The following is a 141,888-nucleotide window of genomic DNA, read 5'->3' on the forward strand; positions in this document are numbered from 1 at the left end:
GCATCCTTCGGACATGTTGTAATAATGCTGCTGTGAGCGTCGGTGTACAAGGATGTGTTTGAGTGCCTGGCTTCAGCACGCTGAGGTACACACCCAGCCGTCAATTGGTTGGCTCCTATAGTAAGTCTCTGTTTAGCTTTTTGAGGAACTGCCAAACTGGTTTCCTCAGTGGCTGTCCCATTTGACATCCCCACTAGCCACACACTCGGGTTCCAGTGTCTCCACATCCTTGCCGACACTTTATGTTTCCTTTTTAAAAAACAACCACCATGCTATTTTACCATTGCAGTTTTGATTTACTTTTCCCTAATGACTAATGACATTGAGCATCTTTCCATGGGTTTATTGGCCATTTATACATTTTCTTTAGAGAAATGCCTATTCAAGTCCTTTGCTCTTATGTTTAAGTCAATGATCCTTTTTGAGTTAATTTTTGTATATGGTGTGAAGTAGGGATCCAATTTCATTCTTTTGCATATGGCTATCCAGCTAACCAAACACAATTTCTTTCCCCATTGGTGGACTTGGCACTCTTGTAGAAAATCAAATAAGTAGGTAAGTAAGTAAGTAAATAAATGAAAATCTATTAGCCATAGATGTATGAGCTTATTTCTGAACGCTCAATTCTATTCCATTGATCTATTTGTTTATTCTATGCCAGTACCACTCTGGCATTTTTTTCCTTATTCATGTCACATTTATTATTTTTGAAAAACCTTTTTATTGTATTAATAGTAAGATATATACAACACAAAATTTCCCATGTTAACCATTTTCGAGTGTACAATTCAGTGGTATTAGTTATTTATACTCACAATATTGTGATACCGTGACCAACATTCATTACCTAAACTTTTCACCACCTCAAACCGAAACTCTGTACCCATTTAAGTAATAATTCCCCATTCTTCTTACCCCCAATCCCTAATAACATGCAATCGACTATCTGTGTCTATGAAATTTGCTTATTCTAGGTATTTGCTTATTCTAGGTGAGATGATACAATATTTGTCTTTTTGTGTCTGGCTTATTTCACTCAGCACGATGTCTTCAAGTTTCAATCATGTTGTAGCGTGTGTCAGGACTTCATTCTTTCATTGCTGAGTAATATTCTGTTATATGTATATACCATGTTTTGTTTATCTATTCTATGGGTGGGCACTTAGGTTGCTTCTACCTTTTGGCTGGTGTGAATAATGCTGCTGTGAAGAATGGTGAATTTTCAAGCTTTCATTTGATTATTGATTGTTACCTTGATTCCATTGTGTTAAAAGAAAACACTTTGTATTATTTCAGTCTTTTAAAATTTATTGCAATGTTTTGTGGCCTAACATACGGTGTGTCCTGGAGAATGTTCCATGTACACTTGAGAAAATGTGTGTTCTGATATTGTTTGGCAGAGTGTCCTGCCTGTGTCCGTTAGGTCTATTTGGTTTATAGTGTTTTTCAAGTCCTCTCTTCTCTTACTGATCTTCTGTCTAGTTGTTCTATCCATTATTAAAAATGGGATATTGAATTCTCCAGCTGTTATTGTAGAGCTGGCTATTCCTCTTTTCAGTTTCGTCAGTTTTTGCTTCATATTTTGGAGGGTTCTGCTGTTAGGTACATATATGTTTAAAATTGTTATGTATTCTTGGGGTATTGACTCTTTTATCAGCATGTAATGTCCTGCCTGCCTGGCAGCCAGCGGGAAGTTGTGGTTCTCCGCTCCAACCACTAGGGGGAAGTAGGGGAGCAACTGATTCCTGCAGGAGGCAAGCTGGGGAATTCTGAGCCGGCAAGCCCTGGGGGAGAGCAGGGCTACGCCATCTGAAGCAGGACCTCCACCGCGGGGAGCTGGGGGCAGGTTCCCAGGGAGAGGAGGACCCATGCTAGCTCGCGGCTCCTTGGTCTTAGCACAATAGGGAAACTGAGGCAAAAGCCAAGTCAGAAAGAAGTGGAGTAGCAGGGTATGTGAGGAGGGGAGGGGAAGGCAAGGAGAGCCGACAGATCCCCATCTCTTCCCTGGGGGGCAAGGCGTGGGCTCCTTGTCTCCTGCAGGCCAGGTCGGGGCTGACAGGCAGAGGAAGCCGCAGACCAGGGTGGCTCGGGGTGCCCACTGTAGAGGCAGTGCAGGCCCAGGAGGCCCTATCACCTCCGTGCACAGCATCGTAGCAAGTGATTCTTGAGCCTGTCCTGTGTGCCAAGCATTTTACTCCTCGCAGAGACCCTCAGGGAGGGAGGTATCATCATTTGCATTTACGAGGGAGGAAACTGAGGCTCAGAGAGGCGAGTGACTGGCTTAGGCTGCCAGCCGGTCGGCAGTGGGGCTAAGGTTCAGTCCATCTGACCCCAAGTCCTTGCCCAGGGTCTGGGTGGGGAGGGAGAGATGGCAGGCATGGCAGGTGCAGGGGTCTGGGACCTCGAGGCGGGCTTGGACCCTGAGCTGCCCTGCAGCCCGCAGGAGCTGGGTGTGGAGGGGCCAGGGACAGACGGGGCTGCTGAGGAGGTGGTGGAGGGGAATGCACCTTTGCTCCCCGCTCTGAGTGCTTGGCACCAGGGAAAGACCCCTTTTCTTTCTGGGCAGTCTAAGGATATGGGAGGACAACTGGCCTCAGAACAGGGGTCAAGCGGGGAGGCGAGGCAAGAGAAGGAGCAGAAGCCTGCCCGGGCTCACTGCTGGCCCATCACTCCTGGGAACTTTTCAAGGACAGAGGTGGAGGGAGGGCTGGCGGCCCCTGCAGGTGCCTGGGCCTGGGCTCTGGCCCCCACACAGGTCCCCGAAAACCATGGAGCCTGAACTAGATGAGAGAGGCTCAAAGCTGGGAGGCTGAGAAGCTGGTCTGGGCAGGTGTGAGGGGCCCTGGGACAGAGAGGAGGGGGCTGGAGAAAGCCCACCCTGTTTGGGAGAGCAGCACCTATGCAGGAGGCAGCAGAAGGCAGGGCTCAGGGCCTGTGCCTCACATACCCCTGCGGGTGAGGCAGGTGGGAGAGTTGGGGGTAGGGGCTGGGATGGGGGAGTGGCTCTGGAAGGGGACACAGCACTTTGGGGTAGGCTCTGCCTCTGACTAGCGGTGTGATCTCAGATAAGTCACCCGACTTCTCTGAACCTCAGCTTCCCCATCTGTAAATGGGATTAACTGGAGTAGGCACCTCACAGGTTTGCTGCAAGCATTAAAAATGACGATGCGGGGAGTGGATGTAGCTCAAGTGGTTGAGTGCCTGCTTCCCGTGTATGAGGTCCTGGGTTCGAGCCCCAGTACCTCCTAAAAACAAAAGAAACAAATGGAAAAAGACAACTCTCAGTGGGAAGTGGATGTAGCTCAGTGGTTGAGCACCTGCTTCCCGTGTATGAAGTCCTGGGTTCTATCCTTTGTACCTCCTTAAAAAAAAATGGTGATGCATGGAAATCACTGGAAGGCCCAATGGGCAATGACTGCACCTCTCATTTATCTGATATTTAGCAGCCCTACCTTGTGCTCGGCTGCACCGGGCACTGGGGACGCGGATAGAGCCTGCACGGTCCCCGTCGAAGGACTCACCCTAGAGGAGGGGGGCGCCACCAGCTGGGGGGCTGTTATGCATGACCACGTGTCCAGGGAACCTTCACACACACTCGCTCTGCCTCTGTATGCCACCTCGGTACCTCACCTAGGCTCTGCGCATCCCCTGCCCAGGGGTGGTGGATCCCCTTGGATGTAGAATTTTTTTTTTAAGATTTATTTATTTATTTCTCCCCCACCCTCATTATTTGCAGTTGCTGTCTGCTCTGTGTTCATTAGTTGTGCACTCTCTGTGTCTGCTCATCTTCTCTTTAGGAGGCACCAGGAACCCAACCTGGGACCTCCCATGTGGGAGAGAGGCGCTCAATCTCTTGAGCCACCTCCGCTCCCTGCTTTGTTGTGTCTCTCATTGTGTTTTCCTCTTTGTGTCTCCTCCTTGCGTCATCTTGTTGCTTCAGTTCGTTCACCAGCCTGTCGGGTCAGCTCGCTGTCTTGCTTGTCTTGTCTTGGAGGCACCAGGAACCGAACCTGGGACCTCCCATGTGGTAGGCAGGTGCCCACATGCTTGAGCCACATCATTTTCCTGGACATAGAATCTTTTTAAAACTTTTCATTAAGGAAAATGTCAAATACACACAGAAGTAAAGAGCCTTGTATAACAGATCCCCACCTTGCCCTCTTCATGCTTGAGCGTCACCATTTGCTGTCTTATTTTAACAACTCCCTGGCATTTGAAAACAAAAACCCAGGTGCCGTCTCATTTCACCCAAAAATACTCCAGTATCTAATAGATACTTAACGAGATAAGCTTTTTTTCTTCTTGTGTTTCAAAAATGAGGACAAACTTTGTACTCTCTGTTGGGCTCATGGTTTGGGGCTTGACTTCTTTCCCCTGCCCAAGTGTTCCTGGGGTCCCCAGCACATGGTGAGGGTCTCCTGGCCTTGGGGGAAGGAGCTGGGCAGATTTACACGGAGGCCATTGGTTTCCTGGACCCTGCCTGCAGCACCACGGCCGTGCGCGGCCAGCGGCCCCCGGCCCCACTGCCACAGCACGGTGTGTGTGCGAGAATGTGCGTGTGAGTGCGTGAGTGTGAGTGTATGTGGATATGTTTGAACATTGAGTGTGTGTGAGCACATTCGGATGTTTGCACGTACGTGGGTGTGGGTGTGCCTGTGAGTGTGTGAATGTGAGCAAAACCTGTGTGTGAGTCATCTGTGAGCATGTGCGAGCCTTAGGGCAGCGGCGGGGTGCTTCGGGGACCTCTGGCAGCGCTGCCGGAGGCCCGGCTCAGGGCGAGTGCGGGTGGTGTTTGCAGGGGCCTCTGCGCCCGAGGACAGGCTGTTCCTGGCTCGGCCGGGGCTCCGGGGGCCCAGCCAGCAAGGCCGAGCCCAGGAAGGCGCGAGCCCGCCCTTGCCCCCTTCCTCTCGGCTCCTCCCAGGCCTCTCCCCGCCCAGACGCCCTGGGAGGAGCCGGCTCAGGCCGCCGGCTGGGGAGCAGCCCCGGGGTGCCTTTGGATGTCCTGACCTCGGGCCTGGCCGGCAGGAGCCCTGGCGGTGGCCCCGTGTAGGGCTGTAGCTGTTTGCTCCGGGGCTGCACGTGGTCTCCCATCAGGCTCAAAAAACAGCCTAGACGATGGATGTGGGAGGGTGCGAGGGGGCGGGTCGCCGCTGGTGGTGGGCGTCAGGGCCCTCCCCAGGCCTCAGTTTCTCCACCGGCCATCCCGGCATGTTGCTCCCTCTCCCAGCTCCTGGCAGGACAGACAGGAGGACACAGGAGGCCAGGGAGCCCGGAGCACCTGGGGAGACTTGGGCCCGTGGGAGCAGGACGGTGGCCTGGGCCCCGGCCAGGAAGGGGGCCGGGCGGGAGGAGAACCACCCCCCGCCACTCACCCCTGCAGGCGCCGCCCTGCTGAACCGCCTCGGCAGCCCTGGAGCTCGTCCTGATGGCCTCCGGGTTACAGATGCAGACACGGGCTGCTCGTCTCCCCTTCCGAGGAGGGGGTGGCCCTGCGAGCCTCGCCTGGGTCACAGGGAGGGACCGTGAGCTCCCGGGGCTTCCCCGCCTTCTCTCTCCCCAGGCCTGCGGCACTGGCCCGGGCCCCCTTCTCGGGGTCTGGGTGGGCACCGGGGAGCCCCTGACACCGACGCCTTCGCAGGTGGGAGTCCTGGCCCTCTTCCCTTCCACCGGCCTGGTCTTCGGCCCTTGGCGTCCAGAAATGGGGGCGGGGGCATCAGCACCCTCCACAGCTGGGGAGGACGGCAGGGGCTGGCCCTGGGCTGGGCCGTCCTCCCCGGGGCCCCCGGCGCCCCTTCTGAGCTGGGCTCTGCTCTCTCCCGGGCCCTCGGCATTCCAGACATGGACATCAGGGCCAACCGGAAATCCTTCCTGTCCAGGGGAATTACTGGTTTCCACGGCTCCGGGAGATGTCGAAATGCAGGCTCTGTTTGCTCTGGGTTTGTTTTCTTTCCACGGAAAACAAAACAAAACAGACACAGAGATGCACGCACACTGACACACACACACACCCCGAAAGGCACGGGCGGATAATGGGACGTGATCCTCGAAGCCCCAGCGCCAGGACACACAGACACTCGGGAGATGCCTGCGGGGTGAGCGAACGAGCCCGGGGTCCTGCCTCCAGGCCTGGCCCCCCTCTGCCTTCTCTGTGTGCGCCGGCAGGCGGTTCGTGCCGACCCAGGTGATGGGGAGAGAGCCCCATTCTTTGGGCACCTGCAGGGTGCCGAGCCCTGGGCTGGGCCTTGGTGTCCCAGGACCACTTCGTCCACATGATGGCCCCACGGAAGCTGGGCTTGGAGAAGCCAGATCAGACGGCCAGGTGGGGGCCCAGGGGGGCCCAGACCCGGCATTGTGGAGAACGGCGGTCTCTGAGACAGACCCGGGCTGGGTTCCTTCACCTCTGTGCTGGGGAGAGCAGCAACCCTTCCCCCGGCTGCTGGATCCGCTGAAAGAGGGGGGAAGGGTGCAGGTGCTTCCACTGCACCTGGTGCCCAGTGATGCCCACACGTGCGGTTCTCCCCCCCTTTGCATCTGTCGGGGGTGGGGTCCCCTTGCCACTCATCTGTTCACTGGGCAGACCCCCGACTGGCCCTGGCTGGGATTTCAACCACCCTCAGGGTGTCCGCTGATCCCCGTAACCAGGAAAAGCACCTGAGAGCTCCCGGCATTCACGGTGCACCCCAAATAAAACACGGGGTCTTGCCTCGTGATCCTTAGGGGTCCCTGCCACTGCTTCTGTTGCCCCTGCTCTTGGAAGCTGCAAACTGGAAGCAGGGCCTGCCCACAGAGGCGTGGTCTGATCTGGGTGCCAGCTGAAATTTTAGTAAAATAGTTGCCACAATTTAAAAACAGGAAAACTCCACATAAAAGCCTGGATTTCCAGCTTTCCTTCACACCACTCCAGGCAGCCTATTCTCAGGTAGCGTAGATAAGGGAGCTGAGGAGCAGGTGCCCCTCCATCTGAGGCTGGAGCCCCACCCCCGCTGGTGTCACCCAGGGGGTTAAGGTGACGGAAACTCAGGCGCCCATGAGACCGTCCTGAGGACCTATACGGGTCTGAGGGCACAGCCAGGACCCCCTGCTCGGCATCTCTGGGGTGGGGCCTGAGCCCTGCTGTTTTTTAACATCCCTAGGTAGTCCAGGGAGCCTCCCGGAGCCACGCGGCTTGGTGCGCAGGCGGCTTCTGAGGGTGCGGCTTGCCTACCCCGGGATGCTCGGAGGAGGGTCTCCCTGGCCCCTCTTCGGGTGGCCGTGTGATGCCCACTGTCTGGGACCCAAGCCCCAGCGCAGACAGCGCGGCGCGGGCTGCGCCTCCGAGGAAGCTTCGCTGCTATATATGGTGAACGGAGCCCCGGTGCCGGGCGCGGGCGTGACCTAATCTGCAGACAATCTCTCCCCGTCTGGGGCCCGATTTAGGGAGGGCCCACGCCCGCCCGGAGGAGTGTCCCCTCCGGGGCACGGGGCCTTGAAGAGGCGAACCCACGGACTCGGGGAAGGCCAAGGTGACCCAGACGCGGGGGTGGAGAGGCAGGCTGGGGCCCCCGTCCCCCGGCTCAAGCCCCCCCTGGAAACGCCCGGCCGCCTGGCTCCCCCCCCCCCCCCCCCCCCCCCCCCCGCACCCAGGCTCTGGGTCAACAATGAAACCCGAGTCTCTCTCGCTTTTAAAAATCCTTTTAATACAGCACGGAAAGGCTATAGTTCTCTAGGCAAGCCGTCTACAGATTCTCCAGGAATAAGGCACACAGCGGAATGCCATCCCGGGGGTGGCTCTCCGGAGAGGCCCGGAGTCTCCTCCACAGACCCTCCGAGCCGGGCCCACGGGTTCTGTTTGTCTTTTTAGCTGGACACACACGTATTAACAGATACAGACACGGGACAGGGTCAGCCCCCGGGAGGGGAGGAGGGGCCAGTGAGGCTGGCGCGAGAGAGAGGAGCGCTCTCCCCACCTCCGCTGCAGCCCAGGGCCCCCGCGTTGGGGGCGGGAGTGCCCCCCCAGCTTGAGGGTTAGTCGTGGCGCTGGGCTACAATGTAGTGATGTTGGGTTAAATATTCGTCTAGAGTAGATTCAAGTCTATTAGAGGTTGGGGGACAGGAGCAGGGGTTCTGGTTGGCAAGTCCAAGTTCAAAGAGAACGGGGCCCTGAAGCCCGGCTCAGAGCGCAAAGCTCCAAAGAGGGGCGCGGACACGTCTGCCCTCTGTTTCCTCTCCCCACCTCGAGCCCTGCTGACTGGGGGACCCTTGGACCAGGCCAGAGGGGCCTGAAATGGGCAGACCAGCGAGGGGCTGCTCAGGCAAAGGCCCACTCTTCCTCTGGCCCCCTCCCTGCCCCCCTCCCAAATCCATCACTGTAATAACAAGGTAATAAGAAGGTGCGAGAGAATGGATTACAATGCTGTGTTTGTTATCCTCCCCCAACGAGGCACAAAGGGCTCTCACCAGTCCCCCTCTCACTAACATATCTAAAAATAGGCTCCCTTAAAAAAGGCAATACTTTCCAAAATACACATATGTATAAATACATGGCAGGAACATATTAATAAGTCTAAGCACTTGAATAATACGCTGGCTACTTAATACTGATATTTTCATCCAAGGAAAACAACACGGAAGAACAATAATATGGCTTAAAAAATTGCAAGGATTTTTTTTTTTCCTCATCAGAATTATGTACCAACTTCATATAATATTCTATGTAGACAATATTTCCTTCTTAATGTAGTTCAGTTGCATACTTTTTACAGAACAAAGCATAGTACAAAACAAACCAAAAAAAGCCAACAACAGGGAAAAAAAAAAGTTCTCACCATAAATATTTTCTTGCGGCTAAACCCAGAGGTTTGCAAAAAATACTTCCCGAAATCTTTGTTTGATATTCCACTGCCCTCCGGCAGGCTCTGAAGTTTTGAAAATGCCTCTCTTTTTGTTTTTGTTTTTTATTCCAAAAATCGAGCAATTATATTTTTTTCTTTTTTAAAAAAAGGCCTTCAAATATATACAGACAAAAATCACTGTGAAGAATTGTCGGGACAAGCTAACAAATTCAGTGTTGTGAGAAAAAGAAAATGGATAACCATGCAGAAATTTTAACATCTATGAAATTTCTTTTCAAAATACACACATAGTATTGCTTTTGTTTTTTTTAAAAAAAAGGAATTCTGTGTCAAGTATAACTCAAAATAAATACAAATTCACAAGTAGAACTATTGAATACTTCATATGGGGTAAACACTTATCTCCCAGCTAGATCGCCAGATCTACTAACTGCAAGCGATTGTCCCTTTTCAATGCACTAAAACCACAAGCCTTCTTGTCCCCAGGGTTCCCAGGCCCTCTGAGCACTTAATTCTCACAGCACCTGGCCCGGACAGCAGTGGCTTTTGCTGACCACACAGAGCTCCCAAATTCAGGCCAAACAGTGCAAGGGGAAAGCGCAGAGGGGCTGCCTCGGGCCGCAGGGCCCAGCCCCACCGTGGCTGGCTCTGCACCGGTGGCAGGGGCAACGGCTGCCAGCTGGACGAGCCTGTGGAGCGGTCACTCTGGGGTGGAATCCCATCTCCCTCCGGCCCAGGACAGGCCCGGCCTCCGGCGGTCCCGAGCCTGGGCTCTGCAGGGCAGGCCCTCCCTGGCCTTGCAGCCCAGCTGGACGATTCCAGGCCAAGGGTCCGAGAGGGCTGGGGCAGAAAGCCTGGCCCTCGGGGTGGAGACAACGGCACTGGCCATCCCTGCAGACATTATCTGTACAGGTGCGGGCAGGTGACCAACTAACAGCCTCCCCCCGGGGACAGAGAGCCTGGGCCCCGTTCTGCTCCCCGAGGGGCTGGGGACACTGCAGGGGGCAGCTGGGGCGGGTTCCTAAGTGGCAGTGCCCGGATGGTGGTATGTTCACAGTATGTGGCTGAGTTTCCTGGCCCTGGTGGGTGGGAGGCAGGCAGCTGCAGGGCTCAGGCTGGAGCTAACACCCCTTTTTAAGTGCTCAGAGGGCACGGCCCCCAGAATTCTGTGCAGCACACACCTCCCTCAGGCTGCAAATACACTCGCTCCTTCTTTTCCGACTTGCTCCCTGGACCCCTGGTCTACACTTCACTGTCACTCCTCAGTTGTACAATACGTTTTCATTTGAACAAAGGCTCCCGGGCCCCGGGCGGGCATCCTTGAGCCGTGGTAAACACTGAATTTCAGGCCTGTTTCTTGGTCTGAGTTTTGTTTTCCATAGAGGCATAATGTGGGGGCAGAATCGAGTGACCCAGTCTTGCCAGCCAGTCCTCTCTCTCTCTCCCTGGAGAAGGGAAAGACGATATGGCACTAAAAACGGGGCTTCTCTTTTGGGGCGAGAGGAGCGGGCAATTCCGTAGGCAACCAGGACAGGCCCCTCCGCTCCCTTGGGAGGTAGGAAATCATCGTCCCCGTTTTACAGACGAGAGGCGCTGGGACCTGTGTCGAGACTGGCCCCGGCGTGAGGAAGGGGAGGCGCGGGTGCTGGGGCAGGGGGATGCTTCTTCATTGGTGCCGGGGTTGGGATTTGGGTCCCACCCTGGACAGGAGGCAGGGCTGGGGCCGCAGAGCGGGGAGGGGAGAGCTCGGCATCCCTCAGGCTGACTTCGTAAGTGGCCCGACACTGGTGGTGGCAGAGGACAGAATGCCAGCGAGGTTTCTCCCAAGGTCGCTGGTGAAACTCTCCAAATACAGCGCTGTGCTCCAGGGGACGGCACCAGCCAGCCCGGATCGCAGAGCACCAGAACTGAAACGGGCCTCTTTACTCCCTAGTAGTGTCCCTCACTTAACTAACGGGGAAACCGAGGCCCAGAGAGGGGAAGCTCCTGCCCAACGTGAACAGCACACCGGTGCCAGAGCCAGGACTTGAACCTAGGTCTCCCAGCTCCGAGGGCCGTATCCTTCCTGCCAGAGTGGCCTCGACACTGGGCCCTACAACCCCAATCAGGTGGAGACCCCAGCACGGGTGGGAGGGAACACGGAAGGGACGCGAATGGGTTCACAAAACCCAAGCAAGTGGGAAAAGTATTTGGTGGGGGGTAGTGGGAGGTGTCACCTGATGGGCCACGGGACACATCGAAACCCCCCTCAGACCACTGCCCGCGGTCGCTGACCTCAGCTTGCCTGCGTCCCCAGGGCCAGGGTGCAACGCCCGGGCCAGTGCCAGTGATGTCAGGAGGGGTCAGGGCCTGGGGAGAAAAGCGAGCAAGGGCAGAGATGCCCACTGCCCGGCAGCTGCTAGCACAGATGTTAGCACGCGATCGCCGAGTCGAACGGGACAGGAAGTCAGGGCTTTCCGCGAGTGGCTTTTCGCACAGGGCAAACCCGGCTCTGGGCGGGGGAGGCGGCCTGGCTGGTCTCGGGGAGACGGTCCCCGCAGGCTTTGGGATTCACAGTAAATTTAGTGCACTTGTGGCCAATACAAGGCTGCTCACCCCAAAGGGCGTCTCAGAACAGGAGAGCCTGCGGGGGCTTCTTGGGGGCCTGGGAGTCGACCTCTACTCACCTTTGTCCCCCTCCACAAAGACCCAGGCCCACCTTGTAAAGAGTCCCAGACACCCCGCTTCCGGGGCCTGGGGGGCAACTATGTCAGTAACACGATGAGACACAACCCCAGGGGCCCCTGCCCGGACCCCGAGGCCTGCGAGGACCCCGGCCCCGCCCTGGAGGACGCACAGCCACACGGCGGGGCCGGGGTGTGACGGGGGAGGCGGCGTCCTCTCTGGCCGGCGCGGGCGGCGGCGGGCGTGGCAGGCCTGGAGCGGTCACTGCACGCGGCGGCAGTAGTAGCCCAGGACCTTGCATTTCTCGCAGAGGTGCTGGGGGTGCTCCTTGCTCTGGTCGGACACGTCCAGGCCATCAGGCTTCTCCAGGGGTCTCTGCAGAGAGGGAGGAAGGAGGAGGGCCCAGAGGCGGGAGCGCAAGGGAGCGGCGGGAGTGAGACAGAGACAGAGGAAGACAGAGACGGGGAGTGAGCTGGAGACCCAAAAGACGCCCGAGAAGACGAGAGACGGAGAGGGACAGAGGCACAGGGAGGGCCCAGGACACAGAGGGCGGCCGCCCCGGGGGCTGTTGTGGCCAAGGCGCCTGGAGCCCTCCCAGCCCCTGCCCGGGTGCAGGTGTCGTCCCAAGTACAGACCCAACCCTGCCTTCCCCCAGGACTCGCACACAGAGCAGGCACCGCCCAAAGCTCACGAAAGCCTGGCAGAGAGGCAGGACGGGGTGCAAAGACGTTCTCCAGATAAGGAAACCGAGGCACACATCCAGGGAGACCAAGCCCATGTGTCCCGACTCTGGTGCTTCATGCTTCTTCCCGGGTCACTTGTCACCCCTCGGCCCTGCCCGAGCGGCCTCAGGATTCAAGGCCAGTTTAACCTGGACACAGGTCAGCACCCGGTGTCCTGACTTCTCCCAACCCCCAGGGCGTGGTGGCGTGCCTGCCCTGTTTGCTGAGTAGCTGGATGAAAGGAGCGTCACTGTTTTCTAATGGGGAAACCGAGGCACAGAGGAGCGAGGTCCTCTCCATGCCTTGGATCCTCAGTTTCTTCATTTGTAATCCAAACAGCACTACCCTTCCCTGGGAGGTCATGCAGTTAGTGGTAGGAGTCTAGCACCACGGGAGGGCCAAACCTCATGGAGCAAGGGTGGGTGTCAGAACGGCTGGCTCTGGTCTCTCAAGTCCTAGCACACCACCTGCTCACTGCACGACCTCAGGGGGCCTCGGTTTCCACATCTGGAAGGTGGGACTGTTCACAGCCTTTGCGGTACTGGCAGGGTTCAAGGAGGCCTCCAGATGCTTCGTACAGGGGCAGCATTGGCTCCTATGAGCACGCTGCTGTGAGACACAGCTTCCCTGCTCCCTCTCTCCCTCCCTTCCCAGCTCTCGAAAGCCAGCAAAGGATTGTTTCCTGGAAAATGTATTAGGCGCACCTCCTGAGGCAGGCGGTTTCTTGGCAGGCTCACAGAGACACTGCTTTCCCTCCAGCCCAGACCCCCTGCCTGCAGAGGGGGCCCTGCGGGGGACTTGGGGGGCCCCGAAGGAAGTTGGCCAGAGCCAGCTGGGAGCCACATGTCAAGGAGAGGGGGTGGGACCTGCAGGCTGGTATGGGGCAGGGGAGCCGCGGACGCCGGGATGGGCCTGAGGTCCGCCAGGGGAGGGCGAGGGGTGGGCGTGGCCCCCTGGCCCCCGCGACTGCTCAAGAACAGCACATGCGCTTTTCTGCCTAATTAGGCTGTGCCTGGCCCCGTGCTGACACTCAAGGGCAATTCGGAGAGTGGGAGAGTCAGAAAGTTCTGGAAGGCAACGGTGGGGGCGGAGGGCAGGCAGGGGCTCCGCTCATCTAGGGACCCCACTAAGGACCATAAAGACCATCCCTGTGCTTGATGGCCGAGAGCCACCCGGGGAGGACCTGGAAATGAGACGGGGGCCTCGGCTCAGCCCGCTCCGACAGAGCTGGGAAAGTCCCTGCACTCCATTCCGGCTGGGAGAGGGAAGAAAGATTCTGGGCTCTAGCCTCTACGAGCCGTGTGACCTCGGGCCAGCCCTGATCCCTCCGAGCCTCAGTTACCCCATCTGTGAAAGGGGGATGCTGATAGCACTTCCTTGTACGGCTGCTGCTCCGATTCAATGGAGACAGTGACTAGAGCACAGCACAGGGGAGGTGCCATTGATGACGACGACGACATTTAATGGGAGGCGGCCAGCTGTTAGAGGGACTTCCCAGTGGAGGACCTAAGCCTCCCCCTTCTACTGTCTGGACCTAAGACGGGCTTCCTCATCTCAAGCTGGAATCTGGGTCCCTGCAATCTGGCCCTGCCACACAGACCCTCTGCTCAGCTCCTTCTGCAGGACAGGGGGTCCTGACATCTCCCCGCCTCCAGGGCAAACCCAAACTGGTTGCCCCCCCCACTCCTCCCTCCAGTTGTCCAGGTGGGGCCAGAGAGACCAGAGCGAGCAGTTCCAAGGCCCACCCTTGCTCCTCTCGGCACGGGGATGGCCCACCGTGCGTTACACTCTGCAAAAGGCTTCCACTTGAGTCCCACCACCTGACCGCACTACCTCCCTGGGCGGGGCGTGTTATCATCTGCATTACAGATGGGGAAACCGAGGCGCCGAGCCACGGAGGGTCTTGCAGCAAGGAGGTGGCTGGCGTGTGGCTTCCTGCCGCCCTGGGGCCTGGGCCCACCCCAGGTCTCCCGGGCTCTGTCCCAGCTGCCCCAGCACCTCCTTTGTCACCACTTGCACCTCCTGTGCTGGGGATGGGGCCTCCCTCTGAACTACAGCTCTCTCCTCTGGGAATTCGCTGGCTCAGCAGCACCCCACCCTGCCTTCTGAGTCTTCACCCCAGGGGCTGACAGAGGTCCAGCAGGCCTTAGGGCCCCCCCTCGCTTATCCTGAGGACTACGATAGAACCCTCCTCTGCCGGCTGCCCTCTCCAATGTCTCCACGTGACATGGTGCCACCAGAGGCAGACAGAGCCTTGTGGGCAGTTAATAAATACCTACTGTCTTGCTCATAGGTTTCTTGTGTGTGTGTGTCATAGAAAGGGAGAGAGAGTTAAAGAAGCAAATGAGATGACTGTCTTCAAATATTTTATAACCATACAGAACTCTGCAAGACTTAGCACTTAGTGCTGAGTGACCTTTGGCAACTCACTTAACCTCTCTGTGTAAAATGGGGATCCTGAGAGTTCCTACTTGATACGGATGTTGTGAAGAGTAAATAAGTTAATATATGCAAAGCGATTAGAGCAGCTCCTGGCATACAGAGAGCACTCGAAGTGTTGGTCAGTATCAGTACTGTTATTATGAACATGATGATGATGATGATGTTGGGGTGCAAGGCATGCGGGGAGCAGGGAACCAGCTGAGCCCCGCAGAAACCCCTGCAGCGTCCTGGCCATGCTCCCCCTTCGGCTCATCGACGCCTTCTCCCGGGAGGTGGGCTGGGCCCCCTTCTCGGCTGTGACCCGTGAGTGCCCCCTCCCTCCGCGGGCCCCTGGCCGGCCGCTCAGTCCTGCCCCGCCGGGCCCAGCCGCTGGCAGGGGTGCCGGGGAGGCTGTCGAGACGACGCCCCTCGGTGGGGGAAGACGCTGAGCAGCTGGGACTGATCACCCGAGGTCCCTCCCCGCAGCGAGGCGAAGCCCAGGAGTGTTTTCCTCTCGCGGGGGCAGGGCTGGCGGGGAGGGGGGTGCGCAGCTGGAGTCTGGTGGGGAAACAGATGCGCCGGGGAGGGAGGAGCGGGAGGCGGAGGGTTCTCAGGAGATGGGTGCCAAGCAGGTCAGAGCTCAGGGTGCAGGGGAAACAAACCAGCCCCTCCCCAAGTGCCCCCCTCAGCTCTTCAAAGGCTCCTGACTGTGCGTGCTGGGGGGACGGGTGGGTCTCCCCTCCCAGCCTCCCAGCCCCTCCATCCCCGACTCTGTGAGCCCCGTGGGACTGGGTGGTGGGAGAGACCCAGCCCTGGTACCCCCTGCCAGCTGAGCGACCCTTTTCCTCTCTGTGCCTCAGTCTCCCCCTCTGTACACAGTAGGTGCTCAACAAACACTATGGACCACCTGGGACAGATAGGTGAGTGACAGAACCCTGTGCCTGGGAAGGTCCTCCCCGACTGGACCCCTGACCCTGAGCTTGGAGCTGGGGAAAGGGGTGGTCAGGGAGGCTGCGCCCGGCCGAGTGGGGCGGGACGGGGCCGCTGCGGCAGGTAAGGGCGTCCCCTGCAGGGGCTGCCGGTTCGAGCCGGGCACGCTTCTCGCCATGGTGGCAGGGGCCCTGCAGGAGATTAGGGCGGTGGAGGGAGGGGCGCGGACTAGAGCCTCGGGGCCCTCTTCTGCTGAGGGCACAGGAGAGCGAGTACCCTACCGGCTGCGCCCCACGCCAGCCCATGCTCAGGCAGCCCCATCCATCCACGCCCCCTTCCCCGACCTCCCTCCCCAGCCGCCGCGGCGACCCGCCCTCCCCACGCCCCTCTGCCCTCCCAACCCACTCCTTGGCCCCTCTGGGGCTCCCCGTCCCCCTCCGGCCCCCTCATTCTCTCTCTTCACAAAACTCAGCTTCTCTACTGACCCGGGGCAGAGCACGTACACCCCTGTGCCTCAGTTTCCACCTCTGTAAGAGGGGACTGGCTTTGTGGGTGACTGAGAGGAGGGAGAAGGGGCTTAGGACTCAGTCCCCATCCCTCCCCGCCTCTCCTCTCCGTGCTCCGGCACATGGCTGAGCACACAGCTCCAGCACGCCGCTCACAGCGGGCCCGCTGGGACCCAACCAAGGGCCTGACCTCAGCTCCCACCAGGCCAACATACTGCCCAGGCTCAACTCAGCAAGACACCACTTGCCCTGGCGGCCGGTTTCCCTTCCCATGAAATGGGAGTAACAGGGAGACACGCTTTGGGGAGAACGCACTGGCCAAGCGCACTCTGCGAACGGCACCAGAGGGTTAACCCAGCTCTGATGCCGGCCAGGATTTCTCACATCAGCTGCTTCCGCAGAGAATCCTGTGTCTTTAATTGAAGAGGAAGCTTCTGGAAGGACTGGCAGCCCCTGGAATTGTCTGTCTTCCGCAGTGGCTGCACAGACCTGGCTAGGGCATCTGGGAGATGAGAATTCAACCCAAAGGGTGAGGCTGCTGAGAGGGACTGCTGCCGTGGCGGGCAAGAGTTCTGGCCTGGGAGCCTTCCTGGGAACAGCCCTTCTCAGCCATGGCCAGGAGGGCTTCCGGGGCCGGGAGCCCGCATCTCCCTTAGGCTGCCCACCCCCCCGCCGTCTCCTGAAGCGCTGCGCAGGTCATGTGCCCCGTGCCCGCCCGCTGGGGGACACGGTCACCCAGCCTGTCTCGGCGCCCCTGGGCGTCCAGCTCTCCCTCAGAGGTGTGGCCAGGCCCCTCCACTAAGGAGGCCTGTGTCTGCTGGGCCACCAGGGCCACGCCTGTGGGTGACAGTGTGGGGGATCAGGGAAGCCCTTTGGGGAGCAGGGAAAGGGGGACCTTTTCCAGCAGGGAAGGGAGGGCAACACGAGGGTCACAAAATCACAAGGTTTGCAACTGCAAGAGCCAGTCCGTCAGGATGGTAAAGGCCAAATTCCGAGCACAGCCGGCACTCGATGGTTTGTTCAGAGTCTCAGTGCCCTCATTTTATAAATGGGGAGGTTGAGGCCCAGGTCACCCAGCCAGGGAGGTACAAAGCCAGACCCGCGGCCCATCTCCCTGTAGCGTACCAAGCCCCCTCATGCTGACGAGGCAGCCCCTGGCTCCTCAGAGGAGAGAGCCGCACCAGATGAAGTACCACCTGCATTTCCCACCACCTCTCACTGCCGCTTCTCTGACGTGCCTGTTTCTGGATGACTCAGTGTCCTCAGAGGAAGGGGTCTGTATGCCCAGAGCTCAGACACTGGGACCCAAGGGGCTTCCTCTAGTCACGAAAGGCGGTTGTTTGCTCACCTGACATTTTAAAAACAATGCCACTCGGTTGCTAACACTTGAAAATCAAGGTGTTTCACATTCAAATTGGGTTTTCTGGTGTCTCTCATAAAATCTCACCCCCACCACTCCCTATTGCCTCTCTCTCTTACATCTGGTTCCCTTTGCTCATTTGCTTTACTTGCCTGGCCCTGAGAGGCATTTGGCTGTGTGACCCGATCACCCCATGCAGGGACCCCTTCAAGTCTGCAGAGTGTTGCCAGGCTCAGCTTTCCAGCGTGAGGCCAGGGCCCTTACGTACAACCTCCTGGCACGGTTCCCATCTCAGGTCCCCGCTGTATGGGGGAAAGCTGTCTCTCTCTGGAATTCACACAACTAATCTGGCCCTGCTCTTCAGATGCTGTCTTTTAAATACTGTTTGTTGTTAGCAGCTTACTTCTAGAGGACGTCGAATCTGCTCCCTGCTTTAACACACAGAGGCCTAACAGCTACACGGAGCTTTACTTCCACAGACATTGGACTACAGTCCTCTTCATGGAAACACCACGGTGAGGTGGTGAATTGCAGCCCCTGGGATTCAGAGCCCGCCCTGAAGCCACACAGCTGGGAAGCGTGGCACGAGGGCTTGAAAGAGGCTTCCTGCTTGGTGCTGTCACCCCCCAATGTCCTGTAGATGGGGGCAGGTGGAGGAGATGCCCACCTTTCACGCCCTCCCCACTTGCAGTATCACCCACTCTCCATGGAGGCTTGTGCCCTCCCCCTCCCCTTCCCCTCCTCTCCCCCGCGTCCTTCCCCCCAGCTCCTGCCTTCTCTGCTGGTGACTCAGTGTGCATGCCCCCCACCTCCGTTCCCGCCTTGCCAGCAGCGACCTTTCTCTCCCGCCACCTCCCGTGGCCACACCCTGGACTTGGTCTTCAGAAACCCCCACCACACGCACCTCCTGCCCCCCACGCACGTCCCTCCCAGCCCGCGGGCTCACGCCTCCACCCGACCGCCTCCACCAGGGTCCCACTGGCTTCCCCGCCCTACCATCTAGCTGAGACCCTGGGATCCTGCATTATCATCACATTTTACAAGTATCCTCAACTCCCCCGCCCCGAAACACTCACGCTCGCTTTTGGCTGAGAGCCTTGTCTCTCATTTCACTGGAAGAACAGAAGACACTCCTCTTCCCTGCACCGTTAATCCCCTGAACCACCCCGACTCCTTCTCCCTTTTCCTTCCGTGCTGGTGGGCGGATAAGGCATCCCTCCTTTCTCTCTGTATCACCAGCCCTCTGCTTCCTTCTGGACCATTCTCATCAGCTGCAGTATGCTCTGGGCTCTCCCAGCTCTAACAAGCCCGACTCAATGCCACCTACCCATTCCAGCTCCTGCCCTGTTTCACCATTTCTCTACAGACCCTCCTGCGAAGTGGACAAGGAAGGCATTCCCTCTGCAGCCGGATCCAAACAAGCCTCTCTCCCCATTGCTTCACGGAAACTGCCCACAGCCAACAGGTGAGCCGTCAATCAGTGTCTCCCCTCCAGCCCCTACACCCGACCTGCCCGGGCCAGCTTTCGTGGTTCTCCAACTGTGACTCTACGTCAACAAGTTCTGCAGGCAAAAAAGATGCTCCCCTAAGGTGGGGGACCATCTCCTTACTGCCAGATCTCAAGGACACTACACTTGGCCTCTAGCACCATCCTCAACCCCCTTTTCAAACGCCTCCTCCCTGACTCCCAGGCCCCCAGGCTGTCCTTGTCCTCCAGCTGAGTGCCCAGGGCTGGCATTCTGCAACGCTTGGTCTGAGGCAGGCCTTCTCCGCTTCATCTATGTCCTTTCTCTAGGAAGTCCTATCCATTCCCCAAATACCGTATGGCTGATGACACCCAATTAAATAGCCATATTGACGTATCATACGAGCTTCAGCGTAACAGACCCAGCTGCCTTCTTGGCCTCTCTACTTGGGTTTTCATGAACATCTCAAATGCAACGTGTCCCTGAGAATTCTCGTTTTTACCTCCCACGCCCCTCCCGCCCCTCCCCAGCTCCACTGCCCACCTCAGCAACTACCACCTCCAGCCGCTCGTGCATAATTGTTCTCCGGGGTCCCTCACCTTCCACATCCAGCCCAGCAACACTGTCAGCTCCAGTTCAAGAGCCGCCTTCTTGGTTCAGGCCCCTGCTAGCTCGCCTGGGAGCCACGGCAATGGCTCTCCCACTGGTCTTCCACTTTAGATCTGCCCCTCCCCAGGCTAAACCCGACGTGCAGCTAGAGCAATTGTCTTCAAACGGAGCAGAAAGCCCCATTGCTCTGCGGCGCCTCCACTTGCCACCAAGACTATGCATGAAAGGCTAGTTTATATCAAGAGGGGGCTTAGATTCCACATAGATGCTGGATGCAATTCTGCTTTCAGTTGTAGGCACTCTTGGCTCCCTGGTGTGGTGGCTGACCTTCTTCACCTCCTTGTTGGCTGAGTGGGGTAAGTCCAGTAAACCAGAGCGTAGAAGTTGCAAGTCTTTTGAGGCTCAGGGCCTGACTATCACATGGTCAGTCCAGAGATTCAGGTCCCCTGGTATACACTAAACCCCAGCACCAACTACAGACCTGGTAAAAGTAACAGGGGAGGCTTGTGAACAGAGATCACATCTGAGTCCAGCTCCATCACACACGTGGAGTGGACACAACCGTTCTAAGGTCCACAGGATGAAGGGATAGAGTATGGATTAGAGTGGACTTACTGATATTTTATTCATGAACTATTGTGATTAATAATCGAAGAAAATGTGGCATTGGTGTGGAGAAAGTGGCCATGGTGGCTGCTGGGGGTAGGGAGTGGGAGGAAGAGATGTGATGTGGGGGCATTTTCGGGACTTGGAGGTGTCCTGGGTGGTGCTGCAGGGACAGTTACTGGACATTGTATGTCCTCCCATGGCCCACTGGGTGGACTAGGGAGAGTGTGGGCTATGGTGTGGACCATTGACCATGAGGTGCAGCGATGTTCAGAGATGTATTCACCAAATGCGATGAAGGTCTCATGATGATGGAGGAGGTTGTTGTTATGGGGGGAGGAGTGGGGTGGAGGATATATGGGGATCTCATATTTTTTTAATGTAATGTTAAAAAAATAAAGACAAAAAAAAAAAGGCTAGTTTAGCATTCTCCCTCCTCTCACCCCACCCTTGTGCTCCTTCACTGAGCTTCTTGAGCATCCCAAGTACTTGCACCTGTTGCAGCCTCTTCCTAGGATGGCTTTCACCCCACTCCCAACACCGCTAGCTTCCTCTCCTCCTTTGGGTCCCCATAAATGCCACCTCTTTCGAGCAGCTCTTTGTGCAGCCTGTCTTAAATAGGTCCTCTGAGCTGCCCCCTCCCATCGGGCCAGGCCCGTCTGCCTTGGCTAGGTTCCGGGCAGCAGCTGCTTGGTGCACATTCGTCAACTAGATGGAATCATGAATGAAATGTGGGATGTGACACCCATCCCCCAAAGCACCCCGCTGCCCCCAACACCTCTGCTGTCTCACAGGGGCACCCGCAGCTTGCAGGCCGTCGAAGTCCCCTGGGTGTCTGGTCTCAGGATCTTGCTGCGGTTGCCCCGTTTCCTCCTTCCCTAGGGGACAGGCCCTCCACCCCATTTCAGATGAGACGAGGGAAGAAAGGACCATTTTTGAGAGCTGGATCGTCTGGCCTCACCCTCGTGGGCATGAAGGAGCGAAAGGAGGCCCAGAGAGGAAGAAAGTCATTCCCCCGCCTCCCAGAGGCCCCCCAGAGAACACAGCTCCCCACCGCCTGCCCTGGCCCCGCCCCACGCCGCGGCCCCGCCCCAGCGCACCTGCTTGTGCGGGTACACGTTGATGTGGCACTTGATGCACTCCTGCCCCATGTTGGCCCACGAGTTGCCGCTCATCCATTTTCTCTTGCACTTGGGACACTTGTACTCACCGAAGCAGCGCTTTTTGCCCTGGTAAGGGGTAAGACCCTCGCCTTTGGGACGTGCCTGGAGGACAGGAAGCAAACACTGGGGATTAGGGTCCCCGAGGCCAAGATGATACCTCCACAGGGTTCCCACAGCCCCCTCCCTCAGTTTTCTGTGCCCTGTGACCCCTTGGGAAGCACCTTGTGTAATCAAGAGGATACCAGGGTCACCCAGGATGACACCAGAGGATACCAGCGCACAGGCGGGTACCCCAAGGCTGGGGAGGCGAGCACCAGGAAACAGGGCAGAGGAGGTGGTGGGTGGCGCCGCGTCTTTTATAGCTTCAACAGAGCAAAGTACTAAATGGCGATGGGCGCTCTTTCTTCCGCTCAGACTTCTTAGGTGGGCAGCGGGGTGGTCGCGGCCCCCGACCACTGTGCTGTGGTTGAAATGGTTACTGCAGAGGTCAAGGGGACAGAGGACAGAGGACAGAGGAAAGGGGCCCCCTCGCCCCTGGTCCCCTCCCTGATGCAACCTGGGTTTCCCCTGTACCACCTCCAAGGCAAACTGCCTTTACAAACACACGCATGCGCCTTCCTTCCCTCTTCTCCCTCACACAAATGCAACAGATTCTACATTATTCAGTGCCATAGCTTCCTTTTTTTTAACTTAATAACTTTACCTTTAGAGTTTTCCCCACATCAGTACAAACAGAGCTACTGAGGTCTGCTTAACAGTTACGTAATATTCAAGGCCATGCACGTCCCAGTCACTCTTAGGGGACATTTGGGTAGTTTTTGCTTTTCTGTCATTACAAACAATGCTAAAAAGAATAGCTTTGCACATAAACCATTTGGCTCATGCATACATGGGTTCATACATGGGATACATGGGTTCATACATGGGATAAATTCCTAGATGTAGAATTGCTGGGTAACTGGGTAGGTGCACTTTTAACTTTTAAGGATTATGCTAAATTGCCACCCCCCCATACCGTCTGTTGCAGGTGCACCAACTTAAAGTCCCAGAGCCTTGCCAAGAGAGCATATTATTAAACATGATCATCACTGCCAATCTAAGAGGCAGAAAATCCTACCTCAGAGCAGCTTTGATTAAACATCTCTTTTCGTGACTAAGACATCATTTTTTCACGTATTTAAGAACCGTTCATGTTTCCTTTGTGAACTGTTTGTTCATACTTCGCCATTTTTTTTTCTGTTGGGGCTTGCATATTTTCCTTCTTGATTTGTAACTGTACCTTATATATACCAGAGAAACTCTCTATTCTGCATAATGTTCTTTAAACAGCTTTACTGAGATATAATTCACATATCGTACATTTCGCCCATTTAAGTTGTGCAATCATCACCACAATCTAATCTTAGAACACTTTTGTCCTCCCTCCAAAAAGAAACTCCATACCATTAGCAGTCACTCCCCATTGCCACACGCCCCTCCTATTTTGTCTCTACAGATTTGCCTATTGTGGATAGTTCATTTAAAGGCAGTATGTGCCCTTTTGTGTCAGGCTTTTTAGGCTAGCGTAACATTTTCAAGGTTCATCGTGTTATAACGCATCTCATTCCTTTTTACTGCTGAATAATATTCCATGGTATGGATATACCACATTTTAATCATTTATTCACTCATCACACGATAGAGACTTCAGTTGTTTCCACTTTTTGGCGATTGAGAATAATGCTACAATGAACATTCATGTACAAGCTGTAGAGTGTTTTAAAAAGTTGAATTAGTTGTGTCAGTGTTTGAAACTGGGAGCTTTTATATAAAAATGTGACCCCACTGGTCCAGAGTCCACCACCGGCAGAGGCTGAGGGGCGGCCGCCCACCAGGCTGATGGTACCTGGGCCGTCCACGTCCCCTCTGTGCCCACCGCTGCTCCCTGCCCTGGAGTTCCCTACTTCAGGTCTCTGGGTCTGCAACTACACAGAGCAGGGTCCCCGGACCAGCAGCGGAACCCCCGCCCGGGAGCAAGTTAGAACTCTCAAAGGTCGGCCCTCACTGCTGTCCAACCGCGTCAGAACGTGCGTGTGTAACAGGAGCCCCAGGGACCTCCTATGTCATTAAGCTGGAGAAGCGCTGCCCTATAAGACCGTCTGTGCCTGCGGTCACGCTTCCCTGGATAACTGCTAACAGCACGGACTTTGCAGCCGAATGCCTCGGTCCAAATCCAAGGGAGCTCACTGGATAGTGATAACGATTAGCCCATAAGACTATTCTGAAGATCAAGTGAGACAACCCACGTAAAACACTTAGGGCAGCTCCTGGCACTTAGAATGTGAAACAAGGATCTTCGTTACTATTTATTAATGCAGAACAAATAGTGGCATAAGGAAAAAACTTCTTTCTTCTAAAATCATGTCTCTTTTCCCTAGGAGCCATTACCACCACTTGGTGACAGCCTACTAGAATTTCATGCAAAGCACTAAAAAGGGTATACATGCTGAGTGTGTCAATCTAAACTTGGAAAGTGACAGCAAGCAACACTGTCCTAGGTCTTTGGCCCTGCTGCCTTATGCCTCCCTTGTGGCCGTGATATTCTGAGAAGAAGGTTCTGTGTGAGCTCTGAGGCGGGGCTGGCTGTCAGCACTGGAGGCCAGATATGCCAACGGGAGCAGTCAGCGTGCAGCTGGGGTCCAGCAACCAGCGGTCAGCTTGTGCCCGAGGGTACCCTGAGCTCTGCCGGTCTCTCCCGGTGCTCCCTTCCCCTCCACCTCAGGCCCGCAGCTTCCAAGCAGCCCTGGCCTCAGGCCCCCCTTCCTCAGTCTCCTGAGGTGAAGTACTGGACGAGCCCCTTCTCCATATCCCGCTTCTGTACTTTAAGAGGAGACGAGGGAAGAGTTGTGGGATGTTCACCAGTGCGGGTTCTGAAATACCCCGACGGAGGCAGGGGTAGGGGTCTGGGGGGGCATCGCCAGTCAGGCCCACTCCTGGGACCTGGTTCTGGGGTTCCGGTTGCTGACAGGACTGGCGCTGCCCTCACACAGCTGGGGTAGAGGGCGGAGATCAAGGCATCCCAGGGACATGCAGCAGAGCGCAGGGTGAGGACTGGGGCAGGGTTGCACGCAGACTGAGAATTCACTCCCCAAAGCGTCTCTGCTCCAGAATGAAAGGGAAAGAAACCCACAAGGATGAGGAAGACACAGAGGACGGGCTAAGGGAGAAGGAGAGGGTGAGAGGAGCAAGGGGGCAAGCCGGGAAGCTCGGCCACACCGTGTAATCAGAGACCCCGGCTACTCTGCAGCCCGTGCGTCAGGCAGTGTGAGCTGCTGGGTGCAGGCGTCCTCGCACGACCTCCCCCCAGCCGCTGGCAGGCCAGGCCGCTCGAGGGCCCGGCTCTGACGCCCTGTCACCTGGCTTGAGGCCCCGAGGGTGGACTCGAGCCAGACGCCCGTGATCCCCTTCCGGCTCTGGGGGACTCTCTGCAAACTCCTCAACCTCTCTGTGCCTCGGTTTCTCACCTGGAAGCCAGAAAGGATGACAAAGGGCCGCCCCCAGGGCTCTTGGAAGGATTAATACGCGCATGCATAAAACGGTCCCAGCTCAGTGGATGACACACCCACCGATGAAGTAAGACAATCCACCTAGAACACCCAGGACAGTGCCTGGCACATAGAAAGCAAAGCAGGAATATCAGTTATTAGTTGTTAATACGGAACAGTAGTGTCTAAGAAAGGATCATTTCTTCCTTATACATTCATGTCTTTTTTTTCCCAGGAGCTGAATTGCCCCTACTTGATGACAACCTGCTAGAACCGGGCGAAACACTGAAAAGGGACCTCGTGCATTTCAGCAGTATCATCTCCTCAGGCCGGCCCAGGGGCGAGGGGGCAAATGGGTCCTAGGGCATGCAGTAGCGGGATGAAACCAGCAGGCCCGAGCCACAGGGGAAGGTTCTGTGGGTGAGAGGGCGGCCTGGAAGGGAGGAAAGTGGTGGCAAACCACAGAAGGAGCAGCACGAGGGTGTCCTCACCTTCTGGAATTCTCAGGGAGGAACCCAGAAAGACAGAGGAGGCCTGCGGAGGCACGGAGATGCTGCCGGCCACGGGCAAAGGGGAGAGGGAAGAAAACGGACATGCGGTGGGCACCACCTGCGTGCTGGGCCTTGTGCTCAGGGCGCCACAGTCTATCCGGCCCCCATTCACCTGTCACCCCATTGAACAGGTGGTAAAACGGAAGCACAGGGACGGGGCGGGACCGCCAAAGAGCTTCCAGGGTGCAAGGGGGCAGGAGGCTGGGCCTGGAGGCTGCAGGGGCAGGCTTTTCCTCACAGGGCCACGCTCAGCTCCCCTCTTCTGTCTCTCACCCTCCAGTGTGGCCCCAGCACGAGGCTGAGGGCTGTGCTCAGGAAGAGAGACGCCCCAGGACCCCAAACCAAGACCCCGCAGCCCCCGGGCCTCCCGTCAGCCCAGTCCGAGGTCAGGCCTTCGGGACACTCCTGCGGGACAGAAGGGAAGAGGCCGTGGGGCAGGGCAGCCAGGCCGGTGGGCAGCTCTCAGCAGTGGGGGACAGCTCCCTGGAAGGGCCTAGTGCTAGCTTTGTTTTGCTTATGAACGAGAGCATGGCTGAAGGGAGCAGGAATTTTTGAAGGAACAAAGGCTTCTCTCCCCCCCGCACGCTCCCCCTGCCTCCTCCCAGAAATGCAGGGCCTCTTCTCATAAACTTCAGCGTGAACCGGGCGGCGTCCGCTGAGAGCTCTACAGCGGCCTCCCGCCAACCCCAGCTGGGAAAGATGCCAGGTCTGACGGGACCCTCCTGACCCGGGCCCCTGCCACATACCCTGCTGGGGAATCCCATCTGCCAGGAACCCAGGCATGGCTCACTGGTGCTCAGAAGCCAGCCCTTCTGGCAGAGGAAGGCCCTCTGGGGACCAGAGAGGCAAGGGGACTTACTCAAGGACACACAGCAAATAGGAGACTGATGGGGAAGGGGGGAGGCGATAAGTGGGTCCCCTGACCTCCAGGCCAGGACTGGAAGCTCTGTGGCGGTCAGCCTGGGAAATAGGAAGCTGGTGAGAAGGAGAATAAGGGCCCAGGAAGGGAGAGGGCAAAGCTGGGCAGGGAGCTGGAGGAAGCATCCCCACAAGCTGGCTGCTTGGGAAGACTTCAGCTAATGCTGACACCACCTGCTCACTTCTGCAGAACGGCTCCACGGTCTCTTCCCATCAGCTCACAAGAGCTCTTGAGGTTGGCTGGAGAGTAGTGAGCTCCTCATCCCTGGAGGTGTGTAAGCACAGCCTGGGTGAACAGACTGCCAGGAAGGCTGCTGAGGAAACTCTTGCCCTGGCCAGGCAGTCAGACCCCGTGACTCAAGGGCCCTTCCGAGTCTGCAGCGCCCCCCAACCCTTGGAGCTGTTGGAGGGCTGACTGGCCAGGTGTGGAGCGGACACACTCAGACCTGCTGCGAGCGTGTGCTGGGCAGGCACGTTCTCCTGTTGTATTTCTACAGGGCAACTTTGGCAAAAAGCCTCTGAACTTTTTAAAACGTCCATTCCTTCCCTACCACACCCCGTCACCCAGCGAATCCATTTCTGGGGGACCATCCTAGGGAAATTATCAGAGACGTGAACCAAGGGGCATTGGAAGATGCTCATCACAGCGCTGTTCATGACAGTGAAAGAACGGAACAGACTAAATCCCAGCAACGACACCCACTGAAGGAATGACAACAAAGACAAGAAAATCTCACGATGCCTTCTTTAAGAACATGGGGAACTGTTTATAGCGAAAGGAGAATATGAGATGGAATATAGCATCTGCTGCCAAAAGTACAATGGGAAACGGTGCAAGGAAAGGGGGGGCAGGACGTGGGCCAGAAGGGCTCAACCCTGGCCTCCAGGGGACAGGACTGCTGATGATTCAGTTGCCGCTTCTGTATTGCTCTTAATTAATAAGCTACATTTAACGAGTAGGCACAAGTTTGATGAAGATGATGGTTCATCAGCCAAACCCCTGACCTGGAGGCCAGCCCCTCCTGCCCACTAGGGGGCTCCCTGCGCTTTTCCAAGGCCGTGGGAACCCAACGGAGATGGGGGTTCTGTTTATCCTGGTCCCCCGCTTCGCCCCCGCAGGGGTGCACCCTGAGGCTGGGTGCCGGGCTTCCGGCCGGCCTCTGGCTGCTGGTTCTCCTAGACGTGCCGCACACCCACAGAGCTGCCCTGCCCATGCACCGAAAGAACGGCCTAGGGTAGCGGGGTCACAACCCAGGACCAGGCTCCATGGCCCCTTTGAGCTCATGTGCCGCCTCAATTTCCAGGGGTGACGGCAGTATCCTCGGGTTGTCATGTGACCCAGGAGCCCAGCTCCCGGCTGCCCCTGCTGCCTGAAATCCCACCAGCGGCGGGTCGGCCTCTAGGGTGAGGCTTGCTTCCCTCTTGGTCCCTTTTCACCTGGGAATGTCCTTTGCACAGAGATGCCTTTTGCAGCCTGGGGACAAGCACCGAGGGACCGGGAGGGGGTGGCAGGATGGGGGCTGCGGGCTGGCCTCGGCACGAGGTGCAGCCTCCAACGTCTTGATACTGCCTTCCGGCCGTGGGTCAAGAAACCTCCCAACCTCACCCCCAGTGAGGCAGGGCCACCTCCATCTGCCCAGAAGAGCCACGTCGATGAGGTGTCCAAGCGGCAGCCCTGTGCTAAGCATCTCTTTAGATCCTCACAAAAATCTCATGAGCTAGGTATGATTATTCCCACATCTCAGATGAGAACTCTCAGGTCAAGGAACTGGCCCGCGGCTTGGCAACCAGGAAGGGGTGGAGCTGGGATTCGAACCCAGGCCGCCCACTTGGGCCTGCGCTCCTCACCGCCGTGCACTCTGCCTGGACAGCCCCAGAAGAGGGGACGCACCAGGCCAGGGTGGGTAAGAAACCAAAGGGATGCGGCTGTCACTGCTCTGGCTTGCCCTCAGTTTCCCCACTTCCAGGGTCACTTTTGTCCCCCAAGACCCATCGCTCGGCATGTGTCGGCAGCCCGATGGCACTCCTCCGTCCCCCATGGAGCGTGAGGCCAGCCCTGCGGTGGCGTCCAGCCGAGAGGCTCAGGCTGGAGCAGGGGGAGGAAATAAGGGACAGATGGGCTCCTCGCCAGCTCCTAGCCCCGCGCGGGCCGCGTGTTCTCCTGCGCCCTGGCCGCCGCGGTGGCCTTGGCCTCGAGCCCACCTCCCCGGAGAGGAAGGGCCCTGAGTCACAGCAGTCTGCGAAGACCTTCCCGTGGATGAGGAGATGGAGACCAAGTGGGCAGGGGCAACCGATCGGCCACGCGCGGAGCGTCAGAGGGCTCTCTGGGACTGACACACGGACTCGTGGCCCCAAGCTCAGGACTCTGTGTGGCCTTGCTGGCCCTTTGAGAGAGCCCGAGAGGGTCCTGGGACCCCTCCTGGGACGAACGGCCCTCCTGGAAGAGGCAGGGGCCCGCTCTTAGACGCCCCAGGCCTTGGGCCCTTTGCTCTCCCTGCTGTGCCTCTTTGAGTCTGGGCAGGAGCCGGATCAGAGGCCCGCCTCTGGGGCCCAGCTCCCCCGTGGGTCAGGCCCTGCGGCTCTCACCTTCTTCTTCTGCCAAGTGAGGGAGGCTCTTTGGAGAAGCCAGGGACTCTCAGTCAACGAGCATCTACTCTGTTCCTCACCTGTTACAGGAAAGGACACTGAGGCTCAGAGAGGCCAAGCGACTTGCACAGGGACCCATGGCCATGGAGCCAAGACTTGAACTTGATCTCCTGACTCCAGGGCCCCGGGGAACGCACAGCCAGCCACTCCAGGAAACGGCTGTCAGAAAATTAGAGAACAAGCCCGCTCCTAGCAGCACGACCCCTCCCCTGACCTCTGACCCTCTCAACTATTCATTCATTCAACTAACATTTATTGGGTACCCACTTGCACCAAATTCCAGGAAAGTGGAAATAAGCAAGACAAATGAAGAACGTCCTGCCTTCAAGGAGCTCAGTCTGGAGCCTTCCTCCAGGGTCAGCCTGGGACCCTTCGCCAACTGCTGCCCCAGTTATGGACCGCCCCAGTCGCACATTCTCAAACTCACACATCTGGGTACCCATCGCCGGACAGAGGCCAGTCTTTGCCCAGCCCCCCAGGTGGTAGGCACTGGGCCAATGCATGTCACCAAATTATCTGTAATCGTTGCAATGGCCCACAGCTGGGGCACGTTTAACCCAGTTTACAGATGAGAAAACTGAGGTTCAGGCCAGAGGAAGCGACTTGTCTGAAGTCGTCTAATCAGTAAGGAGTGGGATTTGAGCTCCAGTCTGTCCAGTGCCTAGACCACCCTTTTCCTTCCTCCTGTGTGCTCTATGGCACTGCTTCAGGGGCCCTCCAAGGGCACCCACGCCCATGGCCCCTGCAGACAGGCGGGGGGCTGCCGCCATCACCCCTGGTGCAGGCAGCTGCAGGCTCCACGCGGGCCCGGGGGAAGCAGGCGCTCCGAGGGACAGGTGGGCTGCGCCGCCCAGCCTGCAGGATGCCGGGAGGGGGCCCGGCCCTCGGCTTCCTCCAGCGCCTCAAGGGCCTCCTTGTCTGGCTGCGGACGCCCTCCCTGACTCCCCCAGGCCCCCTCCCCTTTTCTGGGTTCTTGCCACAGCCCAGCAGGGGCCCAGAAAGTCCGGCCTCCCCGTCACCCCTCCCACCCCTGTTCCCAGCCCAAAGCCACCACAAAAATGCCATCCTGATTCCACAACACTAGCGTTTGTCAGAGCGCAGGGAACAATGGAAGCTTTCACGGGGACAGGAAGAGGCCTCAGGAACGCCCTGGGGAGGGGGGCACGGAGTGGGGGTGTGGACAGCAGGGAGAGGGGCGAGGGACAGACAGCAGAGAGGAGACCCAAGAAGGGCCAGGGAGAGAGAGACCGTCACCAGGAATAACGGACAGAGGAGGGCAGGCTGGGCGGGCTTAGAGCAGAGAGCGGCCAGGCAGAGAAGTGAGGGCAAGGGGCAGGGCACAGGGGACCGGGAGACAGGCGGCCGCAGAGCAAACCAAAAGGGAAAGAGGAAACAGACGGGGAGCAGAGCAGGCTGGGGAGGCCAGGAAGCCCCTCCAGGACCCACAGGGGCACACAAGCGTCCCCCCCCCCAGGCCTCCCAGCTCGGGGCCGTGCTCACGAGGGGACAGGGAGCTCACTCTCCGGACCTGCGCCCGAGGTCAGGCCATCTGAAGCGATCTGAGGCAAAACGCATCGGAAAGCAGACTTTTAAATCGCAGGACCAAGCGCCCCGTAAGCCGTTTCCTGCTTCTAGCTTTCCACCATCAGCAAACCGCACAGATCAGAGCGAGAGGCAGGGAGGGGAAGAGTCCAAACGGGTGGAAAACATCCGAATCACAGGGATTGCAAAAGAAGCGGGGTTTCCTCCCCTCTGCGACTGCAGAGACGGCGCCTGCTGGCGGCGGTCAGGGCGGGACGTGGGATTTGCAGCTCGTGGCTGGCTGAGAGCTGGATGCACGGCTGAGGCTGAAGCCATTTGCCCTCCTAGGGGGTCCGTAGATCCCCGCAGCCCCCGGCTGCGTGCCTCTGGGTTCAGCTAGCCCTTTGTCCTCACTGCGCCCTCTCTCCTGCTACAGCCGTAACCCCAGTTCAGCCAGGGGGAGTCTCCCCTAGTACCCCCATTCAGGCCTGGACCCCCCTCACCTGCAGAATTGAGACAAAACCCACGAGGCACCGGGACCCCTCCCCGTATCTGGCCCCAGCTGACCTTTTAACCTTAGTTACTGCTGTTCCCTTCTACACGACTTACACTCCAGTCCCGAAATGATAACAACTTCCTGTAAGTGACGGACACGCCGGCACCCCCCGCCCCCCCGCCCCCGTGCCATTGGTCTTGCTCATCCCGTTGCCCCAGAGGCTTCTCCCCCTGGTAAATGCTTACTTGTGCTTCAAGGCCAAGCTCACAGGAGACCCCCTGCTCTCCACTGTCTCAGACAGGGTTAACTGCCCACCTCGGGGTCCTCGACTGCCTTGCCTGGAGGCCCAGGCCCCCTGCTCCCAGGGGACGTGCAGTCTGCCCCACTCCCATGGCTCCGGGTTGCGTCCTGCCCTGACCCCGCCCTGACCCTGCCTCCAGCACGCCCGCCGCCCTTAGAGAGTTCATCTCCAATCTGAAGCGATTTTGCAAACTGCCACCTTGTTTCCCTGGCCCAGCAGCCTGCGGGGGCCTTCCGCAGCTCCTCTCGCAGGAGCACAGGGCCAGGGCCGTGCTGGGGACACGTGGGCGCCTGTGGAGGGGAGAGGTGTGTGGGCGGGGCTGTGTGTGGGCGCCCGGGCCAGGGGTCACACGGGACCCCGGGCAGGCGGGGGCCACGCTGGGGCCCACCCGGCCCCTCCCCGGACACCCCTCCCAGGCCTGGGAGGGGCGCCTCCCGCCAGCAGCGCTGTGGCCACAGCCGGGCCAGCCCCCGGCCCTGCGTCCGAAGCCGTTCCTGGTGCAGCCTGGACAGACGTGGCCACGACAGGCCTGGCTCCTCCGGCCAGGGGAGGCTCCGCGCAAATCCCGCAGGGCGCAGTGGGGGTGGGAAGGCAGCGCGTGGAGAAGGCTTCTGCCTGGAGGGAGGCTTGGGTGTGAGGGCCACAGCCCTGGGAGGAGGGGAGGGGGAGCTCAGCTCAAAATAGCGAGGGGGGAAGGGTGTGGAGGGTGGCCGAATGCCAGAAAAGAAATCTGATCTGCCCTGGCCGGGGAAGTGCTGCAGTCAGCAGTTTGGGGCCACTCTGGAGGCGCGGGGCTGGGGCTCCCACCAGCTGCCTGGCAAGGAGGCTGCCGGCCTGACTTCCACAGCCCCTCTGTGCTCCAGTAAATCACCTCCTCTCTCTGGGCCTGCACTTCCTCATTTGGCCGGCGAGGGGCACAAGGAGAGGCAGGCTTTCCAGGTCTGAGAACATTCTAGAAGGTGCACAGGGGCCCACGAGAACCGCAGATGGCAGCTCGACCGGGCCCAGCCCATTGTGAGCTGGAGCTGGCAGCGCTCCTCGCCTGTAGGGAGTTCATCGTGACTCTTTCCACGTGGGGAAACAGAAGCCCAGAGATGTTAAGGCACCTGTCCAAGGTCACAGAGCCGGTAAGTGGTCGGCCTTGAACCCCAGCCTCTCAGGCTGTCGTCTAGTTTCCTTATCGCCCAGTGAGATATCCAAAGGCCCGAGGACAGGGTCTGTTGTCGAGGCCCCCTGTGGCACCCAGAACTGGGCAGAGCGGGGGTTGACGGCTTCTGCGGGCCCGACACCTGCCAGCTCACCCTGAGAACGGACCCTGGGGAGGAGGGCGTGTGTGCAAGTGTGAACACATGTGTGCGTGCCTCCCACAGCCCCCAGGGCACGGGGCGTGAGGAACGAGCCTTGCCGAGACCCTCCCTGCAAGGTGGGGGCCTGGCAGGGCAAGGGCTCCCTCTTCTGTGACTTTTTTCAGCGGGTCACCAGGGAGGAAGCAGGCCTGACGTTTCCCCGCCCTGCAGCCCAGGCTGCGTCTTCACCCAGGGGCTGGAAACGTCACTGCAAACCCACCCTTCGCCACGGCCCCCAAGGGCGCTCGGCGCAGGGCTCTCCCGGGGCTGGATGACGGAGCCGTGTCCAGGGAGAAAGAGCCCGCTCCCCTCCCTGGGCCCCAGGCTCCCCCTGGTAAAAGCCTCACGCTCCTCCTACGTGCAGGGTTACCCCACCAGTCATTTCACCCTCACAGATTAGGCATCCGAGGCACAGAGAGGTTGGGAGATTTGCCTGAGGTCACACAGCCAGGAAATGACAGAGCTGGGATCCAAACCCAGGCCCACCTGACTCCCAGCACACTGTACACCCCCAAATGGTCTCACACTCTGACCCTCCCGAGTGGACACATCATCCCCCTTGCCTGTGGGCGGTCCCACACGATAGAAATCCTTCCAGGGCCCCGAGGAGGGAGGAGAAGGAGCAAGTACCCATGGTGGGGGCGAGGGAGGGCCTGGCTGGTGGGTACTTGTCCCCACTTGTCCCACTTCCACACATGCTATCCCCAACCAGATGAGACTGCTCTTCCTTCTGGAAACTTCTCTCGACTGCTCCTCCCTGCAGGAACCCCTCTGGCCTCCTACCCCCGGGATGCTCCCCTCACGGCCCTCTGGCAGCACAGGCTCACGCCGCACGTGCTGTGTGGGCGCCGCAGAGACGCGCCCCGTGTTGGCCGTGACCGCAGGTCAGCGCCTTTAAAGGACTGGTGCCGTGGCCTGGGCCGGACAGGACCAGACGTGGGGCCCCCCCACGTGGACCTTCTGTCCCCAAAGAGCTGCAGCCTGGGAACCCGGCTGCCCAGGCCGCGTGCTGCCTCGTCTGATCAATGCAGGAACCTTCCGGCAGTGAGAGGAGGAGGATAGACCCATTTTACTCACCGGGAAACCAAGTCTCCATGCAAAGCCGCACCGCTGTGAGCCGGGATTTGCCCTCGGCCCGCCTGGCTCCAGACGTGCAAGCTCCAGATTTTCACGCTTGCCCATGCAAGCACCACTGGGGGGCTTGTGATAACACTGCCTGCGGGCCCCACCCCGAGGCTCTGGTCAGCGGTTCTGGGCGGCCTGACGCGTTCCTGGGTGCGGCCACGGCACCTGCGCGGGGCCCTCGCTTGGAGAACCCCTGCCCTGGAGGGTACCAATCACAGCCTGTTACAGCAGGAGTGTCCTCGGGTCCCACCTTCTCCACACTGCCCCTCCCCACGTGTCCATCCTACAGCCCAGGAAACCGAGGCACCGAGGAGGCAAGCGTCTTGCCCGACCCACACCGGAAGCGAGGGTCCCGGAGTCCAGGGCTCCTCCCTCGAGGGGCCGGGCGGCCGGCAGCACGGCGAGGCTGCTGTGCTCGGGCCGGGCGGCAGCCTGCGGGGGAAGAGGGGCCAGCGCTCTGAGAGCGGCGCTGGTGGTGGTGATGCGGGTGCAGGGGGCGCTGGCCTGGCTCCCCTGGCCCGGCCCCCAACCTGCGACTCCTCGGCATCTGGAAGCCATCACAGGAGCAACGAGGAGAGCAGCAGGCCTGGCCGCTGCGGGGGCTCGGCCCGTCTGCTAGGGGAGCAAAGGCAGGCGGAGGCTGAGGCACCTCCCACCCCAACCCCCACCACGCACACTCAACTTCCAGCAGGCCCGGGTCTCAGGAAAAGCCGGCCCCTGGCCTTCTCCCTGCAGACATGGGAGCCGGCAGCCAGGGTGGGCGCCTGGAGGCCCGGGCGCTCGTCAGGAAACCCCGGCTCTGTGTGCGAGGCTGCTGGCCCAGCACCGCAGCTCCCTGGGCCTCGGTTTCCCCCCAGGGCGGTGGACTGGCTGCTTAGGGCCTACTGGCTCGTACCTGGCCTGCTTGAGTCTGGGTCTGAGTTGCTCCTGGGAATCCCACTGCCTCACCCCAGGCCAGCGGGGACCAAACAACCAGCCAGTGGAACGTGGAAGGGGTTGGGACCATAATCGCCAGGGGTGCTTATCTCACCACCGCCCCCAGGTCCTCCATTCAGACCCTCCACAACCACGTGCTGAGCGGCCCCTCACCTGGGAGGAACTGGAGAAGGCACTTAGCAAGACAGACGGAGTTCCCGGCCCTGCGAGCTCACAGCCAGGTGGGAAAGAAGGAAAAAACCAGCACCTCATCCAAATAGCAGAAGTTGGGGTGGGGGCTGTGACGGAATGGGGTGCTATAACAGACGAGCAGGACCCCTTCTTCAGAGTGGGAGCCACACAGGAGGGGCTGTTCAGGTTAGCTGGGGCCACTCCTCGTCTCTGAAATGTCACAGCCTCAGCTGCTTTCTGGTGGGCACTTCTTACCTTCCAGCCCCAACACGCTGCCACCGGTCTCCCTTCCCGGCCTGGGTCTATTTCCCCATCTCTCAATGAAGGCAATGAGCAGGAAAGGCCAAATACTTCATCTTGTGCGTCCACTCTAATTATTTGCTAACAGAGCTCTGTGTTAAGAAGGATTCTGCGGCTGCCTCCAGGTTCCACAGGCAAAAACAGTGTGGTTTTAATGACGAATGCGCAGGCACAGCCCTGGGCCGGGGATGGCAGGCACACACGCTCGGCATTCCTGGACGAGGCAATCCCTACAGATCTCGGTGTAAATGTGCCACAGGTACGGTTGGGAAGCAGAGTCGGAGTCCCAGCACGGGCCTCCAGGCAGACCTGTACCAGGACCCCTGGCCCTTGCCCTGCCTGTGCTACACGGGTGTTGTGCCTTTGAAATATGACCCTGGCTGCAGAAGCAATTCAGAACTTGACTCTTCCTCCAGGAAGCCTTCCGTAACCGCCCTCCCTGCAGACACACCCCTGGGCCCTCATCTCTGCCATAAGCACTCAGGATGCCCCACTCCCTTGTGGGACTGTCGCTTCCCTTGGCCCCCTCCCCGGGCCCAGGGGCCAAGGAGGAGTCCCTGGGTTCCCTGGGCCCCGCATGGGCCTGGCACAGGACAGGGAAGCTCTGGGCGGGGTAGGGGTGAAGGAACAGCGACCGTGTCAGACGTTACTGCGGCCTGAGATGAAATAACTGGAGGGGAAAGCCAGAGGGGTCGGGGCGGCCCGCGGAGGGGGAGGGGACCCGCGTGGCGACTTCCTGTCCCAGCATGCCGGCGATGTTCCCGCGCCTCAGTGTGGTCATTGTCCCCGCCGGCCTGGGCAGCGGGCTCAATAGGGCCTCTGTCCCTCCCTGGGCAGGCCGGCCCAGCTTGGTGGCGTCCCACCAGGGCAGCTGGGAGGCGAGGGCCCGACACTTCCTGTCCCCGCAGTGAGTGTTCAGAGGGGTGGGGAGAGAAGGGGGGCTGCAAGACAAGTGCCCATCTGTGTCCCCCAGAGGCGGCTTCCAACTGGGGGAGGAGGGGGAGGAGGCGACAGTGGCCCTGGGGACATGCTCACCCCTGTGCCTCAGCTCCTCTCTTCCCAACCATCTCTCTCTGAGCTGGAGTGCCAGAGGGACCACTCTGGCCCTCCTGCTCTTCCTCTAACAGGCCAAGTGCATCCTTGCCTCATTCAGGGCTTCTTTGCTCTTGTTCCCGTTGCCAACAATGCCTGTCTCTGCGATCACCCTACTCCTTACTTCATGAATCTCTATTCAAGTTGTCACCTCCTCAGAGAGGCTGTCCTCAACAACCCCATCTGAAAGAGGCCATCTCCACGGCCCTCCCACGAGCGGACACCCTAGCACACACGTTTGTGAACACGTCTTTGTCTGCCCCGTGGGGATGTGAGCTGCTTTCTTCCCTTGTCTTTCTTGTCCATTGTGGAGCAGGGCCTGGCACCTAGGAGGTGCTCAAAAAGTACGTGAGGACCGAGCAGACAAAAGCAATGCCCTGGAATGCTGGGGCTCTCTGAGCAAGCCGGCCCTGGGCTCCTGGGGCACGTGGCGGGTGGCTGGGGAAGGGGACAGGGGGAGGGCAGGCATGGGTCAGGCGAAGCCCAAGTGCAGAAAGCGTGGGGGCTCAGGGCTCAGAGGCCTGCAGGGGTCTGGCCACGCCAAGCCCTGGGCTGTAGCGTGGAGTGGGACGGAGCCCAGGAGTGACGGGGAGCCAGGGAAGGCTTCAAATCAGGAGCGGCCAGAGCAGCCTGGGGTTTCCAGGTGGCTGTGGCTGTGGGTGGAGAGTGAATCGAATGGGGGTAGGGTTTGGACGTGAGGACGGTTTGGGGGCTGCTGCCACATTCCTAGTGAGGCCACACGGTGGGGTCTGGAGAGCGGGGGCAGGGAAGAAGAAAGGTGGAGGGACAAGAAAGAGGGCGCGCGAGAGAAGCAGGACCCGGCGCCAGGACCCGGGCAGCCGCGGGGACCGGGGAGGGCGAGGTGTGGAGAGGGACTCCCGGCTGGCTGGTCTCAGCCGCGTGGTTCCCACGGTTGCGGGGGTCGGGCCGGGGGCTCCCCTCTTGGCCGGGGACAGCCTCGTTCCACATGAGGGCAGGCCAGGGTGGGGCAGGGAGAGGGTGATGGTGGGTGATGGCTGGAAGGAGGAGGGGCCGTCCCGGGGCACAGAGGCAGGGGGCGGTGTCGGGCCCGAGATAACTACCCGCCGGGGGTTCCTTCCCACCTGAGCCTGGGCAGGTGCCCCGTGGGGCACAAGACACACACACAACGCACGAGCACACTTCCTGCAGGGGAGCAGGTAGGCTCAGAGCAGGAAGGGCCGAGCTAGAAACCTCCAGGCCCCGGGACCTCAGGCCCCCGAGATAGGCCCGGGTCTTTCCCGTTGTTCCAAGTGGCCGCCTAGGCCCAGACAGATTCTCCAGAGCACAGGAAGGGCCGGGGGAGGAGGGGCTGGAGGCAGGAGTGCAGGAGGAACGTCCGCCCGGCCCCTCCGGAGGGCTCAGCCCCTAGCCTTCCGCCATCTCCACGCACGTCCCCACTGGCCCTCTGTTCACGGGGGAGGCTGGCGCGGGAGGGGGCGGGTGAGACGCTGGCCTCCGTTCCCGATCCCAAAAGGGGAGTCGAAGCAGCTGTGCGGAAAAGGAAACGCCTGGCAGCTTCTCAGGAGCAGCCGCGCTCCGCGGGAGGGGGGTGTTCTCAGGCTGGGGACCCCGCCGTGCCACCCTGGGCGGGTATTTCAACCCCGGCCTCGAAGAGAGGGCTGTCCACCCGACACCAGCCACGAAGCCAGGAGGGCAGTTCTCCATCTCCAGGGGTGGCAGCAGAGCAGGGCTCAGGGCAGGAACCAAGGCAACCCCCCTGGGAAGGTCACCGTCACCCCGGAACCCACCCGCAGGAGCGCCTTCTGGTCCCCGACCATCTCGCCGCGCCCCGCCCCAAGCAGCCCAGAAGGCGGGCCCCTGCGGGGCGTAAGGAAGCACGCAGGAAATCTCTGCTTGCTGCGCTGCTGGAGCACAGGCTCCTTCTCTGCCTAAAAAGGTGGCAGTGAGCCTGCGCACTGCACTGGGCCCTGGGCAGGATGGCACACACGCGCGCACACGCACCCTGCCCGGGTCTTGTTCTTTCCCACTGGCCCACACCTCAGGACGACCTGCCCGCTCTCTGTTAAGGCATCTGGCAGGGAAGCAAGCGGTCAAGCGGGGAGAGGGCAGTTGCCCAAACCCATTCCGGACCCCAAGGAAGCCGGGTTCGCCGAGCTTTCCACGGCCCTCCAGGCTCCCTGCGGCTGGGCCGCCTGCGAGAGCGCGAGCCTCCCTGTGCGCACGTGCAGTCGGGCAGGAGCCCGTCCACGAGGGTGGATGCGCCCGCGGGGACACCCGCCCCCCACCAGCCCCAACTCCACAAGCTCAAGAGCGTTGCTCAGCCGCAGGCAGATCTGGACTTCTACAAATCATAAAAACAACCGCAAAGAAACCTGGGAGACTCACGTTAGAGGAAGCAAAAGGCAAGCACTCTTATCAGTTCTGGAATACTTTCTGGCCACAAGCTGCCTGTGGTCACGGCACATCTCGTGCCCCTGAGTTACCTCGTCCGACCGCGTGCCAAGGGAAAGAGAGCCCTGGAGACCTGGGTTCAAGTCCTAATGCTGCCATTTCTAGCAGCAAGTATTTTGGGAAGTAGCTTCATCTCCCCGAGCCTCAGTTTTCCCATCACTTGAAAGGGGATAATAACATCTGTTGGTGGAGAGCTGAGATTTCATGAGCTCGTGAATGCAAAGTGCTTGGCCCGTAGTGGGAATTTAGTAGACAGTAGCTACCCTCACCATCGCCTCCTCATCACCCTCATGTGGACACATCTACAGTCTCGCATGCCCAGGGCCTTGAAACGTTCTCCCCTACCCACAGTCTGTGAAATCCATCCGTGCGTGCTCTCGGTGAGTACAAGTAAACCCACCTGGTCTCCTCAGACGGCGGTAACGGCGGCCCCATCCCCTTCCCCGCGTGACAGGTGCTCCCAGAAGGTGACTCGTTTCATCCTTTTACTCTATGATCACCCTCCACCACCCCCAGCATGCGACGGCTCAGAGAGGCGCAGGGACTTTCCCACGGTAACACAGTGGGTAGGTGGCAGCCACCCCCGCCCCGAGCCTGATGTAGGCTGGCACACGTGGGCACCGGACCTGGGAGTGAAATGGAAGGCTGTGTGTTCAGGAAGGCAGGCCACGGCCAGGAGGAGCCCCCAGGCCTGGTGAAATCTGCCAGGCCACAGGCTGTCAATGTGCAACTCTGAGTGGCAGGGCTGGTGCCAGCACCTCACGGGGGCCGGGCGTACCCCCTCGGTCCTGCTGAGGGCCTGTGAAAAAGCCAGGATGGGGAAGGACTGGCCGGAAGGGACCATGTGCAGCTGGGAGTTAGAGTTCTGAGTCTTCTATCAAGAAGTCTCCATCCCTTTCTGGGTCTCAGTTTTCCCACCTGTAACCTGGGCGTGTGTACCTGCGTGAATGCGTTCGGGCGCTTCGGCTGTGATAGCTTCTAAAGTCTAAGCCAAATCTAACACTCTAGGGACCGGGTGGGCCAATGAATGGACTGAGTGATTAAGGGATACGTCTACGCATCTAACTCACAGCCCTTCCTGCTGCATCGTCGTATGCGCCCCGCACTCTTGCTCCACCTTCCACTCCCCTTTTGCCAGTGTTAGAGGAAGAGCTAGAGTAGAGAGAGGTCTGTGGGGTCTTTGCTCTCCCTCCCCCTCCCCCCAGAGAGGTGCTCGGGCCAAGGAGGGGAGGGGGCACGCGTCCAAGCTTACACAATCACCACCTTGTCTGGGGGAGACAAAGGCCAGGCCCCAGGCTTGGCGGCCAACTGCCCAGATGAAATGACAGAACGCAGAGTTCCTGAACTCAGAATTTTTTAAATGTCTGTACCATAATAGCCTAGATTCTTGGAATCTCTAGAATTCAGAATAATAAAGTGCTAGACTTATAGACACCAGAATCTTCATTTCAAAGAACAGTAATGACAGCACATCAGAAAACAGAGAGGGTGGAAGGGTTCAGTCACATCATTTAGATCAGGAGCCATCATCCAACCTCGGGCTCTCACAGTCACAAAATTCAGAGCAGCCAAGTGCCAGAAGCATCCACTGTGGGAAACCTAGTTTCCCAGAATAATAAAACTGCAATCGCACAACCTAGGACACGTGAGATGGCACATCACACACTGTTAGAAGCCGGGGCCCCTGGAATGTTCCTTCCCAAGCCCGTCGGCTCCTGTAACCTGCATTCCCAGGACCCCACAAGGACCATCCAGGTTTGCTCACCTGCAGAGCCCTCCCCCACACCTAGGGAGCCCCACACCCTTTCAGACCTGGGCACTGGTGCTTCCTGTCCCACGGCCAATCAGAATCGCCTGGAGAGCTGGCAAAAATGCCCATTGCCAGGCCTACCCCTGATCTACTGAGTCATAATTACCAACACCAAAATTTAAAAAAAATCCCCCAGGTGATTCTAATGTTAGCCCCAATTGGGAATCACTGATCTGGCCTAACATTAGAGCTGGGGAGACGAGAGGATGCAAATACCTGGACTACGGTGGCCCAGCGGGCGGGCCCCGGCCCCTCCAGCAGGGTGGGGGTCCCCGGCCTCTCTTCCTTCCTCCACATGGGCCCCTGTGGTGCCTGGGTCCCCGTCCCCAAGTCACAGCTCTGATCAGAGCCCTCCTGACCAGGTATTCATGGGACAGGAGGCGGTGGGGAGAGACCAGAGGCTGCTCCGCTCACCAAGCCAGCCCTCCTTTCTCTCCAGCGCTCATGCTCAAATTCCTCCAGCGTCGCTTCCAGAGTGGCTGAAGGGTCACTGCGAAAGGCCATCGAGGTCAATCCCCAGGCTCAAGAGAAGCCCCAGGCCCCGGGAGCCAGAAGCCTGGGGCACTGGTCCCCACTGTCGCTTGCTGGGTTGCCTTAGACAAGCCGCTTGGCTCTCGAGATCAAATGGTCTCACCTAAACATGGACTTCCTGATGCCACGCAGCCTCGAGGTGGAAGCGCCACAGAGAACCTCCCTGGATTCCTTCCAGCTCTTCCTCTTGACCATATATGACAGGGCCACACATTTAAGGAGATCGGGAATTCGGTGCCCTTTGCTGGCTTGTTCCCAGTCAGCTAGGAAGTTCCTTCTTATGTCTAACCTGAAATGTGCCAGCTGCTGTTTGGCCCTTTGCCTTCCTACATGAAGGTGGAGGCTCTCTGGGCGCAAACATCCCTTGGTGTCTCAGAGGAAACCCCCCGGCCTTCCTGTGACTGGCTGAGCCCTGCCCCGTGCCCCCTGCCCCCACCCCACATCTGGCTGGCCAAGCTGACCCCATGGGGACCGTACGCCCACCCTCGCGGGGCTGGCCGCCGCGCCTCCGCCCGATGCCAATTCACTCCGATGAGCTCACAGCTCCCGAGCCGGCTAACGGAGCAGGGGGGCGGCTCCAACCGGAGGGGAATTTCCAGCCAAGAGCCCCTGTCAGGCCTCGGAAAGGCCAAGAGGCGGTGTCCAGGACTGGGGAAGCGGGAGCCCAGACGTTCCTTAGACCGAAGCCCCCCAAACGCCAATGTGCCCACGAGCCAGCCGGGGGTCTTGTGGAAACGCAGACCCTGCTTCGGCAGGTCTGGGGTGGGCGCCGGGTTCTGTGTTTCTGATAAGCTCCCGGGCCCTGTCTCTGCCAGTCCAGGGGCCACACTTTGAGAAGCGAGCCTTTTCGATGGTCACAAACATCTTTTGTTCTGCTCGGCTCACAATCCATTTCCAGCTCTGTTAGCTCATGAGATCCACACGGCAGCCCCGAGAGGCAGGTGGGCTGCACACTGCTGGGTGCACTGCACAGAAGGGGAAACTGAGGGGTAGCAAGGGCGAGGGGCTTGTCCAAGGTCACCCACCTCCATCTGGCCTCCCTGGCTACGCTTTCTCCTCCAAACTCCAGCCCCGTAACTGGCTAACGAGTGGCCTCGCCCCGCGTCTCCCCTGCCAACTCCACTGTGCTGGCTGGGTCCCCTGGCCTGACGTCTCCAGGGAGTCCTTGCTGAACCGTGCTGGCTACTGACCTGGCTCCCCATGGCCTAAGCCAGCGGGACAGGGGGTGAGGAATCAGGCAGATTCTAGACCCAGGCTCACTGGGCTCAAATCTCAGCCATGCCCTCAGCTCCTGTGTGACCCTGGGCAAATCCCTTCACATCTCTGAGGATAAGGATGATGTGCACAGACTTGGCACCATACTCTGTACCTGGAGGGTGCTTCATACACATTAGCTCTCTGCCTTCCTCTCTTTCCTCACATCCCAAGTGCCTCTTGTTCTTTCTTTCTTCGCCAAGTCCTTGTGGCAGCACAGCCTCCAAAGCAAGACTACCTGGGACTGCATCCGAGCTGTGTGACCCTGGTTAAGTCACTTGCCCTCGCTGGGCTATAATAAGAGGGCCCTGCACAGAGGGCCGCCGTGAGCATCAGCACTTGGGACACAGTAGATGCTCCCTGCGGGTGCTGGCTCCCGCACGGCTCATGCCATCTGCCCCGTGATCGGGCCCTGCACTGGCCAAGCCCAGGGGTCCCATCATGAAACAACAGCAGCCGCTCCCATCTGCTGAGCGCTCATGAGGACAGAGAGAGCTCGGAAGGCCTGCTGGAGGAGGAGGCCCACGACTCTGAACTTCAAACACCCAGCAGGGAGCCAGGCGCTGCGGCTTGTTCTCATGCTCCCCCCCTTGGGCACGTCCCCGGCCCTCGCCACCACCCCCGTGTGGCTGAGGGACACTCACAGAGAGCCTCGCTCTAGACAGAAGTGGGGGGCTGCAGGGATGCAAAAGAGGGAGAAAACCCAGAGGGGCACACTTTCTCCCGCAGCCTGATTTCTGCCTGGACACGAGCAGGGCAGGTACACAGTGTCTCCTAATGGGTGCAGGGAAGGGAGGTGGGGAGGGCTGGGCTCTGGGCTCAGACAGACATGGCCTGCTCCTTGCCAGAAGGCAAGTTACCTACCCTGCTGTGCTACTTCTCATCAAAGACAAGAAGGCTGAGGAGGAGGGAGGGCGAGAGGGAGAGAGAGGAGGAGGACGGGCGGGTGGGCTGCAGACCAAGTCCAGGCAGTCGTGAGAATCCACCAGGCCAGGGAGATGCAGGAGCTTTGGAAACGGGGCGCGAGGGAGGTCTGCCTTCTCCCAGCCCCCACCCCCGCCCCAACTCCAGGCGCATTCCCTCCCTGGACTTGCTGCCTGATTTCTCTGCGGCCACAAACCTTGAGAACTGGGGGGCTTCCGTGGAGGGGACGGCCAGGTCTCAAAAGCACGTAGGGCTGTGGTGCCAAACCTCTAACCCGGGGACTGGGCGTAGCCACCCTGCCCTGGCTGGGCCACCGCCAGCCTCAGACAAAGCTACAGGTGCAGGAGGGACCCACCACAGGACCCCCAGACAGGGGGCAAAGGATGGGCTGGCAGGGAGCCAGGGGGAAGTGCTGCCGTCACAGGCACCCCTCCCGGATGGCAAGAGCCACGGCATGGAAGCTGGAGAGCCCCAAGCGCGTGCGTGCGCACACAGGGGCAGACGAACGCACGCGAGTGGCTGAGCAGCCTGGCTGGGAGCGCCCCGCGCCTGCTGCACCCCAGCTCCCCACCCCACCCTGCGGAGCCAGCCTCGTGGGCCTCGCTGTGCAGACGAGGGCAGAGAAGGCTCTGGGGGGCCTGGTGTGAGCCGCGGTGACTTGTGGCCAAGCAGGGTATGTGCCTTTGCCCACACGTTTCCCACAAGCAGCCTGCCAGGTGGGCGAGCCCGTTCTCAGGAGCCCGGGGGAAGTCAGGCCACGTGGTCAAGGTCACAGGGCTGCAGAAGGGCAGAGGTGCTGCCCAGCACTCTCTCATCCTCTCTGAGGTTGAGGGGGCCGAGGGAGAACCCCCTGGAACCTTCCCACAGGGCCTGCAGGGCTGGCCCCTCCGACAGCAGCTCCGAGAGGAAAGTGAGCCTCATGAGGGGTGCATGGCAAGAGGCTGGCATGCAGGGGGCCCTCGAAGGGTGAGGAATTAATGAGTAAGGCAGTGAATGAGCGAGTGAAGTACTGAGCCCTCTGGGCCTGGAGGACAAGGAAAATCAGGGAAGCCTGTCTGGAGGAGGTGACACAAGGGAGCTATTCATCCCAAGGACACAACTGCTTTGCTCTGGTGTTCCGCTCACACGGCCCGGCAGGGCCATCCCCAGCACACCCCTGCTCCCAGGTTCTGCCAACACTCCTGACCCTCAGGGCCCACGGGCAGAGGCTCAGAAAGGTGAGACCGAGCGAGTCAAGGCCCGCTGACCCAGCGCGATGCCTGGGGGCGCGCTGAGGCCTGGAGCCTGAGAGGGGATCACCGCCTGGGGTCCTTCCAAAAGCAGAACTGGCAGCTGAGGATGTGAAACGGGCCCTCCCGGGTGCTTTCCTGCCAGGCGCGGAGCAGCGGAAGGATGTACAAGTCGCTCCCCGCGAGCCGCGCCCCACCCCTGCCTGCGCCCGCCCCTCCCGCTCCTCACAGCTGCTCCCCGTGCCGGCGCCAGGGTGCACACGCGGTGGGTGCCCTGCTCTGCAGGGAGCTGGCAGCCCAGGGGGGTCTGGGCACCTCCCAGCATGCCCTGGCACTGCTTGCCCACCTGCAGCACCTGCCCCAGGCAGAGCGAGGCCTTCAGCACCCAGGCCCCACCTCCTCGCCCCTCGAGCCCACCTGGGTGACCCAAAGTCGCCAGAGCTGCCCCTGCCCTGCCCCGGGGTGGCCGAGCACACGCAGTCTCACTGCACCACCTTCCTGCAGCCCCGGGGCAGCCCCCGACTGCAGGTGACGGGGAAGCACTTTCTTAGACCCCAAACCACTTTGAGACAGCTGAGCTGGGGCACGACGATGGCAGCATAAACTCACACAGGGAAACTCTCACGAGGCGCCAGGCGCTTGCCCATGCACCGCCAACCAAAGAGCTCCTTTGCCCTCATGGCATCCCAGGAGGCAGCTACCTTCATTTGACAGGTGAGGAAACTGAGGCACAGAGAGACAGGTGCTGCCTGGCACTGCCCGAGACCCCCGACAGCACAAGGAGGGGGCGTCACGGGGGAGCCTCGGCCAGCCCTGGGGGCGGGGCACACGCCCTCACGGCGGCACCGACGCCAGGGCCGCCGTCCACCCAACAGCAGGCCCGGCCCCGTCCCCCGACGCCCGCCCCGGCAGACGTACCCCGAGCGCTCACGACGTGCCAGGTCCTGCGCCAAGGGCAGGAGCGCCACAGCCCTGGCCCGGGGCCCGCCTGCGCCTGCCCCTGCCCCGCTGTCCACCGCCTCGGGCCCCCGCTGGGCACACACGCCGGCCGCTTGCCCTGCACCCCGTCCTTCCTCAGGGCCACCGTGCAAAGGTGCCGTCTGTCCTCCCTCCCTCCCTTCTGTCCTTCTTCCTTGGGTCGAATTTTCATAACCTGCAGTCCTGGGCCGGGTGCCGTGAGGAAACCTGATTCCCCTCCAGTACCGGGGTCCGAACTAGTCCATGGTTTCAACCCTTTTACCCTGAGAACTCTTCTTTCTGCGCACGCATCCCAATATGAGTGTCATGTGTGTAGGGGAAGGGAAGGGGCTAGGAGCGCGGCTGCTCCACTGCCCCCGGCCCACGGCCCCTCGTGCTGGGGCTCAGAGGAGAAGCCTGGGGGTCAGCAAATGGACATCCAAGCCCTGAGGGCCTGGGGTCCTGCCAGGGAAAATCCTACATATACCCTCCCTCCCTCCCTGCCCCCTCACCAGACTCGGCCACTTTGGGCCCAGAGGTAAGTCCTGTCCTGCAGGGAGGCCAAGGCCGGAAAGCAGAGTGGACACCTAGGCCTAGGGGACCTTGGCCCTCCCTTCCAGGGACTCGCCTGCTCTGGTCTGGGGTCTGGGGTTTGGGGAGGGGGTGGTACGAGGCTGGGATCGGGGGGCTGCAGAGGCCGGGCTGGGGGAACTGGCCCGGGCCAGCCTCCTCTCTTCCTTTGGCTCCTGTCATCCCTCTAGCAAGACCCTGGGCCGTCTGCATGCCCGCTCTAAGGTTTCAGCTGTTCTAGGATTCGATTTTCTCCCTGCTCTATTTTCCTTCTTCTTTTGCAATCTCCAAGGAACCGGGGCTGCCAGATGGGTGGGGGCCACGACTGCTTTCTGTCTGACATCTGGACCTCGTTAGCAGCCCCGGTCACGCTGACTCAGGAGCGGCGGTTCCCCTGGGCGCCAGCCCTGCCCAGGCCCCTCGCGGTCCCCGTCCTTAGCAGGGCCGGGGAGGCACAGAGGGCCTCCCTTGAAGGACAGCCAGCCCCCCAGGAGTGCCTGGGGAGTGGGCGGAGGCCGGGAAGTTTAGCTCCCAGCTGAGCACCTGACCAGCGGCCACCAGCCTGGGCGCAGCCAGGCCAGACTGCCATGGAGGGGGTGAGTGCTGGGGGAAGGAGGCCACGTCGGGGGGGTGCTGACGCCACCCCTGCCCCAGCCGCCTTCCTAGAGATGCTGCGTGGTCATCCCGGCAGGGAGCCCTGCCCCAACCCCGAGGCGCAGGTTTATTTTGGACAGGAGGCTACATGACCTTCCCAAGGTGGCACAGCTTGTCAGTGGCAGGCCTGGAACTTGAACTCGCGAATCCGGATTACAAATTCCAGGCTGTGTCCTTTGACCTCATAGAAACACCCTCTCACCAACATCAGGGTCTCCTGAATGACATGCAGACCTTACACACCGAGCTTTCGGGGAAAGGTTATACCTGGAATTTTCGTGTCCCATCATCAGAGAAGCCCGGGGTGCCACCCCTTCCGCATCTAAAGCAGACCCGAGACACTCCAGGGCCACGTGACTATCAGGGGCCCCAGACACTTTTGCCTACACGAGTTCCTCCCTCCATACAAAACTGTTGAAAATTCAATGTTATGACTCCGTTGACAATATGACAAATATAATCTAGGCTGGATTCATTATTACATATTCATTGGTATTACAGTCATCGTTTGCATCTAGCTTTAAACTAAATTAAAATGAAAACATTTTTGCGGGCCCTGGAGGACTGGGGGGTCCGTGGCACTGGGCCTGCCGCTCCAACACAGAAGTCAGCCCTGGCGCACCCTCAAAGCACCCTCTCGTTTTCTTCAAAGCGTGCCTTGCTATCTGATATTTCCTTCTTTTCTTATTGGTTTTTGCTTATTGTCTGATTCCACCAACAAGAGCATAAGTTCTGAGCAAGCAGGACCCCTTCCGGCTTTGTTCGCAGTGGCCTCCTCGAGGGCCCAGCACACAGTAGGCGCTGAATAAATACTTGCTGAATGAGTAAATGAAGGCAAGCACGTCCTTGCAGGCAGGTGTATCCGAATTCCAGGTGGTAGCTCTCATTTGCCTGGGCACCACCTCTGAGACCTAGGACCTTGCCTGGCGCCTTCTCTCTCCTTCGCCCACCTGGTGGCCACGTCCCATCGTCTCCAGAACGAGCCCTCTCGCCCCCAGCCCCTGCCCGCCCCTGCCGTGTACCTGTTCTCCTCGTCTCCCGTGCGTGCCCCTGGGCTGGTTCCCCTGCAGGCTTCCCTCGCCAACACAGCCGCTGACCTGCCCCGGCATGATCTTTCAAAATGCCAGTCTGAGCACGTAACCCAAAACCCTCGGGTGGCTTCTCCCCGCCCCCCAGATAAAGTCCAAGTTCAAGTGGCCTGGCACACAAGGCTCTCACCACCTGCTGCCCCCGGTAACACCTCCTGCTCTCCCCTCAGACACCCAGCGCGCCAGGGCCCACGCTCCTGGAAAGCGGCCCTCCGTGGTCGACGCACCCTCTGGGAAGCTGTCCCCACGCCCGCTCACTCTCCACCCTCAGGGGCCTCTCGTGAAGCCCCAGGCAGAGCTGGCCGCTCCCTGGCAAACTCCACGGTAGCACTGGTCACCCCGCACGGCCGACGACGCTCCTGCCCGGCCCGCCGAGGGCGGGCGTGGGACTTACCTGCCCGCCTCCCGCGTGGTCTAGCACACAGAAGCAAAGGCTGGGGCGTGCCGGGGGGACTGGGCACAGTTCTGTCCTGAACTCTATGTCCCGGGCATGGATGTGGCACCGAGCCAAGCTACCCCCACAAACCCATATACCAGGAGGGGAGACACCACATACCACTGGCTCGTCCAAGATGTGCCCCCAGGGCGTCACAGTCCCGCCCCTTCAAAGTGCACCCTACAGGCGGGCCCAGCTAGCGCCAACCATGCCTCACTGCAGCCAGCTGGGACCTCTGTAGCCACCAGGGCTGGCACCCCCGGCCCACCCCTGGCCTCCCCGACGGCACTGGGGCGGCGGACATCCTGAGGCAGGCCTGGAGGTGGGACCTACCGGCACGCCCTCTTGGCCAGAGCCAGGCCCACCAGTACGGCCTCTGCTCACGCTGCCTTTGTCCCTCTTTATTTCCAGCAACCCACCTTTTTAAGAATCCTGATTTCCTGGGGATGAGAGGGGAAATCAAAGCAGGAATGCTAAGGAGAGGACAGAATGTAATTGGAAAAACATGGGCTTTGCAATCAGGAAAACCTGAGTTCCAATTCCAGCTTTGTTGGTTACTAGCTGTGTGACCTTGGGCAAGTCATTTAACCTCTCTGAACCTGAGTTTTATCAGCTGGGAATTAGAGATCATGGTAGTGCCTACCTTACAGAGTTATTGAGAGGATTAAATGAACTAATACACAAAACATGCTAGGCTCAGTGGTAAACTCAATGCTTAGGGGATAGTATTATTATTAATATTAATAATGTAATGTTAATGTTTTTAATATTATGTTGTATATGCTACTCTTAGCCTGGCACACTGTATGGGGACAGAAGCAGGTGCAAATTTTTCAAGAACCACATAGTAGACACTCTTGGTCCAGTGCTTCTTGGGCCAGTGCTGGTGTTGGCCGGCAAGGAACCCCAGCCCAGGCACAGCCTGCAAGGAGGGCCTGCCCTTGGCAGCACTGGACGTCGGCCTCCAGCACCTTGGGCCTTGCCTTTGCATGTTCCCAGCTTCCTGCAGACCCAGTACCCCCATGCTGCCCCTGGCGCCTGAGAAGCCTGCCGGTCTGGATCTAGACACCTCTCTCCTACGCCTAAGGTTGGAAAAGAACTAACAGGTTGCATCCCCTGGCTCCTGAGGCTTCCACCTGGGCCTTCGGCAGTCAGTGCTTCAGCCCAACTTTCCTTGCTGCTTCCTCAGAGTCCTGAGCTCCATGGCAGCAGCTTCAGTACCTGAGCAGGGCTGGTCTGGGGTCTGAACCCTCCACCCTCATTACACCTTTTAAAACTGATAGAGCATTTAGTCCATTTTAAAAGCATTGCTGCAGAGGGAGGGGGGAGAGAGAGAGAGAGAGAGAGAGAGAGAGAGAGGGAAAGAGGGAGAGAGAAGGAGAAAGAGAGAGAGAGGAGCAAGAAAATAATTTGAAAAAATAATGGCCAAAAACTCCCCAAATCCAGAAACTTTAACCTGCACATCTAAGAAGCTCAATGACTTCAAGTAGGATAAACCCAAAGAGATCCACAAAGAGATGCATCATAGTGAAAATGGTGAAACCTAAAGACAAGGAGAAAATCTCAAAAGCAGCAAGAGAGAAATGAATTGTCACTTACAAAGGAACCGCAATAAGATTAACAGCTGACTGCTCAGCAGAAACAATGGAGGCCAGAAGGCAGTGGGAAAACATATTCAAAATGCTCAAAGAAAAAACAACTGTCAAGAATCCTATACTAAAAAAAAAAAAAAAAAAAAAGAATCCTATACTCATACTAAGAAAAGTTATATTTCAAAAATGAAGGTGAAAAACAGACATTTCCAGAAAAACAAAAACTGAGACATTATAAAAAACATGAAAGGAAGTTCTTCAAGTTGAAGGCAAGTGATCCCAGACAGTAACAAGAATCCACATGAACAAATAAAGAGCACCAGTAAAGGTGATTATGTAATTATAAAAGACCATATAAATGCATATTTCTTTTCATTTCTTCTCTTAACTGATTTAAAAAGCAATTGTATATAAAACAATATGCACATAATTGTACTGTTGAGTCTATAACGTATAGAAATATGATATATTTGAAATAGCAGCACAAAGACACTAGACCAGAGCAAAGCTGCACTGGGCTAAGGAAGTGATTCCAAACAGTAAATTGAATCCACTGGAAGAAATTAAGAGAACAAGAAATGGGAAATAAGAGGGGTAATTGGTATTGGTTGAATTGTGTTCCTCAAAAAGATGTTGAAATCCTAATTCCTGGCCTCATAGACATGATCTTATCTGGAAATAGAGTCTTTCAAGGTATTGTTAGTTAAGATGAAGCCAGCCTGGTGTAACTAAAATGAGGCACACCCTAATCCAATATTAACTGGTGTCCTTACAGGAAGGGGAGAATAGGACACACAGAGAGAAGACAGCATGTGATAAAGGAGGCAGAGATTAAGTTATGCTACAAGGCAAGGAATGCCAAGAAATGCCGGCCACCGCAAGCAGCCAGGAGAAAGCATTAGGACAGGTCCTTCCCCCCAGGCATCCAAGAGAACACGGTCCTTCCACACCGTATTTTGACATCTAACTTCCAGAGCTATGAGACAGTACGTTACTGTTGTTTTCAGCCATCCAGCTGGTGGTGCTTTGTGATGGCAGCCACAGAGGGCTAAGACATTAGTATAACCAAAATTCTAAACATATCACTGTTCTTTTTGATTCCCTCAGCTTTTTCAAAAGACATGAAACTATGCAAAGCAATAATTACAGCGCTGTAATTCTGGATTCTGAACATATATCAATGTAATATGTATAATATTAATACCAAAAAAATGGGGGGAAAGGAACGGGGCTCTCCAGGAGTAAGATTTCTATCTCTCACTGGAATGAAGTTAGTGTAAGCCTGAAGAAGATTCTGATAAGTTAAGATGTATATGGTAAGCCCCAGAGCAACCACAAAGGAAATAACTAAAAAATACATACAGTTAAAATTAATTTTAAAAATTAAAATTTACATTAGCAAATTCTACTTAATGCAAAAGAATGTAATAAAGGAGAAATGGGGGGGGAAGATGTGCAAAAAAGAAAACAAAAGGAAAATGACAGATATAAATCCACCTCTCTCAATAAAAGCATTAAATGTGAACTAAATAAACAGTCCAATCAAAAAGCAAAGACTGTCAGACTGGACTTTAAAAAAAGCCCTCCCACACACACTCCTCCCACATCAACAACCTCTTTTATCAGCGTGGCACATTCACTGAAAAAATAATAATGAAAGTTTATGTTGTCACAGTGTGGGAAAAAAAAATCCAACTATAAGCTGTCTATAGAAGACCCACTTTAGAATCAAATACATGAATAGCTTGAAAGTAAAAGGATGAAAGAAGATATATCATGCAAGCAGCAACCTTATGAAAGCAGAAATGAAAGACAAAATAGCCTTTAAAACAAAATAAATGTTACTACTGATAAAAAAAGGACATTTTATGATGATAAAAGGCTCAATACATGAGAAATACATAACAATTATAAACATATGTGCTCCTCTCGAGAAAGCACCAAAATACATGAAACAAAACTTGACATACATGAAGGGGAAAACAGACAATTCAACAATAATATTTGGAATTTTCAATTCTTCATTTCAATAATGGACAGAACAACTAGGCAGAAGACCAACAAGGAAAGAGAAGACGTGAAGAATACCGTAAGGCCTAATACGTATGAATACTCCATCCAACAACAGCAAAATAAGTATTATTCTCAAGTGCACATTGAACATTCTCCCAAACAGTCCATATGTTAGGTCATAAAACAAATCTTGATACATTTCAAAGGACTGAAATAATAAAAAATATGTTCTCCAACCACAATGGCATGAAATTAGAAATCAATAACAGAAAGAAATTTGAGAAACTAAAAACCATGTGGATACTAAACAACACATTCCTAAATAATCCTTGGGTCAAAAAAGAAATCACAAGGGAAATTAGAAAATACCTTGTAATGAATGAGAATGAAAACACAGCACACCAAAATTTACAGAGTAAACAAAGCACAGCTCAAAGGTAAATCAATAACCTAAATTTAAACTTAAAATAAACTGGAAAAAGAAGAGGAAACTAAACCTAAAGCCAGGGAGAAAATGAAGATTGGAGTGGAAATTAATGAAGAATTGAAAAAAAAACACAAGAAAACTAATGAAACCAAAAGGCAGTTCTTTAAAAAGATCAGCAAGATTGGCAAAACTTCAGCTATATTGACCAAGGAAAAATGAGAGAAAACTCAAGTTGTTAGAATAAGAAATGAAAGAGGGACTACTAAAACCAACCTTACAGAAATTTAAAGAATGATGAAGGAAAACTATGAACAACTATATTATAACAAATTATGTAACTTAGATGAAATGGACAGACTCGTAGAAAGACAAACTACAAAAACTGACTCCAGAAGACATAGAAGTTGTTAATATTAGGCAAAAACAACCCACACATAATGCTAAGTGAAAGAAACTAGATGCAAAGCACTACATATCATATGATTCCATTTATACAAAATGTAAATACAAATCAATTTATAAAGATGGAATTAGATTAGTGGTTATGAAGGAAGGACAGAGGGATTGAGAGGTGACTGCTAAGGAGAATGAAGTTTTTCTTTTTGGAGTAATGAAATTGTTCTAAAACTTTTTGTGGTGATGAATGCACCCACAACACTGTGATTATACTAAAAGCCATTGATTGTACACTTTAGATGGAATGTATGGTATGTGGCCAGATCTCAATAAAACTGCTTTTTAAAAGAGAAGACACAGAAAATTTGAAAAGTAAGTAAGTTGAATCAACAATTAAAAACAAGACAAAACACCAAAATACCACAAATAAAGCCTAGGCCCGGAAGCCTTCACAAGCAAATTCAACCAAACATTTAAAGAAGAATAACCATTGTTCGTGAACTCTTCCAAAAAACAGAAGAGGAAGGAATACTTCCTAATCAATCTGAGGCCAATAGGATGCCAAAACCAGGCAAAGATACCACAATAATAGAAAACCACGGACCAAAATCTTTTAAGAACATACATACAAAAATTCTCAACAAAATACTAGAAAACCAAATATAAAAAGAATTCTACACCATGACCAGGTAGGAGTCATCCCAGAAACACAAGGTTGGTTACTATTCAAAAATTAATGTTGGGAAGGAGATGTGGCTCCCACCCACACTGGTGCTGGGTGCCTGCCTACCACATTGGAGGTCCCGAGTTTGGTTCCCAGTGCCTCCTAAAGTAGATGAGCAAGACAGCAGGCTGGCATGGCAAGCTGACACAACCAGATGACACGATGTAGTGAGGAAACACAACAAGAGACACAACAAGTAGGGAGCAGAGGAGGCTCAAGTGACTGGCACCTCCCTCCCACACGGGAGGTCCTGGGTTCGGTTCCTGGTACCTCCTAAAAAAGAAGATGAACAGAGAGCAGACAGCAAGTGCAAACAAGGGGGGAGAAATAAATTTTAAAAATCAATGTTATATGCCATATTAGTAAAATAAAAAACAAATCTATATGATCATATCAATAGACATAGAATCTGACACTCTTTCATGATGAAAACACTCACAAAAACAGGAATTGATGGGAACTTCCTCAACATGATAAAAGGCATCTATGAGAAACCCACAGGTAACATCATACTTAATGGTGAGAGACTGATGGCTTTCTCCCTAAGATCAAGAACAAGACAAAGATGCCACTCTCCCCACCTCTAGTCCACATTGCATTGGAGGTCTAGCCAGAGCAATTAGGCAGAAAAAATAAATAAAAGGCATACACATTGGGAAGGAAAAAGTAAAACTTTTCCTTCAGGTACACAGAAAATTCTAAGCACTCAAATAAAAAGCTATCAGAACTAATGAATAAGTTCAGCAAGGTTGCAGACTATAAGATCAATATATAAACATCAGGGAAACGGACTTTGGCCCAGTGGTTAGGGCATCCGTCTACCACATGGGAGGTCCGCGGTTCAAACCCCGGGCCTCCTTGACCCGCGTGGAGCTGGCCCATGCGCAGTGCTGATGCGCGCAAGGAGTGCCCTGCCACGCAGGGGTGTCCCCCGCGTAGGGGAGCCCCACACGCAAGGAGTGCACCCCGTAAGGAGAGCCGCCCAGCGCGAAGGAGCGAGCAGCCTGCCGAGGAATGGCGCCACCCACACTTCCCGTGCCGCTAACGACAACAGAAGCGGACAAAGAAATAAGACGCAGCAAAAAGACACAGAAAACAGACAACTGGGGGAGGGGAGGGGAATTAAATAAATAAAAATAAATCTTAAAAAAATATATATATATATATATAAACATCAATTGTATTTCTATACAATTGCAATGAACAATCTGAAAATGAAATTAAGAAATTCCATTTATAATAGCATATGAAAGAATACAATACTTAGGAATAAATTTAACAAAATAAGTGCAAAGCTTATACACTGAAAACCATAAAATACTATTGAAAAAGAGGGAGCAGATGTAGCTCAGTGGTTGAGAACCTGCTTTGCATGTATGAGGTCCCGGGTTCAATCCCCAGTAAATCCTAAAAAAAAAAATACTATTGAAAGAAATTAAAGACCACCTAAATAAATGAAAAGATATACCTTGTATGTAGATTGAAAGACTTTAACATGGTTAGGATGGCAATACAGTCCAAATTAACCTATAGATTCTACACAATCCCTATCAGAATACTGGATGGCCTCTTTGTAGAAACTGACAGGCTGATTCCAAAATCCAAAGGATATAAAGAATTAAAGACCTGGATAAAGGTAACCATATGGATAACTACAAATTCCAGTATTATTATACTGTATTTTTTGGTATGTAACTCCATTTTTACTTCTTTTTTTATAGTAGTTTTATTGAGATATATTCACAAACCATTCAGTCTATCTAAAGTGTACAATCAATGGTTTTTAGTATAATCACAGTGATGTGCATTCACCACCATAAAAAATTTTAGAGCAACTTCATTACTCCAAAAATAAAAACTCCAACACCCCATTTTTACTTCTTATAGGTTCTAAAATGAAAATACATAAAAAGCAATGAAAAATCTGTGGCTTTGGACATACAATGTATAAAGATATAATTTGTAATAAGTATCACAAAAAAGTGAAGGGAGGGAAGGATGTAAGAAGATTATACATATATGTTCTTGAAGTTAAGTTGGTATCAAATCAAACATGATTGTTATAGATTTAGAATGTTAAATTTAAGCTCCACATTAACCAAAAAGAAAATATATGAAAAATATATATAGAAAAAAATGAGAAGGGGCTTACATGGTACAAGACAAAAAAGTAAAATAAATATGAAAGCAGGAATTAACAGAAGAACTGAGGGGGGAAATTGCATAAGACTTACAGGGACCAAATAGCAAAATGGCAAAAGAAAGTCCTGCATTATCACTAGTGACTTTAAATGTAAGTGCATTAAACTCTTCAATCAAAAGGCAGGGATTGGCAGAATGAGTAAAAAAAAACACACACACACAAAAAGTATGACCCAACTATATGTTGTTTACAAGAGACTCAACTTAAATTCAAAGACATAAGTACATTAAAAGTGGAAGGATAGAAAAAAATATACCAAGAAAATAGTAACCAAAAGAGAGCTGAGGTGACTGTATGACTATCATTAAATAGACTTTAAGTCAAAACCTGTTACGAGGGACAAAGAAAGTCACAATATTTTGACAAAGGGGTCAATTCAACAAGAAGACATGACAGTTATAAATATATATTGCTCCTAATGGCAGGGCCCCCAAAATATATGAAGCAAATATTGAAGGAAGGAATACTAGGAGAAGACTTCAGTGCACCAATTCAACAATGGATAGAACATCTAGACAGAAGATCAGTAGGAGTTAGAAGACTTGAACAATACTCTCAACCAGCTCGACCTAACAGACATATATAGAAAACTTAATCCAAAAACAATAGAACACACATTCTTCTCAAGTACAAATGGATCATTCTCCAGGATAGACTATATCCTAGCTCATAAAATAAGTCTCAATAAAGTCACAGATACTGAAATCATACAATGTATCTTCTCTGACCACAGTATAATGAATCTAGAAATCAATAACAGAGGGAAAACTGGAAAATTTGCAAATATGTGAACATTAAACAATGTACTCTTAAACAACCAATGAATCAAAGAAGAAATCACCAGGTAAATTAGGAAATATCTTGAGGTGAATGAAAAGCGAAAACACAACATACCAAAATGTATGGGATATAGCTAAGGCAGTGCTGGGAAGTGAATTTCTAGTTCTAAATACTTACATTAAAAAAAGAAGAAAGATCTCAAATAGAGACTAATCTCACAACTGGACGATCTAAAAAAGAACAAACTAAATCCAAAGCAAGCAGAAGGAAGGAAATAACAAAGACTAGAAGAAATAGAGAATAAAAAAATAGAGAGAATGAACAAAATCAAAAGTTGGTTCATTGACAAACCTTTACCTAGACCAACAAAAGAAAAGGAGAGAGAGGGTGCAAATAACTAAAATCAGAAATGAAAGGGGATATTACCATCAACCCCCAACCCCTCAGAAATAAACAGGATTAGAAGAGTATAGAATGAGTTACTGTACACTAATAAATTAGATAACCTAGATGAAATGAACAAACTCCTAATACACACAACTTACCTAAACTGACTCAAGAAGAAACAGAAGCTCTCAACAAACCAATAACTAGTAAAGAGATTGAATCATTCATCAAAATGATGTCGCTCAAGTGTTTGAGCCCCTGCCTCCCATGTACAAGGTCCTGGGTCCAATCTCTAGCATCTTCTTAAAAAAATAAAAAATAAAAAAAGTAAACCTCCCAACAAAGAAAAAGCCAGGACCAGATGACTTCACTGGTGAACTTTACCTAACATTCCAAGAAGAATTAACACCAATTCTGTTCAAATGCTTCCAAAAAATTGAAGAAGAGGGAACACTCCCTAAATCTAGGAGGCCAACATCATCCTCACACCAAATCCAGATAAAGATACTGCAAGAAAAGAAAATTACAGACCAGTATTTCCTAAGAATATAGATGCAAAAACCCTCAACAAAATACAAGCAAACTGAATCCAACGGCATATTAAAAGAATTATATACCATGATCAAGTGAGATTTATCCTAGGTAGACAAAGGTGATTCAACATAAGAAAATCAATTAATGTAATACACCACAGTCACAGAATGAAGGGAAAAAAACACATGATCATCTCCATTGATGTGGAAAAGGCATTTGACAAAATTCAGCACTCCTTCTTGATAAAAGTACTTAGAAAACTAGGAATAGGAGGAAACTTCCTCAATGATAAAGGGCATATATGAAGAGCCCATAGCAAACATCCTTCTTAATGGTGAAAGACTGAAAACTTTTCCTCTGAGATCAGAAACAAGCCAAGGATGCCCACTGTCACCACTCATATTCAACATTCTGCTAGACATTCTAGCCAGAGCAATTAGGAAAGAAAATGTAATTAAAGGCATCCAAACTGGAAAGGAAGAAGTAAAACTTTCCCTATTTGCAGATGACATGATCCTATACATAAACAATCCTGAAAATTTACAGCAAAGCTTACTAGAGCTAATAAGCAAATTCAGCTGCCCATTTGACCACTTGGGGGTGGGGGCATCCCCCTCTGCTGAGACTGCCTTATGCCAGGGACCCCTTGCTTAAATATTGAGGGGTAGACAGGGCCCACTGATGGTGTGGGAGCTAGCAGACAGCACCAGGGGGTCAGCTGGCACTATTCAGGGCCCAGTGGGCCTCTCTTGTCTAAGGGTGGGAGCAGGCCCAGACCACTGGTGCAGGTGACTCACCCAGGGATCTAACTAAAATGCAGCTCTGGGGTGGGGCCTGAGATCCTGCATTTCTAACGAGTTCCCAGGCAACACTGACATAGCCTTCCCTGGGCCATGATTGAAGGGGCAAGGACCTAGCGATGGCACCACCATTCCTGAGAAGAGAGCTCGGGTACATGATGAGTGACAAGTACAGCCTGGCCTCCTACTGGTCCTGAAAGGCCACGGCCCCACCCAACCGTGCCTTTGGCTCCCAACATCTGGGAAGGTAATCCTCCAGGGATGCTCAGAGTTTCCAGAATTCCATTGCCATTATATGTCTAAAATAAAAATAGTGCCACATAATAAAAAACTTGAATAATAGGGGAAAAAATCACTGATAATATCCCGACCATATTAAAACAAGCGTTAGCCTTTCTCCCCAGGATTCCAAAGCCACATCCGTCAGGGAGCTGGAGGGCCGTCCGGTGAGTGGGCTCTGCCCCTGTATTCCCGCCCAGCACCGGGTAAGAGGCTGGGGGCTGCCTCACCTCTCCCCATCTCCTGGCTCCCTTCCCGCCCCACTGGAGAGATGCCTGGCCCAGGCCTGCACCCACACCTCTCCTGGGGACCGAGCCCGCCCCCTTCCCCTCCTTCTCAGCACGCAGGCTAAGGAGCAGCGGCTGCTGCCGAGAGGCAGAGGTGGTGTCTGGGGGAGGGGGCACACATCTGGATTCCTGGCCCAGCGCCTGCATTCCTTCCCTGTGAGTGTGGGGAGTTGGGGCCTCTGGAGAGCAGTGGGGCTGCTGGACCCCGTCCCGCCGCTGTCACGGACCCTATCCTGGCAGCCCAGAACCTCAAGGTCGTTCGGGTCCAGAATTCCTCCACCCAAATTGCTGGCTAACCAGCCGCCTGGCCTCCGAAACACCAGAGGGGACCAGAAGGTGGGGTCCAGGTGGCCAGGGGCCTCTTGTCCATGGAAGGGACCCCTGGTGCGGGGGGCGCTCCGCCTGCCCTCCCCAGAGAAGGCAGGCCGCGGGTTGGTAAGGGGCCCAGGAGCCCCCACGGGGCCTTACCTGGGGGCAGTCCTTGATGTAGTGTCCTTTGTTGAAGCAGAGGTGGCACAGGTAGTTGGGCGGGGGCCGCTTGCTGGGCTTGCGGGCCTCAGAGGCGAGGGTCAGGTCCGAGAAGTGCTCCGTCAGGGAGCTGAGGCCATCGGCGATGTTGTTGAGTGAGCCAAAGGGCGACGCGCCTTTGTACACGCTGCCGCTCAGCGCCTGGGGGAGACAGAGGCCGTGAGGTCCCCGGGCCACACACCTGCAGCCACGGCCTGGGGGAAATTCCACGGGCCACAGGCCCATAAAATCACACTGAGCCTGGAGCTGCCGTGGCTTCATAGGCCCGAGCTCCAAGCCTGACCTGTGTGTCCATGGGCAAGCCAGTTAACAGCTCTGGGCCTCGATGGCCTCATCTGTAAAATGGGAATAATGACGGCTGCCTCACAGAGTTTCTGAAAGGCTGAAACGAGGTCTCGGACATACAGCATGTCATCCTGATGGCGGTGAGTTAGTATTATTACCCTTAGATCTTCTCTCCACACTGTCACAGCGTAGAAAGATACACAGAAAGCAACCTGACCCATCTCGGGGCTCTGCCACTGACTGGTGCTGTGGCTTGAGGCAAGCCCCTTAGCTCTGAGTGACTCAGTTTCCCCATCTTGTAAGGAAGAGGGACATCAGCCCGCAGCATTGTTTCCCTTTTACAGAAGGGAGTACTCCAGTCCAGCCCTCCGCTCGCCCCTCGGGGGGCCTCAGCAGCTCTCCTGCAGGGCGAGCCCCCAGCCCGGCGCAGGCCACCTCTCGGGGAGCCCAAGGAGGGAAAGGGCACACCTCCCCTACCTCCAGATGACAAGAACCAGACGCCTCGCCTGGCTCCAGAGCAGACACAGGCCCCCTCCTGGTGCGTGCGGCCTCTATTTATAGAGCCGCGGGCTCCACTGGCAAGCACACCGGAATTTAGCAGAGATGGGGCCTGCGGGAGGCTGGCAGGGAGTGGCCCTGGTCCCCCTGGCTGGGAAGAGGTGGCTTCCCCAGGAGGGCAATGGCCCACCTGGGCATGGGGCTGGGGCACGCCCTGGTCCCAGCTCCAGGAGTGACCTACGGGCCTTGGGGGCCTTGGGTCTGATAGGGGAGGCACCACCTTGATCTTGGGAGTCCCCGGGCTAATGGGGGAGTGGGACCCCTGCAAGGAAGGGCTCCCTTACATTGATGGGCAGACGAGAGCCCAGGGTGGGATCAGTCCTTTCTGTTCTCCCTCCATGTGGGAGGGGGGGCATCAGGCCCACTCCCCCTCTGGGGCAGACCCACCCCTCAGACCTGTACCCCCAGCCTTCCTTCCCAGTCCCTCGTTGTCTGGGCGCTGCCGCTGTTCTCGATCCTTGCTTGTACTCCGGGCAGCCCTTTGCCTCTCTGGGCCTCTCACGGATGGGGGTCGGTTGGGACCCAAGCCTGGGGCCTGCATCTGGGACGGCGCCAGCTCTAACGGGCCCCGGGGGTGTGTCTGCTCTGCCGTGGCCCGGTCCTTCCTTTGGGAAACACAGGACCAGTGGAAGATGCACACACACCTGCATTCGGGCAGACAGAGACTCTCCAGCTCTCGGATGGCCCCAACCTGGACCCCATCCTGAGAGCCAGGGGGTCCCCGTCCCTGGGCAGGAGCGAGCCAGCGCTGGGCCACCTCCTAGGGCTGCAGGATTAGGTAATGACAGTGACGGGCCCTGAGCACTCACCAAACCCCAGGCGCTGGGAACGTCACCCCTTTTAAGAAGGCTGGTTCTCACCACCACCCTGTGAGTCACGGCTCCCATTTTACAGAGCAGAGGAGCGCATCCAAGCTTGCACGGAGCGACCTAGGAAATCTTTCACAAATACAGATTTCTGGGCCCCACCTCAGACCTACCAAAGCGGCCACCTGGGACTGAGGACTGGGAACCTGCATTTTCAAAATCTCCCAAGCAGTTCAGATCCAGCCAGCCCAGCCCCACCAGCCTGGGGAACCCCAGAACTTTCCAACCCTTAAGGTCTCTCCTCCTGACTCTAGGAGTCTCCCCAAATCAGGAGACCCCTGTTCCCCACCCAGTATGGTCCGGGAGGAAGGCAGCCTCCCAGAGAAAAGTTCATCCAAACAAGAACCTTGAAGCTCCAAATGGCATGATTCACCCCCATGGCTGGGAAATGCAATTTCACAAATAACAACCCTCTTTTTTTTTTTAACTTTCTTCTTTTTTTTCTTCTGGATAAGATTTAAGCAAGTCCACAGGAATCAGGACTGTTTTGGCAGCAAATTGTCAAGAGGAAGGGGAAGTTCAGTGGGTGCCAGAAAGTGCACTAATTACGCCCTGAGAAGCCTCTCCCCGCTCTTGCGGCCGCATTCCCCTGCCCGGGCACGGCCCCGTGGGCATCCCGGCTGCCCTCTGGCTGGCAGCTCTACACCCCCATGGCGGTGTCACAAGGGCCACAGCTCTGCCCCGTCCCACAGGCAGCTCCGCCAACTCCAGAAAGTGAGGCCAGACCTCCTCCCGCCCCACGGCCGCCCACCCCCAGGGCCCCGGGCTGCCCCTGACAGCCGCTCCCTGTCCCCTCCTCCAGCCCCAGTTCAACAGGAGCACCGCCCTAGGGCTGAAAGAAGAGGGCGGTCAACGGGCCCACGTTCATTCCCACATTACAGGTGTAAAACCTGAGGCCCTGCCCACGGAGACGGAGCCAGGGCGCCCAGCCCGGCCTCAGGGCCCGAGTCCTGCCTGCGGGGCCAGAGCTGAGGGGCGGCACAACGAGCTGTTTCCTCTCCCAAGTCCCGCAGGCGCTCGGCCTCCGGGGTGGAAGGCGGGTCTGTGCCCCCCACTTCCACGACCTGGGGGGACTGGCCGGAGCAGAGGCCAGGGCCCAGAGCTCCCTCTCCTCGGGCTGCGGCTCTCAGGGGAGGGTGCACCTAAGGGCCGCTGCATTCTCCTGTTGTCTTGGGGTCCAGACGCCAGGTCCTGAAAGGACATGCCCCGAGCCCGTCGTGCAGAGGACGTTAAGAAATGTGGATGCCAGCTGTTTAAAGTCCTTCCACCTGCAGCTGGTGGGCAAGGCGCAGGGGCGCCCCTCAACCCGCAAGCCCCCAGGCTCAGCAGCGGCCCAGCCGCTCCTCTCGGCGCCCCCGCCACATCCTTGCGGTGCAATCCTGTGCTCTTTCCCTCTAACCCTGCACTGGACTCTTTCACCCTCCGGAACGTCTGTCTCCCTGCCCATCCGCACGCCCTCCAGGCCTGGGCCCACATCTGGCTCTACTCTAGAGGTGTGGCCGTGAACACACCCCATCCCCTTACTCAAGGCCGCAGGCTGCAAGGGGCAGCATGACAAGCCCTGATGCAGGTGCTCCCTGAGGGCCCCGCTGGCCACAAAGGTTCTGGCCCGCTCCCGGGGCCTCCCTGACCTCTGCAGCGTGGCGGCCGCTGGCGGCTGGGACCACAGGTGACTCCCCCGGCAGGGTTCTCAAGGGGCACTGAAGTCTCTCATCTCTTTGCCTGCCTGCTCCTTCCTTCTCTCTCCCACCAGACTGGATGCCCCCAAAGGCCAAGACTCAGCAGCCCTCCGTAGCCCCAGAGCCCAGCCTGCTTTGGCTGCTCCTGTGTCCCTTACTGTCCCGGGGTGTCTGATCACAGGCAGGAAAGGGCCTAGGAGCCCAGGGGCAGACGAGAGATCGGATGCCCCAACATCTTGGAGGATTCAGGTTAGGGTCTCAGAGGTCCCATGGACTGAGGCAGAGGATGCTGCCACCCCAGACTGAGCTTCTCTGGGCACTGGTAGAGGGTAGCCCCACTCTTGTCCAGGGTGGGCAGCCTCTGGGGACAGACCTGCTCTCATTCTCTCCGGGGCAGTGACCCCAGCACTAGCAGGAAGTGTGGGACCCTCACCCCACCCCTGAGGGCATAGACTCCAGCCTGTCACTTCTCCAACGTTCTCACTTGGCTGTTAGGGGAAACTTAGATGGGAAGACACTGAAGTTGATTCTGATCCTACTGTGTGTCCTATTTGTAACTAGATCCTTTCCCTTCCTCATTTCCCTTGTATTTGGCAAGAACCTTACTTAGATGAGCATTATTGGCCCCATTTTACAGACCTGAAAACTGAGCCTCAGAGAATAAGTCATCCAAGGTAACACAGCCAAGCATGGGGCTGAGATTCACAACCAGATCTGCTGGCCGGTTGTATTTCAGTCTCCACATGGCCTCCCAGGTCTCCCTTTCCCTATAGAAAAGGGGAGCTGGAGGAAAATGCCAGACATGGGCCATCCTCCTTGGCACAGGGCTCTGCGGCATCGTCTTGCCAAGCCCCTCAGTGCCGGTGAGAAGCAGCAGTGGCTACTCTGGGCTAAGGGGCGTGGGAGCTGGGGTTGGTGGTTTTGCTGAAGAATTTCGGATGTGGAGGCAGAGATTTCCAGGGCCAACTCCAGTTCTCCCAAGAGCAAGCTGCACTCCTCCTCCCTGCCCACTGCCCCCGGGTCAGGGAGGGGGCACAGGGGGAGAGGGGGCAGGTAAGAGGCAGAGAAGATGGGCAGAAGCTTCCAAGGGCAGGCCAGAGGGAGAAGAGACCCGTGCAGAGAAAACAGGCAGAGACGGGGAGCAGCGTCCAGCAAAGGCCACGGCAGCGGGGGCGGCCAAGGCCACAGGCAGTGGACCAGGCCTGGCAGAAGCAAATGCCGAGTCCTGCTCCCTGGATCTTGTGCTGGCCCTGGAGCAGGAACTCTCTGATTCTAGTCCCCAGCTCTGTGGGGGGGGGTCTTTTCACCAGCTGAGCACCTGCTTTCCTATCCCCAAAAGCCACCCCAATCCCCCACCCCCACCCCATCCGCACAGGCTCACCCACACTCCTGTTTGGGACAAGAAACCATTCATCTGGCAGGAGACTCCAGCACGTCTCCCACTCGGATCTGCACTGTGTCTAGGTTCCGGCTGGGGCTCCAGGCCCTGCAGTCAAACACCCAGCAGAGGCTCGTGTGGGCTGGGAGGGAGAGTGGGAGACAACCAGTGGACAAGGCCAGAAGCTGGCCCATGGAAAGTGAAGCCACGCCGACAGGGTCTCCCCAGCCCCGGCCAGACCTGGGCTCCGCTCCTGATTCCGAGGTCCGGTGGCTTGGGAAGGGCACTGGGCTGTCCCTGGCAGAGGCAGCGGCCTTCACCCCAGAGCCCCTGCGGCCTCCTGGAGGCTCATTCGCACCAGGCAGGTCAACACAGGTTCCTGCACACAGCCAGTGCTTAATAAATGCTTGTGGGCTTGAATTTTAAAAAGAAGTCCACGTTCTCTATATCAGGTAAATGGGGAGAGAGAAGGGGAGGGAGGACCAGAGGAGGGGGCAGACAGCGGCAGCAGGATGTCAAGGAGACTCAGGAGACCTCCGGCCTCCCCCAACCCCCCGCCCCCAGCTCGTCCAACTCCCACCAGCCACCCGATGCTTCCGGCTCACAGCTAGAGCCTGCCGAGCCCCGGGGAAGCACAGCGGGCCAGGGCCTCTGATCCCCCAACACCTGCGTGGCAGGAAAGCAGAAGCAAGAATCAGAGAATCCAGGACCGGAAGGGACCCTGATATTGGGCTAGTCTGGGTTTCCACTGAGGCTTGCAACCTCTACAGCAGGGGACCTCCATCTGGGGGTCTGCTGGTGACGGGAGGGTATCCACAATCCCCCCGAAATCACGTGGAAATGGGTGTGTGCATGTGCACTTATACTTGTGCCCCATGCATTTTGCTGAGAGGAACTCTAGCCGCTTCAAATTCTCAGGGGTCCATCCCCAAAATGGCCCCAAACCAGGAAACATCTAAGCTTCTGCTTGGATACCTCTGTGGACAGGGCATTCAGTACCTCTCTAGCCACCCCTTTCCAGTGATTCAAGGGACCATTATACACATCTCCTGTAGATGCAAAAAAAGATTAAGAGACTGAGGGGCGTGTGCTCATAGCCACAAGCCCGGAGACAGAAGGGAGGAGAGGTCTGAGTTCAAGTCACCCACCCAGCCACCCAATAAACGTTACCCGAGCACCCGGCCTGGCAGAGGAAACACACACAAATCCAGAGCAGTTCAAGTAGCCTGAGATATAAGTGAGAGCGCTGGTCCTGCCACTGACTCCCTGAATGTATTGCCCTCCTCTTGGAAGGCCTTAGTTCCCCCCATCTGGAAAATGGGGCTGCTGCACCCAGGGGGACAAAAGCCCTAGGAAGCCCTCGGTGCCCGTCCCCCTGTGCCTCCCTCAGGCCAGGCCCGCCTTGGTCTCACGTCCCGCGGAACCCCTCGCCAGGTTGCTGGGGAGTGGCAGGAGCAGGGGCAGGGCGATAGGAAACCCAGGAGCCGTGACCAGTGCCCACCACTTCTCGAAGGCTTTGGGATCAGGGTCAAAACTCCGGAGGCCCTGAGGCTCTGTGCACTGGTGCCCCAAGCATGATCCAGGCGACCCCCTGCAGGACGGGCCACAGTGACAATTCGTAGCTGGAACACAGAAGGGCCATCGATCTCTCTCGCTCTGCCACTGACTTGCTGGGTGACTCACCAGGCCTCCACTTTCTCTTCAGGAAAGTGGGAGCTAGGAGGAAAGCGACGCCAAGAACAACGCGCCACCCAAGCATCAGGGACTCAAAGGCCACCTCGCCCGCGGGGCCCCTCCTCTGGGTGCTGACAGCGCCTGGCTCTCTCCTGCACCTAATCACTGCTTACTAATGCACAGCCTGCTCTCCCCCTCCCCCGGGCTCAGGAGGAGGGTAAGCTGTGGTCCCTCCTCTGAGCCCGGGTCTGATGGAGGGAGGGCCAGGCCACCGTGGCCACCAGGCTCTAACAGGCCCTCCTGGCCTGCGCCACCGCTCAGCTGCCCTGTGTGGCCCAGGGGGTGGGGGCACCCTCCCAAGCTCCTGGCTGAGCTAGAGCTAGAAGGGCCATTCCTCCCAGGACCTGGGGCTGCCCTTCCCCGCCTCCCCCCCCAGGTGACAAAGAAAACGCAGGTGGGAACCAGCCTCAGGCCCAGTGAGACTCCCCCCCCCACCACGGGCAGACACAGGGCTTTCTTCTCCCTGTCCACGCTCGCCAGGCAGGCCCTGGCACCTCCACGCCCAGAGAGGGCACAGATAACACATCACACCTCAGAAGTCTACGGAGGCTCCCTTGGGGGTTCAGCAGCGTCTGTGAGGAAGGGCTGGAGGCCCTCGAGGGGCTGTCTGTTGAGCCCAAGACCAAAACCAGGAAGAGGAGGGGATCTTTGGAGCTGCACAAGACAGACTCTAGGACCCAGGGAGGCCAGCTGAGTTAAGAGCTCAGAAAGCCCTTCCTAAGTGTTGGAAGTACTGGACCAGCCTGGAGGAAGAGGGGGCATTCCCTGGGCCTGGAGATGTTCTGAAGGATACCAGCACGTTTGTGTGGTCAAACAGGTGTGGAAAATGCGGGGCTGAAAAAAGTTACCAGGTTTTGCACTGCAGGACTGCTCAGAGCCTTGAATGTGCTGACAAGTTTTGTACTGGACTGCTGGAGCCTTTGATGCGCTAACAAGTTTTGTACTGCAGGACTGCTCAGAGCCTTCAACGTACTACCAGGTTTTGCACTGCAGGACTGCTCAGAGCCTTGAATGTGCTGACAGGTTTTGTACTAGACTGCTGGAGCCTTCAATGTGCCAACACATTTTTTACTGCAGGACTGCTCAGAGCCTTCAAAGTGCTAACAAGTTTTATGCTGCAGGACTGGTAAAGCCTTCATCATCCTAGTGATGTATCTCCAAAGAAAGGACGGTACACTGTGCTTCCAAACCAATCTGACCCTCAAACCCTTTTCCTATCCTCCAGAAAGCATCCCTTGACAGTGGGGCCACATCTTTAGACCATACCAGTCCCAGGAGGAAAAGGGAAAGAAAACGACTGCCCCAGGAATCCAGCCTGAGTGGAGTGAGTCAGCGCTAGCTCCCCTCGAGGAGGTGCAGGGACTGCCCAGGAGGGGCTCTGGCATCCCTCCACAGGGCCAAGAGCTAATGCTCAGTAAGAAGGTGGCTCTGCTTTTCCCGAGGCAGAATCCCAGACCCACCCCACAGGGCATTTCAATTCCAAACAAAATAGGGCAGGAAGGACAAGACCCCATCCAGGCCAAGCCCCTCCTCCTCGATGAACTGCCTGAAGTGACCAGGAGATGGCGGCGCCGCTTACCCAAGGGTCTTGGGAGTCTCCCTCCAAAGACATACAGCTGTTGTGACGAGAAGGGTTTTGAATCTGGGGTTCATGGCCGCCCTGAAATCATGTATGAAATTATGTATGTACAGGCATGATTCAGGGGGAAGGCCACAACTTTTGATAGCTTGTGACCAGGGCCAAAGAGGTTAGCAGGATATCTGGGGAACCTGTGAGGCCCGAGGCCCAGTTTCTAGATCCAGAGAGGCCTTTTAAGACTGCACGAGGAACCTGCTTTGACCTTGCCCCCTCACCACCCCTGGACCTCCAACAAGCATCCAGATCGCCTCCTGGTGCTTGCTGCTGAACGCACACAGGAACCCTGCCGTCTCCCTTCTTTCCACTCCCAGGCCAGTGTTCCACTTAGAACACTTGGCTTATCTTCAGCCTCCAGAGCCGAGGTCCCAGGGGCACAATGGGCTTCTGTGCCCCCGTGTCCTCATGCATTCCCCTCCAAACCAGCTGCATTCACAGTGTTTTGCGACTGTGGTGGGAGCAGCCTGGGGGTGATGCAGGAGGGGGTGGGCTCTTGGCACGGGGGCTGGCGCAGACAGGCCGCAGTCAGCGGTCAGCATGCAAGTCACATCCGCAGGCACTGCCACCGGGCCTGCCGGGCTCACGGAGCGGCGACACGCCTGGGCCCGCTGGGGCCCCCCTGGAGTCCTCTCTGGCCCCACACAACGTGCTTCCTCCCCGACCAGCCCCTCGCCGGCATTAAGGTGGGGGGTATTTTTTTTTCTTGCCTTCTCAGCCAGTTGCTATTTCGGGGCCATATTAGGTCACCAGCTAAGCCCTGGACGCGGGGAACGCCTGTCCCCAGGAGCACAGCTGGGGCTCTGAGAGGGTTTAGGAGGCAAAGCAGGTGGGGGATGAGAGCGCGTGAGCCTCAAGCAAAGACAGCCTTCCAGAAGTCAGCAGGCACTGCCCTCCCGCCCACCGAGGAAGCCACTGGCCTGTGAGCCGTAGGAGAGGCCGCTCTTGCAGGCAGATTTTCTCAGGTTTGTACAGCTCTCAGACCCCACAGGCACCACCCTGGGGGAAAGGAGACACTAAACATAACAGATGGGTAAACTGAGGCTGAGAGCGAGAGGGGTTTCTCCAAAGTCAGGTAGTGGGAGACTTTTTCCACCATTGCTCTAGGTCACCTTTACCTGCTCCTTCCACACTGGCCCCCCGCAAAGGAACGTGCCTGTCAATGAAGTGGGAAGGCAGGTCTCACTGAGACCCGATGGGACCCTGGATGTCAGAAACTTCCAAGAAGCGGCACAGTCTCCAACCCCTACAGGGGACTCAGTAATCAAAACCTCCCCGGCTCTCTCAGTGGAGAACTCCCCACCCCCCAGCGGAGAGCAAGGTCTCTAAAAGGCATGGGCAGAGGAGACCACTAGAAGCCGGCTAGGGACCCCTGCCTGCCCTGTGTGCGGGCCACGGCCGCCCTCCTCCTGGATGAGGGACCCCCATCAAATCACCCAATGTTTACACTGTGTCGTCTGTGGTTTCCACCGCCTCTGACCCTGCGTGCCCAGGGGCCCACACCAAACTCAACAAATATTTGGTAAGAAAAAAAAACCCCAAACAACCAAAAAGACCTAGGCCTAAAGAAATACCCAACAAGCAATCCTCCAAAGTTCCCCGTCCCCTGAAGCCAGCTCCCTGAAGAGGCAGCAAAGTCTCCTGCAAGCAGGAGTCCCGGGCAGGAACAAGTCCTCAGTTGGAGAGGGCACTTTTTAATGCGCTTGGCCATGCCAGTGCTCTCGCTGGGCAGCCAAGGCTACCTTTCCAGGCTCCTCGCCCTCCACCGCATCCCGCGCCCCGTCCCGGCTCTACCCGTGCTCCCTACCAACCCTCCCCACAGCTCGGCCGGAGCTGGCCCACCCCTGGGCCTTAGACAGCATAGTACATGCCTGTGTCTCCCCCAGACAGCCACCTACAGGACACCGGCCCCAGCCCTAGCACACAGTAGGAACGTAGGCAGAGGGGAACACAAATGTGTTCCTCCTGGGCCTCCCACCTCTCTCGTGCCCTTCTCACCCAACCAAGAGATCCTACAGCAGACCCATGTGCCTAGGTGGAGAAGGAGAGTCAGCTCTGCCGAGTCCTCCCCCTGCCCCCACCGTGCACCTTTGCAGAGAGAGCTGCCAGCAGGGGAGTGAAGGGCTTGGAAGGGAGTTTGTGTCTCTCGAATGGGCAGGAGTAAGTGGGGCTGGGGGGAAGCGGGAGGCCAGCTGAAGGCAGAGCGGCTCTGGAGATGACCCCTCCGCAGGGGCTGGGAGGCCAGGGCGGTCTGTGTATTTATCTAGCCGGGGAGGATGCCCGGCCCCGTCGACTTTGTAACTGAATCCACTTGGCAAAGCAGCCGGCCCAGGTTTCTGGAGAAGGCGCTGGGCAGCTGGAACCTCTCCCCCTACCTAGCCCCCCTTCCAAGAGCGCAAGAGGATTTCCCTTTCATTTCCTTCCAGGCTGGGAGGGCGGGGGACAGCGCAGTCTGCGGGGTCAAGCCCTCAAAAACCACTTCCTATGTGCCTGGGGGAGGGCGTGCAGCTGGACGAGGTAGCTGGGGGTCCCCGTGTGAGAACAGCCGGAAAAGTCCTTTGCGCGGAGTCACTGTTCTCCAGGGTGCCGTTCGGGTCGGGAACCGCCGAGGTCGGCGGCGAAAACGGATTTTCGGGCCCTCCAGAGGAGCTCGCCGCAGAACCCGCACTCTCGGTCCCAGCCAGCGGCGGCCGGGGCGGGGGGAGGGCTTGGGGCGTGGGAAGGGCGCCTGGAAGGGGCTCCCCGTCCTGGCAGCGTCCCGGCTGCCTGGAAAGAAGCCGGAGCCCCCGCCCGCCGGGGCCCCCTCGCCTCCACCGAGCAGGGCGCCCCGGGAGGGCGGACCAAGAGGGCCCCGCCCGGGCCTGAGCAGCGCCGGGCCGGGCTCGGCCGCGAGGTGACGCGCTCCCGGCGCCCCGGGGACTTCGGGCGGCGAGTTTGGCACAGCCGAGCCAAGCCGGGCCAAGCGGGGCCGGGAAGAGCCGGGCAGAGGGGCAAGGGCCCGGCGCGGCGGGGCGGGGGCGCGCGGGGGCACCCACCTCTCCGCGCTGCAGCTGGAAGAAGCTGTTGAGATAGCTGGAGTGCAGCGGCGAGCCCAGCTGCTCCGGGCGGCCCTTGCCGAAGGCCAGCTCCGGGGGCGCGGCGCCGGCGGGCGGCTCGGGCCGGAAGGCATCGAAGGCGCTCGCCTGGTGCGTGTCCTGCAGCGACAGGTAGACCCAGTTGAGCAGCTGGGCCGGCTGGTAGACCGAGGCGGCGCTCGTGTCGATGGCCGACAGCAGGCTCATTTTGCGGCGGCGGCGCCGGCCCCTCCCCGGCCGCCCGCTCGCGCCCTCCCCCCGCCCCAGCGGAGGGGCGGGCACCGGGGAGCCTGCGCCCACTGCCCGCCGCCCGAGCCCCGACGGCGATCGCCCCGCGCCCCGCGCCCCGCGCGCCGCCCGCCGCCGCTGCCGCCGCCTCCCCCGACTGCAGCCCGGGCGCGCGGCGGCGGAGGAAGGAGGCAGCGAAAGTTGGGCAGGAAACTTTTGGCCCCGCCCCGCGCCGCCCCGCGCCGCCCCGCGGCCCGCTATCTGCCCCAGCGCACCCCCGCCCGCCGCGCTCCGGGGTGGGGTCCGCGGAGGCCCCGCCCCGCCCCGCCCCGCCGGGCGCCGTCCTCGCCCCCCGTTGGCCGCCTCATTGACTATGGAGCAGGGGGCGGGGGCACCGCGGGCTCAGCCGCCTCGGCAGCCCGGGCCGGCCCCGCGGCCCCCCGAGCGCCCCCCGCGCGCGGAGAGGTGCCAGGGCCCGGCCGCTCGGCCCCGTCCCGCGCGCTCCGCTCTCTTCTGCTCGCTTCTTCAGCCGGGCCCCGCCGAGGGTCTCCTTCCTCACGCCCGTTTCTCCTTCCCTAGTTCCCTCCTTTCTCCTGCGCCCTCCCCTCTTGGGGCTCTCCCTGCGCCCCTCGTCCCTGCCGCTCTCGTCGTCTCTCTCGGGGTCTCTGTCTCCGTCTCCCTCCCTGCTGCTCTTTCTCTGTTTCCGTCCTGTCCGACGTGTCCGTCTGTCCCCGCTCGGCTCCCAGACACGTCCTCGCCCACCCGCACGCACCCGCGCGCGCGCTTCTCCCTGCCCCCTGCCTCTCGCTTTCCCCGCGGGACCCTCCCGCTCGCCCGTAATTCCTTCCATCTGCAGAATCGCTTGGCGGGCCGGCTCCGCCGAGGGGGGCCCGGGTCCCCGCCCCAGGAAGCCCCCTCCCCCTCTCCCTTCTCCTATTTCTGCTCGGGCCCGCCTCGCCTCCCGCCCCACCCCTCCGCCCGACCCCTGGCCCCGGCCGCAGCCCGCCCCTCGCCCGGTGCCCGGGTGCCTCGGCCGCGAGCCAGGGACCCCGACGGGCGCGGAGAGCGCGGGCCGGCGGCTGCCACTCACCCCGGGACGGCCCGGCCGGGCCAGGCCTGCCTGCGCGGAGCCCCCGCCTTCTGCCTCCTCCTGACCCTCCCCGCAGCCCCGAGCCCGTCCTCGTCCCGGGCCTGGGGTGGTCATCGGGTTCCAGAGCCGCGGAACCGGCCGCCCGGCCGTTCCCCCCGCCACCGCCACCCTGGCTCTGGAGCCGCTCTGCCCGGCTGCAAGCGCCGGCTCGGCCACCGTCCGGCCGAGTGACCTCGGCGAGGCGCCCAGGCGAGGGAGCCGCTTTCCTCCTCCGGAGTGGGGACGGTCGTCGTGCTGCCTGCGGGGCCGTTTGTGAGTTTACCAACCTGGGTCTGGTCATCGGCAGAGACAGGCCAGCCCCCGCCCTCACCACCTGCTCCTGGGTAGTCTCTGGACGCTTGGGCCAGAAAGGACTTCCGCGGTGACCCAGTGCCGCGGGTTCCCACCGGGTCGAGAACTCCTTTGATTTCACTCCATCCCAAATCGCCACGTTTTCAAAGTCTATAAAAAATTTCCGGTAGTAACACAAACGAAAGCACATAGATCAATCTCATCTTACTGTATTTATTCATCAAAAACGTCTATAAATATTCTTGCATCAATGTCAAAGAAGGCACTGTATCAGTGCTAAGGGTCAGTAACGGGCAGGCGTGGCATTTTTTCTTTTGGGCTAAGGAAAACGTCCAAAGGTTCATGGGGTGATGACGATACAACTTGTAGTGGAAGCGAGAGCCACTGAGTGTGCACCAGGGCGAGAATGCACAAGGCATGGGACTGTAGAGTGTGAGAACACGTGGTGGAGAGGACAGGGGTTCACAGGAGGAACCTGAGCGTGTTCCCTCACGAACTGTAACAAACGTACAACACTAAGACAAAGCTAACACTGGGGGATATGGAAGAAATACACCAAGCGTGTGTTAGTGACCCTGTTCTCTCATAATCTGTAACCAATGTTCCACAGCGATGTAAGGTGTCGGTAAGGGATTCTGCACATTATGCATGATTGTTTTGTAAGTTCACAACTTCTCAAATAAATAAATACTAAAAATAAAACATGTATACAAAGGCCTTCATCTTTTTTAAACAGTGTTAAACCACTTTGCTTAAAGAGATTTTTAATGTAACATTTTGTGTGATCTGTATATCTTTTAAAAATAAATTGAAAAATATATTTTTAAAATGTTTTTTTTAAAAAAGAGAAGGTACTTGTTTGTTGGGAATCAATGTGATGACCATTTCATTCTTGGAAATATTTGGGGTCCTCTTTGGGGCTCTGCTAGTGCCTTCAGGTTCCAGAGTGGGAGCTGGGGAGGAGGGGTAGGACTTAGAACCACTGATCTAGGGTTTTCAATTTTTCGGTTTTACAAGAAAACTGCTTTTCAGAGAGGGGTCATCTTCCAGTGACACAAGCAGGCAGTTGGGGGGCCCAGAGGAGCCCCCGAGGCAGCCACACCTGAACCCAAATCTCTCTAGCTCTGTGCCCCAACCCGCTTCGGGATGAGGGCTCAGCCCTGTTAGTTAGATGGGCTAGCATTTTCCCCTGGTTCAGGCTGTGAATTCAAATGCCTTTAGGGGTCAGGCAGGTAACCAAACACCTGGTTCCCGGGCCTGTGGAGAACTCCTGTGCGGGCCACATAAAGCAGTTATGTCATGACCATCAGCCTGAGGCTGCCCGCTAGACACCTGCCTGAAAAGACACCTTCTCTGGGGGGCCCATAGCCTTTGTTGACACGTTTCAGAGAGAAGGGCTTGATGCCGTAAGGGTGCTTGTCACCTAGGACCGCACAGCTGGTTTCTGGCCCTTTCTCCCCTGCCCCTGCATTGTTCTTCCATGAGAAGGGCTGGTCACAGTAGATGTTCCAAAAATGTTTGCTAGGTCTATGACTGGGTGGGCACATAGCCAGATGAGGCTCCCCTGAAGTGCTATGAGAATAGTAAATGAATTTAAAATGTATTAAATAAATTCAATGTGGCTTTAAAACCCAGGGTAATAATAATTTTGAAAAACCCACCCTTTTTTAAAAATTTTAATATTTGAGAACCCATCCAAAATGGGGATAAATGTCACTTAGAGTAGAACCCTCGCTCTTAATGCTCAAGAAAAATTTATATCCACTTTTTCTGATTCTTGCAATCAATCATGTTCATTTTTCATTTGCAAATGGATAACTTAAGCTGGTTTGTCTTCATTTTTGCCAGCACAGATACACAGCTACAGTGAAGAAAAAGACAAGGGCTGTAAAATGTAAAAGCCTTTGAGACATCAGTAGCATGTGGCAGAGTGCTTCCATTTGGTTCGTTTCTCAGGAGTCAGAGAAGGACTCTTTAGTTACCCTTGTTGTTCAAGAACATAAGCAACCAATAGTTGAACTAGAGTGTTAACTACAAGTAAAATGACTGGAATCTTCTTTAGAAAAGGAATATGATATTGCCATCTCTATTCGAAAATGGCTTTGGGTTAACCAACTGATTAGATCATCAAAAGCAAACACACACTGATTTTTAGATAGTTCCTGGTCACTCAAATCTCAAAATGGGATTTTAAAATGGGAGCAATATCAATATCATAGGTATTTCCAAACCTACAGCACAAAAAAGGATTATTCTGCCATTTGTCCAATAATTCAAATTAAAGAAAACACTTTTCTCAATTGAAAAATACAAGAAGTCGGGGGTCCTAGTCTGAGCCCTCGCTTTACAGAGGAGGAGGCACCAAGGCCCAGAGAAGGAAAGGGACCTGCCCAAGGTCACCCAGTAGACCTGGTGCATGAGCCTCCTGTTCCTAATGCACAGCGGCATCCTAGCCCTCCCTGTTCCAGCCTGTCTGGCAGTCTCCCCTGGCCCCGTGTGCTGCCCCCAGAAACCCCAGGTGCCCCCACCCCTCCCTGCTGGTGGCTGCATCCACCCCAGGGACTGGAGCATGGGGCACTGAAGAGAACAGAGGATTGGGAGACAAGGAACCTGACGGGCCGACCTTGGACAGGTCCCTGCCCACCTGGTTTTCCTGACCATCAAACGGGAATGTGGAGTCCATCCCCATCAAATTCTTCATGCCTCATAGGGCCAAAGGCGGATGCGCAGGGGCAGGTGCTTTACCAGCTGGGAATAACTGTCGTGAGGGGGGGGCAGGGAAGTTAGTTGTTTCAATAAGAGATTATTCATCGTGAGCAGAGCGAGGGAGGGGCGGGGCTGAGGAGCACGGAGGGAAGTGTCCTGCCCGAAGTTGCTCCATCAACAAGTCTGATAGGCATTTGGTGAAGTTTCACATCAAGACTTTGGAGCTCAGAGACACGGGACACCTGGGAAAGGGGAGCAAGCAGGGTCTGCAGGGGGACGTCAGGCTTCAGTTTGCGCCTGAAAGACAGGCAGGGGAACGGGGGCCTCGAACCAACCACCTGCACGCCCTGCCTCGGGAATAAACAACAAAGAACGCTGCGGGAAGGCTGGGATTTCTCTCTCCTCTGGGCCAGGGCCGGGATCGGGTTCCTTTGGACTCTCTGTTGACACGGAAGGTGTCGGTTTACAGCAGAGATGGCAAAACGGCAAATGCTCTGCTCTCCCTGCATGGCTGCTTCCCCGCCCCCGACCCTGGACAGACCTCTCTGAGCCAAGGCTTGACTTCAGATTCCTTCTCAACACAGTGCTCCATGTTGCCACTAGAGATCAGACAGCCTTGGCCCGGAAGATGAAAACTATCTGCCATCCCAGCCTATATCCACCCTCCCAAGATGCATTTATCCCTAAGGATCTTAAAAAAACAAAACATATTTTCTCCTCGTATGGACGCAGCCGCTTGCCAGAGCACCGGTCTCGGCTAGCACTTGCTGGCTTTCAGCCCCCACCCGCACCCCAGATGTCTTTGTGTAGTGTGCAGACTGTCAAACCACAGGGCGGCCTGACCCCTCCAGCCTCCATCCACAGCCCACCATCCAAGCCCTGAAAGAACCCCTAAAGGTGGGGGGGTCCTTGAACCATAAGCTCAGCCTGCCACTCCATGCAGGTTCTGAGTTGTGGAAAGCGGGGACTTTGGGAGACATTGCTCTACCTCGCTGTGTGACCTTGGCGAGCTGAGTGTCTTCCCCTGGCCTGTTCCCTCGTTTGTACGATGTTTCCACTCCTGGGTGAGTGCCAGGGTGCGGGGAAGCAGCAGATGCTCCTGAAGGTCCTCGTAAGTGCTCTCTGCACTCGAGGCTGTGCACAGGCCTGGATGTCAGGTCCAGCCCTTCACCCGTGCCCTTGGGCAAGGTGGCGAAACCCTAGGTGCCCCAGTTCCTAGAAAGCTCCGGAGCAGGCCCTGCAGCCCTTCTCCCCAAGGAACCGCCCTTCCTCACCCAGGAGCGTGGGACCTGTGACTCTCCTCCCTTCCTTCCACCTCACATCCACGTCTCTTAACATCATGAACAAACCAGACGTGAAAGTACTGCCACAACTCAACCACCGAAAGAAACTAATTTCAAAATGAGCAAAGGTCTGGAATAGATTTGTCATCAAAGAAGATCTGCCAATGACCAGTAGGCTCATGAAAAGGTGCTTAGGGAAGCGTATTTGGCTCAACTGATAGAGCGCCCGCCTACCACATGGGAGGTCCAGGGTTCAAGCCCCGGGCCGCCTTGACCCGTGTGGAGCTGGCCCATGCGCAGTGCTGATGCAGGCAATGAGTGCCCTGCCATGCAGGGGTAACCCCGTGTAGAGGAGCCCCACGCGCAAGGAGTGCACCCCGCATGGAGAGCCGCCCAGTGCGAAAGAAAGTGCAGCCTGCCCAGGAATGGCGCTGCACACACGGAGAGCTGACGCAGCAAGATGACGTGACAAAAAGAGACACAGATTCCCGTTGCTGCTGACAAGAATCCAGGCAGACACAGAAGAACACACAGGGAATGGACACAGAGCAGACAACTGGGGTGGGGGGGGGGAGGGCAGAGAAATAAACAATAAATAAATAAATAAATCTTTAAAAAAAAAAAGGTGCTTAGGGAGTCGGTGTGGCTCAGTGATTGAGCACTGGCTTCCCATATACAAGGTCCCAGGTTCGATCCCCAGCTCCTGTGCCTCAAAAAACAAAACAAAGCAAAAACAAAACAAAAAAAGGAAGAAAGAAAGAAAGAAAAGGTGCTTAATATCGCTGATCATCAGGGAAATGCAAATCAAAACCACAATGTACAGGGCGCAGATGAGGCTCCCAGAAGTGGAGTGCCCGTCTCCCGCCATGGGAAGTCCTGGGTTTGGTTGTTGGGGCTTCCTGAAAAAACAAGCAAAACAAATGATAAAACCAACTCAAGGAAGCCGATGTGGCTCAGTGGTCGAGTGCCGACTTCCCACAGAAGAGCCCCGGATTCAATCCCCAGCCCCCGGTACCTCAAAACACAAAACAAAAATGTACACAAATGTTACAAGACCTTAATACCTGGCAAAAAGACAACCAAAGCAAAATATGGACAGTAATATATAGTATTAATACATTAATAATCTTCCATTAAGGTTAAAAAAAAAAGAAATATATTAAATGGAAGAAACTAGATAAAAGATACTGCGCATTGTTTGACTCCATCTATACAAAATATAAATATAAAAAAAATTAGAAAGACAAACAGAATAGCAGCTGTGTATGGCAGGGGAAACAGAGACTGAGAGGTGATTATTAAGGGGTAGAGTTTTTACTTAAAAAATTTTTTTTTTATTTTTAAAGAAGCTTTAGATTACATAAATGCTACATCAAAAAGATAGGGGATTCCCATATACCCCACCCCCTCCCTTTGGGTATAACTATTTTTGTTCATCTGTTTTTTGTTTTATTTTTAGTATTGGAATAATGAAAATGCTCTAATAATGATTGAAGTGATGATGCACAACTGTGTAATTACACCAAATACCATTGATTATACACATTGGATAACTTTACATTTGGATGGATTGTACACTTTATTAATATGTATCAATAAAATTGATCAAAAATAGGGAAACGGACTTTGGCCCAGTGGTTAGGGCGTCCGTCTACCATATGGGAGGTCCGCGGTTCAAACCCCGGGCCTCCTTGACCCGTGTGGAGCTGGCCATGCGCAGCGCTGATGCGCGCAAGGAGTGCCGTGCCACGCAAGGGTGTCCCCCGCGTGGGGGAGCCCCACGCGCAAGGAGTGCGCCCGTGAGGAAAGCCGCCCAGCGTGAAAAGAAAGAGCAGCCTGCCCAGGAATGGCGCCGCCCACACTTCCCGTGCCGCTGACGACAACAGAAGCGGACAAAGAAATAAGACGCAGCAAATAGACACAGAGAACAGACAACCGGGGGAGGGGGGCGGAATTAAATAAATAAATAAATCTTTAAAAAAAAAATTGATCAAAAATAAAATAAAAACCACGAGATACCACTAGGATAGCTGTTATTAAAAAAACAGAAAATAACAATTGTTGGTGAGTTTGCAGAGAAATTGGAAACTTTGTGCATTGTTGGTGGAGTTATAAAATGGTTCAGCTGCTCTGGAAATCAGTTTGGCGGTTCCTTAGAAAGATGAAGATAGAATTACCACGTGACCCAGCAATTCTTGGTATATATCCAAAGGAATTGAAAGCAGGGACTCAAACAGATATTTGTACACCAACGTCCAGAGTGGCATTATTCACAATAGCCAAAAGGTGGAAGCTACCCAAGTGTCAATCCACTGATGAATGGAGAAACAAATTCATATGCCCCCGTGGAATATTATTCAGCCATGAAAAAGAGTGTTGGGAGCAGAGGTGGCTTAAGCTATTGAGTGCCTGCCTCCCACATGGGAGGTCCCAGGTTTGGTTGCTGGTGCCTCCTAAAGAGAAGACGCACATACAACGAACAGACACAGAGAGCAGAGAGCAAGCTCAAACAACGAGGTGGGGGGAGAAATAAATAAATAAATCTTAAAACAAAACAAAAAAAGGAGTGGAGTTCTGATGCATGCTACAACATGGATGAACCTTGAAGGCATCATGTTGAGTGAAATAAGCCAGACATCAAGACACAAGTGTCATATGATCTCACTTAGATGAAATACCTAGAATAAGCACATTCACAGAGACAGATGGCAGATTACAGGTTATCAGAAACAGGGAGGGCAGTGAGAATTGGGAAGTGTTGCTTAATGGGTACAGAGTTTCTGTTTGAGGTAATGAAAAGTTTGGGTAATGGATGTTGGTGATGGTAGCACAATATCGTGAATGTAATTAATACCACTGAATTGTATGCTTGAAATGGTTAAAATGGGAAATTTTGACTCGTATATATGTTACCACCATAAAAAGTTAATGGAAGAGAAAAAATCAAAATTGGTGAAATCTATTTTGTAAAATAGCAAACTAAAAAGTTTTTTTTGATAATAGCATGCAATTATTTTCTCAGTTGCCTCAGACATTAAAAACAATACAATAAACAAGGAAAGGAAGTTTGATTAAGTAGCTGTCGGTATTTTTATATATAAATATTTGTATCTAATCCTAATTTTCAAAATCTGCAAATTTGCAAATCCGTATATTTACTGCTAACAATTAGATTAATTGGGTAAGCTAATAAACCTAACATACAACACATAAACAATAACAGCAAGAAAATAGACACGCCATAGAGGTTTTTCAATATCCTCCTAGCAGACCTCAACCAGTGTGGAGACCCAAGGCTTCTAGTAAGGGAAGGAAGATGCCTGGTCACTTAGGGGCAGCCATCAAAATGTGGGCATGTCTTCTCGTGGGGGTGGAAAGGGACAGCTCTGCAATTTCTACATACGGTTGATCCTCGTTATTTGCAGGTGCCGTGTTTGTGAATCAGCCTATTTGCTGAAATTTATCTGTAACTCCAGACTCAATATTCATGGTGCTTTCATGGTTATCTGTGGACATGTGAAGAGTGGCAAAAACTTTGAGTCGCCCATTGCACATGGTCCCGGCGAGATGAAATAAGGAGACACTCTGCATACTTGAGATGCTTCAGCTCATGTCCTGTAAACAAGTAGTGTGTCTGCTGCCACGTTTTTTCCATTTTTGTGCCTTTTCTTGGAGATTACACTGGGTAGAATGGCCCCCAAGCATAGTGCTGAAGAGCTGTCTAGCATTTCTAAGCACAAGTTGACTGGGACATGCCTGATGGAGAGAATATGTGTGTTAGACACGGTTTTTCATGCACGAGTTGTAGTGCCGTTGGCCCTCAGTTCAGGGTTACTGAATCAGCTCCTTATTTAATGCGTTCCAATGACCTGCCCTCCCACTGCAATTTGATTCATCTTGCTTAAATTTATGTTCAGAGGTTTTGTTTAAACGTTGCTTTTAAAATGTTCTGAGGGTATGATGCTGTTTCTGGAGAGGGTTAAATGGGGACAGTCTCTACAAGGCTGGTGAAACAAAGAACTTCCTAGGTAATTATTGCGTGCAAATTTAAGAAGAAAGCAAAAGATTTAAGGTGTATTTAAACAAAAACACATATAAAACAAGGTCACGTATAGATTGGTTGAGGAAACATAACCAGTGGCTCATAAGAACCTACCCCAGTATTTGCCCCAAGCTAATGGTTCAGCATTCACTAATGCAGTGCTGGAGAATCTACTGTATTTGAACTTGGGTATGGGTAAGGACACTTGCTCTAAAGTTGCATTTGCAGAGCTCACTACATTGTTTCCAGAGAAGTCTTGTCCACATCAAACAAGGGGAGGAATGCTGGCTAATGGAGGTTTTGAGAAGAGCTGAAACTGCTCCTCTTGTCCCCTATTGGTTTCCTTGCCTATGTTGAAGCCTTCCATGGCTGCCCACTGGATGAAGTTCAAACACCTACTGTACATGACATTCAAAGTCCTTTCAACCTCTGGCTCCTGCCCACCTCCCCCTCTAACTGCACATACAACCTATCCCCTGCCCTTACATCAAAAGTACACTCCACATCCCAGAAAACTAGACGACCAGCCTCTCCCCACTTGTGTGCCTCCGCGCCTTTGCACGTGCTCTTCCTTTGCCTGGAAGAGCCTCCCCTTTCAGTCTTCTGGCGGTCTTCTCTTATCTTTCAAGTTCTAGATGAACAATGAGTTTCTTAAGCCTTTTGTGCTCACAAGCCCCCTCCACACACATACACAAAGACATTAGATATTCTCTCTTTTATCCTTGACTGTAGGTGTTCCCATGGTATTATGATATTTGCAAAATGGCCAGTCCTCCAATCCCACCCTCTTCTCACCCAGCACCACCCCTGGACTATGTGCCAGAGTGATCCCCTTTGCCTAGCTCAGAGCAGGAGCAGAGCAGGCCCTCTTACTTAAGGAATGAATGAATAAACTCAAAAGAGCCTTTTTTTTTTTTTTTTTGGTTTCTAGACCCAGAGATGGGAGACTGTCAAGTCTGGTCTGGGACAACTCAGAGACTAAGAGGATTATCAAAACTCATTGACTTCACTAAGTTTCCATGCCCTCCCTTCTGTTCCCAGCCTGCCTTGCTGTTGGGCTGGGGGCACGTCACTCGTTCCAGCAGTAGGAATGGGAGAAGCCGCGTTCTCTTGGGAGTTAAGAGTAGGTGTGTGTTCTCCGCGCTTTATCTCTCCATTCTCGAGGCAGGAAGTGAAAGTCTGGGAGACAGAAGAAGCCAGGTCCTCTGTCAGCATTGGAGGACAGCTGTCAGGGACAGCCTGTGGACTGTGAATTGAGCTAGAAATAAGCCTCCTCGTGTTAAGACACCAATGCCGCGGAATTTATTTGTTACTGCAGCAGACCCTGGCCTAACTCAGTCAACAAAAGGGCTCAGGAGTGATCCGGTCCAAAAACCTCATTTCACTGATAGGAAACTGAGGCTTAAAAGGGGAAAATCACCTGGGGTCTGGCTCTGTAATTTTGAGTCATGCTCCTGAAAACTGGCTGGTGGAAGCAGCCAGGTCTCCTGATCCCCAGTGAAAACTTTCTCACTCTCCCTGAGTCCAGGCACATGTAAAAGCATTAACCAAAACCCTTGGTTCGTGATATCTTCGTTTAGGCATTAATGCAATCAGCTCCTGCGCACAAACCAGCCAACATAAAAACTAGAACTTTGACAATAACTTATCTCTTCCTATGAGGTCTCCCCTGAGCCAATCCCCCAGCTCTCCTCATCCAGAATCATTCCCTTGCTTTCCTGTTTATTTAGTTTTAGCTCATCTCCATGCATTCCAAAAGCATGTAACCTGGGATTCTCGCTTAATTTCTTAAAAGGGCATCATGTTATGTGGAATCACCGTGGCATTTGTGTCACTTAATATTATACTGTTAAATTTGAGTCAATGTTGAGGTGTGTCACTAAATTCATTCATTTAGGTAACTGGATACAGTCCATTGAATGACCTCGCCACAGTTATTTCAACCACTCTATTCTTGATGGTCTTTGCCACTGTGACAGTGCCACAGTGACCCTTCCCCACGTACAGGTGCAAGCATACCTCCTGAGTGTATCTACTCAGTGCATTGTAGAGCACACGCATGCTCGCCCTCAGGAGCTACCGCCGAGTGTTTTCCTGCAGTGGGTGAGAGCGCCTGCAGGCCCACGCCCTCTCCAACGCTCGAGGTGTCAGACTTTTAGTTTTGCCAAATGTGCGCGTAGTTAGTTCTCTGGCCACTGTAGCAGGCTGCCCTGACCTCCCCAGGCCTCGGTTTCCAAATCAGCTGAAGGGGGGTGATACTCCCTGTCCTCCTACAACTCTCCATGTGAAGATGATCCGGGGAATGGGCAGGGTCCGTCCGGGGCACGCGGAGCCAGGAGCAGGAACCCTGGCCTTACTTCTGCCGTAGTCTTCGTAAGAGCGGTGGGCAGCCACCCCTCTCAAGTCGCAGGTCATTTCGGAGAGGGAGAAACTGAGAGTCAGAGCTATTAGCCAGCGTGCTGAAATAAGACAGGCAGACGCAGGAGGCAGACGCAGGCGGCGTGTGAGAGCGCAGAGCTGGGGAAGGCTTCCAGGCACATCCAGACGGGGCCCGGCCGTCATGGCGCACATCACGTCGGGGGCTTTCCTGTTGGCTCGGGACGCGGTATCAAGTCAGGGACATTGTTTTCCCTGCTCCCTGCGTTGATAAGACAGGGACAATCAGCTCCACCATAACACTGATGCCGCCAGCCCTTCCTGCCCTTTGGAGGCCTTCCCTGCCTGGGCTCCTTCCTCTCCCTCCTTCCTGAGAGTCAAGCTGGAAAAAAAAAAGAGAGAAAGATTCAAGCTGAGACGCCTGGAGGGCGCGGGGAGCAGGGGGTGAGTTCTCCACCATCCGCTGCCTGCAAGGGTGTTTAACTCCTTCTGACCTTGGCTCTTCAGTCTAGGCAGCAGTGTGCTGGAGCTGGCTCATCCCAACCCACAAAAGTTTTAGGAATTTTGTAAGTCAGTTGTTCAACGCAGTCACTATTAAAAATTAAATTGTATAAGATGACGATGAGATAAATTAAATTAAAAACAAAGATAAAGGGAGCGGATGTAGCTCGAGTGGTTGAGCACCTGCTTCCCACGTCTGAGGTCCTAGGTTCAATCCCCAGTACCTCCTTAAAAAAAAAAGGCAATGAATACTCAAAGCTCATCATGTCCTACTTATTTTGCTACATTTCACTATTTTATATGCTCATGGAGAGATTTATGTCCGTAGTACTTGTAGGTGGACATTTTCTATAATGTATGTAACATGCTCCTGCAAAGCTCTTCCCAATCTGTGTTTGTCATGTAAGTGGCTTGAAATCAATGGGAGTATTTATACCACAGAAATCAGTAAACACCATACACTGCTCCTGAGTTTTGGAGAGCTGGTTGTTACATCTTTGCCGGCACACCACAGCGCGCCAGCTGAGGACCCCATGGTCCGCCCAAGGCCACACAGGGAGGTGCAGGCAGTACTGGGGAGAGAGCCCGGGTCCTCTGAGGTCTCCACTACAGCTCACACCTCCCTTGTCCTTCAAAAGCACTTTTGTCTCTGGGGGTATCACGTATGCTCCAGACATACAGAACCAGCCTCCATTTCTTTCCTCATTTTAAAATAAATTATTTTAAAATGGCTGCACATTACCATTGCCCCAAGGTTACCCCCCTGTAATCCCACCAGCCAAGGATAGCCACTGTTAACTTCATATAATACATCACTCTAGTAACTAATTCCATGATTTTTTACTATAAAAGCAGATCATAAACTGCATGGACTGTTTATGATCTGAATCCTGCTTTTCTTATTCCGCTGTGTGACGTCATGTGGACATCTTTCCAAGTTAAGATACCTCCTTCTCCAAGAGGTTGAGCTCCTCTTCCCCTGACAGAGCTATATTATGGGATAACAGTCAGGCAGACCCAATTCAAATCTCAGCTCTGGCATTGATATGCTGTGTGACGGAGGACAAGGGAAGTAGCCTCTCTGTGCTGCTTCTGTAAAGTGTAGATAGTTAATTTCATGGTGGGATTGCCTCCTACCGTTTTTGCGTGTGCCTTCTCTTCTGCTGACTCTGGTCTCCCTGAGCAGAGAGCAGGAACAGTCAAGATGGACACAACAGCCCTGACCCTGGCATGGCCCAAACACCGTTCCTGATCACCTGCAAGGTTCCCCCAGGTCAGAACTCAGCATGCTCCCCGAGCAGCCGCTCAAAACTGAAGTCATCACCAATGCCTCCCCTTCTCCCTGGCCATCGAATTCATTTTTAAGCCCTGCCCGTGCTGCTTGTAAAGTACATCCCGTATCTGTGCCTCTGCCTCTGCCCACGGCAAACGCCCTAGTCAAGCCCCCTTGCCTCCTGGGCCTGGATTTCTGTGCTAGCCTCTCCACTGGCCTTCCTGCTTCTCCTCTTTTCTCCCTCAACCCCCTCCCAGTCCAGGGCAGTATTTAAAAAGCAGTGCACAGCCTGTTGATGGGTTGTGAAATCAGCCGCATGGGTCATGGCCTGATTTTTATTTTAATGGAACAGGAGAGTCTAGAATATCAGAACACATTGCACAACGGATTGGTTGTGTTGTGATACTTTTGTTTCATTTATGGAAACAGACTCATGTGTATATAGAATTATAGTGGACCATGATATGGGATGCCGGGACAGTCTGAAAGTGTGAAAGTTTCAAAACATACATTAGATGCTCTCATTCCCCTGGCTCCAAGTCCTCCAACAGCTTCCACGACACTGGGGAAAATCTGGAATCCTTACCCAACGCACAGGGCCGTGCAAGGTCTGCCCCAGGCCTCCCTCCCTGAGCTCTTTCCAGTCACTGGCCTTCTTTCGGTTTTTCTAACACCCTGAGCCTGTCCGCTCCTTCTGGTCTTTGTAATAGCTGTCTCCACCGCCTGGACCCCTTGGGCCCAAACGTGTGTCCCGCCACACAGATCACGCAGGCTTCACCCCACTGTGGCCTTTCCTGACCCCCTCGCCCGCTGGCCACTCCCGGCCACCCAGCGCCCTCGCTTCCTTCGTGGCGCCTGGCGGCATCTAACAGCATCTTGTTCGTTTATGGCTCCCTTACTTTGGGTCTCCTCCCCCTTCCCCACTGGAAGGTAAGCCACCTGAAGACAAGGGACCTTGTCTTTCTCGTTTAGCCTCCCCGGCCCCCTGCGCACCCTGCCTGACGCGTGGCAGGGGCTTGGCGTGTGCCCTGAATGAATGCACCGAGCCCAGCCGCCGGGGAGCAAGCATGTGTGTGCGCACGCGCGTGTGTCCTCACAGTCAGAGACGAGCTTGAATGGCATCCTCAGCCCCTCTCCGGAAACCCAGGCTGCCAAGCACGGTCTGGCTCCCCCCCCACCCCCTTTTCTGCAATAGGAAAGTGAGGCCCAGAAGGGTAAGAGATGCCCTAAGGCCACAGAGGGCGTGAGTGGCGGGGTGAGGCCCGCAGCCTGGCCTGGCTGTCCCTGCGCCCCTGGAGTCCCCGATCCGCAGCCAGGGGCTTTGACCTTGAGCCTCCTCAAGCCGCAGCCCCGGGGGAGTCCCTGAAGCACCTTCCCCTTCATCAGATGGCTTGGCACCCTCTTCCCTTTGGCCTGGTTATTTTATTTTACATTACTGTATTTCTATCTTGCTGTATTTCATTTCATTGCTTTGTAACGGTTTGTCCAGCGCCGTGTGTTCTGGCCGAGGCTAATGATTTACTAGCCCAGCCTAAGCTTCGGTCATTTCCCTCCTCTCCGCCTCTCCCTGCCCCCAGCCCCCCGATGAAGGTGCTCTCAGGCTGACTGCCCGCGCCCTGGGCCCTGCCCACCCCTCGCTGGGAGGAAGGCCAGCCTGGCTCGCCCCCTTGCCAGGGCACAGCCTCCCCACTCCGTGCCCCCTGCATGGGCACCCGTCTTCTTCCCTAAGACCCATCGCTTCGTGGGCTCCCCCTCCAGACGCAGCACAACCTCCCCGAACCCCAGCTTCCGCGTCCGTGCTTTGGACATAGAAATCTGTGCTGTGCCTGCTCCCCGGGGCTGGGGGGCTCCAGTTAAAGAAGCAGATGGGAGCACCCTCCGTGGCTCCGAGTCTGGGGCTTCCTCAGGTCAATAACCTCAGCCACACTCGGCCTTAGTGTCACTGCCTGCAAACGGGAAGCACAACAGATGCATCTCAAGAGAGTTAGGAGGCTGGGAAAAAAAGAAATGCTTGAGAAAGTCCAAAATAAGCGCAGCCTGTACGGGAGGTTGAGCGAATCTCCTCCTGCCTGACAGCCCCATCCAGGCCGAGAGGTGGGACCTATGTCCCCCCAGCAATGTTCCCCCCCCGCCCCCCGCAGACCCCTCTCGGTGAGCCCTCAGTGCCACGCCCTCCTTTCTGGCTCGCCCTCACCTGCCTGAACTTCTGCTCCGTTGCTGACAGCTCTACCCCAGGACAGCCATTGGCTCTGGAGAGTCCCGTTCTTTCAAGGTTAGTCCAGGGTGCATGATAAACTAGCAATGCCTCTTTTCCCTTTCAAAAGTGGACAATGGATTCTCTGATGCCCCATTCCCCACCTGCCTCACAGTTCTCTGACTGCCTCATCTCCCGGGACCATCACGTCCCTGCGCTCCCGTCCCCTGGCCACGCTCTGGGCCATGCCACTCAGCACCGCCCTGCCTCTGACTTGGAAAAGGCAAACATCTCTCTTTGACCCCAGCTCCTCTCCTGCCGATGCTCTCACCCAGCCTCTCTCACTCCCACCTCTTTTCCCCATCCACTGGACATGCCTTAGTCCATCTTGTCCATCACTCTCCTCAGAGGCCCTCTAGTGCCATTGGCCTGGCATCCCACCTGCCCGCGATTCATTGGAGACTCATCATCCATCGTCAGCCTTCTCTGGACCAGGCCTGGGCTGCAAAGAGATCCTGGAGAATCTTGTACACTCACGCAACTGGGGCCGCTCAATTCTTGGTCTCCAGCTTCAAATAACTCTCAACAGAGTTCAGCAAGCCTTCACTGCACTCCTCAAGCTTCTTGAAGGCTATTTAAAACCTTCCACCTTTTTTTGCAACCTTCTGTTATGCCATCATTTCCTCCGTCTTGGCAGGTGAGTTTGTCTTTTAAATCAGAGCCTAAAGGGTTCATTAATGTCTGGCTACCAAACTCACAGACTTTCCCACGTTGGGATTCGTTTTCCCCAGTGTTCTGAGGTTACAATAGAAGATGACCTTTCTCTGAAGCTTGGCAACCCTTCCCTTCCCTTTGCCATCACCCTTATCTTCAACCTCCCACTCTTTCCATGTCTCCTCCTTATTGGTTTTTTAGCATTCTCAAGTCTCTACCAGCTCAAAATAAAGCCCTTCTGCTTTCTCTAGCTGCTCTCTATCCATCACTTCACAACCAAACTTGCACGAGTTTTTGACATTCACTATTTCACTATGTTCCCTCTGAAATTTTTAGGGGAGAATCCTTCCTTTCTTGTCCTAGCTTCTGGTGGCTGTGAGCATCCTTGACTGGTGGCCTTGTGGCTGCATCACTCCAATTTAGGCCCCCGTGGTCACATCACTCCTCCTCTGTGTGTCTCTTATAAGACACTTATCGCTGGATTTATGGCTCGCCCAGGATGAGCTCCTCATCTCGAGATCCTTAACTTTGTTACATCTGAAAAGACCCTTTTTTCCAAATAGAGTCACATTCACAGGTTCCAGGGATTTGATGTGGATATCTTTTGGGGACTTTTTTTCAGCCTACCCTCCCTCCCCATCAATTACAAATAAGTCTTTTGCATATAGTGGAAAACCTCAAATGAATGGTTCTTAAGCAATATAGAAGTGTTTTTTCTCTCTAACATAAAAGTAGCCTGACGTTTTGTGGGATCTATTTATCTTTTAAAAATGAATAAAAAATATATTTTAAAAAAAGAGTAGCCTGAGATAGGCCTCCAGGGCCATTGTAGGAGTTCCTTGTGTCATCAGGGGCACAATTTCCTAAATTTCTCTTCCACAATCTATGCTCTGGCTTCCATCTTCACAGTTACCTTATGGCCCAAGATGGCTGCTGGAGTTCCAGCCAATTATGTCCATGATAAGTTGGAAACTAGAACTTAGTCACATGGCCATACCTGGCTGCAAGAGAGGCCTGGAGATGTAGACTTTTATTCCAGGCTGCAAAGTGGCCAAAGTGGCACTGCAGATGCATCTAAGCTGAGTCCTTCTTCCTCTGGCCCAACCTGTTTCCCTTCCCAAGTTCCCCGCTGAGTGAATGGACAACAGTCCACTGAAGTGGCTTGAGCAGACCCTGTCACCTGTCTGCCCAATGGCCCAGGGCCCAGTGTCAGCCAGTGTAGCACCCATCTGGCCAGTCTCCCCTCCAGACATCACCTCGCCCTCCAGGGCAGCCATAAGCTGCATTCTCCCTCCCTGCAGCTCTGTTCCCGGGGCCAGCATCTTGGATTTAACCAGCCCTGAGCTGTGCCTGGTGGGGGGGAGCCCTGAACAGGGAAGAGGCCACGGGAGAAGGACCTCACAATACCAGTTGCCCCCCCGGGAAGGGGATGTCCTCCCAGGGGTGCCCTCAGCTCAGCTCGCCCCTAGAGAGTGGAGGGTCCTCAAGTGCTCTGTGAAATCTTTGGTAGTGTATCTATAAATATAACAAGAATGTGGGTTCATCTGTGCTTCTCCAGGCTCTGCCCATTCAGGCCTGGTCCTGTGATCTTGTCTGCCTTACACAGAGTAGTTTTGGGGTTTGCTCTTTTATTTGGGGTGTGTATGTGAAATTTCATAAATGCCAGGGTGGAGCATTGAAGAAGTGGGCAGGGCCCAAGCTAAGGCGAGTTTCCAAAAGTTGGGACCGGGACATGGGGAGCCATAGAAGGCTAACGAGTAGGGGAATGGCGTAATTGAAACATGTGCTTCTGACAAGGCACTCTGGCTACACGTGGAGCATAGCTGGAAAGGGTAGGGCCTCACAGGCAGGAGACTGGTGAGGAGTTTATTCATTCAGCAAACATTCACCAAGCGCCTGCTTTGGGCAGACACTCTTCTAGGTACTGGTGATAAAACAGGCAACAAAACATACAAAAAGCTTGTCCTCAGCCAGCTGACATTTTAGTAGAGGTGTTTACACCATGGATAAGAAAATAAGTAAAACAAATAGCATGTTAGAAAGTGACAAGTGCTAAGGACAAAAAACAGAGCCGGGAGGGAGGATAAGAAAAGTCTGTACTAATGGCTACACTTTTGAGCCTATGCACCTGCAATAAGAACAAGGCCTAGAGTAGCATTATGCCTGGGGGTTTCCTCCTGACAGCCTTCATGTTACTCAAATGTGGCCACTCTCACAGCCAAACTCAGCGTGTAGATGTGATGCATTCCCCCCAGCGTGGGACACGACACCCGGGGATGAGCCTCCCTGGCACCGAGGGATCACTACCACATACCAGCTGAAGAAGCAACTAGAAAATGACCTTGAATTAAAGATTCAATGCGGAACAGCAGAATATACCTGTCTACATATAATAACATGACTTCGGGAAGCGGTTTGACCTAATGTAAGGGGGAAATGGAAAGGAGAAATGAGATTATAAGGCTGTGAGTCTCTAAAAAAGAGTCTGGAGGTTGTCAGAAGGAATACCCCTATGTACAACTGAACAGAGTCTAAGAGACAGATAAGGTAGATACAACCCCAGGTATTGGTTCTTTTGAGGGATAAAGAGACCCACGGGTTCTATGGTCATGGCAGAAGGGGTTCACTGCCATGACAGATGGCCCTTCTTTGGAGCTGGTGTTTCTGCGTGATGGAAATGGACTCAGAGGGGATCTCTTTTCACAAGACTTGCATGCTACTTTATTGGAATTGTAGTTGGTGCTGAGTTTAAGATATATGTAGGGGATTTGAATCTCTGGACTGATAATATGACACCCAGGCCCAGAGCCTCAACAGACTTCAGCTCCTACACTTTGACTTATTGGACTTACTCCACTCAGCTAACATGGAGTTGAAGAAGGTCAACCACCACAACATGGAGCCTAGAGTGTCTACAACTAGAAGCAGGAAGAGTGCATCCAGTACCCATGTGGAATCTAAGCCCTCACTTGACATAGGTGTGCAATGGACACAACCAATCCAATGTCCACAGAGGAAATGTGAAATGGGTGTGGGAACGGTAGCCATGGGGGCTGCTGGGTGTGGGGAACGGGAGGAAGAGATGAGATGTGGAGGCATTTCGGGACGTGGAGTTGTCCTGGATAGTGCTTCACGGACAATTACGGGACACTGTAGATCCCCCCAGGGCCCACTGGATGGAACGTGAGAGAGTCTGGGCTATGATGTGGACCATTGACTATGGGGTGCAGTGATGCTCAGAGATGAATTTACCAGGTGCAATGGATGTAACACGATGATGGGAGAGAGTGTTGCTGTGGGGGGAGTGGGGGGCGGGGGCGGTGGGGTTGAATGGGACCTCATATTTTTTTTTAAATGTAATTAAAAATAATAATAATAAATAAATATTTAAAAAAAAAAAAAAAAAGAAAAGTCTGCGGTTGGGGCAGTCAGGGCAGGCTTCCCTGAGGAGGTGCTCACAAGGAGCTGCGTGAAGAGAGCAAGGGAGGTCGTGGGACATCAGGAGGAGGAGCAGCGCAGGCCGAGGAACCGGTAAGTGCAAAGGCTTTGCAGTGGCCCTAGACCGGGCACGTTTGAGTAGGGCCCAGGTGACCAGGAGGGCAGGAGGAGAGGTGCTGAGGGAGGAAGTGGGGCCAGTGCAGAGCCTGCGGGCCATGCCAAGACTCCGGCGGGTCTGAGGCGGAGGGCCCTGAGGCTCCGAGAGAAGCGCGGTGACCTGACATGTACCACAAGTGCCCGCGGAAGGCAGAGGTGATGGCGGCAGGGACAGGCCGTTGGCTGGAGAGGTGGTCGGAAGGGCTCGGCTTCTGCGTCTGTTCTCAGAGCGGAGCTGACGGGATTTCCTGGCAGATTTCTCGTGAGAAGTGTGAGAGACGGTACCAAGTCTTGTTTGCTTTTACCTAACAAATCAGGAGAGTGGCGTCAACGCTACCTGAGCTGGGGGAGATGACCGTGGCCTTGAGGGAAAGACTGGGCGCTCAGGGGCAGATGTTTCATTGGAGACACCTGTCAGCCTGGAGTCGGGAGGCAGTGAGACACACAAACTTTCGAGAGAGAGGGTAGAGACAGTCAACGTATGGGTGGTATTTAAATCCAGGAGACGAGATGAAGTCACCAGTGGGGCAGGTGGAGTGAGGACACAAGAGTGAAGGAATGAGCTCGAGGGGACTCCAACCTTTGTTTTTATAAAGATTTATTTATTTATTTCTCTCCCCTTCCCCCCCCAGTTGTCTGCTCTCTGTGTCCATTCGCTGTGTGTTCTTCTGTGACCGCCTCCATCCTTATCAGCGGCACCAGGGATCTGTGTCTCTTTTTGTTGCATCATCTTGTTGTGTCAGCTCTCCGTGTGTGCGGCGCCATTCCTGGGCAGGCTGCACTTTCTTTTGCACTGGGTGGCTCTCCTTACTGGGCGCACTCCTTGCACGTGGGGCTCTCCTATGCGGGGGACACCCCTGCATGGCATGGACTCCTTGTGTACATCAGCGCTGCGCATGGGCCAGCTCCACACTGGTCAAGGAGGCCCGGGGTTTGAACCGCGGACCTCCCATGTGGTAGACAGATGCCCTAACCGCTGGGCCACGTCTGCTTCCCTGAGGGGACTCCAACCTTTGAGGCAGGGAGATGAGGGGGAACCAGCGAAAGAGCTGGAGAAGGAGCAGCCTGAGGGCGAGGAGGGAAGCCAGGCCTAGGAGGTGTGGTGGAGACTCGGTGAAGAAAGCATCTCCAGGGGAGGGGAGCTTACCCACTGTGCCAGAGGCTGCTGGCGGGCTAGGGGGAGAGGACTAGGGATGAACGGCTGGAGCGTCGAGGCGGGCACTGGTGCCCGGGATGAAGTCAGTCTGGGGGAAGTGGTGGAGGGTGTGGGAAGACGCGGCAGAGGAAATGGAAGAGGGCACAGCGGTCCGGGGAGGTCTGCTGGGCCTGCTCTGCACGTGGCCTTTGGGCAGAGGGGGCAGGCTCGAGTCAGGAGAGAAGGGGGCTTCGGTGTGGGGGATTTGGGAGAGAGACACCCTAGGAAGACACCCAGCTTTCCAGCTAGATGCCGGGGCCCCTGGGGCTGGAAACGTAGGAAGAGAAGCAGCTTTCCAGGGGAAAGGAGGAGCGCAGCATGGGCATCCTGGGGCTGGGGTACACAGAGACCTCGGGGTAGAGGTGCCTGGACTGATTGCATGCTCAAGTCTTCAAGTGAGAGATCTCGGGTGCAGGTGAGTTAGGAGGGGAAAGAAGAGACTGACTCAAGGTCAAGGCTGAAAGCTGGTTCCATGGTTAATGACAGCAGTATCTGCCACTTACCAAGCCCATTCTTTCAGCTGAGCACTGTACGGGGTCCTTATCTGCCTTACGTCACTGGCTCTCACAGCCGTCCTGTCGCACCATAACATCATTTTCCCAGCTGTGGGAGAGCATCTGGAGTGTTAATTAACTGGCCCCAAATCATATTCAGACTCAGGGGCAATGCAACAGGCACGCTCCTTCCACACCAAAGCCCACGCTCCTCCCGCGGCCTCTGAGTCGAGCAGGGATATCGGACTCTCCAGAACTGCCCCAAACACCCACAGTGTGCCAGGCCCAAGGCGGAGGTCCTGGAGAGGGGCCCGTGGAGCCCAGCACGGAGCTCTTCAACTGATGACCGATCGGAACGGGCTAGCGAGCTCTGCCAAAGCCCCTGGGCGTGGTGGCCTGCACTTCGAGGCTGGGCTGCTGTGGTTCTGCCCACGGGCAGAAAGGGTGCCCAGTTCAGGGCCAGCTTGCCCTGGGAAGCTCCAGGTTAGCTCCAGGCTAGCTGACTGCGAAGGGCTGCAGTCCACAGAGAGTACCTCCGAGGCCGGGGCCCGTGCAGCCCCCTCAGCTCCCTGCTTCCGGCCGGCCTTGCCCTTGTTCCCACTCTAAGCTGGAGCTGACAGTGCCAGGGACTTGATCCTGCCCAGGCACCGCAGCGTTCTTTCTTGGAACTGGAGGAGCAGTGCCAGCTCCCAGCCCCCACCATCGTCCCAGCACAAGCTGCTGTCCTCGGCTTGGTGGAAGGCCAGGCTTAGTGGACACTCCTGCCACTGGTGGTCATGCTCCCGGCAGGGCTGCCCCTCCCCGACTCCCTCCTCACGTGCAAGTGTCTCCCACTTTCTCTGGGGCCTTCACGTTGAAGTCCTCCTTAGGACCTGGGAAGGGGCGGCGGACTGCTCTGCACTATGTTGCTAGACCCGAGGGAGGACTGACTGGCCCTGGGTCATTACTGGCATCATCATTAGACGCTTTAACTCATTGCAGTGTGGGCTTGTGGTTCAGAGTTGGTCATTAGCCTGCCCTGGGGGTAGTTGTAATCTGAGACAGGTAGACTTATACAAGATGTGAGCAGTGAAAAGGACACTTGCAAACCTCAAGCAGAATCTGGAACTTCACAGATGGAAAGAATCTGAACTTAAGGCAAAAGATCCTGAGTCGATCTTAGATTTGACACCAAAGCACGAACAACAAAAGAAAAAGTCAATCAATTGGACTTCATCAAAGTTAAAAATGTTTGCACTTCCAGGGTCACAATCAAGAAAGTGAAAAGAAACCCAAGAACGGGGGGAAATATTTGCAAATGATATATCTGGTAAGGGACTAATATCCAAAATATATAAAGAACTATAGCTCAAAAATAAAATGACAAAGAACCTAACTCATAAGTGGGCAAATGATCTGAATAGCATTTCTCCAAAGAAGATAGAAAAATGGCCAATAAGCACCTGAAAATAATGTTCATCATCATTAGTCATTAGGAGAATGCTAATCGAAACCACGATGAGATATCACTTCACATCCATTAGAACGGCTATAATTTCAAAAATTAATGGAAAATAACCAGTGTTGATGAAGAGGAAAATCTGGAATCCTTGTACACTGCTAATAGGAATGTAAAACAGTACAGCTACTGTGGAAAGCAGTTTGACAGTTCTTCCAAAACTTAAACATAGGTATATCACCAAAAGCAGTGAAAAGAGGTACTCCAACAAATACTTGTACACGAAAGGCCACATATTATATGATTCCATGTATATGAAATGTCCAGGTAGATCCACAGAGCAGAGAGCAGCCTGGTGGTGGCCGGGGACTAAGGGCAGGAAGAGTGGAGAGGCTGGAGGGCTATAGTGGTTGCACAACTCTGTGAATACAATAGAAACCACCGAATCACACCCTTCAAAGGTGTGAATTTAACAGTATGTGAATTATATCTCAGTTCAAAAAAAAAGGAAGCAAACCCAGGTCCTGTGGGGACCCATTCTCCAGCATCCTCTATGCAGGGGCAGGGCACAGGGGCCATGGAAGACAAGGCCTCTCAAACAGCCTGACCAGGGGACGCGTAGCTGGCCGGTGGAGGGACAGCTCACGGTGCCTGAAGGCCAGCGGCGCTCAGGAGCCAGCGGGAAAGCGGGAAGGACAGCTGGCAGCGCCCTCCGGCCTCCCTCGGGGCTCTGCTCTCCCTCCTCGGGGTCTGGGGGTTGCTCTGTGCCCTGCTTAGGTAAGACGCCTCAGGACTGCCCCGAAACCTCGGTCTACTCACCTCCCCAGATCAGCACTGGCAAATATCTCGCCCTGACACCCCATGCCCCAGTTCTCAATTCCTGGGCGAGCGAATGGGATTGGGACAGTCCAGCTTGTGGCTTGATTTCCCCTGGGTCAAATGCTCACCTCAGCCCGATGGCCAGACCTCAGAAGAGGCTGGGAAAGGGGGCTTGCTCCTCTTATATCCCAAAGGATGGCTTGTGCCTTCACACCATGGGACAGATGGGGCTGAAATCTCCTGCACCAGGGACACAAACACGTGCTGTCCCGTGTCCAGTTCTCTGAGTGTCATTCTCTCCTTCCCTTGCCGCAAACCCAGCTGCCGGCAGCTCCAGATCTAAACACCCCAGAAGGAAAGAGTCTTCTGCTCTCTAGCCTAGCTGAGGTCCCTGGGGAGGGGGCTGGGCGTGCAGGAGGGATTGAGGCAGACCCGGCAAGCAGCCTTCTCTAGACACGGGGGACGGGGCGGCGCTAGGACCTGAGAACAGGGAAGGCAGTCTCCACCAGGTCTGCAAACGCGGGGGGCTGGGGCGGACAGGCTTACCAGCCTACGTGACCCCTACTGAGGGCTTCTAGAGGCAGGCAGGGGCGTTTCCACCATAGCAGCGTTACCATCTGGTGCCTTTGAAGATGCAGGGTTGCTAGAACATGAAATTTGTAACCTTCTCGGCAGATTCCAATAATCAGGAGAGCACCCAGGAAAAGCTTCCCCATCAAGCGCCCCAGGACACACACCTGTGAGAACTTAACACCTGCCCAGGATATCCCAGGGCACCTTTGCAAGTGAGTGCCTTTCCCTGTTTCCCAGCAAAGGAAACCCCAGGCAAAGTCGCTCATCCCAGCAGAGCCAGGGGTCCACTCCCTCCACTATCACGGACTGCCCGTCCCCGTGCAGACCCCCGAGTGGTGACGGGGGCGGGGGGTAGGGCAGGGGGGAGGCTGTGTGTATGTGCTCATCCCGCAGCTCCTCCTCTCCCGTGGGCCCCACGGGGTGAGAAGCAAGCAGGGGGCTGGATGGTCTGGGAGTCACATCCTCCAAATAAACGCCCGTGCGGGGCCGGAGCGCCTCCCTGTGAAAGAGGCCACTTGTTCCCGAGCAGCACGCTCTGGCTGACCTGGAGACGAGCCGGTGCTTCCCGGGAGGGCGCTCATCTGATGTCCTGCCAGCTCCAAGACATCTGCCCTCGAGGACCTTCCCTCCAGCCCCCACTCCAGATGTTGGGACCCTTCTGTGGCCACATCTCAAGGCGATGGGCCTGGGAGAGGTAGTTTGTTCCAGATATGTCTTGGGGAAATGCAATTGCTGTTTACACAATCCTGTCGGACTCAGATTTAGGGCAGATGTGTCCTGGAAACCCAGACGGCAGGGCTGGGCCGGATGGGGAAAGACACAGGAAGGAAGATTCCATCCAGCCCACTAACAGAAGAAACTTCGGGCGGTTGGAGATGTCTCTGGAACAGACATGACTCACTGCAAGGCAGAGCGCTCCCATTGTTGGAAGTGTACAGGCTGAGAGTGACGTCCCTCTGGACAGGTGAGGACTGCACCTGGGTGGACTGGGCCGTGTGACATTTAAGTCCTCTCCAGGCCCTGAGCTCCCAGGCCTCTGTCCGCCTCCTCTTTCACGCTTCGTTTCCATTCTGTTGCCTTCTGTTTGAGGGACTGCATGCGCCATGAACGTTGCCAGTTGCTTCCCAGCACCCTTTCCCCTGCCCCAGGATTTAGGAACAGCTGCCCTGCAGTTCTGGAGGGGCCGGCCCCACCCCCCGGCACTTGGGGTCGGTCCTGGTTTGTCTCGGCCAATCAGCGGGACGCGCTCCTTGGGCACAGTCAGGGCATGGCAGCTTCCCGGATGCAGTTTTGGACGTGACGTCTCAGCAAGTGAAGCCCAGGACTCTCTGGAGATGGTTGTGGGAAGGAATGCCCCATCCCAGGGGCCATGGCTGAGGAAACACACGCCAGCTGCTCCCCGCGCCACCCACACCCACTGTCCCATTTCCAAGCGCCAGCTCTTGCATTTTTTGTTTTGTTTTGTTTCGTTTTGCCTAGGGTTTTCTCTGGCTGCTGGGGCCCTCTCTGTCAGCACCTGTGGACAGGCCAGAAACACTAGGGCCCCCTCGGCGGGATAACTCTCATACACAGTTCCACACCGTGTCCTAAAATTCCTCAGTGGGACTGCACTCTAGATTTGCAGAGGTAATTTTCTCAATAACACTTTAAGGACTGTGTCCCTTTCCTATCTCAGTTTCCCATTTCCTACCAGTGTCTCCTGGGATCACTTTCCAAATAAACTGCGTATTCTCAAATCTTTGTCTGAGGATCTGGGGGAAATCAACGCTAAGACACCTGCATTGCTGCTGACAGCCATCCTGAGACCACCCTGGGAGCCCCGATTGAGACCAAGAGAATGGAAGGAGGCAGGGCAGAGAAAACAATGAAACCGGGTCCCTGGGGGCATCTAAGAGCTGCTGAGGACACCCTTACGTGAAGTCTGCCTCGTATCTGGACACTTCACTGTTGGGATTCCCTTTTTAATTTAAGCCAATTTGAGCTGGGTTTTCTATCACTTGCAACCAAAAGCATCTTAAGTGATGTAACTCACAACATGGAGTGTCCGCAGCGTGGCCTGGCAGGAGGGGAGCAGACGGCAAGTGTTTGCTAACAAGCCAGGGAGAGACAGCCTGCCCTGGAGAACAGAGGCAGGGGAGCAGTCAGCCCTCTCCCCAGCCTCCTCCACTAAGTGGGGGCTTGGCCTAGATCACCTCTAGCTCTAACTGTCTAAATCATAAAATAGTGGCCTGGGACAAAGAAATAAGTGATCACTTCTACCACTTCTTCCTGCCTCTCCCACTCCCAGTCTCTGCTCTACAGCCCTAACACATCAGAGAAACCCCATTTTCTTCTCCTCTGGAGTCATCGGTTCAAGCAGTTTGTAGTAATGATGATCAGTTTTAAAGCATACAGCAATATACACAGTAGATGCTCAGTAAATATTTGTCAAACAAAATATAAATTGTATCTAGAAGGATTTTCTAAACAATGGTGATCTCAGATGGGAATGTTTCTTCTATTTACTTTTCTGGAATGTTTCTAACATTTATAATAAACATATATCATCTCCACAAGAAGAATAAAGGTCTTTTCAAAATACATAACTGAATCTGGCCAGTCACAAAATACTACATGTTGTACGGTTCCATTTATATGAAATGTCCAGTATAGGCAATGCTAGAGAACTTGAAAGTAGACTAGTGGTTGGCCAGGATGGAGGGGAGGGGGAAAGGGGTGTGGCTGCTAAAGGATACAGGGTTTCTTTCTGAAGTGATAAGAGGTTCTAAACGTGTTTGTGGTGATGGTTGTACAACTCTGTAAATGCTCTAGTAAACATTGAAAAAAATTCTCTGCTTTGCCCCTTAGCAATTGGGGTGGTTAATTTCATGTGACAACTTGACCAGGTTATAGTGACCAGTTGTTTGGTCAAGCACTGGCCTGCTTGTTACTGTGAGGGTTTTATTTCATGGACCAATTTGTATCTACAATCAGTTGATTGCATCTACAATTAATAAAGGAGATTGCCCTCAGCAATGGGCAGACTCTCCTTATCCAATCAGTTAGAGGTCATAAAAGCCAAAACGGAGGGTTTCCGAGGTCAGAAGAACTTCTGCCTCAACTTCAGCACTGGCTCTTGCCGCAATTTCCAGCGAGCAGCTTCCCCTGGGGAATTCAAGCTAAGAATTTCAACAACCTTTATCAGAGTTCCTGGGAGGTTGAACTTGCTAGCCCCCACGGTTGTGTGACGCAATTTCTTATAATAAGTCATACATATGTGTGTATATACTTTATATGTGTATATGTGTCTCTCTCTATCTTCCTATTCTGTTGGTTTTCTCTGGAGAACCCTGACTGATAAAGCAATTAAGTGACTTGAGCTGTTTAGTTTTTCTCTCTAAGATTTAGTTTCCTTATCTATAAAATAAGATCATGTTTCCAGTCTACCGGAGTTATCTTGAGGATTGAAAAAAATAACAATTGAAAGTATCTAGCATGTAACAAGTGTTCAAAAAATGGTGTTATTATTAATAATGAAGAAGGAAAAGGAGAAGGAGAGAGAAAGGAGAGGAGGTGGAGGTTTAATCTGTGCCCTTGAACCTTGAAGGCTCTAGTGAACAGAAGTTCAGAGTTGGGGATGGGAGCAGGGAGAGGTCCAGTGTGGTCTGTCTTGGGAAGGGAAGGAGATAATGACAGTAGGTTCCACCTACTGAGCACTTTCTGAGTGCCACGTGCAGTTCTACTCATTTAATCTTATCAAAACTTCTGTAAGTCACATGCTAATATCATATCTCCACTTGACATTGGAAGAAACTGAGGCACAGAGAGGTTAGGTAACTTGCCCAAGGTCTCACAGCAAGTAAGCGGCAGAGCCAGATCATAACCCAGGCAGCCTGGCGGCAGATCCTGCATTCCTAACGTCTATGCTATGCTGACCTTTTACCACCCCAAGATAAGGCTGGTGCAGATGGTGGGTGGCTTTAATGACAAGGACAGGGCTCTATGCTGTGGGAAGTAAAAGTTTATTGGCACAGGCCTGGGGACCGTGAGAACAGCACAAAACTCCCTGGTAATTGTTTGGGGGAGCTTTGGAGTTGTCCTAGGTAGCAGATTTTCATCCATCCTTTCCATAGGAACAGAAACTACAGTGCATCTTCCAAAGGAGACGTCAGAATTGTCAATGAGCTGAGGGGCTGTTCTTAACACCAGCTGGGGAGGAGCTGGTGATAGGGGAGGATGGGCTAAAATAAATTCTGAGCTACCCTAAACTAAGCCCTGGTGAGAGGTAGGGAAGCTTCCTTCTCCTAAGAAGGCAGACTTTGGCTCATACAAAGGTGGTTTAGAGCTGAAGGAATGCCACAAGGTCCTTCCATTTCCAAGTCTTATCCCTGTCTTGCCCCTCTCCTAGACCCTAGAAATTATAGCAAAGATATTAAAAATCCTTCTAATTGTCTGAACAGCAAATAAACACACACCAGTTATCAAAAACAGGAGGAGGGGAGCAGATGTGGCTCAGGCAGTTGGGCATCCACCTCCCACATGGGAGGACCCAGGTTCAGTTCCCGGTGCCTCCTAAAGAAGACAAAGAAACAACAAGCAGACAACGAGAGACAGCTGGCAAAAACAACAAGCCAAAAAACCAAAAAAGCAGGGAGAGGATGTGGCTCAAGGAGTTGGGCACCCGCCTCCCCATGGGAGGTCCTAGGTTCAGTTCCTGGTGCCTCCTAAAGAAGAAACAAGCAGAAAATGAACAAGAACAGTGAGCAGACAACTAGCAAAAACAACAAGCAGACAACAAGCAGAAACAATGAACAAACAGATGAGGGAGCCATCTCAGCAGGGAAGAACTGATTTTAAAAATGTAAAAGTAAAAGGAGGATGGGAGCGGGTATAGCTCAGTGGTTGAGTGTCTGCTTTCATGTACAAGGTCAGAGTTCAATCCCCAGAGCCTCAAAAAAAAAAAAAAAAAAAAAAAAAAGAGGAGGGTATATAAGAAATGTGGGGAAACAGACTTGGCCCAGTGGTTAGGGCGTCCGTCTACCACATGGGAGGTCCACAGTTCAAACCCCGGATCTCCTTGACCCGTGTGGAGCTGGCCCATGCGCAGTGCTGATGCATGCAAGGAGTGCCCTGCCACGCAAGGGTGTCCCCGCGTAGGGGAGCCCCACGCGCAAGGAGTGCACCCGTGAGGAGAGCCACCCAGCATGAAAGGAAGGGCAGCCTACCCAGGAATGGCACCGCACACACGGAGAGCTGACACACAAGATGACGCAACAAAAAGAAACACAGATTCCTATGCCGCTGACAACAACAGAAGTGGACAAAGAAGAACATACAGCAAATGGACACAGAAGAGACAACTGGGGCGGGGTGGGGCAGGGTGGGGGGGGGGAGGAAGGGAGGGAGGGAGGAGAGGGAGTGGAGGGAGAGAGAAGGAAGCATGAAAGAAAGAAAAAGCAAACAAACCAAAAAAACCCAAGTGAGGGTGCATATAAAAGGGATGCTGAATCCAACTGAAAGACATCCCTTGGTTAAACTACACAACCAAATAAAGAAGTATTGGGTATAAAATATGGTTTTAATCCAAAGTATAAAAATAAATACACGTGAGTTCACTGATATAATGATTGAATAAATAAATACATGTGGAGGATTGAACAATCTCTGCCTACCACACAGGAAGTCCCAGGTTTGGTTCCTGGTGCTTCCTAGAGAAGATAAGCAAGACAGCAAGCTGGTGCGACAGGCTGATGCAATGGGCTCGCATGGCGAGCTGATGCTACAAGATGATGTAACAAAGGAGACACAAAGAGGAAAATGAGAGAGACAGAAAGTAGGGAGCAGAGGAGGCTCAAGTGATTAAGCACCTCTCTCCCACATGGGAGGCCCCAGATTGGGTTCCTGGTGCCTCCTAAAGAGAAGACGAGCAGACTCAGAGAGCACACAGCAAATGGACAGAGAGCAGACAGTGAGCACAAATAACAAGGGGGGGGGGGATAAATTTAAAAAATAATAATAATAATAAAAGAAAAGCAATGGGGGAAGTAGGGAGGAATAGGAGAGTCACTTTGCAGTGGAGAAACCTGACAAACTACTCAGCCAAGTCAATATCAACAGTGATAAGTCATGTTAATAGTTTGTACCTTGAATGTGATGTGATGAGAATGGCACTGGGCCTCTGTGGTTTTCCTCCTACAGTCTAAGCATGAAAAAACATCAGACGTATCCCAATTGGGGGGTATTCTACAAAACACCTGATGAGTTATCAAACTGTCAAAGTCATCAAGAACAAAGAAAGTCAGAGAAACTGTAACAGCCAAGAGCCTAAGAAGACATGACAACTGAAGTGATGTGGCATCCTGAGTGGGACCCTGGAAAAGAATAATGACCTTAAGGGAAAACTAAGGAAATCTTAACAGACTATGGACTTTAGCTAATAATAATGTTTCAATATTAGTTCATTAATTAATATACCATACTAATGTTAAATGATAACAGTAGGGGAAACTGGGTGAAATGTACCATCTTCACAATTTTTCTGCAAATCTAAAACTGTGCTAAAATAACAACCTTACTTCAAAAAATCCAGGTAAATAATAAATCCTAGATAATGTCAGTTAGAACCTAGAAAACCCTAAAGAATCTACTCAACTAAAATTTATAGAAATATTTTCTGAGTATTTTGTTTAAATTCCTTCTATATGAATACACAATAAAGTAATAAAGCTGGACTTCTGAATAAACAACTGAACAGAAACTATGAATTTTAGTTAAATCTTTTCTTAGGGTAAGAGAAAAATAATTCCATCATATTTTTATTAAAAGAAGATTATTAAAATTTAGTGTGGGGAAGCAGATGTGGCTCAATCAATTGGGCTCCCATCTACCCTATGGGAGGCTCTGGGTTCATTTCCAAGGGTCTCCTTGTGAAGGAAGGCTGGCCCATGCTTATGGAGAGCTGACGGCCTGCGCCCATGGAGAGCTGAGGAAGCAAGATGACGCAACAAAGGGACACAAGCAGACACAGAAGACTATGCAGTGAATGAACACAGAGAGCAGACAGCAAGCAAGCCACAAGGGAGGGGGGGAAATAAATACATAAAAAATAAATCTTAAGGGAAGCGGACTTGGCCCAGTGGTTAGGCTGTCCGTCTACCACATGGGAGGTCCGCGGTTCAAACCCCAGGCCTCCTTGACCCATGTGGAGCTGATCCACGTGCAATGCTGATGGCTCAGAGAGTGCTGTGCTACGCAGGGGTGTCCCCCGAGTAGGGGAGCCCCACGTGCAAGGATGCGCCCCGTAAGGAGAGCCACCCAGCGTGAAAGAAAGTGCAGCCTGCCCAGGAATGGTGCTGCACACATGGAGAGCTGACACAACAAGATGACACAGCAAAAAGAAACACAGATTCCCGTGCCGCTGACAACAGAAGTGGACAAAGAAGAACACGCAAATAGACACAGAGAACAGACAACCGGGGCGGGGGGGGTGGGGGGGGAGGATGGGGAGAGAAATAAATAAATAAGTAAATAAATAAATATCTTTTTAAAAATTTAGTGTGAAATTCATAGATGTGTATCACCGTCTCTGATTTTTAAATTTTTTCACAAATAACATGAGAAGATATTAGATGATATTCTTTTAGAATATGGAAACACTGGGGAAAAGTGAAATTTTCCCTTTATAGTAAACTCAGTATTATTATATATGGCAGTTTGATATTATTTATGAACTCCAAAAAGAGCTATTGATTATGTTTGTAAGCTGGTCTGTTCCTCTGGGTGTGATACTCTTTGGCTGTATCAGATTTAGCTGAGATGTCATTGATTAAGTTATATTAAGATTAGGGCTTTGATTTAACCACATCAGGAGGGGGACTCAGTTTGAGTCCCTGCCCCCTTTGTGGGCTACATAAATGGACACTCAATCAAGGAGACACACAGAAGAAGATACAAGGGAATAGAGAGAGCTCCATAGACAAGGCAGAGGAGAAAACTTGATCACGAGGACTGAAGAGAGCTGAGCAATTCTTCTGATAGTTTCAGCTGAAGATACCAGAGCCCTGAGCAGTTGAGCAGACCCAGAAAAAAACAAGCTCCCCAGCCTACAGCCGAGATTGGAAGTAGCTGGACCCGTGCAGCCTTAAGGCTGGACCCTCACAGACATCATCCACCATCTTCCTTGAACACCTGGCAACAGAGTTTGGTAAGGAAGTAACCTTGAGTTAGACACCTTAGGGCCTTGTAACTAAGCTTTTACCCCAAATAAATATCCTTTATAAAAGCCAACAGATTTCTGGTGCTTTTGCTTCAGTACCCCTTCGGCTGACTAACACATTACGCAAAAACAAAAGTCTGTGTAAGCAGCAGCTAGAGCCCCACCTCCATTCCCCCCACGACCCCGGTGGGAGATGTCCTCCCCCCAGCAGAAGCCTGAAGGTTCACTCTGTGGAGAGGATAAAACAAAGACTGGAAGACAGCAGCCACAGATAAGGTGGAGTACTACTAAAAACAGGAGATGAAGTCAAAGTTGACTTTCCAGATGTTAAGACCTCCAGCCTTCTTTCCCCATTCAAATCCCCAAATACTGGCAGCCAGGCTTACAAATCCAGGCAGGACAAGCCTCAGGAGCTCCCTAACCTAATGTCCAGCCAGATGACCCCCGCGAGAAGCCCACAGTCACCAGCCCCCTCTAAACACACACAGAGCCTCAAATTAGCTTTCTGGTGTCTTAGACATAAGAAGACAGCTGAGAATCATCTCTTGTTTGAGGAAAGAGCCTGCTAAGAAAGACAAAGGCCAAAACAAACAGAAAGAAAATCAACTTGGAAGAAACAGAGACTGCAGGGAGAAGAATAGTTCAAGAAAAATTACCATGAATATCCTCAGAGAGAGGGGAGGAATGATTGCATGCATGAAAGAGGAAAAACAGCGATCCTTCCAAAACTGAATGACATGAGTTGCCAGATCAAAAAAATCTCAATGAGTGCCCTGTACAATGGAAGAAAAAATCGAGCCACACCAAGAAAGCAACATCATGAGATGTCAGAAGAGTTGGAGCAAAGAAGGATCCTTAAAGATTACAGAGATAAAAATGAGGTTTTCTACCAAGAATCAGTCATCAGAATGGGCTTCACCACAAGCACACAGTGAGCTAGAAGGCTGTGCAGGCAAGCCTTCAAAATCTTGAGGGAAAATTATTTCCAATCTTAAATTCTATGCCAAGGCAACCCACCAATCGAGCGTGAGGATAGACTAAGAACATTTTTGGACACTTGCCTCATATGCCCCCTTCCTCAGGAAACTACTAGAGAATATGCTCCACTAAAAAGGAGGATGTAAACCAAGAAAGAGAAAGAATTAGGATCCAGAAAATAGGGGATACAACACAAGAGAGAGAAAGGGATAAAGGTGGAAGGAGCTCCCAGATTACAGCCGTGCAGGAAGCCAGAGAGCTACCAGCCACGCGGGAGCTAGTCAGAGCGGCCCGGGAGGGATTGCTTCAGGAAGGTGAAAATGATTCCTGGGAGGATAGTTAACAACTGAGCTCATGTTTGGGTGGATAAAATAAAATGCACATGGAATATTTAAAAATCAAACAAATAGATCATTATTCAGGGCAACAGCATCCATAGAATATCCCAGGACTCAGCTGTGGATACGATTTATATAGTCATAATAGTGAAAATGCTGAAAACAGCTCTAACCAAAATTTATGATGCATTTGTAATGGGACGATGGTGGGGCAAGCACAGGACGCATGTGTGTATGGGGGAGGATGAGTGTGGAGAGAGGTATATATCAAAGATCAGACCCTCCTTTTCCAGAGTAAGAAGTCCACCAATAAGGCTTAACACGGAAAATTCAACAAGTAGCAATACATACAAGTTATCTCAAGATATGGAGGTTGTGGCAATTTGAGATTCCAAAAAAGAGAAAGATTATGTTTGTAAGCTAATCTGTTCCTCTGGGAATGATACCCTTTGATTGTACTGAATTCAGCGAGGGGCCTCGGACTGAGTTTGCTTGGTAAAACCAATTCAGGGATTTTGATTTGACCATGTCAGTAAGCGGGACTCAGGTTGAGTCCCTGCCTCCTTGGCGGGCCAATATGAAGACACTCGCTTAAGAAGACACACAGGAAGAGAGAGAGCTCTGTCATTTTTTATCCTGGGGCCCCAGGGAGAGATGAGCCATTTGCCTGATAGTGTGCAGCTGAATGAGTGGAAGCCCTGAGAGACAAGCCCTAGGCCAGCCTATAGCTGAGACCGGGAAGAAGTGGGCCCACGGAGCCTAAGAGGAGGAGGAAGCCCGGGAGGAGAGACCAGGCGGAGATGAGCGGCCATCTTACTTCAACATGCGGCAACAGACTCTGGTGAGAAAGCAGCCTTGAGCTGGACTCTTCAGGGCCTGGTACCTGTAAGCTTTTACCCCAATAAATATCCTTAATAAAAACCAACAGATTTCTGGTACTTTGCATCAGCACCCCTTTGGCAGACTAACATAGAGGTAATACCAAAAGAATGGTTAAAAAGAATAGAAATTGGTTGCCTCTGGGGAAAAAGAGAAGGCACAAGGTGGGAAGTTACTTTTTGTTGTTATGTTCATGGGTAGCTGGGATAAAAATAAGAATGAAATCAAAGGGAAAGGAATAAGAGAGGAAAGCAGACTTACACATGTGCAGAGCATCAGTGCTAGCCAGCCCTGGTCCAGGTACCTCCTTGTGTTTTGTCTCATTTGATCCATCCCCCCACCCCACCCCCTCAGGCTCTATTTCCAGGTGATGAAGCAGAGGCCCAGGGACACTGAGAACCTGCCTGGACACACACATCTAGTAGGAGCTAATCAAGCTCATCCATCTCCCTGCTTCTGCCCCTTTAGGAAGCTCTTACAAGCCCGTTATTTTTCTTCTCAGTTAATTCCTCTAAGGAGGAAAGGTCTGCTCCCTTCTCCAAGCTTCTCTCTGACCCCTGCTGACTTGGGGACATAACTCTGTCAGTGATTTAATTCAATCCAGATGGAAAGCGCCACTTGGCTCTGAGAGCCAGGCTTGGGGAGTGCTGAGATTTGCAGATAAGCCTCAAAATAAGAGGGGTGGGCAAGGAAACAAGAGGGTGACAGAATATCAAGGCTAGGGGTGGGAGAGTCCCTTGGGGATGAGTCTAAATCTGATGGTACAGCCTCCTCCCATAGCTGTCAGGCCTGTGGCCAGGGTTTGGGGCCTTGGGCCACCAGCCCAGAAGCTTCAAGTCCAAGGCACATGGACTCCACCCATTCACAAATTTCCCAAACAATTTTGAATGTCCACTCAGTGGCAGGCATTGGGGTGGGAGTTGGGGTACAGTGTTGAATCAGACACAGATTTCTAGCAAATGAGACAACAAGAGGGACAGACAGATGGATAGCCAAATGTTTATGACTCAGTGGGATCCCAAAAAACATTACAGCAGAAGCAAGTCCAAGGCACAAGGGAAGGGCAAAAGAAGGAGTCATAGGGAGGAATTGGTGTTTGGGTTGGAGCATGAAAAATGAACAGGCACACACCAGGCAGAGAAAAGAGCAGGTACAGGGGCATTGGGGCTTGAATGGTTGGTGACTCATAGAAGCAGGGTGAGAAAGCACTCTCAGGATTATTCCAACAGCCCCATTAAGCTCTAAGGAGCTGGTGTCAGGAGCTACGACGTCCTTTCCCGCTCCCTCCTCTTCTGAGCCTTGTGACCTGAGCATAGCCACTCACCTTTTTTTTTTTTTAAAGATTTATTTATTTATTTCTCTCCCCTTCTCCACACCCCCCTGTTGTCTCTTCTCTGTGTCTATTTGCTGCTTGTTCTTTGTCCGCTTCTGTTGTTGTCAGCAGCACCGGGAACCTGTGTTTTTTTTTTGTTGCGTCATCTTGTTGTGTCAGCTCTCCGTGTGTGCGGCGCCATTCCTGGGCAGGCTGCACTTTCTTTCGCGCTGGGCGGCTCTCCTTAAGGGGTGCACTCCTTGCGCGTGGGGCTCCCCTACGAGGGGTCACCCCTGCGTGGCAGGGCACTCCTTGCGCGCATCAGCACTGCGCGTGGGCCAGCTCCACACGGGTCAAGGAGGCCCAGGTTTGAACCGCGGACCTCCCATGCGGTAGACGGACACCCTAACCACTGGGCCAAGTCTGCTTCCCAGCCACTTACCTTCTGACCCTCAGCTTCTCCATCTATTTAATGGGGAAGATAGTTTTGAAACTAAGGAATGATTTGAAAATTATACATTCTGTTAAGAAATCTTAAATACATGTTTGTGATGAAAACCAAGTTTCGTAGCTCCACCTCCCTATTCCGAACTCACTTCCAAAGGCAACCTCTTTTCTATTTGCATTCTGGTTTATTTAGGGGGTTAGCATCCATAACCCTAACTATAATGCTTATGGTCCACTCACAAAGACCTCCAGCGAGGCTGGGGTGGAGTCTTCCTCGATCCCGTGGTGCCCTGCGGCGTGGCCGCGCTCGCTTCCGGTCGCGGGCAACGGGGCGTGGAGAGTCGCGGGGAGAGGAAGCGCGGCCGCGGGGTGCTACCCACCAGGGCATGGAACCTAGTCGGCCAGCGAGCGGTTCCACCGCGGCGTGTGGGCGCACAGAAGGGTCGTGGAGAGCGAGGGCTCCGCCGCCCGGCTCACGTCCACCGGCGTGACTGTCCCCTGCCCCTGACACTCCGCGGGGCCTTGGAGGAGGAGCAGCGCTCCCGGAGCACCTCCCGTGGGCGAGGAAGGTGAGCTGTACCCCTGGAAGGCAAGGGCGCCGTGCGCAGACGCACGGAAGCGGCAGTGCTGGAGGGCGGCGGGCCCTGCCCCTTCTTGGCGGGCCTCAGGCGCTCCTCTGGCCCGGGAAGCCTGCAGGACGCGCCCGCCGCGCACCTTTGACGGCGCAGACCACGAGCACGCCCCGTGGACGTCGGCCCAAGCCGGGGGTTTCCTCCCAGGCGGGACCACGACGAGAACGAGTGGAAAAATAGAAGCCTGCTGTGGATTTAGCTGAACCTTAGCTTTGTTCTGTCACCTCCACTCAACATACTTCCTGGAAACCGATGTGTAAAACAGTAAGGATGCTAATAAACTACCAGTTTACTTGAAAAAATACATATAATGCTTATGGATCCATTTCTTGATTTATTGACTTTAGGTAATATCTATTGATTTTACCTTTTGAAAAAATGAGAATTTAGTTCACATAAGCTGTCTACTTCCTCTCTTCCTCTCTGATCTTTCTATCATCACCTAGCTGTTTTCTCTATTGATTACTTTTGGACACTTAGATTATATTCTTGTACTTCTGTTTCTTATTTTTTCAAGTCTATTCAATATCTTAAACACCCTTTGTGAGGATTATTAACTCTCCACCCTTCTAATTTTTCACCCTCTAACTTAAGAATTCCACCAGCTAGCTATGCATTTATTTTTATATTGTCAAAATTGCTAATATTTATCTGTAATCACTGTTAAGCTTCCTTGCTGTGACTATGGTTGCTTCTAAAAAAAAGACGTTTAAATTCTTGTGACTATGTAAATATTGCTTACTACGTAATCAATAGTGTACAATGTATTGCCTTGGTTTTCTTGCCTTATTTTCCTTGTAGTTTATAATTACCTTCCTTTCCCCCCCTCCCCTTGCATCGTCTTATTTCACACTACCCTTAAGTTCTTCTACTGTCTGAAGGATAATACAAAATATGGAATCTCTAGGTTGTAAATTCCACAAGGGCAGAAATTTTTGTCTGTTATGTTCACTGCTATCTGTCCTCAGTCTGCCATCTAGAATCTGAAGCCAGAATAAATATTTATCTTTCAGGGCTGTTTTGAAATTCAACTGTACCAAAATAATTTGCTACCTGTAAAAAGCACTAAAAACACAAAATTGTTCTTATCGTTATTTTTATTTCAATGTCGTTATCCTCTCCACCATCTCCCAGAACAATAATGACTGTCCAGCCTCCGTTTTCACACGTTTAGTGAATAGAAACTTGCTTCGAAGTTTTATATTTATAGGCATCTCTGATTCCTAGAACTTCCTTTAGTAGTCTTAGACTTGCCTCTCTCTAACTTCTCCTCGTTGGGCCCACTCTTTCAGGGGTCTTGCAGCCTGAGGCAATTGGCTTCTTCCTGGGCCAGTCTTTCAGAGATATGAAGGCCACATCACAACCTTTCTAGGGCTCGTCCTCTGGAAAGTACGTCCAGTTCCTCTCCTCCGTCTCTCCATCATGCTGATTCCCACCCTTCACCATGCTGACGGTGCTGCCCAAAGGGCAGTGCAGACAACTGGTCACAGACCCCAGGCCTTCCCCAGCCCTCATGCTACACACTAAGGATGCAGCTTGGAGATGGTATTTTTTTCCTTACATTTTCTGAAGCTTTCAATCCTTGGAATGGCATGAGGAGCAAGTATAGAATGGCAACAGTATCTTCCTTTCATTTAAAGTGAAGGTACAGGGAAGCGGACTTGGCCCAACAGATGGATAGGGCGTCCGTCTACACATGGGAGGTCCACGGTTCAAACCCCGGGCCTCCTTGACCCGTGTGCAGCTGGCCCATGCGCAGTGCTGATGCGCGCAAGGACTGCCCTGCCACACAGTGGTGTCCCCCGTGTAGGGGAGCCCCATGTGCAGGAGTGCTCCTTGTAAGGAGATGCCCAGTGCGAAAGAAAGTGCAGCCTGCCCAAGAATGGCGCCACACGCACAGAGAGCTGACACAAGATGACACAACAAAAAGAGACACAGATTCCCCTGCCGCTGACAACAGAAGCAGACAAAATAAATATGCAGCGAATGAACACAGAGAAGACAACTGGGGTGGGGGTGGGGTTGGGTGGGTAAAAGGATGAGAAATAAATAAAAATAATAAAGTGAAGGTACAGTACTGATACTCTGTCTTGCGATTGTAGTCACAATACAACCCCCCAGCATGGAGGGACAGACAGATGGATAGTTCCATATTGGCTCACTCCCCAAACCCTGACCCACAGACACAAGCTGGTTTGTGGTAAAGTTTTCACTGGTTTGCACAAAATAGAAAAACGAAGACAGTATAGTGAGCATCCACATACGGGGACTTCCTTTATTCTGAGATTCAGTTCCTTTTCTTGTTTTGGTATTCAAACTAAAATATTGATACTGAATTTTTCATTTAAATTATTTTATAAAATGTTGGGTAATTCCCATTCAGAGTCTCCAGGAACCATATTTTGGGAAAACTGAAGTGCAGCTCAGATAATATTTTAATGGGATTCTTAGCAAAGTAAAAAGTTGGGAACCCTACCTTGGCCCTATATGCTCGGGCCTGAGGGGCAAGAAGGAGGATTTGCTTACAAGTCAGTCTGGGAGCCCCAGGGTTAAATGGATGGAGAATGGAAATCTGAGAGGTCTCTGACCTTAGCTGCAAAGACTTGTCCTCTCTGAGCATGTGCAGTAACTTTCTCTGGAGACCAGCCCAGGGCAGTGACTGCACTGGACAGCACTGATTGATGAGATGGTGAACTTGGAAGGGACCAGGGCAGTCTGCTGGGACCCAGGCTGCAGAACGGGCCGGACTTGTGGGTGATCGAAATGAGACTTGTTTTCTCCTGTCTTGGGGATGTTGTCCAGGAGGATCTGTGCCCATAATTCTCCTCCAGAAAAAAGGGAGGGACGAGGTTTTGTTATGCTACAATGCATCTAATATGTTGTAAAAATGGCCTCCAAGGAAGGATTACGTGAGGCTAAGCCTCAGTCTGTGCTATCGTGGTCTGGGAGCACTTCGCAGGGGAGGTGCGCAAGTCTAGGCTTGTATGCCGGGGCAAGAGTGAGGGGTGGTGCAGAAGTGGCAAAGTGCCCGGTGTCTTGGGGAATGGTGGAGGGAAGAGCTGAGGCAGGCGTTTAGGGAAACCTCTCCCAGGGTGTGCTATGTGTGATGTTAAGTAGTTGTTAACAAGGGAAAATAGGGGTTCACACAAATAATTTGGGGAAATGTTAGGTTCAACAAAGTCATATAGGCTTCTTTACTCAGAGCTTTTAACATAGCAGTGTGAACACTGGATCCTGGAATCGAATATACTGTTTCCCAGAATAAATTACAGACCCTTTATTCAGAAAGTGTTATGAGGGATAGAGGAGAAAAGGGTGGAGAGGTTTGAGGGGTCAGTTCGCGGAAAGCTTTGAGTCTTAGATCCACAGTCTTTCCTGCGTTTGAGAGAACTGAGTATTAAACATGCAATTCCCAGGCCCCGTCTCCCGATAAGAGACCTGAGTCAGTGCCCAGGAATCAGCATGTTTAACAAGCCAGTTCCCATGGTAAAGATTCCCATGCAAGGGCTCCAGGGACCACAGTTTGAGAGATAATACCATTGTACAGAAGGCCTGGAAACCACAGCTTGACAGCATTTATAGGTTCAGGCCCTTCTGAGGGTCGAGGTGTTGGCAGGTATGCTCCCTCCAAGGCGCTAGGGGACGACCCTGCCTTGCCTCTTCTAGCGTCGGCGGCCGGCACTCCTTGGCTCATGGCTGCATCACTCTCATCTCTGCCTTCTCTGTGTCTGTGTCTCTTCATCTCTGTCTCTTATAAGGACATTTGTCACTGGGTTTAGTGCTCACTCAGGTACTCCAGGATGATCTCATCTAGAGATCCTTAATCTAAATCACATCTCTCCAACAATTCTTCCCCTAAATAAGGTCAAGGTTCACAGGGAGGGGGGAGGTGAGGATTTGGGCATATCTCTTTGGGGGCCACCATTCAACCCATTACACATGTATTAGCTCATTTAATCCTCATATATGATCTCTTTTAATCCTGTGGCATTATTATTATCCCCATCTTACAGAGCAAGACTCTGGAACCCAGAGAAGTTGGGCAATCTGCACAGAGTAACACAGCTAATAAGAGAGAGCAGTGGGATTGAATGCAGGTGCCTCTGGCTCCCTTCGTGACCAGTGCCAGCTCACATGACCCCAGCGATGGCCAAGTCTCTTCTCCTACCTTCCTGCCATGTGCCTATTCTTTGGCTTGCACACCTGTGCTGATGGGTGCTATTTCCCTGGGAAGGACAGATTCATCTGGACCTAATATCTGCTTCCCAATATATTCACCCAGTGCCCCAGGGCCACTTTGGGCCTCGTGGTAGTCATTACTGCTTGTGTCAGATGTTTCTGGTCTGCTCCTGGCCCTGTGAAGGTAGATGTTACTTTTGACCAATGAGATGTGAACAGAAGCTTGAAAAGCCAGTGTGCACTTTACCTCTTTTCCTGTCCCACTGCTACAGTGATTGGGGGAGCTAGTGTCAGGGTGAAGCCCCCCTTGGCTTGGAACCCCCAGTCAACTACAAGGAGAACACCCCACTGACCTTTGCTGAACATGTGGTATGAGCAAGAAATACCTCTTGGTTGTGTAAGCCACAGAGCCTTGGGGGCTGTTTGTTATGGCAGCAGAACCTAACCTGTCCTGGCTGACTTAGGTCCCACAGAACAAGTCAGCCTGCTGAGGACCAGCAGCCACCCAGACTTCAAGCTAGAGTCCCTTTTTACAGCTGAGCCTGCTGTGGCCGGGCTTGTTGACTTCTCACCTGATCTTTTCTCCTGAACACATGGCAGTATGAGAACTGAATATACTTGTCCGGGAAAATCTGCAAAGCCCGTTGCTGCTTCCCTCGTCCTCCCCGTTCTACCCCAGCCAGGCAGCCAACGATTGCATTGTGGCTTCTGCAGGCAACAAGGCTAAGCCAACCCCTGGTTTCCATCTAGACTTCCCTGGTTCTCATCCTTTGGACCCCTAGATAAAAGAGAGGACTTGGGATTTAGAACTAGATCAACCTGGGTTTTTCTTAGCCCTACTACTTACTTACTGGGTTACTGTGGGCAAGCTTCTTAACCTCTCCGAGCCTGTTTTCCCAAAGAAAGAAAGGAAATAGCAAGACCAACCTTGAGCCAATTATGAGGCTCAGGTAAATTGCACGGCATCTCCCTGGTTACTAAGGGTTTTGTTCAGATGCTATTTCCCTTCCTTTCCTCCTCACCTCTGTCTCCACCAGGCTCCCCAGATGGGAGAAGGGAAAGCTTTTCTGGAACAAGGCCCCAGGCAGCTCCTGTGATGTGGAGCTGGATCCTAATTCCTGAGCCTTAGGCCATCAGGGGCCCCTCCCGATGTCCCCTTCCAGGTTGCAGCTGTCTGCTCTTCCTTTCCCCATGGCCTGGGGGCTTCCCCATGGGGCTGGAGAGAGGGAAGTGGACCGCGCTGCAGATGTTCAGGGCTCAGGGAAGGCTGCTGAGCTAATCCTGGGGCTGCTGGCAAGGCCCGGCCAGAGCCTCAGAAGTCAGCTTCCGAGAGGCCCTCTCCTGCCCGCCAGCGGCCTGTGGCTCTGCTTGAGTTTCTCAGGCCCCCAGCTCAGGAACAGCTGCGTGGCTTTCCCTCCCCTGCCTCCGTTTTTTCTCCGCCCAAATAGACAGCTGAGCTTGGCTAGCCAGGGGTCTGGATGGAATCCGGAAATCTCCCAGCCCCTCTCACTGGGGGAGCCCAGAAACCCAGGGTTTCTTGGGCCTTTCAACTCACAGATGTGATTCTTGCTGCTCTTGGTTTGGCCAAAGCCTCCCGCACAGCTTTGGTGTTGGGATTTTTGTCCACGCTTTTGCCCCCTGGCTGCCGGGACTTCCCAAGACACCTTGCAGTGTGGCAGGCGGACCGGGCCTAGGGTGGGGCCTCTTGGCTCACAGCACCCCACCTTCGCGCCTTCCCAGCCGCTGCCTCCCCAGATCCCTCAGTGCCCGTCCAGCTGTCACCCAGGGGGCCAGCCCTCCACCTCCCTCTCCACTCGCCCATTCGCACACCAGGGGAGGGGTGTGTATACCCGTGAATTTCATTCTGTCTTCAAGGATCTTACCTTATCTCTTTGACAAACAAGGAAACGGGGAGCTGGAAAAGGTAAGAAACTGGCTTGTTCACAGAAATACAAAATGGCTAAGCTGGGATTTGAACCTGGTTCTGACAGCTTCGGAGTCCATGCTCTTTTCCACCCTACCAGGTGGCCTGGAAAAGACCGAAAGTGTCATTTGTCCAGAAGCATGCAGGGCTCTGCAGGGCTCACCCCGCCTTGGACAAAGGGGCCTAGCACCAGTGAGCCACGGCCTTCCGCCATTTCAGCTGAGCGGCAGGGCCAAGAAGGAGAGCGAAAGGAAAGACTGGTTTCACCCGTGTGGGAGGTTCCTGCCCACTAGCTCCTCTCAGTGATGTGTGCACAGGATAAAGCAGAGATGGGGGGGAGGGCTGCATCTCTCTCCCCAGTGCAAGTTTTTTTTTTTTCATTAAAATTTGTAACCTGGGAAACGGACTTTGGCCCAGTGGTTAGGGCGTCCGTCTACCATATGGGAGCTCCTCGGTTCAAACCCCAGGCCTCCTTGATCCGTGTGGAGCTGGCCATGCGCAGTGCTGTTGCACACAAGGAGTGCCCTGCCACGCAAGGAGTGCGCCCGTGAGGAAAGCCGCCCAGCGTGAAAAGAAAGTGCAGCCTGCCCAGGAATGGCGCCGCCCACACTTCCCGTGCCGCTGACGACAACAGAAGCGGACAAAGAAACAAGACGCAGCAAATAGACACAGAGAACAGACAACCGGGGGAGGGGGGGGAATTAAATAAATAAATCTTAAAAAAAAAACACAAAAATTTGTAACCTATTTTTAAAATACATTTTTATTACAGAGGTTGTGAACTTACAAAACAATCACACGCATGTGTAGAACTCCCATGCAACAACTCTTCACCAACACACCACACCGTTGCGGAACATTTGTTACAGTTTGTGAGCTAATGTCATCAGACTATTACACTATGGTCCCTGGCGTATATTTGGCATATTTCCCCCATACCTCTCTATTATTAATACAGTTCATCCCTGGCATTGATGCAAGAATATTAGAGTATTGCTGTTAACTATAGTCCATAGGTTACATTAATTGTATTTTTCCCATGTTTTTCCACATTCCCACCACCGTGCAATCATGACGTATATTTGGTCTAGCTCACAGAAGGACAGTCTTGCATTTGTACTACTAACCACAATTCTCACCCACCTCTGGGTTCTCTGTGTTATGCAGTCCCTAGGGTTATTCTCTAGCTTTCTCTCAATTGACATTTACATCCCTAGACTAGTCTTTTCAGCCACAATCCCATTAATACATCAGCTGTGTTAGTTCTACTCACTACAATGTGTTACTATCAACTCTGTCCATTTTCACACATTTGCAGTCAAGTTAATTAAAACTTCTATATACATTAAGCATCAGTACTCCTTCACAGCCTTCCTCTTATTGCCTAATAAATAATTCATACTTTAGGTTTTAACTCCATGTGTTTATTCTCTGTATTTAGTTGGTATTAGTGAGACCGTGCAACATTTGTCTTTTTGTGTCTGGCTTATTTCACTTAACAAAATGTCTTCAAGATTCATCAATGCTATCATTTGTGTCCCAATTTCATCTCTTCTTATTGCAGTTTTCCACTGTACGTATATACCGCATTTTCTTTATCCATTCATTGGTTGATGGACACTTGGGTTGTTTCCGTCTTTTGGCAATTGTGAATAACGCAGGACAAGTTCCTTTTGTGCTGGGAGTGATTCTGGGTTAAAAGATGGGTACTTTTCACACCGCGTGGGCCTCTGGTACCCACCAAAGAAACAGGAAGGAACTCCGGCTGTGTGGGGCCTGTTATGGGACTGCATGGAGGCTTCTACCAAGGCAGCTCCTAACAAATTAAAAGGCGATTTTGACTTTTCACAATCTTTGCTTTGTGGTTACAAACTAACCCTCAAAAGGGGAATAGTGGATTGCCCCTTACTCCCAGTAAATTCATCACTAATAATAGGATTCCAGGACGGGGGAGAAGTCTGGGAGCAAAGGCTTGGACCTGAGTCTTCCCAGGACCTCACTCTCACCCTTGTGGGGTCCCAGGAACTCCCTGCTGCCCTTCACTGACCCAGGTTTTCAGTGGGATGCAGTAAAGGAGCATTCAAAGGGAGAACAAGATCTGACTTCCAAACCTGGCTCTACAAGTCACTTCTACCCTCTCTAGGCCTGTTTCCTAATCTGCCAAATGAGGCTATTGATGGGAAGCGGATGTGGCTCAAGTGATAGAACCTCCACCTACCATATGGGAAGAACTGAGTTCCATCCCTGGGACCTCCTGGTGAAAAAAAGAAAAAGCATGCCTGCACGGTGATCCGGTGCCCGCACGAGTGCCCACATGGTGAGCCGCTGAGTGTGAGTGCCTGCACGGTGATCCGGTGCCCGCACGAGTGCCCACATGGTGAGCCGCTGAGTGTGAGTGCCTGCACGGTGATCCGGTGCCCGCACGAGTGCCCACATGGTGAGCCGCTGAGTGTGAGTGCCTGCACGGTGATCCGGTGCCTGCACGAGTGCCCACATGGTGAGCCGCTGAGTGTGAGTGCCTGCACGGTGATCTGGTGCCTGCACGAGTGCCCACATGGTGAGCCGCTGAGTGTGAGTGCCTGCACGGTGATCCGGTGCCCGCACGAGTGCCCACATGGTGAGCCGCTGAGTGTGAGTGCCATGTGGTGAGCACAAGTGCCCTCACGGTGAGCTAGTGCCTGCATGAGAGCCTGTGTGGTGACCCAGTGCCCGGCAAGTGAGTCACGCAAGATGATGATGCAACAAAAGAGAGACAAGGGGAGAGTCAAGGTGAAGCACAGCAGACACCAGGAACTGAGGTGGCACAATTGACAGGGAACCCCTTTCCACCTCAGAGGTCTGCAGGATCGAATCCTGGTGAATCCTAGAGGAGAGAGATGAGAAGACAACATACACAGCAAAACTAGCAGGGCAGGAGGAGGGGAAGGGGGGAAATAAATAAATACCTCCTAAAAAAAAAAAATGAGGCTCTTGACAACCCTTCCTGAGGAGATGCTAGAGGCGCCCAGGACTCCGCCGGCACTGGGGAGGCTCAGGAGCCTGCCCCAGGAGGCAGCCTGCCTGCAGGGATGTCCGCAGCTCTCCTGACCCCTGGAGCCTCCGCCCCCTTGTGTTCAGGGCTGGCTACCAGATCAGCTTTCAGACAGTGCCATTACCTCACTTACAGGTGGCAAAACACCTCTGTGGTGAAGGGCCTGGGTGGGCTCCCCGTGCCCCCTCTCTTCCTTGGTGAGACTGAAAGCGGCAAGCTCCTCTCTGAAGCCCCAGGCACCCTATGGTAGAGGAAGGACCAAGCCCTGATCCTGGGCCTGCATCAGGCCTGGCTCCAGCATCAGTGCATTCCCTGGCAAAAGGTCAGCTTATCAGCGCTCAGCAGAGTACAGGATGGAGGGTGACCGTTGTGAGGCCTGCGGGGCCCTGTCCACAGCAGAAAGCCAGACCAGGGGCGAGGGAGGAGGGACAGAATGGAAGCACCCATGGGGAAAGCTGGGGTAGCTTTGGGAGTGGGGGCAGGCAGGAGGGGTGTGGCAGTATAAGGGGCCTGGGCTGAGGACTGGCCACCCGCAGGAGAGCTTCGACTGGGGGGAGAAACACTTACCCACACCAGGCATCTCACATCTCCTCATCTACAAAATGGGGAGAATAGTTCACCTCCCAGGGGTGTTGAGAATGCTCAGTGAGAGCCTGGTGTATAGTAGGCACTCAATAAATGGGGACCATCTCATTAAACTTAGAGGGAAGACTTGCATGCTACTTTATTGGAATTGTAGTTGGTGCTGAGTTTAAGATATATGTAGGGGATTTGAATCTCTGGACTGATAATATGACACCCAGGCCCAGAGCCTCAACAGACTTCAGCTCCTACACTTTGACTTATTGGACTTACTCCACTCAGCTAACATGGAGTTGAAGAAGGTCAACCACCACAACATGGAGCCTAGAGTGTCTACAACTAGAAGCGGGAAGAGTGCATCCAGTACCCATGTGGAATCTAAGCCCTCACTTGACATAGGTGTGCAATGGACACAACCAATCCAATGTCCACAGAGAAAATGTGGAATGGGTGTGGGAACGGTAGCCATGGGGGCTGCTGGGTGTGGGGAACGGGAGGAAGAGATGAGATGTGGAGGTGTTTTCGGGACGTGGAGTTGTCCTGGATAGTGCTTCACGGACAATTACGGGACACTGTAGATCCCCCCAGGGCCCACTGGATGGAACGTGAGAGAGTCTGGGCTATGATGTGGACCATTGACTATGGGGTGCAGTGATGCTCAGAGATGAACTTACCAGGTGCAATGGATGTATCACGATGATGGGAGAGAGTGTTGCTGTGGGGGGAGTGGGGGGCGGGGGCGGTGGGGTTGAATGGGACCTCATATATTTTTTTAATGTAATTAAAAAATAATAATAATAAATAAATATTTAAAAAAATAAAAAAAAATATAAAAAACAACACACACACACAAAAAAATAAAATAAAATAAACTTAGAGGGGCTCCAGGGAGAGTTCTCAGCATGAGGTGGCTTGATAATGCTCTGCTCACCTGTACTCAAGGCTAGTCTGAAATTAAAGCAAGGGTGCACCTCTGGTGCTCATGGGGGCAGGGTGTTGGTGGACCCACTGGTGGGAATCTGGGGGCAGCAGGGACTGAGGAGGGTGGAGAGCTAAAGGCAATCTGGGCCCAGGGCATTGGACCATTTTTAAAAATTGACACATAAAAGTAACCACTTAAAAGTGAACGTTCAGTGGCATTTAGTACATTCGCAATATTATGCAACCATCACCGCTATCTAGTTCCAAAACATTTTCATCATCCCAAAACAAAATTCCATACCCATTAAGTAGTTGTTCCCCATCTCTCTTCCCTGAACCTCTGGCAACCACCATCTATTCTGTCTGTATGTGTGCCAGTTTGAGTTTTGTGAATCCAAGAAAAAGATTATGTTTTTGAACTACTCCATTCCTGTGGGTGTGGGGTCCTTTGATTGCTTTAAATTCAGTTAAGGGACCTTGATTAGATCACTTGATTAGATCGCTTTAAGACTTTTTTGTTTGTTCATTTATCTTTTTTCCCCACCCCCCCACTCCCATCATTTTTGTAAATTGTATTTTTTTGAAGACACATACCTCACAAAAAAATGTTACATTCAAAAAACGTAAGAGGTTCCCGTATACCCCCCACACCCCCACACCCCACTCCTCCCACACCAATAACCTCCCCCATCATTGTGGCCACTCACTGCACTCGGAGAACACATTTTGGAGCACTGCTGCATCACATAGATAATAGTTTACCCTGTAGTTCACACTCCCCTAGTACATTCAGTGGGTTATGGCAGGATATATAAAGTCCAGCATCTGACCCTGCAATATCATTTAGGACAAATCAAAGTCCCAAAAATGCGCCCACATCACTTCTCTTCTTCCCTCTCCCTGCCCTCAGCAACTACTGTGGCCACTTTCTCCACATCAATGCTACAATTTCTTCTATTACTAGTCACAATAGTTTTATAGTAGAATGTCAAGAAGTCCACTCTAATCCATATTTGATTCCTCCATCCTGTGCGCCCTGGGATGGTGATGTCCACTCCACCTCTAGATCAAGACGGGGCTCAGATTCCACATGGATGATGAATGCAATTCTCCTGCTTTCAGTTGTAGGCTCTCTTGGTTCCCTGGTGTGGTGGTTGACCATCTTCATCTCCCAGTTAGCTGGCCTGGGTCAGACCAATGAACCAGAGAGTAGGAGTCACCACTCTGCTGAGGCTCAGGGCCCAGCTGGCACATGGGCAGTCCAGAGATTCAAGTCTCCTGAGCATGGACCATCCGTAGCACCAACCACAGTTGCAATAAAAGTACCAGAAGAGGCATGTGTAGAGAGGTCACATCTGAGTCCAGCTCTATCACTCTTAGGAGCACAAATTCCAAAGGGCCAAATGACATGGCACAGAACACCAAATCCATCTGCCATGACCATATACCCTGCTTTAAATTTGGTTAAGGAACCTTGGTTAGATCACTTGATTAGATCACTTTAAGGTTTTTGATTGGGCTACATCAGCGAGGCATGGCCCAGGCTGGGTCTCGCCCTCTTGCTGGGTCTTATATAAACTGAGAACACAGAGACAAACACAGAGAAAGGGAGCTCTGCCATTTCAGCCCTGCCGTGTGTGAGAGGAAACTCCGTGCTCACCCACAGCTGCAGAAAGACAGAGAAGCCCCCAAGAGGCTCGAGGAGAAGAGGTCCAGGGAGAGAAGCCTGAGGGCCCACAGCTGAGCTGTGATGGATGAGCCTGGAAGGGAAGGCAGGGACCTTGGCTGGGATTCGCTGTCATCTTGCCTCGCCACGTGGCTGGGTGCTGCCAGGATCACCAGTAGCCAAACTCGCTGAGAAAGCATTTCTAATGGTGCCTTGATTTGGACATTTCATGGCCTCAGAACTGTAAGATTTTCCCCTAATAAAAGTCCCATTAAAAAAGCCAATGCATTTCTGGTATATTGCATTGACAGCCCTAAGGCAAACTGAGATTTATATGAATGTTTCGTGTAAATGGAATCACACAATATATGAACTTTCATGTCTAGCTTCTTTCACTTGGCACATGTAGCATGTATCAGTACTCCAATCCTATTGGTGGCTGAATAATATTCAGTTGTATGGATATACCCTATTTTGTTTCTCCATTCATCTCTTGATGGCCATTGAACTGTTTCTGCCATTGGCCCCATTTGGAAGTGAGAGGAAATGAAAGCCTGAAGTCCCAGCACAATGACTCCACCATCTGGGTTAAGCATTACCCCATTGAGAATCTCCTGTAAAGGGCTGGTCCACTCATGGTGGTTCACAAGTCCAAGCGAGCACATCAGGTACTCCCTGGCCGGACGTCTGCTCTGGCAGTCCCGCAGTGTGCTGGAGGGCTGCTGGTGGCCGGCAACCCGTGAGTTGCCTGGCCTTTATCCCGATCCCATGGCCGAGAAAGGGGAGGCGGGAGGAAAGGGGGAAACGGTCAGCATATGCTCCTACGGAAGCCTCTGGAAGTTCCTGGCCAGTGAGTGGTGTCCACAGTGGGCAAGGCCTAGTTGTGCCAAGTCTCATGGAAACCTACCTTAGCACCAGCAATTGGATAGGGATTGGGTTGTCCAGATGGGGAAACTGAGTCCCAGGGAGCAGAGACTTTCCCCTGCCTGGGCTTACTCTGTCTTCCTGGCCTCAGCCCAGGACCTGGGGGTGGGCCCCCTCCCCAGCAGCCCCATTCCACAGTGGGGGAAGTAGATGGGTGTGTTGGCTTCCCTCATGAAAGGGGCAGCGGCTGCTGGACCTGGAACCCTGGGTGTTCCCCCAGGCTCACCCTCACAGCCTCCCACTCCTCACCTGTAAACGGGAAACTTCAATTCTCTGGCAGGTGGTCGTGTGGCCCAAACGGACCATTCGTACAAAGGGGGTTCCCTAAATCCAGGGACGATGAGCGTGCCGCCCCACTTCTGGCTCACCATGGCCGGGCAGGCAAGGTCTGGCCGTCCTGTCCTCCTGGAGGGAGGATTGCTATGTTCCAAGGGGATGTTTACCACACACACACACACACACACACACACACACACTTCCTGGGCCTGGCTACAGGACCCTTTGGCCAGCCATGCACTGGTCTGAGCCTTAGAAGAGCCCAGCCCTGGCCCCCAGCCCTGGCCCCCAGCCCACGGAAAGCGCTGCACCTGATATGCGCTACGGTGCCCTCGCCATCGCCAGACTCCAGCTAAAGTCAGTCCACCCGGCCAGTAATTTCGTCCCCGATAAGCTGAACACATTCTCGCCCGGGTCCGCTCCTTCCCACAGCCGTGCCTCCCCATCAGGCCCGGGGACTGGAAGGTTGACAGGGTCTCCATGGGCAGCCGCAGAGGCCGCGCCAGGTTGGGGGGCGCAGGCAAGGGAGGAGAGGCGCTGCCCCCATGCCCACCGCAGCCCAGGGCCTTAGGCTGTCTGCAGGTAGCTAAGCGCCTCCCCTCCTTTCTCCCCTCCCTGCCCAGCACATTTTTGAGCACCTTCTAAATGTCATGTTCTCTTCTAGGCTCACCAAAAAAAAAAAAAAAAGCAAAGGCCTCCTGCCCTCGTGGAGCCTACATTTTGAGGAGAGAAATAAATCATACAGAATGGTAGGTGATAAGTGCTAGTGGAAAAAAGAGGGGAAAAGGAGAACACAGTGGGGGGAGGGTGTCATGGGGGGTAAGAAGAGGGGGGTGAGGAGAGATGGAGTTTCGATTTGAAACGGGAGGTCGGGACGGGCTCCCAGAGAGGACGGCAGTGGGGGCCCAGGCCCCGGCCGCAGGGCTGCACGTTGTAGAACCTGGCCTCCGCGCTGGGTTTGCTTTGCTGTCGGGCGTGGGGAAGCGACGCAGTTCTTGACTGGCTTTTTCAGTCGGGTTAGGAGACGGCTTGCCCTCCCGGGCTGGGACGAGGCTCTTCTGTGAGTGGAGGTCCCTGCGGGGCCTGGGGCGCTCGTGTGGCCTGAAGGTTCTGGAATCGCGCTCAGGCAGGTCTTGTGCGTAAAGAGAAGAAACTCCAGCGGTGGAGCCGAGCAGGCCTGGCCTGGGCTGGGCGCGCTCACCGAGCCCGGCGATGGCACGAGGGAGGCGCGGGTGGCGCGGGGGAGGCGTAGGGTGCTGCGGGGGTGGCGCGGGGGAGGCGCGGGTGCCGTGGGAGTGGCGCGGGTGGCGCGGGGGAGGCGTAGGGTGCTGCCGGGGTGGCGCGGGGGTGCCACGGGGGAGGCGCGGGTGCCGCGGGAGCCTTCCTGGGGCTGACCTGGGCTTCGTGAGGGCCCCGGCTCGGCCGCTGCTAGGGACGTGCTCCCCAGCCCCCTCAATCCCAGACCTGCCTTCCCACACACACACCTTCACACACACAACAGACTCACACCCGCCAGGCACGCTCGTAGAGACCACACATCGCACGGCACAGACACACACCTGCCCTCTACCCCACACACATACACACAGGAACACACACTCCTGCCCACCCCCCCACACACACCCCACACACCCCTGGACTGCCCCTGCATACACAAATGCACACCCCTCCCCCCCACACACACATATGAACATACCCAGCCCTGTACACATACACACACACACCCACCACACACACATATATGAACATACCCAGCCCTGCACATACACACATACACACACACACCACACACACACACATATGAACATACCCAGCCCTGCACATACACACACACCCGCCCACCACACACACACATATGAACATACCTAGCCCTGCACATTCACACACACACACACACCACACACACACACACATGAACATACCCAGCCCTGCACATATACACACACCCGCCCACCACACACACACACCACACATCCACCCAGCACCCACATTCATGTGACTGCACCACACACAGACTCACACAGACCCACATATACCCATCGCACACACTCCCACGTACCACATACCACAGACACACATCACACACCCATCACCATCCACACACAGAGCATGACGCCACAGCCCACATACACATTGGATATAGAGCACAGGCCTGAAGGACCCAGACCTGCTTTCTGAAACTCTCTGTCACTTTACAAAGTTGAGGAGAATTCGACTCCTGACCTGGTCCCTGTGAGGCATCCACCTGACAACCACTTTATTTCTTTTCCGGGGCAGAGAGGCAGGAGACGGTCAGAATTTCCTAAGTGTCACATCACAAAATGTCTGCTAAGGAAGGGGAAGTTTTCCTTAACCACCCGAAACTCCTCTAAGAAAAGGGAAAGACCCTCTGGCATAGATATCAGAGACTGGGATTTAGTCCCAGCCCAACCGGGTATCAGTTATGTGCCCTGGGTGAACTTTATTCCTCTAAACTTAAGCTTCTTCCACTGCAAAATGGGAATGAAAACTGCAGACTCCTCAGATGAAGTGACAGAGTTGCAGTAAAGTGCTTTGTAAGCTGAAGAGACACCGATACAAGGTAGGATTACGGGTAATTCATGCAGGGTATATGCCCTCCTGCCTGAGGCGGGACGCCTTCTGGAGGTGGGGGGCGTGTCCTCTCCTCCCTTGTCTCCACCCCCTCCCTGACAGGGTGGGGGCATCCCACGAAGCAATGGAGCGGGAGGACGCTGCTTCCAGGGCGAGGCTCAGTGGAGGCGCACAGCAAGTGAGCTGGCGCTGCAGCTCCAGATCTGACAGAAAGCGGTTATTGCCGACAACTGCCCTTCTGTGGGCTGTCCCGGGCAGGAAGGATGTAGCCCTGTTGGGGAAGAGTTAGAGAGCTGCAGCATCAGCCATTCCCACCCCACCCTGCCCAGGGCTAACACCAGCATTTTGCAGAAAGCACTAGAAGGAAATCTGTACTGAAAGAGAGCTGCCCTGAACACGGTCACAGGTCCTCTGGGCAATCTCAGGGCTGGGGGTCCTGCGCAAGAAGGAGACCAGCCCCTCTGACCGTTCTAAAAACATATGATGAGGGGAATGTATGTGGCCCAAGCAGTTGAGCACCTCTTTCCCACATGGGAGGTCCTGGGTTCGGTCCTCGGTCCCTCCTAAAAAAAAGAAAACAAAACAGCAAGCAAACAAACCAACTCAGGGTAGCTGATGTGGCTCAGTGATTGGGCGCTGGCTTCCCATATCGGATCCGGGGTTCAATTGCCAGTCCTGGTACCTAAAAAAAAAAATGTGGTGAGCTCTTTAAGCCTCCTGAAAGATGAAGAACTTCGCCATTCTCAAAATTCACAAAAGGCTATACCAGCCAGGGTGGGCACGGGTAGGCAGCTCCACTACTTTGTGTCTCTCTCACCTAACAGTCACCGAACAGTCCTAAAGACAGCAGGCTGGCCAGGCTGACAGCAGGCTCACTCTAGTTTTCTGCCCTATTGGGGTTCTGTCCTCATTGTCATGGTCCAAAATGGCCCATTGTTGTGTCTGCATTCCAGACAGCAAGATATTGTGAGGCAATCCACCATCTCTGTCACAAAGGACAAAGAAAGTAGCCTTCCTACTGTCATTCTCTGCCACTGCCCTCTCCCCCTCTTCCGTCCCCTTTCCCTCTGCGCTGCAGGCTGAGCCTGCTGGCTCCTTTGCTTTGGCCTCTGGCTGGGTTAAACCACGGACGGGCACAGTGGGATTCTGGGGTGTGGGAGGAGAGAGCACTGGGGATATTTCTTGCCGGCTCCCACTCACTTCACTCCCGTGTCTCGTGCAGAGCTGCGTGACTGCCGTGACTGCAGCTCCTTCAGGCGATGACTCCTCTGTGGCTCCACCTCCCAAAAAGTCTGGAACACGAATTCCTTTCGTAATTCCCTCAGGCCAAGAGGTGATAGAGGGCCTCCTGCTGTTGCTAGTCTCTGGGAGCCTCTCCATTCCCAGCTTTGTCAGTTCTCCTTCATGGAAGCCATCCAGCCCGATTGACTTCCCTGCACGGACTTTAATGGATACAGTCCTTAAGGGAAAACGACGTACAAACACACCTGGCCCAGATGGAATGTTCTGGAGTCTAAGTCCTGGAGTTTGGATCTTCAGCCCTGCTCCCTCCTCTGCCCTTGAAGAATTCTGCCTTCTCTTACCACATTTCTTTGTAAATGTGCTCTCACTCCAGCCTTGGTCCAGGTACACAGTTGGAATTTAACACCTTCCATCAAATGAAAATGGTTGTGTCTGTGCTTGAGTGAATTGTCTGAGAGTGGAGGGCCCCTGGGGGACGAGGCTGCTGTTTGGAGCATCAGTCAAAAGCTCAAGGACCACAGAGCCTCCTGTCAATATCCCACCTCACGCAGGAATCAGATGGGCAGTGTTCCTGACAGACAGCCAGTCAATTTCTGCTTGCATACTTCCTGGGGTAGTTTAGTATTTTTTATGAATTCCAAAAATAGATATTGGATTGTGTTTGTAAACTGGTCCGTTGCTCTGGGAATATTAGATTGTATTAGATTCAGAGGTTTCACTTTCACTTGATTGAATTATGATTAGGGCTTTGATTTGGCCACGGTCAGTAGGACGTTGAGTCTCCTTGGTGGGGAGGGGACTCACAGAGAACACAACATGGCAGAGGAGAGAGTTTGAGTTTTGATGCCGGAGCCCAGGGAAGTAAACCCACAGGAGAAGAACACAGAGGAGAGAACCTGGTTTCGACACTGGAGCCACAGGGAGAGAGGAGGCATTCGCCAGATAGTTTACAGTTGACCTTGTGAAGGCAACAGAGCCTCTGAGCCTGGCAGGACATAAGCCCTGGGAAGAGACAGAGCCCGATGCCAGCCTGCAGCTGAGATCAGAAGATGCTGGGTCCACGGAGCCTTGAGAGGCAGAAGGAAGGCTGAGCCCTCGCAGATGTCGCCCGCCATCTTGCTCAACACGTGGCAACAGACTTGGGTGAGAAACTACCTCTTACGGTACTTGAGTTGGACCCTTTAGGGCCTTGTGACTCTAAGTTTCTACCCCAAATAAATGCCCTTTTATAAAAGCCAACAGAGTCCTGGTACTTTGCATCAGCTCCCTTTTGGCTGACTAGTGCACTTCCAGGGATGGGAGCTCAGTACTTTGTGAAGCAGTTCCTTCTATTGTAAATGCTTGCTCTAATGATCCATCTCCTTACAATTTCTACTCCCAGGACACAGTTGTGACCCTCACACAAGTCTGCTCCTTCTGTGTCCTCCCTGAGTCTGCTTTCCTCCCGGTCATCTCATGTGTAACTCTCCCTCCATGTGGCTGTCAGAACTGCCCTCCTACCAGCATCCACATCTCTCATCTGGATGAAGATGTCCATCTATAAAGCTCCTACTAATCTTTCAGATATTGACTGCGGAGCTGTCTCTGGGGAGCTTCCCCAGCCACCCTTTCCCAGTGCTTGTCCCCACACGGTTAGATAATTCTCTCATCACCATCTGCACCCCACTAGAGAACTCATTACATGGTATCCGCTGTGTAATTGCTTTTCTGTCCTTAAATATAAAAGCCTTGAACATTTCATGTCCTCAGTACCAAATACAAGGCCTTGTGTAATACACTGGCAATGTCAACTAGGACTATCACCTCCCTTTTTCTGGTTTCCATATCTTTGTTAATGGAGCCAAAGATGGAATTGCTAACCAGTCTGTGATCAGCGTGGTATGAGGGAAAAGGTACTGCCTTGCATGGTAAGTCACGAGTCTGGTCTTGGCCTCTGGCTGTGGCTCAACGGCCTGGCGGCTGTTCACCTCTTCGTGTGGCTCTGTTTCCTCTCCTGGCAGTGGGGACGAGGACGGTCCTCCTGGGGGCGGGATCACATTTGTGCACAAACCACACTCGTATCCGGTTGCTGCAGTCTGGTGCCGGGGAGGGGTCTTCCCACCCCGCTCCACGCAGAGAACCTCAGCCCTGCCTCTGCTCCAGGAACAGCGTCCGGCGCGCTGGCGCTCAGCGGCCTTCGCTGGATGAACGCGTTTCCCCCTGCTGCCCACTCAGCCTGACCAGCCTGGGACCCCGGGTTCTGGTGAGCAGCAGCACGCTCTGTCCCGCGGTCCCCACACCCCCCGCTGCCCTCTTTGGGGTGACCTCGGGGCTCCGGGCTGTTGGAAGCGGCTGGGGGTGTTCCTCCCTTCACCTGGGTGGGCCTCAGAATCCCCAGCCCCACAGCCACTAGCACAGCTGTCACCCTCCACACCTGTCTGCACAAGAAGGACTGGCCCTCCAGCTCCAGGTTCCAGAACAGCAGCCTGCTGCTCTCTTGAGGCAGGACGGAGGGGCTGGCCGGGCTGGGGGACACGGAGATGTGGCTCGGCGTGAACACCGAGCTCTTGGGAGGGCTGGCTGCTAACTGCCAGGCGCTGCCGTCGTGTGTGCCCAGGAGGTGCCCAGCAGCCTCCTGCACAGCGGCCACATCCAGGCTGTCCGCGCGCAGCGCCCAGCACAGGTTCCGTTCAAACATGGGCAGCCCGTCCACTGGGGACAGCCAGTTACCGGGCAGTACAGGTAGGCCCTGGGTGTGGCCACAAAGCAGGTGTGGAAGTCGCCTGGCTGGCAGAAGGCCTGCCCCACCCCATGGGAGGACCACCCCTACCACCAACGCCGTTGGGACAGAACCCTTCCTGGCTCAGGCTGCAGCAGAGACACCAGGTGGGTGTTGGGGCCTTGGCTGGGACTTTGGCAGAGAAGTTGCCTGTTTTTTAATTGGGTTGTTTGTCTTTTTTGTTGTTGAGTTGTTAGAGTTCTTTACATATTCTGCATGTTAAACCCTTATCAGATATGTGATCTCCAAATATTTTCTCCCATTCTGAAGGTTGTCATTTCTCTTTCATAATAATGCCCTTTGATGCACAAAAGTTTTAAATTTTGATGGGAAATGGATGTGACTCAGCCAGTTGGGCTCCTGTCAACCATATAAGAGGTCCAGGGTTCGATGCCCAGGGCCTCCTTTTGAGGGTAAGCTGGCCCACACGGAGTGCCCGCCCATGCGGGAATGCGGCCCCGCGCAGGAGAGCCGCCCTTTGTGGGAATGCCGCCTCGCTGCAGGAAAGCTGCCCCGCGCAGGAGTACCAGCCGATGCGGAGAGCTGGCACAGCAAGATGACACAACAAGAGACACAGAAGAGAGAAAATAAGAATATGTAGCAGAACAGGGGAGCTGAGGTGGCGCAAAAGAGTAATTGCCTCCTACTCCAGAAGGTCCTAGGATTGGTTCCTGGAACTGCCTAATGAGAATACAAGCAGACAGGAGAACACACAGCAAATGGACACAGAGAGCAGACAATGGGGGGGACTGTAGGGGGGAGGGGGGAATGCAGGGGGGGGAATAAACCTAATGAATCTCTAAAAAAAAGTTTTAAATTTTGATGAGGTCCAATTCATCTATTTTATCTTCTGTTTTCATGCTTTTGAAATCACATCTAAGAATCCATTGCCAAAGCCAAGGTCACAAAGATTTTTGCCTAAGTTTTCTTTGAAGAATTTTATGGTTTGTACTCTTATATTTAGATCCTTTATCCATTTTGAGTTAATTTTTGTATATGGTGTGAGGTAGGGGTCCATCTTCATTTCTTTGCATTTGGAGATCTGGTTTTCCCAGCCACCATTTGTTATTCTTTCCCCATTGAATGTATTTGGATTCTTGTTGAAAATCAATTGGCCATAGACATGCAGGTTCATTTCTGAACCCTAATTCTATTCCACTGGTCTATGTGTCTATCTTTACACCAGTACCACACTGTTTTGACTATTGTAGCTTTGTAGTAAGTTTTGAAATCAAAAGTGTGAGATCTTCAACTTTATTCTTTTTCAAGATTGTTTTAACTACTTGGGGTCCCTTTCCATTCTATTTGAAGTGGAGGATCGGCATTTCCATTTTTGCAAAAAAAGGTTGCAGGAGTTTTGATAGGAATTGCATCGAATCTATAGATCACTTTGGGTAGTACTGACATCTTAACATTAAGTTTTTCAAGTCATGAACACAGGACGTCATGCTATTTATTTAGGTCTTCCTTAATTTCTTTCAGCAGGGTTTAAAATTTTCAGAGAACACATCTCCCAACCTCCTTGGTTAAATTTGTTCCTAGATATTTGATTCTTTTTGATGCTATTGTGAATGGAATCATTTTCTCCATCTCCTCTTCAGATTATTCGTCGTCAGTGTGTAGAAACACAGCTCCTCCTGGGTGGGCTCAGAACTTCAATTTTAGTCTCTCCAGGGTAGGGAGACTGCCAGAACCACCTGCTTATCTATTTAGCCTCCCAGCAGTCACTTTCTGCCTAGTTTTCCAACTTTTCTTCAGTGGAAAAGTTGATACATAATGTCAGACTTCCTTCTCAGAGGAACCCTTTTCTCTACTACTTACAGCTTTGGTAGCAATGAACTCCAGTTTTACTAATAATTTTCCTAGCTAAATGACACTTCCTCAAGGCCTACACCAGTATTTTCTGCCTGGCTGCTTTACCCAGTTCTGTGATTTGGCCAATGTGCCTAGGGGAAAATGTAGTAGCAAATGCCAGTATCTCCTCAATGGTTTTTTTTCCCCTTCCTGAACTCCAATCCCTAGTCCTTCAGTCATGGCCTGAGAGCCCTCTCTTCATATGGTGGTCTAGAATGTGCCTCCAATAGAAAATAGGATGATTTTAATTGCTCACCTCATTCTTTGCTTGCTTTCAGGAAGCACAGTCCTGTGCAACCTCTTGTCTGTAATATATTTTGTCCAGGTTTCTAGTTATTTATATCAAGAGGGTAAGTCTGTTCTATCATGGTGGAAACAGAATTCTGCTTGGTCACTCATTTGAACTGAGGTTTATTTTTATCAAAGTTCATCATGCTTTTATTCTGAAAATGTCAATTAGGTCTACAATACTTATGAAAGAGAGCATTCTCTTTTCACTCCTGCAGAGGCACCCACCTTCAGTGGATTTTCAGGTCAACATTAGTTACGGCTGAGTTCTGAAGTATACCCTAGTTATTTCTATTTTGCCCATTTAAAAATTTCCTTGGAGTTAATAATTTTTTTCTTCACTCATTTACCATATTTTATATATACATAGCACTTTTCATCCCCAGATCTCTGCTGTGAGTTTGTATCTCTGATTAAGGCTTTTGTAAATTTGTCTTGGGGTGATCTTGTTGCTCTGCAGCCTTACTGTGCAGCTGCTACCTTGAAATCTCTCCTCGTCTTCATTCTGGGCACTCTCATTGCCATTCTCTTATATTTTCCCGGACCCCATATCTTCCTCTTTCTTGGTATACTTCCTTATGTTTTGAGAGTACATCCTCAAATAGTTTCCTAGAAAGAATTCCTGGGAGGTACGTTTAAAAAAAAAACAAAAAAACGTCCATGTGTGCAAATATCTCTAGTAACTATGTCTAACCTCACACTTGAGTAATTTTTTGCCTGGGTATCCAATTCCACACTGGAAAACTTTTCCTCTTTGAATTAAAAAAATATATAATTACATTCACAATGTTGTGTTTTGATCACCACCATCCATTACCAAAACTTTTCTATCACTCCAAACAGTAACTCTTTATTCATTAATCCCCTTTGAATTTTGAAGGCATTCTTACATTGCATGCTAGATTTCAGTGATTTAATTAAGAAGTCTCATGTCCTTTTGATTCTTAATTTTTTGGGTATGTTTCTATTTTTAAATTTTTTCCTAGAAGTTTCTTTTGATTCCTGGAACTCTGTAGTATCACATTCATGTGCTACGTGTGTATCGTTTTTCATTCCTTTCACAGGGCACTTCATGAGTCCTTTCAATCTGGAAATGCATGCCCATCAGTTTTGGGAAAGTGGTTTCATAAATTATCTAAAAAACATTTTTCCCTAATCTGTTTTTCTATTACTTCTTTCTGGAATTCTTATTGTCAAATATTGGACCTTTGGATTGGTCTCCTAATTTTCTCACCTTTCCTCTCCTTTTCTTTCCTCCTCCTCCTCCTGCTCATTCTCTCTCTCGTGCTATTTCTGGAAGATTTCTATAGCATTATATTCCTTTCATGGAATTTTCATTTCTGTTCTTTTTATTTTTTATTTCAGAGGATCTTTTGTGTCCTGTGCTGTTCCGTTCTAAATTTTTAACAGCCTGCTCCTATTTCATATATACAAATCTTCTTTTACCTTCCCGAAGATATTAGTGGCCCATTTTTGAGTTCTCTTCTATCTACACAGCTTTTGTCTTTTCCAAGTTGCTTTCTAGGTATGTTTGTTTTGGCTTCCATCTTTCATGCTAGATGATTTCTCATAGTTTCTGGAAATCCTTGACTGTTCATATTCAGTGAGGCACTCTAATATTTATTGGAAGGCCTGTGTACATGAGTAGAGTTTGCCAATTGGTGGGCTTCACTGGAGGGTGATTGTGTAGGGTCCCCCAAATGTTAATACCTTTAAGTACTTTTTAGGGGGCAGGGCTGTCAGTTCCCCCAGAGAGCAATCTACTAGTCTCCTCCTTGGAATGTGGGGTTGTAGTCATCAGCCCATTCTCAGCATCCTGAGCGAGGAGGACGGGTGGGCCCTATGGCATGGGGTCTCAGTGTTGACGACATAGTCTTTTTTATTTAGTTGTTGCAAAAGAAAAAATTTTTTAAGTAAACTTTATTTCAACTTAAAAAAAAAACAAAACAAATAGACAAAAGGCATCTTAACAACTTATAGAAGCATTATCTTAAATTCTGTCCAGGCACATTTATCTTATTTAATCCTAAAAACAAACTCAATTGTTTCTCCAGTGTTCAGAAAGATATATGAATGAGCACAGATTGGTTAAATGACATGAACAGAGTCTCCTTGTTCATGAAGAAAATGAAAAAAAATGCTTGATCTTATTCACATCGCATAAACTAAATCTGACTTTAGCATTGATACAGTAATTTCTTTGCCTTTTCTACAAAAATATTGCAACATTGCTGTTAACTATAGTCTGTAAGTTCCATGGGTTGTCTTTTTCCCATGTTTCACCGTATTAACACCTTGTAATAGAGGAACACTCCTGCATATATATTATTAACCATAAACCTCATCTATCACTAAAATCACGATGCTGTACAATCCCTAGATTGTCTTCCAGTTATAATGATATAGTCTTGGACCGTGTGCTCTCCCGGCACCAAGAGGGGGCCGGGGCGCCGTGAGGGCGGCACGGGGGGCCCGGGCGGCTGCGCGGGGGAGACCGCTGCGGGCTGCGGTGCGGGGCTGCGGTGCGGGGCTGCGGTGCGGGGCTGCGGTGCCGGGCTGCGGTGCGGGGCTGCGGTGCGGGGCTGCGGTGCGGGGCTGCGGTGCGGGGCTGCGGTGCCGGGCTGCGGTGCCGGGCTGCGGTGCGGGGCTGCGGTGCGGGGCTGCGGTGTGGGGCTGCGGTGTGGGGCTGCGGTGCGGGGCTGCGGTGCGGGGCTGCGCGGGGGAGACCGCTGCGGGCTGCGGTGCGGGGCTGCGGTGCGGGGCTGCGGTGCCGGGCTGCGGTGCGGGGCTGCGGTGCCGGGCTGCGGTGCGGGGCTGCGCGGGGGAGACCGCTGCGGGCTGCGGTGCGGGGCTGCGGTGCGGGGCTGCGGTGCGGGGCTGCGGTGCCGGGCTGCGGTGCCGGGCTGCGGTGCGGGGCTGCGCGGGGGAGACCGCTGCGGGCTGCGGTGCGGGGCTGCGGTGCCGGGCTGCGGTGCGGGGCTGCGGTGCCGGGCTGCGGTGCGGGGCTGCGCGGGGGAGACCGCTGCGGGCTGCGGTGCGGGGCTGTGGTGCGGGGCTGCGGTGCGGGGCTGCGGTGCGGGGCTGCGGTGCCGGGCTGCGGTGCGGGGCTGCGCGGGGGAGACCGCTGCGGGCTGCGGTGCGGGGCTGCGGTGCGGGGCTGCGCGGGGGAGACCGCTGCGGGCTGCGGTGCGGGGCTGTGGTGCGGGGCTGCGGTGCGGGGCTGCGGTGCGGGGCTGCGGTGCGGGGCTGCGGTGCCGGGCTGCGGTGCGGGGCTGCGCGGGGGAGACCGCTGCGGGCTGCGGTGCGGGGCTGCGGTGCGGGGCTGCGCGGGGGAGACCGCTGCGGGCTGCGGTGCGGGGCTGTGGTGCGGGGCTGCGGTGCGGGGCTGCGGTGCGGGGCTGCGGTGCCGGGCTGCGGTGCGGGGCTGCGCGGGGGAGACCGCTGCGGGCTGCGGTGCGGGGCTGTGGTGCGGGGCTGCGGTGCGGGGCTGCGGTGCGGGGCTGCGGTGCGGGGCTGCGGTGCCGGGCTGCGGTGCGGGGCTGCGGTGCCGGGCTGCGGTGCGGGGCTGCGCGGGGGAGACCGCTGCGGGCTGCGGTGCGGGGCTGCGGTGCGGGGCTGCGGTGCGGGGCTGCGGTGCAGGGCTGCGCGGGGGAGACCGCTGCGGGCTGCGGTGCGGGGCTGCGGTGCGGGGCTGCGGTGCGGGGCTGCGGTGCGGGGCTGCGCGGGGGAGACCGCTGCGGGCTGCGGTGCGGGGCTGTGGTGCGGGGCTGCGGTGCGGGGCTGCGGTGCGGGGCTGCGGTGCCGGGCTGCGGTGCCGGGCTGCGGTGCGGGGCTGCGCGGGGGAGACCGCTGCGGGCTGCGGTGCGGGGCTGCGGTGCCGGGCTGCGGTGCGGGGCTGCGGTGCGGGGCTGCGGTGCGGGGCTGCGGTGCCGGGCTGCGGTGCCGGGCTGCGGTGCCGGGCTGCGGTGCGGGGCTGCGCGGGGGAGACCGCTGCGGGCTGCGGTGCGGGGCTGCGGTGCGGGGCTGCGGTGCGGGGCTGCGGTGCGGGGCTGCGGTGCCGGGCGGTTGGCGGCTGGCACTGGGGGCGTGGCCAGTGCTTGCAAAACAGAACACACAAAAAAATACGGATATGGGAAACCAACATCCTTCGATCAGGAGGCTTCAGGAAATCCAAAAGGAAGTAAAAAGTATAGAACAGCAAGTAATTGGCTTCAGTGGCGTGTTCAATGACAAGAATTACAAGAAACTGGAGAGGATTCTAACGGAACAGCTTTTCGAAATAGCCTCTGTAGACACTGAAGGGAAAGGAGACATCCAGCAAGCCCGAAAGAGGGCAGCACGGGAGACAGAAGGTCTTCTCAAAGAGTTGGAGCAGAATGCAAAACACCCGCAACGAGTGGAAATACAGAACATTTTTAAGGAAGCCCAGTTCCTCGTGGAAGAGAAGATAGTGCCTTTCTATAGCGGAGGCAACTGTGTGACTGATGAATTCGAGGAAGACATCCAGGATGTCATTCTCAGGCTGACACACGTGAAAACCGGAGGCAAGGTCTCCCTGCGGAAAGCGAGGTATCACACTCTAACCAAAATCTGTGCAGTGCAGGAGATCATAGAAGACTGCCTGAAGAAGCAGCCTTCCCTGCCGCTTTCCGAAGATGCCCACCCTTCAGTCTCCAAAATTAACTCTGTGATGTGTGACGTGAACAAGGCGAGAGGCACTCTGATCGCACTTCTGATGGAAGTGAACAACGACAACGAGACTTGCAGGCCCTTGTCGTGTGTGCTCTCAGGCCTGATGGCTGATCTGGATGCTTTAGATGTGTGCGGGCGTACAGAAATCAGGAATTATCGAAGGGAGGTGGTAGAAGAGATCAACAAAGTATTGAAGTGTTTGGATTTAGAGGAGGAAGCAGACACTACGTATGCGTTTGACCTGGGACAGAATCATTCCATTTTAAAAATTGAAAAGGTCCTCAAGAGAATGAGAGAAATAAAAAATGAACTTCTTCAGGCACAGAATCCATCTGAATTGTACCTGAGCTGCAAAACAGAGCTGCAGGGTCTGATTGGACAGTTGGATGAGGTCAGTCTCGAGAAGAACCCCTGCATCCGGGAAGCCAGGAGAAGAGCGGTCATTGAGGTGCAGACCCTCATAACTTACATCGACCTGAAGGAAGCCCTGGGGAAGACAGGCGTGGGTCTGCGAGGAGCACCCGTCCCATAAGGCAGTCTGGAGTGTCCTCGGGAACTTGTCAGAGATCCAAGAGGCGGTTCTCTCGTTTGGGGGAAATCGGACTGATAAGAACTACATCCGGCTGGAAGAGCTGCTCACCCAGCAGCTGCTGGCCCTGGACGCCGTCGACCCGCAGGGGGAGGAGAAGTGCAAGGCTGCCAGGAAGCAGGCAGCGAAGCTCACCCAGAACATTCTCAGCTCTCTCAACATGAAATCCCACGAGCGGGAGTACTGAAATGCCCCACGCCTCACGCCTGCCATCCCTTGTTTTGCACTTTGTACATATTTCTTTGTATTTGTAGAGAGCTTTCAGTTCACTGAGCCTAAATACAATTTATACATACCTATTTCAACCTCGGGATTTATGATTTAAGCAAATTATATTCAGTATCTTTGCTGCTTTTGATGTTGCGAAACCAACATTACAGCACATTACCTTTTCCGTCTGGGTCCTTATCTGTATGTGGTATGGTTTTGTTTGTTGATTGGTTTTGGTTTTGGCATGTTTTTCTCCTATTATCAAAATACGAAATAGAGGCAGCTTTTGTAATTAATTTTTAAATGGCTTTGTCCAAGCATTTAAATGCAGATATTTCACAATCTCAAAAAATAGATATAAACTTACACAATACTAGAAAAATTATAAGAAAAGGGGACATTTTTCAATAGGTAGGAGTAAGGTCCAAGCACAAAGCAGCAAAATGAAGTATATTAGTATGCTGAGTAAAGCAAAGGATCGGTTTCATTTAGAAATCCTGATTTGGGCATACCAAGTTTAATAGGGTGGGGGTTTTTGTTTGTTTATGTGTTCATTGGATGGTTTTGACTGAAGTTCTGTTCTTTTGTAAATGTGTTTCATTTGAAAATGTGTCTGTTTCATTCCCGCCCCTCCCCCCCCATACTCTGCATTCAGAGGGGGGATATCTTATTTTTGTGTATGACATAAAATTATGAAAAGTAAAAAAAGAAAAAAAAAGATAGTCTTTATTTAGCCTCTTGTGTCCCCTGACCCCTGTGCCTTGTGCCCCTGTGAGTAAACCTCCAGAGCTTTGCTAAGATAGAGAAGGGATACTCTCAGACTGAGTGGGGTGGGGAAGGAAATGTAGGGGTACTGACTTTTTTGAGACTTTCAGCCAATATCCCCATTTGTAGCCCTACCCTATACAGTGGTATCATTAGTTAGGGTAACAGCTTAACATCTAAGCCAGTGTAACAAAGAAAACGAAACATACAGTAACTTAAAGAAAACAGAAGTTTCTTTCATGTTCTTACATGAGACAATCCCATGGCGAGCAGGCAGGTTGGTGGGAGTCTTTGCCCCACATGGTCATTCGGGACCCCAAGTTCCTTCCCTCTTGTTGCTCTGCTGTCGCTTAGGACGTGGTCTTTATCTGCGTGGTCAAAGCAGGGTCAAGGGTACCTCTGTGTTCCAGTTCTCAAAAGGATAGTGTGCATAGCAGAGCAGACACACAGTGTTTTACTACCTGGACCCAGAGATGATGCATGTTACCTCCACACCTATTTTATACCTGATCACTTAGTCATGTGGTCATAGCTGGATGCAAGGGAGGCTGGAGATGAAGTATCCAGCTGAGCCATGATGTACCAAAACACAATTCCATTCCTCCAAAAGGAGAATGGATTTGGCACCTCTACTACAAGCCCCTTGGTGCCTCCAATTCCTGACCATTTCCAGGTTCTGCTACATGAATGTTAGATTCTTGGCCACCTCCTCCCCCAAGCAAGGACTTTGTGTTCTTTTCTTGTCTGTTACCACATACTTGTCTCTTTTCCAGTTTCCAAATTTTGTTGACATAATTTCTCTGCTGTTGTCTCATCCCCCATTCCCTTGTCCTTGCGAGCTTATGGCCTTTATTACATTAACGGCGTTTAGCGAAGGAGTGGAAATGAACTTATGGCTTCAAAAGCTGCTGTTTTCCAGAAGCTATAAATTATATCTTCAAAAATTTTATTACACTTTTTAAAAATGTATTTATTTTATTTACTTATTTCTCCCCACCCCCTCACTGTTTGTCTTTGCTGTGTCTGTTTGTCTTCCCTGTTTCCTTAGGAGGCACCAGGAACCCAACTCAGGGCCACTGATGTGGGAGGAGGCACCTAATCACTTGAACCACCTCTGTTCCTGCTTTGCTGTGTCTCAACAAATGTGGCACAATTTTTAACTGCTGTGTAGTGGCATGTTTCTGCCATCTTGGCATTCATCTGCCAAATATTTTATTCTGTTATTTTCCTGTTTGTTTGTTTTTCCCCATGGGTTTTAAAAACAGATTCTGTGTTCCTCTTGGATTATTTCCTATCTGTGAATGAGATGAGTTCTTCCTAAACTAGATCTCTGTAAGAAGTTCACTGGGGAGGAGAACAGGGCGATATTCCAGGATAGTGGGAATCCTTCCTATGGCACAGGGGCGTATGTCTGAGTTATTTTAACCTCTACTTTTTCTAAGCCAACTGAGCGTGGCAGATGCAGGGCTGCTTCCAATACACAGTCTCTCTCCTCCATCCTGCCTCGCTGACAGAAGGCTTTATCAAATAGGGTTTGTGTATATGGTTTCTCATTGAGCTCCCCCAACTATGCTTCTCTTTAGTATAAAGAAATCTTCAGAAGGTTCTTCTCTATCTACACTTTTACCTTCTTTTTCATTACCTTAGAAGGAAAGAGTTCTATACCAGCAATGAACCATCCAAAAATGACATTTTTAAAAGTTCCATTTATAATAGAATTGAAAAGAATAAAATATTTAGGAATAAATTTCACAAAAGCAGTGCAAAACTTGTACCCTGACAACTACAAAGTTCTATTGGAAGAAATTAAGAAAGACTTAAATAAATGGCAACACACCTCATGTTCATGAATCAGAAGATTTAATACTGTTAAGATGGTAATAGTCTCTCTAAATTCATCTATAGATGCAATGCAATCCCTATCAAAATCCCAGCTGAGTTGGGTTGTTGTTGTTTTTTTTTTCAGAAATTGACAAATTTAGGGACTCAGAATAGCCTATAGCCTAAATAATCTTGAAGTAGAAGTACAAAGGTGGAGGACACACACTTCCTGATTTATTTCAGAACTTACTATAAAGCTCCAATAATTAAGACTATGTAGTGCTGACATAAGGATAGATATAATAACCAACAGAATAGAATTAAGAGTCCAGAAACAAACCCTTACATTTACATTTATGGCCACTTAATTTTCATTAAGTGAAAGCTTAATATTAAAAAAAATAATAAAATAAAAATTTTGTATCTTCCAGAATGCGTCTATGCTGGAAGCATGAAAGCTCTTTACTGAATGAATGGATGACATGAAAGTATGGAGATCAATGTGTAGGATGAAAGGGAACTAACATTTCTTGGGTACCAGCTATGTCCCCAAGATTATGGAAGAGCGTCTTGGAATTTGGTTGACTTTGGGGATAGAGATGAAGCAGAAATGTGCAGGGCTGGCCTCCAGGAGAGCAGGCTGCTGTGTGGCACTGGCGGCCTGCTCCCCCGGGAGTGGGGGGCAGGGACTGAGCCCCTAGCGATGAGTGCTGTTCGGTCCTGAGGTGAGAAGGCCGCACAGAGCCCCCTAGCCTTCTCCGCACCTGGGGGATGATATGTTCACTCTCACCCTTTGGGAGATGCCTTGAGAGAAGCAACTGAGAAAAGGCAGGAGGGGCCTACCAGCAGCGGAGAGGACGCCCAGGCCTGGGCGGACCGGTGGCGGGAGGAGCGGCTGGAGGGCCCCAGGAGGGCCTGTGGCAGAGCCCGGGGTCCCAGCCGGGCGGCTTTCCTGCAGGCTGCAGCACGGCCTGGAGTTCAGAGTCCTGAAGGAGTGGCTCCTTGCTCATGCCAGGTCCAGGCGGCCTGCAGCGCAGAAGGCCCAGCTGCCAGCCTGGCCTGGTCACTGGCTTGCTTCCTCGGATAATTCTAAACAGAGGGGATAACAGAGCCCCCTTCCGTCCCTCCCAGGCTGGTGCAGAGAGGACAGCACCCATGAGAAACCGAGGCGGGGAGCAGACTCGGCCCCGACAGGGGAGGGGACAGCAAGGCCGAGGGGCTCTCCAGGTCAGGAGGGAGGAAGGGCCCCTGCAGGAGGGAGTCGAAAGGGTGATTCTGCACAGCTGGAGCTCCTGGGCAAGCACCAGAAACGTGTGCCCCCTGCCCACAGCTTGTTCGTCAAATCGGTGCTGTATTGGCAGGGGGCCCTTGGTCCTGCCACCAGCCTCACGTGCCCTGCAAGGCTAGCACCATGAGGCCACAGGTGACTCTTGGAGGCTAGCCACACACTCCCTCCGCATGCTCTCCTGTCTCCTTTCTGCATGCGGGGGTGTCCCTGGGGGCTCATGTGAGCCTGCACCTGCCTCAGAGTATAGCACCCACAGCCTGGGAGGGGCTCCCTGACCCGCCCAGGGGTGGGCTGTCATGGTGGACACATCCCGAGAAGGGGGCCCCCCACAGACTTTGTCCTTGTATTTACTGGAAATGGCTGCCCCGTGGGCTCCATGCCCCATCCCTGTCCCCTGGAGACCCTCAAGGATGAATAAAAGGCATGAGGCAAAAACAAAACAAAAGAAAAAAGAAAAAAAAAACAGGCACAGGACTCAAATAGACATTTCTCAAGAGAAATTATACAAATGGCAAATAAGCACGTGGAAAGGTGCTCATAATCAGCATTAGGCAAATGCAAATCAAAACCACAGCAGTTACCACTTCACACCCATTAGTGCGGCAATTATTAAAAAACAAAACATAAAATAACAAGTGTTGGAGAGGATGTGGAGAAATTGGAACACTCCTGCTTCGCTAGTGGGTGTGTAAAATAGTGCAGCCATTATGGAAAACAATTTGGCAATTCCCCGAAAAGTTAAGCATAGATTTGCCATTTGACCTGACAATCCCACTGCTAAGTATGTACCCAAAAGAGTGAAAAGCAGGGACTTGAACAGGTATTTGTATACCAACGTTCATTGCAGCATTATTCACAATAGCAGAAAGGTAGAAGCAACCTAAGTATCCACAAACAGATGAATGAATGAACAAAATGTGGTTCATACACAAAATGGCATATTACTCAGCCTTTAAAAGGAATTAAGTTCTGATACATGGATGAGCCTTGAAAACATCATGCTGAGTGTAATAAGCCAGACACAAAAGGAAAAATATTGTATGATTCCATTTATATGAAATATCTAGAATAAGCAAATTCATAGAGACATGCAGTTGATTAGAGGTTAACAGAGGCCAGAGGGAGTGGGAATGGCGAGGTACTGCTTAGTGGGCACAGAGCTTTTGTCTGGGATGATGAAAAAGCTTGGGTAATGGATGGCGGTGAAGGCAGCACAATAATGCAAACGTAATTCATACCACTAAATGGTACGCTTAAAATGGTTAGAAGTTGAGAAGTTTAACAAATAAAGAAGGAGCAGCCCTGTTTTTCCAGAATCCGTGTCCTCTTTATGGACAACACCCCAGGATGAGTCATGCCTTCATTCCCAACACTCTTGAGGACAGCCCCTTGTAACAGCAAGGGCTCTGCGTCACGGCTTGCCTCCAGGTCTTCAACCGAGTTTAAACAAGAGCTTTGTAAAATTAGTATTTTGATGCTGCTATACAGAAAATGGCCAGCAGATGACAGCATTTTGCTTTCCTGGCCCCTCACGCCTCACACTTGCAGGCTTAAAGGGGAGAAAAGTTGGTTTTTCTTTTCCATTATTCAAACTCTGCTGTCACTGCCTCGCTTTGAAGCACTCTCCTCCTACTCTGCTGTTGAAGAAAACGTACTGAGCATCTGCAGAAGCTCTGGTTTTAGACCTGGAAGGGGAGTGGAGCTCATGGAACACTGATTCTCACAACAACCCTGGGATACAGCAGGCTGGGAAGACATCTTAAGGTTCCCATTTTCAGTTGGGGAAACTGAGGCTCTGAGAGGCAAAGTGATGTCCTCAAGGTCACACAGCAAGGTCAGATATTCTGACCCTAATTCCTCACACTTTCTGTTTTACTGTGTTAGCACTCAAACACAAAATCGTTACCCAGCAGAAGACGACCTGAAAGGTGAAAAAAAAAAAAACCAAGATGGTATAGGGTGACTAATAAAGGAACAGCATAGAAAAGAGCAGCGCATACCACTGTTTCGGGGAGAGGGGGCAGGAAGGGGAGGGACTGTGGGGTCAGAGAAGGGTTCCTGGAAAGAGAGGGGCCCTTAACCTTGAAGACATCAAGATGCACCAAAGTGGAGGAGCAGGGGTGAAAATTCCAGATCAGGATGACAAACGTGTGGTCTGGGTCTGCTACATTCACCTCCGTCCCACCCTCCAGCCCAATGCCCTTAACATTCATCAATGTCAAAACATTGGGGCTGTTTTGCGCTGTCTTCCTGATCTCGGGATCTGCCGAGACTCCATCTCAGCACAGTGCTGGGGGGGCGGGTACCAGGATGAAGGGGGCGGCACCCAGGATGCAGCCTATTTGCTGGTTCCCTCCCTGATCTACTGCCCACCAAACAGTCATCAT

General features: G+C 53.5%; 1 protein-coding gene, 1 long non-coding RNA gene and 1 pseudogene across 3 annotated transcripts; 1 reads left to right on the top strand and 2 right to left on the bottom strand.

Moving 5' to 3' along the window:
• Positions 1-7,655: 7,655 nt before the first annotated feature.
• Positions 7,656-70,607, bottom strand: ZCCHC24 (zinc finger CCHC-type containing 24). Of its 2 annotated transcripts, none has more exons than XM_004484516.4 (4): positions 70,210-70,599; positions 58,982-59,182; positions 21,216-21,380; positions 7,656-11,870 (listed from the first exon to the last, which is right to left on the bottom strand). In XM_004484516.4, exons 1-4 carry the CDS (start codon positions 70,453-70,455, stop codon positions 11,757-11,759), a joined length of 726 nt encoding a protein of 241 aa, XP_004484573.1. In that variant the 5' UTR covers positions 70,456-70,599; the 3' UTR covers positions 7,656-11,756. The 2 variants fall into 2 exon arrangements, with proteins under 2 accessions (XP_004484573.1, XP_058155295.1); XM_058299312.2 differs by lacking the exon at positions 7,656-11,870 and adding an exon at positions 11,877-19,990 and having other exon boundaries at positions 70,210-70,607.
• Positions 70,608-123,433: 52,826 nt separating this feature from the next.
• LOC131279034 (uncharacterized) lies at positions 123,434-124,839 on the bottom strand. Its single transcript, XR_009186378.2, has 3 exons — positions 124,761-124,839; positions 124,594-124,676; positions 123,434-124,265 (listed from the first exon to the last, which is right to left on the bottom strand). It is a non-coding gene; the product is annotated as an uncharacterized lncRNA (long non-coding RNA).
• Positions 124,840-134,259: 9,420 nt separating this feature from the next.
• On the top strand, positions 134,260-135,621 carry LOC139439131 (BAG family molecular chaperone regulator 5-like; annotated as a pseudogene).
• The last annotated feature ends 6,267 nt before the right edge of the window (positions 135,622-141,888 follow it).

The sequence above is a fragment of the Dasypus novemcinctus genome, chromosome 6, assembly GCF_030445035.2.
Source record: "Dasypus novemcinctus isolate mDasNov1 chromosome 6, mDasNov1.1.hap2, whole genome shotgun sequence".
In the NCBI taxonomy this organism is placed as follows: Eukaryota; Metazoa; Chordata; class Mammalia; order Cingulata; family Dasypodidae; genus Dasypus; species Dasypus novemcinctus.

Excerpts from the sequence above, each read along its gene's own strand:
- ZCCHC24 (XM_004484516.4), bottom strand. The coding sequence starts at position 70,455 with ATGAGCCTGCTGTCGGCCATCGACACGAGCGCCGCCTCGGTCTACCAG. Across the intron at positions 21,381-58,981 it reads ACATCAAGGACTGCCCCCAG|GCACGTCCCAAAGGCGAGGG; the intron begins GTAAGGCCCCGT and ends CCTGTCCTCCAG. Across the intron at positions 11,871-21,215 it reads ACGTGTACCCGCACAAGCAG|AGACCCCTGGAGAAGCCTGA; the intron begins GTGCGCTGGGGC and ends CCCTCTCTGCAG.